The sequence below is a fragment of the Thermobia domestica genome, chromosome 10 (assembly GCF_964235325.1).
Source record: "Thermobia domestica chromosome 10, izTheDome1.hap1.1, whole genome shotgun sequence".
Taxonomy (NCBI): domain Eukaryota; kingdom Metazoa; phylum Arthropoda; class Insecta; order Zygentoma; family Lepismatidae; genus Thermobia; species Thermobia domestica.
The window spans coordinates 21,293,302-21,437,480 of record NC_137463.1 but is presented as its reverse complement, the minus strand read 5'-3'; the positions used below and the strand labels follow the sequence as shown (position 1 = coordinate 21,437,480).

The 144,179-nt window shown below is 37.2% G+C and overlaps 3 protein-coding genes across 3 annotated transcripts; all 3 read right to left on the bottom strand.

Annotated features, from left to right (window-relative positions):
- Nucleotides 1-26,901: 26,901 nt before the first annotated feature.
- Nucleotides 26,902-96,117, bottom strand: LOC145662356 (uncharacterized). The gene is made up of 12 exons (XM_081727866.1): nt 95,807-96,117; nt 79,185-79,352; nt 65,828-66,047; nt 61,012-61,111; nt 52,657-52,789; nt 48,818-49,056; nt 43,463-43,665; nt 41,317-41,521; nt 36,997-37,183; nt 35,542-35,665; nt 30,413-30,584; nt 26,902-27,303 (listed from the first exon to the last, which is right to left on the bottom strand). Exons 1-11 carry the CDS (start codon nt 95,937-95,939, stop codon nt 30,416-30,418), a joined length of 1,881 nt encoding a protein of 626 aa, XP_081583992.1. The 5' UTR covers nt 95,940-96,117; the 3' UTR covers nt 26,902-27,303; nt 30,413-30,415.
- On the bottom strand, nt 91,870-95,677 carry LOC145662357 (alpha-aspartyl dipeptidase). Its single transcript, XM_081727867.1, has one exon. The coding sequence runs from the start codon at nt 95,371-95,373 to the stop codon at nt 94,657-94,659; it is 717 nt and encodes a 238-aa protein (XP_081583993.1). The 5' UTR covers nt 95,374-95,677; the 3' UTR covers nt 91,870-94,656.
- A 24,018-nt stretch (nt 96,118-120,135) lies between the features above and the next one.
- Nucleotides 120,136-134,474, bottom strand: Hsp83 (Heat shock protein 83). Its single transcript, XM_081727865.1, has 4 exons — nt 134,316-134,474; nt 129,592-129,744; nt 127,946-128,064; nt 120,136-122,259 (listed from the first exon to the last, which is right to left on the bottom strand). Exons 2-4 carry the CDS (start codon nt 129,742-129,744, stop codon nt 120,375-120,377), a joined length of 2,157 nt encoding a protein of 718 aa, XP_081583991.1. The 5' UTR covers nt 134,316-134,474; the 3' UTR covers nt 120,136-120,374.
- Nucleotides 134,475-144,179: the final 9,705 nt, after the last annotated feature.

Here is a 144,179-nt window from a genome sequence, read left to right as displayed (position 1 = left end):
GAACTCCGCAGGGGGAATGTTCTTTAAGATAGTGGATGCAAAGCTATTCTTCAAGTGCTACTCAATGCTATAGTGAGTACATATTGTATCTGTATGTAGTCTATTTTTATTGCATTTAAAAATGTGTTTTCCTTTGCAAATCGCTACGGCGGAACATAGGCTTAGCACACGATATTTGTCCCTGCTTCACCGCGGTGACGTCACACTACAGCTGGAGAAAGTGGCTACGCAGAAACAGGGAGTTATGAAGGGACCTGTAAAAGCGCGGAACAGTAGGGTCGACGGACCTTGGGTACACGGTAGAAGTTACAAAGACTTTTTGCATTTTTACGTTCGTCCTGTAAGAATTTTGCAAAGGCTGGTATAAAATTATACAACAAAAAACGAATTATGATATTTGATTCTTTCTTCTTGATAATTTTCATAATTGAAATATATGATCTCCAAAGTAAATATTATAATAAAGTTTTATTAATTTAGATTGTATGAAGAAATTTGCATAGCAATAAATTATTATATTACAGTAATTTCTAATCAAAGGCGTGCAATATTCACTCGTATGACATCAGAAGTGATGATTTCAGATTTTTCCCCGGGAGAATTTTGAATAAACTAGAAGTAAAAGTAAAACTGTGAAAATACTCGTTTGTTTTCCATAAAACAGTGACCATGAAACATGTTGGCTGCATGCCTTGCTAATATCGAAAGTTCTCGTTTGCAATTTGTGGATACGTCAGAGGAAATGCAGTGAAACCTGTCTATATTGGGCACCATCAGTTCCATTGAAAAGTGGCCAACTTAGACAGGTGGCCAACTTACAGAAAATAAGTGTGATTGATGTATTTTTAGGACAGGATTTCTAGTATTACTTTATTGTAAAATTTTAATAAGCAATGGCACGACAGCTACTTTTAAATAATGTATATTGGGTAATCATAACAATATACAGCACTCCATGCTTCTTTATCTCCAGTCACAAAACAGAACATCTGCCTCTCATATGAGAATACGAAAGAGTTAAGAAAAATAACAAAACGGCCAAGATACGCAGGTAAATTTATCATTATCATTGTAAGGTAAACATTGCTTCAATGCAACCAAATTCCAAGATAGACAGGTGGTCAACTTATAGACTAACGCCTGTCTTATGGGAAAATGCAGGTTCAAGACGAATGAGGCAAGATGAGGAGGTGGCCAACTTAGAGAAGTAGCCAAGTTCACAAGTTTTACTGCATATCTACTTTTATGCCTGAGAAAATAGGAAGTTGAAACGATTGTCGAAGAATCTATAGATATTTGAGCGTATTTATCGGCAAATTCAGTTGCAGAGAAGCCCAAACAATTTGAATATTAATTAAACTGCTGTTTAAAATTTTACATTTAAGCGATTACACAATGAAAAGTTTATTTCGAAAGTTCTATCATGCTGACTTATGCTTTAAAAGATCACTAACATCTTTCGATATTTGGAGATTAGGAATTGAAGCTGATCCCCGAATCAGATCTGCGCAAAAGGACAACAGAGATTTCAGGATGTACGCATATATATAGTTCTTGTGTTGTAAATTGCAATGAACAAATTGACGTCACAACAGATTCTGCATCTAGTCACGACTACAGAAAAATCTTACTGTTGAATGCACATATATTCGACCCATGTTACCATTTCGAAATTTCAAGTTGGATCCAGGGGCACTTTGATGGTGCCCTCGCTATTCAAAGACTCTTATCGGCCTCTCTGCGCTCTTCAATTTTGTTCCTTATCACTTTGCTAAACGATACACACTTAACAGGAAATTGCACGTGACATTTGACTCACCCTGTACAATTATATATATAGTAGCAAATCCTGTATACAGTAGTAATAAATATTACAGATAAAATATTAAAATATAAGTTCCTCTAAATAACTTGATGACTTGACTTGCTGGTGAATCAGTAGGAGCCCGGAGACCATTCGACTTATGCAAAGTCGTTTTGATGTATGATTAGCGTAATACTAAAAACCTGACTTCTGCAGGAAACATATGTTAGTCGAACTCTTTAGTATGGCATTAATCACGTGTCAGAACGACTTTGCATAAGGCCGCATGTATCCTAGGGTGGTAGGAACCAAGGCACTTGCGACCAAGATATAAGTAGGTGCCTGCCTCTCAATGACCAGATAGATGTCTTAGATAGTACAGGGTAGGCTCCTCCTTTAAATTACTAGGCGTCTTAGAGTGTTAAGGAACCTCTTGATGACTTGCCTTATGCAGAGTGGTTCTGACGCGTGATTAGTGCCATAGTAAAGAGTTCGACTAACATATGTTTCCAACAGTAGTTAAGCCTTTAGTATGACGCTAATCATACGTCAAAACAACTCTGCATAAGGCGGTAATAGAGAGTACAGGATAAGGTACTCTCAATGACCACATGTCTTAAATAGTGGTGGATGATCAATCGGTGGAGGTAGATGTCTTCTGTGATGTGCGGACTTCTTTTATCCTCAAATGTCGGCTAACTCCGTTAATCTTCGTCACTTGCCGATCGTTGATGACGATTGACGAGATCTTCTTCATGGCTCTCGTCTGAAATCTGTTTACAGCCAGCACGTGGTGTTGGAAGCACGTGGAACCTTGCACGGCCGTGACGAGGTTTGCGTTCCATTTGGAGATGCTAAGTGAAATAAGTTCACCAGGATTAGTGTAGATCTCGATGGTATGCTTGTTTTACTGCTGGTGGATTCCTGAGGCATTCATATAAGATACACAGGAAGACAAAAAAATAGCATGACTATGGTGGCTGTTGTAGCGATTCGGAAGGAGAGGTTTATGCATACTGTAAGAGAATGTGGATTGGTGATATTAGTTACAATTTGTAACCACTAGTTTCTGTAGATAATAATAATAAAGAAAGAATCCAAGATCAAGTAACAATAATATAATTAGTGTCCAGGGGAAAGTCGGTGTCAAATGAAAATCCGAAAAATAATCAGAAAGTAAGTTCTCTTCATGTCGTAACAGGGACTACATAGAAGTTATAGTACGTTGAAGGTTTAGAAGATTGAGGGTTAAGTTGATATCGATGTTAGCGGGGAGGTGCCGAAATTCAACTGTAAAATTGGCCGTATGACTTGAATGTAAATTAAAATGTCGGTAATCACTCTTTCGAAATCTTCGTATTTGAAAAAAAAAAACATAATCATCATAATCATAATTTATTGCATCCGTTCATCGTCATACAACGAAATTGGACATGTCATTTATATATATATACCAGTATACATAAACATACATACTATTATTACATATAGATTCTTATGGTTTCACTAATTTACTTACTATACATTTAATTTTACGTATACGAATTATTATCTACATATTCTTCAACCGAGTAAAAGCAATGTTCTATCAAGTACCTTTTAAGTTTGGATCTAAAGTTATTGACAGAGACCTAATTTTTTATACATGATGGAAGTAGATTGTATAATAGAGTACCTTTGTGCGTAACTGATTTATTGTATATATTTGTCCTATGTGCATGCAAGTGAATGTCGTCTTTACTTCTTGTGTTATAACTGTGAATGTCTTTGTTAACAATAAATTCACTACTACGTTTCTTCAAATACATTAATATTTCGAACAAATACATTGAGGGAAGAGTCATTATTCCAAGTTCCTTAAAAATATTTCTGCAAGAAGAGTTCCATTTTACTCCTGCAAGTATTCTTACTACTTTCTTCTGTAGTCTAAAGGTAGCAATACTTTTAGGTGCATTTCCCCAGAACATCAAGCCATATTTTATTGTAGAATGAAAATTTGAGTAATATATACACTTAGCTGTTTTTACATTAATCTTATCTCTTACACATCTAATTGCATAGCATAGTTTGCTTAGCTTACTTCTTACATGTTCTATATGTGGTTCCCAGTTGAAATTATTAGATATTTTAACTCCGAGAAAGGTAGCAGTTTCTACATATTTAACTGTTTTATTATTTATTTTTATTATTGCATTGGCTTGATGTAGAGGAAGAATTAAAACCATATGAATCAATTTTGTGGTTTCGGTGCCTGGTAATTTAAATAGATTTTCTAATTGTCAGGTGAAGTCCCGTGGTCGGATATAAATAAAATTCTTCATTTTGAGGAAGAGTGAGCGTCAAGTGGCAATTTGTAGTTGAATTTCGAAATAATAAATCGTGTAGGCAATCAGTTTCTTGTGAACAAACTTGAGACTGATTCTTGCAAATAAAGTACATAGGATGAGGTTAACGCATGGAGAGGTCCCATTTGTATATTCCTTCGGTAGTCCAAATAGCATAATTTGGTATTTTAAGGCGGATGTAGATGTTATTGTGTAGCAAACATACAGCTGGAATTATACGTTTATGTAAAATAATTTTATTATTTAAAAACTGGGACTTCGTCAGAGAAAAAAAAAGAAAAACACGTGGGCAGTATTGTTATTTCAGAATAGACGAATTATTCGAGGAACACAAGTCTAAATTCAACAACAGATACGCAGATGTCCTACAAAATCATACTTTCTCTTGGCTATAATCGAACATTGAGCCTAGTAAACACGGAAACTACTCCGTATAAAAACCAGTGGTTAGAATGTTCAGTTGTCCATTCCTTGTCCATTCTTGTTGAATGTATGCCGCTCACTCTGTGCAGCGTAACTTCGATGGACCACGACGCCCAGCATCATTATGTTGAGTTCGGCGCCCAGAAGTACACGAAGCTAAGTTGGCCAGGGTCCCAGTCTCAGATGACACGTCCAGTTCAAGGCGACCTCCAGGGAAGACGTCGGATTCCGAGTCCAGATCCTAAGAGGAGAGACTCCAGAAACGACCACAGTGGGAACGAACTCAGGACTTCAGCGTCCAGAGCCGAGCGGCGACTGGAACGTCAAGTTTGCACACCAGTGCCCCGGGGAAGAAGAAGCGGTGGGTTCGATCCAAGGACTTCGGCAGTCGACACCAAGCTTCTTCAAGCGTAACAATGCGTCATTGAAATAGTAACTTACAAGTGACATGTTTCGGTTCGAACGCGAGGATCAACATAAAACTTGGTAGACATATACAGGACTAAGTACTGACCACTGTATGGTATGTCATTCCCGTGTAAAACTCGTTTTCCGCCGACAGCGCCACCTATTATTCGCAACACTAGCAGTTAAATTCCCCGTTATAGGTGCTGAGTGAAGATCAGTCAGGTGCGTCAGTGTGTGGTAATAAGCTCCAATTAGTGTTGGTAGTCAGTGTGGAGAAATGGGGCGGGCTGTTGGCATTAACCCCCTTCATGTAGTTGAACTACTAAAAGACAAACTAAGGTGCAGATTTAAGAATCAAACATCAGTTAGAGCAAAAGATGAGTCGTTTGGGACATGTTGGTGCAATTTAATTATCAATGAGTACGAAAATGAATTAGAAATGATACCACATCGACACTCGCCAGAGATGATAAAAAAAAAAAATGGCACGACACAGCAAGATATCTGTGATAGTAGTTCAGAGTGGGAAGAAGACAGCAGTCTAGAGCGGGAACCGGGAAATGAAACTCCAAACAGTGAAATGTGAAATCATCAGCAGTCCAGAGCGGGAACAAGGCATTAGTCAAAGCGAATACGACGTATCTTCATCATGAAAACCGAAAAGAACAGACATTTTGTCGCAGTTTACGGACGAGGAAGTCCGGAGTATATACAAAGATTATCATGAAGGAGAATACAACTCGTACCGTACAGAAAGCTTCTGGCACGACACAAGAAAATTATTACTTTAAGTAACTGGAAATCTATGTTGGATTATGGGCACGCGCTGTCTACGAACTCCGCTTCATTTAAAGGGAATGCGGAAATGAAACTCCAAACAATGAAGTGTGAAGTCATCAGATTATTTGACAAGGCGCGAGAGCATGGAACATTAGTGCATTACTGGTATTTACAGTGCTGGGTTTTCCAAGCTGCAAAATAAGTTGGCTTATCGGATTTCAAAACGTAGACGACTTTCATTGAAAATCTTTAGAAACAAGCAGCTATTATTTCACGAACGAGTACGACCTTCATCAAATAATCTGATAATTTCACATTTCACTGTTTGGAGTTTCATTTCCCGACTCCCGGTTCCCGCTCTAGACTGCTGTCTTCTTCCCGCTCTGAACTGTTATCATAGACATCTTGCTGTGTCGTGCCATTTTTTTTTTTTTTTTTTTATCATCTCTGGCGAGTGTCGATGTGGTATCATTTCTAATTCATTTTCGTACTCATTGATAATTAAATTGCACCAACATGTCCCAAACGACTCATCTTTTGCTCCAACTGATGTTTGATTCTTAAATCTGCACCTTAGTTTGTCTTTTAGTAGTTCAACTACCAGGGGCGGATCCAGGACGGACTTCTGGGGGGGGCGGTCGGCGGTAATACTGCTACTTTTAAGAGCTCCAAACTTGTTATGGATGGGTTTATTTATATATAAAATAAGAAAGTTTCCTCTTGTGGGGGGGGCGATCGCCCCGATCGCCCCCCTCTGGATCCGCCCCTGTCAACTACATGAAGGGGTTAATGCCAACAGCCCGCCCCATTTTTTCCACACTGACTACCATACCTAACACTAATTCGAGCTTACTACCACACACTGACGCACCTGACTGATCTTCACTCAGGACCTATAACGGGGAATTTACCTGCTAGTTTTTCGAATAATAGGTGGCGCTGTCGGCGGAAAACGAGTTTTACACGGGAATGACTTACCATACAGTGGTCAGTACTTAGTCCTGTATATATATCTATGAAGTTTTATGTTGATCCTCGCGTTCGAACTGAAACATGTCCCTTGTTAGTGAAAGTGCCTGACCAGTTTCTGTGCTTGTGGACATCATCAAGCTAAATACACGTGAGTAAGCAAAAACATATTTTAATGTTCTCCAAAAGGTTCTTTAGAGGTAAAAGGAAGCTAAATCTCTATTAACCACACATAGCATTGCATTGGCATGTTTCTCCGTTAAGTCTCAATTATTAGCCTTCAGCTAACGAGACTACCGATCTGTACCGAGACCTTTTAAGTCAAAGAGTTGATCGGCTATCAAATTTCAGTCAGATATTCTGACAATTAAATACCTCGGAGCTCCATAATATCATCATCCTTTTGTAATAAAATACAAAATCCAATGTTTCATCTTTTATTCAGAAAGTGAGTTGCTAATTTAAACAATTAAATTAATCTCCTGTGTGATAGAATACTCTACCGAGGTACTGTTATATAACTTCCCTATTTCACGGGTTCAATATAATTGGTTAAGAATCCATTGATGCAGATTTTATAGAATACATAATTGTCCTTGTTTATGTTAGGAATTTGAATAATGACATCTAAGTTTGCCAATGAGGTGTCAAATGGATAGAAGAGGAATACGTTGCGTTCCACTAGCAAACCACATAGATTTTGACTATTTGCTTTCATTTTCCGATCAAGTTCTGATTTGATTAAGGGTGTCATTGACGGTACTCTGCAGTAGGCCCTGTATGATCTGTCAGGAAAGTAAATGTACACCTACTTTTCGAGTCTGGCATTCCTGCGCTCCATCCGTGGAGAGTATGAGAATTAAATCAATCAAATGTTTACTGAGGGGCAAAAAGAAAAGCTTAATCTGAATAAGACATTGCAGAGGGGCACAAGCTATGAATACGAATAGTGCATTGTGTAAATAAAGGACGACACCGAAAGAGAAAGCCAGAAACAGCTGTTAAACTTACAAAAAAAGAGTAAAAATTGTCGAAGTGGGAACATAAAACACAAATACAACAAATAAGCCGACAACTAAACAGTCACCATGCCATGATCTTGGTGTAGTGGTTAAGGTGCTGGCTTACAAATGCAAAGGACGCAAGTTCGAATCCTCGGCAAGGACATTTTTAAAAATTTTTGTTAATAATACATACAACTCATGAGAGATGGTAAAAGAGGTCGTATTTAGTTTTTCGTAGCAATTATTATTGGTAATGTTTAGTACTGATAATACTTTTTGTCTTTGCGTATTGCTTTTGTTCTTGTCTTCATTTCGAAAGAGAAGAATATCCGAACAAATGCCACCAAAATTCCTCATATTTTGAATGTAAACGCCGTTTGCAATTAGTAAAGAATAAAAATTGAACGTTCCGAAGTAGCTGCAAAAAGTAAAAGGAAAAACATGGAAGTCGACCATACTCATGGTTATTAAAAATACAATTTCTACATGCCTTACACCTCCCGATCACGTTTCTACGTTAGCAAGTAAGAGGCTTGTGTTTAGGTTAGGCTCGTCAATACGTTTTGCAAAGGGGCCCGGTTTAGCTCTGACGCACCACAGGTGCGAGAAGGGAGAAAAACACTTTTTCTCTCTCCCTCTGTGTGTCTATTTATCTGTCTATTTGTATATATATATATAACGCTATTTGTGAATGCCATAACCACCCTAATTTTCAGCGGATTGAAACGAAACTTGGCCCAAACATTAATTGTTGAAATATCTTGATGAGTTCGTTAACCAGAATAATCAGATGAAAATGTTCAAAATGGGGCCCTTCAAACTCTTAAAAAGTTCCAAGGGAACCAAATTTCGCCCATAAATAGGTATTCAGAAAGTTTGAATAAATTTTCCTCTTTTACTGAAATATTTGTGTGCAGAAACTTATTGAAATATTGGACCTGATTAATCGCCTAAAGAAGGTTCACCCCTTTCGCTACGGTCAGTTTTTTTTTTGCAGGAGGGGGGTATTTTCCTATTGGAACAAGATGATTGTTAGTGATGATATGAAATTACACATTGAAAGTGAAGTAACTTGTGTAACGTGTTATTTGAAAGAATAATATAATAAATGTGCATTCCTCTAACACAGAGAACTGTAAATCATGTATTTCGAGTTCGGGAGCCTGAATGGCGAGGAGTGTTATTTGATTTGCTTTTTAGTAACACATTGCATTGCAAATAAAGGTAGGCAACATTAGTGGTAAGTAAAACAATAATAATAATAATAATAATAATAATAATAATAATAATAATAATAATAATAATAATAATAATAATAATAATAATAATAATAATAATAATAGGTGTTGTTTGTGGCAAGGCAATATCTTCCTCAGTTCTTCTTCAAACGTAATGATTGTAACGCCATATCTCCCTTACAAGCAAAATATTATTAGCAATTTATATCGAGAGAACGGGAAACTGTAGAGCGATGGGACCAACGTTGGACAGTATGCACTCATAGTACTTAGAAAAGTAAGCGATTTCAATGCAAAATGAACGAAGAGTCAATTTCATGGGTACTCATGGGGCCACGGCAGAGCCCTCTTTAGGCAAAATGTCGATAGCTTATATCGAGAAAACAGGAGGTGATACTATGATGGGACCAACGTTGGACACCGTGGACCCATAAGACGTATCGAAAAAATTAGGGAGGCGGGCGCCAGCCAGCCTTACTTATTTCCACATAATAATATAAAATTATATTGTCGAAATACACACACGAGTTAGCTACTAATATTTCATATTATTATTATTATTATTATTATTATTATTATTATTATTATTATTATTATTATTATTATTATTATTATTATCTACAGCGTCTTTTCATTACGTGAGCATGTTTGGCATGAAACCAAAGAGAAAATCCATCCTGTAGCGAAAAGAAACAATACTTTCTCTCAAATGGATAAAATATCAAGCCGAGATTGATTCGAACTCACATGGACGGCGCGAAAAGCCAGTGCTTTGTCCACTATTTTTTTAACTGACTCACCGAACGCGTTTCAGTAACTTACTTATTGCTAATTTTACTTGCTTCGCTCGTTTAACTTGCTTTTTCTAATAACTTATAACGACAGGGACACGAACACAGAAACATCGAGAACAGTTAGAAATGATAGATGCTCTCCCGCCGAGAATCGAACCCGAGACTCCATACACCCAAGGCTCACGTGCTAGCCTCTAGACCAGCGGCGATGGCAACGCTGACCTCCTGTGTCGTTAGGTATTACGACCACTGTATTGCCAGCTATCACTTCTGTGGGTTGTATACTATGATCACATGTTTCTTCTTTGCTGGAAGAGTAAAACCTACATTATACGTAATACATGAGGTATTTAGACCTACATGCTCTTCATATAATGTAATAAAAGGGTCATGGTGTCGGATTTTAATACATGACGTATTGCAGTATACAACATGCTTTGCACTACTTGTTTGTTTGTAGACAGCTACTAGCTTAGTGTTCTGAAAGGTTGTGTATAAACTAGGGATATCCCGTTCCGGAATTATTAGTTTTCGGACTCCCGAAAGTAAAGCCGGACAAATTCCGGAATTCGGAAAATTCCAATTTTGTAATAATTTCGGAATTCGGAAAAATCCGGAATTTAGAAATTTCTGATTTCGTTAACATTCCGGAATTCGGAAAATCCGGATTTTTTCGAAAGTCGGAGTTTTTCTCAATTCCGGAATTTTCTAAATTCCGGATTCTTTCCGAGTTCCGAAATTCTTCTGAATTCCGGAGTATAACTGAATTCCATAATTTTGCGAAATCCGGAAAGTGAAAGTTCCGCTTCCGAAAAATGAATTTATTTTGGTTAATATGAATCGTGGCGGATATAAGTCTTTGACCAGGTAATGGCGACTGCTTTGAAAGAAATGCGGAGTATGAGAATTCAATCTGTCATATTTGTAGTTTCGTGTGGAGAAAGAACGAACTTGTGAACCAGTGGTTTAAGAAAAACTCAAGTTATTAATATAAACTTTGCCGACTTCATAAAAGAAATACGAAAGACATTTTGAATCGAAAAATATAACATTCAAGTCGTCTTTCTACGGTGCAAGTCAAATAGTTAGTTCACTTCTTCAATGGGATAACGACGAAATCACCAATCCAGATGTGATGGACTGCATAGCTAAATGGACAAATTTAGTTGGGTTAGACCCTCCGGCTCTCGAAAAACGTAACAATCAGTCGGCTTGGGACGAGCCCATCGTTAATTGCCATGCAGCTTCTTTATTGCAGACTACAAATAACATCGAAGATAAAGTCAGACTTTTAGCGGTCATGTCCCCAGAAAACGGAGCATGGCTTCAAGCTCTACCATCACCATCTCTGGGCCTACACCTATCCAATGAGAGCTTCCGAGTATCAGTTGCACTACGGTTGGGAGCAGATATATGTGAACCACACCACTGCCCCATTTGTAACACCTTTGTAGATAAAAAAGGATTACACGGTTTGTCGTGCAAAAGCAGCGCAGGCAGACACCCATGTCATTCAAGTGTAAATGATATAATATTAAGAGCATTAATATCAGCAGGGATCCCAGCAGTGAGGGAACCGATTGGATGCAGCCGATCTGACGGAAAAAGACCCGATGGTATGACATTAGTACCTTGGAAGAAAGGAAAGGCATTGATTTGGGACTTCACATGTTCAGACACCTATGCCCCCTCCAACCTACAATTTACCTCAGTACAAGCTGGACTCGTAGCTGCTCGAAGAGCGAAAGAAAAAAGGAATAAATATAGCAATCTACTCGATAACTATTGCTTTGTCGCAATAGCAATTGAGTCTAGCGGTTCTTGGGAAGAAGGAGGCCTCAAATTTATAAAAGAAATCGGCCACCGCCTATCAATTAAATCAGGAGATAATCGAGCAAAAAGTTTCCTGATTCAACGCATAAGCATAGCCATTCAACGTGGGAACGTGTCGGCTATAATGGGAACGTTACCCACTAGTAAAGAGCTAGAAGAAGTCTTTCGTCTGTAATTGCGGAGAAGGGAGGTTAAGAGAAAAAACAAACATCATTGGTGCATCAATTTATGTAGCAACCGAGCAAGGAGTATGAAGAGACAGCTCACAGTCCATAAGTTTATATATATATATATATATATATATAAAAACAGCATGAATGCTGTACCATACGTCAAGACAGTGACATAACATGACAGGTTGGAGCCTTTGAAAGCAGAAGATTTAGTAGTACCTGCCGAACATCATGGGAACAAAGTACCGAAGAATAGATATTTACTGTTTCATTTGAAATTTTCATTATAACAGTTTTTTTAATAATCATTGTTATTTTACAATTCTTATGTAATTACTTATGGTTGTATCTAATTGCTTTCAAATCTCGATTATTGGATTAACTTATTTACATGAATGTAAACAGATGCTTTCAAATGCCGATATTGTAAAATTTGTACACTATAAAAAAATAACATACAAGTTTGCAAGCGGAGACAAAGAAACCTACCGTAACCAGACTAAAGACGGATCGTTTACCGCGTAGCGATCGCGGTTCAGTGGTCAAGGTGCTTCTGCGAATGCACGTTGCAATTTTTTTTCTTACTTTAGAATTTTTGATGGCGATTGATCAGCGATAACACACGTTTTATTATATTCAGATATTTGAATACTCGGATGTTTCAATACTTGAACTATCAAATCTTCAGGAATAATAATAATTATTATTATCTCGTAGAAGATTAAAAGCTAGAAGCTAAATTATCGCTCAGGTGATACAAGGAGAAACGTGACATTTGGAAAGAATATTTCGGTTTGGTTTAATGTTGCTCACGAGAAGAGGAGTTTCTCATCTCGTTTCTAAAACAAATAAAATAACATGAGAATTAACATTTTACATTCGAGACGGGTCAGGGCTAAATCAAAATTTTCGTCTCTCTTTGGAGATGAGAATCGAGACGAGACGAAAAGTATCGTAAACATTTCCCGTCTTGTCTCGATTCTCGAAATAGTGTATGCCCATTCTTTAAGTAACAATTGCTCTATAGACTGAATCTCATAGGCTATTTCGTTACATTGTATTTCAGAGCTCATTGAATTATGCTCTGTGTAGGTATTTTTGTAGCAAAGCTTTTATATTTACCTCTGCATATTCTAAAAATTAGTTTATTATATGCCTTACTGTCGCGTGATATTCAGTTATATTTATTACAGTTATTTTCCTCAAAACATACTTTCTACATGAAACTTCAATAAAAGGTTCTAGTTTAAAATGTTGGTAGTTGCAGAGGTGTGTCTTGAAGGTACGGAACCCTTTCCCCGAAATCTCTACTTTTAAGTAAATTTTGCCAAATTTCAGGGCAAGTTTAAAACTATTATTATTATTATTATTATTATATCAACTCCATGTATAATCTTTAAAAGATATACGGTTTGTATCTGAATAGTAAAAGCTAATTGACTGTCGATCTCGGTCGTCTGGAAGTCTTCAGGAGGCAAGGACATCGGTCACGTTCTGGGTTTGAGTTCCGAAGGGGCAAGTATTCGTGCTCGAGCAAAAAATTGTTAAAAGTTATAGGCTTCATCCAAACATATTCAAAACAGCTGGGACCGGGTTTGGGCTTCTCAACGGCTCGAGCGGCTCGGCTTACAGCTCATTCAATATCGAACCGAATCGAGAAATGAGCCGAGCCAACAGCTCACCACACCGAGCCGATTTGAGCCATCGGCTTAGTTGAGCTGAGTCGAAACGTGCTGATGAACTAGTTTAACTTTGCTGGCTCGAACCGGTTCACATGAGCCGAGTAGGTGACCCATCCCAACCGAGAAAGCTCGAGCCATCGGCTCAATTGAGCTGAGTCGATGGCTTGTTCCAACTAAGCCGGCTCGGGTCATCGGCTCATCCCAACCGAGCCGACTCGAGCTGTTCGCTCAGTTGATACGAGCCGAGCCGGTTGATATCACTACCCGAGTTGGTCTTCTGCTTGGGCTCAAGAATTCGGCCGTGCAGATCTCAGCCTTGATTTTAAGAACTACAGTATATACTTATATTGGTGATTACGACATTTAAGGCTGTCTCTTAATAATAATAATAATTATAAACTCTTGTCTTCTCGTTATCTAGACGAGACGAGATACACTAAAATTGCCCCACGAGATGCACTAAAATTACGAGATGAGACGCACCTCTGTCGTGAGCAACACTAAAAGTATTCCACATTACTGCTTACATTTCTCATGGCTTTTGCTTTCCAGTCTGATCAGGCCAATATTTCAAAACGAGTTAAAACGAGCTGAACGAGCGAGAGAGCCATTATCAAACTCAACTCAACTCGAAACTCGACCTCGAAAACAGCGACTTGGCTCGGAACTCAATTCAAGAAAATTACCTTTGACTCGACTCAAATTGTACTCGAGTCGAATTGAATTTTGGCTCGACTCCTGCTCATCCCTATTCGTGTTTGTATTTTATGTTTCCACTTCAACAATGTCTACCCTTTTTTCTCCTTTTACCTGCTGTTTCTGGATTTCTCTTTCGGTGTCGTCCTTTATTTACACCGTGCACTATTCTTATTCCCAGCTTGTGACCCGCTTCAATGTCTTATTCAGTTTAGGCTTTTCTTCTTACATTGACTTCACATGTGATTGATTTAATTCTCACTTTCCGCGCACGACCGATGAAAATGTTTTATTATTATTATTATTATTATTATTATTATTATTATTATTATTATTATTATTATTATTATTATTATTATTATTATTATTATTATTATTATTATACTATTGAACTTGCACGGCGAAATTACTGTATAATACGATACCATTTCTGTAATTTTACTCCATTGTATGTTATTTAGTTCATTAATGGGTACTAAATTGTCTCCAGATCAACGAATAAATTAACTACGGCATGCACTTTGGTGGAAATATCATTGCAATAAGATTATTGGTTCGTTCCAAACATGTTCATGTAATGATATTTCCACCAAAGTGCATGCCGTAGTTAATTTATTCGTTGATCTGGAGACAATTTAGTGCCCATTAATAAATTGAATAACATACAATGGAATAAAATTACTGAAATGATATCGTATTATACAGTAATTTCGCCGTGCAAGTTCAATAGTATAATAATAATAATAATAATAATAATAATAATAATAATAATAATAATAATAATAATAATAATAATAATAATAATAATAATAAAACATTTTCATCGGTCGTGCGCGGAAAGTGAGAATTAAATCAATCACATGTCAAGTCAATGTAAGGAGAAAAGTCTAAACTGAATAAGACATTGAAGCGGGTCACAAGCTGGGAATAAGAATAGTGCATGGTGTTAATAAAGGACGACACCGACAGAGAAATCCAGAAACAGCAGGTAAACGAAGAAAAAAACTAGTAGAAATTGTTGAAGTGGAAACTAAATACAAATACGAATAGGGATGAGCAGGAGTCGAGCCAAAATTCAACTCGACTCGAGTTCAATCCGAGTCGAGTCAAAGATATTTTTCTTGAGTTGAGTTCCAAGCCAAGGCGCTGTTTTCGAGGTCGAGTTTCGAGTTGAGTCGAGTTTTATAATGGCTCTCTCGCTCGTTCAGCTCGTTTTATCTCGTTTTGAAATAATGGCCTGATTAGACTGGAAACCGAAAGCCATGAGAAATGTAGGCAGTAATGTGGGATACTTTTAGTGTTGCTCACGGCAAGGGTGCGTCTCCTCTCGTAATTTTGGTGCATCTCGTGGGGCAATTTTAGTGTATCTCGTCTCGTCTAGATAACGAGAAGACAAGAGTTTTTTTATTATTATTACGAGACAGCCTCAAATGTCGTAATCACCAATATAAGTATATACTGTAGTTCTTAAAATCAAGGCTGAGACCTGCACGGTCGAATTCTTGAGCCCAAGCAGAAGACCAACTCGGGTAGTGATATCAACCGGCTCGGCTCGTATCAACTGAGCGAAGTTGTTGTATTACTATACATCTGCTTTCGCCCCTGTCAAATCTGGTCGATCTCGTTGACGCAACATATTTGCTTTTTTATACCCCTTTCTTCGTTTACTGAACAAAACAGTAACTATTCTGAAATATACTACTGCGCATGCCTCGTAGATAAATATTTCTGATGCCAATAGTTTCCGTTTTGTCCAAGGAATGTTCTTTTTCTTATTCCCAGCATGACCCTTTTATTACATTATATGAAGAGCATGTAGGTCTAAATACCTCATGTATTACATATAATGTAGGTTTTACTCTTCCAGCAGAGAAGAAACATGTGATCATAGTATACAACCCACAGAAGTGATAGCTGGCAAGACAGTGGTCGTAATCCCTAACGACACAGGGAGAGAGTGGTGCCCTTCCTGCTGGTCTAGTCGCTAGCACGTCCGCCTTTGGTGTATGGAGTTCCGGGTTCGATTCCCGGCGGGAGAGCATCTATCATTTTTAACTGTTCTCGATGTTTCTGTGTTCGTGACCCTGTCGTTATAAGTTATTAGAAAAAGCAAGTTAAACGAGTAAAGCAAGTAAAATTAGCAATAAGTAAGTTACTGAAACGCGTTCAGTGAGTCAGTTAAAAAAAAAGTGGACAAAGCACTGGCTTTTCGCGCCGTCCATGCGAGTTCGAATCAATCTCGGCTTGATTTTTTATCCATTTGAGAGAAAATATTGCTTCTTTACGCTACAGGTAGTCCACTCTTTTCGTATTTTTCGCTGTCGTTCACAGTTAAAGTAACTGACTATTATTCTTTCTACGAATGATGGATCTTCTCTTTGGCTTCATGTCAAACACGCACACGTAATGAAAAGACGCTGTCGATAATAATAATAATAATAATATGAAATATTAGTAGCTAACTCGTGTGTGTATTTCGACAACATAATTTTATATTATTATGTGGAAATAAGTAAGGCTGGCTGGCGCCCCCCCCCTATTTTTTTCGATGCGCTTTATGGGTCCACGGTGTCCAAAGTTGGTCCCATCCCAGTATCACCTCTCGATATAAGTTATTGTAATTTTGCCTAAAGAGGGCTCTGCCGTGGCCCCATGAGTACCCATGAAATTGACTCTTCGTTCATTTTGCATTGAAATCGCTTACTTTTCTAAGTACTATGAGTGCATACTGTCCAACGTTGGTCCCATCGCTCTACAGTTTCCCGTTCTCTCGATATAAATTGCTAATAATATTTTGCTTGTAAGGGAGATATGGCGTTACAATCATTACGTTTGAAGAAGAACTGAGGAAGATATTGCCTTGCCACAAACAACACCTATTATTATTATTATTATTATTATTATTATTATTATTATTATTATTATTATTATTATTATTATTATTTTACTTACCACTAATGTTGCCTACCTTTATTTGCAATGCAATGTGTTACTAAAAAGCAAATCAAATAACACTCCTCGCCATTCAGGCTCCCGAACTCGAAATACATGATTTACAGTTCTCTGTGTTAGAGGAATGCACATTTATTATATTATTCTTTCAAATAACACGTTACACAAGTTACTTCACTTTCAATGTGTAATTTCATATCATCACTAACAATCATCTTGTTCCAATAGGAAAATACCCCCCTCCTGCAAAAAAAAAACTGACCGTAGCGAAAGGGGTGAACCTTCTTTAGGCGATTAATCAGGTCCAATATTTCAATAAGTTTCTGCACACAAATATTTCAGTAAAAGAGGAAAATTTATTCAAACTTTCTGAATACCTATTTATGGGCGAAATTTGGTTCCCTTGGAACTTTTTAAGAGTTTGAAGGGCCCCATTTTGAACATTTTCATCTGATTATTCTGGTTAACGAACTCATCAAGATATTTCAACAATTAATGTTTGGGCCAAGTTTCGTTTCAATCCGCTGAAAATTAGGGTGGTTATGGCATTCACAAATAGCGTTATATATATACAAATAGACAGATAAATAGACACACAGAGGGAGAGAGAAAAAGTGTTTTTCTCCCTTCTCGCACCTGTGGTGCGTCAGAGCTAAACCGGGCCCCTTTGCAAAACGTATTGACGAGCCTAACCTAAACACAAGCCTCTTACTTGCTAACGTAGAAACGTGGTCGGGAGGTGTAAGGCATGTAGAAATTGTATTTTTAATAACCATGAGTATGGTCGACTTCCATGTTTTTCTTTTTACTTTTTGCAGCTACTTCGGAACGTTCAATTTTTATTCTTCACTAATTGCAAACGGCGTTTACATTCAAAATATGAGGAATTTTGGTGGCATTTGTTCGGATATTCTTCTCTTTGGAAATGAAGAAAAGAATAAAAGCAATACGCAAAGACAAAGTATTATCAGTACTAAACATTACCAATAATAATTGCTACGAAAAACTAAATACGACCTCTTTTACCATCTCTCATGAGTTGTATGTATTATTAACAAAATTTTTTAAAATGTCCTCGCTTAAGATTCGAACTGGCGACCTTTGCATTTGTAAGCCAGCACCTTAACCACTACACCAAGATCATGGCATGGTGATCATTTAGTAGTCGGCGTATTTGTTGTATTTGTGTTTTATGTTCCCACTTCGACAATTTTTACTCTTTTTTTGTAAGTTTAACAGCTGTTTCTGGCTTTCTCTTTCGGTGTCGTCCTTTATTTACACAATGCACTATTCGTATTCATAGCTTGTGCCCCTCTGCAATGTCTTATTCAGATTAAGCTTTTCTTTTTGCCCCTCAGTAAACATTTGATTGATTTAATTCTCATACTCTCCACGGATGGAGCGCAGGAATGCCAGACTCGAAAAATAGGTGTACATTTACTTTCCTGACAGATCATACATGGGAATCGAAATGCTGCTCTAAAATTTGAAAACGTAATAATAGAGTAATTAGAAATCCATCATTTGTGGTTATTGTGCAGACAAGTTGGAGAAGTTCGTGATGAACTTGATATATCATTTTCTTAACAGCTACTGATAAGTAAGTAACGAAGTATGTGAGTTCATACAGTAATTACTTCTTTTTATTTCGTGGCTTTAAGTATTCATAATGTATTTGCATTTAGTTAATTGCCAATTTCAATTTATTAACGCTGTACGGGCCAAAACCGTTGAGGCCACAATTTAATAGTCCGAGCAGTAAATTGAAAATAAACGTTTAGATTATTTAGGACATCCTACCTGAAAATCACAAGGTATAATATCCTTAATTTTGTTAATAAATTATGTCTCTTTTTCGTGTAGTATTTTAGAGAGGTTTTCACAACCAATGCAAGATTTGTTTTTTAAGTTGTACCGCTGACAAGTCAAGGTGTAGACGGTACCGCAAGAATTCTTTAGTTTCATAATTAATCATAGGCTTGAATTTTGCTATAGACAGTTAATACTATTTAAGGATGAGTTCATTAGCTTGTCCAGTTGAAAACACTGTGAATGTCAACAAGAAAATAAATGCTGAATTTGATCCGAGACATGAATTTAACAGTTAATGGTTTTGGAGAAGAACTTCTTCCTCTCAGAGTAGGCGAGAATCAAATTGTACGCCAGCATGTAACTGGAAATAACAACTAGTGAATCCACTTATCACCCTGATGCACCACTTCCTATATAACTAATGGGCATTTTCCCAGAGTTGTAACTAAATGCATCGTAATTGTATCATTGGCAGTAGCTAATTGTATCATTGGCTACAGTGTTCGAAGTGGAAAAAAAATCAGAGACGGTATGTTTTATTACGATTTTGACTCGACATACCGCCTATATAAATGTTGAAATGCAGTGAAGTGTATGTTGCTCAAAAGACTGCATTTCTATTTACATAATGACTGAAAACTACTAGAGAGCTTCTCTGTAGTAACGGAGGGGGGGGGGGTATGGGACACTGATCCCCGCCAACAACTTTCTGAAAAAAATTAAAAATCTCCTTATGTTGTATTATAGAGAACGTAAACACTCAAAAACCGAATGACGATATTAACAATTTCCTGTGGGAAAACTCCCGGTCCCCCACTCGTCTGTGGGTTATTCCAAACCCCCGGTAGGTCCGCCCTCCACAGCAGACGACCCCTAAATCCGCCTATGCTCAAAACACAGCATTTATATGCATTAAAGCAAGAAGACACACATATATACATAACAAAGAAACAATACAATATGGCACATCAAAATATAAATTAGCTGAACTTCTTTGAAGACAATTTTTTTAAAACAAAAGGTAGGGAAAAATAACAAAATTGTCAACTTAGAAATTATTTCTACATAAGAAATAAAATATTTCTACGTGCAAAGCTATTCGTTAATTACTATGTATAAAAATATATTTATTAAAGGTATTCCAGTGACGGTGTGTTAATCATTGAAAAACCAGAGACGGTACCGTTTTCCGTCATCACTGAATAAACAGAGGCGGTATGGCATACCACCGCATACCGTCTCACTTAGACCATTGGCATAATTTGAGTGCAATTAGTCTTAAAATCTTCATATATATACCTTCTGCATCTGAATGCCCCCCCCCCCCCAAATTTACAAAGAAATCGGCGCCCTTGCTCAACGTTAGTACACACACTCAAGCTGATGAAATGTTTTTTTAACACATTCTTTAGAAAGTTTAAAGTAATATTTGGGAGCCTTTGACTTTCCCATAAAATCATAAAGAAAGCGTAAAATACGTGGGATAACTACATCTTGTAAAAAGATGAAATTATTAAATACAAAGGTATTTAATGTTATACGTTTAGTAAGAACTCTTAATTATATTTGTATTAATTACTGCACAAATTATTTTTTAATTATAAATGAATTATCAAAGAGGTTTCATGAGGATACTTTAGAATAGAATAAATAAAGCAAAAATAGAAGTCAAAACAAAGTAATTTAAAATTTTACTTTGGGGGGAGCAGTTCTCCATCAACATAAAAGTTGCACGTTTTATATGCGTGTACAATTGATTAAAACAAACTTTTCTGCTGGTCTAGTGACTATCATGTGTGCCTTTGATGCACGTGGTGCCGGCTTCGAATCCCAGTGGGAGGATCGAAAAACTTAATTTCACAATACTTCACTCCCATTAATCATGCATCTCCTTTAACCTAAAGGACATAACTGTTTGACGTTCAATAATACAAAAAAGACGGACATATAGGGTATATGTATTCCTTAAACTCAGAACAGTAGGTCTAGTAATTGCCACCTTCGTTCAAAACGAAGCTTGTTATAAAGCTGGGAAAAGAACAAGTACAAACAAATCAGTAACAAAAATATAATCAATAAAAAAAATTCTAAAATAATTAGAAATCCTTATGATATAGCTGAAATTTTCAATAGCCACCACATATATAAAATAAATCGTTGTGCTAAAACAACTGCCTGAGTTTACCACTATCCTGTTTTGTAACTGTTTTTCATTCCAGTCAGAAGACTGGCAGGCCGTATAAGGTGACACCTTCTCTTTAGGCAGAGTAAAATTTGAAAGAATGACGTTATCTGTATGTGGATAATAAACAGGCTTCAGTATGTACAGAGAGAGAGCAGGTGATGAAGGTTTCTACTAAGCATCATGGTGATACATTAGGATTGACGATCACAATAATACAGTGTCAAAAGTTTGTGCCCTTCTGTCGCTTAGGGCGAGTTCAGATAAAACCCTGATAGGGTAGGCAAACGAATGCTGTGATGAAGACAAGCTATATGTAATATATGTACGGATGGCTATGATAAATTCGACGTTCGGGGTTGTAGCCATCTGAATTGTTTTCGGTTCCATAACAGGGTTAGGGGGAGGCTGATCTAAGAGTTCGGGATGATAGGATAAGATGCAACTATGTGACGCGTAATGTAACGGCTTCGTAGACAATACAAGTTATCCAATAAAAGAGGCATTGATGTATGATGATATACTTCCACTTACGGAGTTCGTTGTTGTAGTGAATAGGCAATACGTAACGCATGGCGCTCTAGGATTTGGAGACGATCATTAAAAATCCGTTGATTTGCTGACAGCCAAGTTAGATGGGCGCATGTCACAGCTGGACGGATAAAAACTGTGTGTACAGTACCAACTGGGAATTTAACTCCACGATATTCATTTCAAGTTACACAACAGATTAAGACAACAGCGTATGTTTCGTCTCTAGAACGGTCAAATGAGTTAGCCATGAAAGGTGTTTGTCAAAATAGACCCCAAGATATTTGACACTATTTTGTAGTGAATTTTGGATCCAAGGACCATAATTTGAAGACGTTCAGGATTTCGTGAGGGACATTACTTACGATTTGGTGCAGTAGCGTAGCCAGGATGTGTGTTGGGGGGGGGGGCAAGTGCTGTTATAAGTATATATAGAAAAATTACAAACAAAAAATATATAAACATATTTTAAAAATTACAAACATTAAAGCACCAAAGTATATTGTCGGACCTCTTTGGGGGGCGGCCCCTCTTCCCTATGCCACTGATTTGGGGGGAACAAAAACTGTCATTTGTGTTTTCATTGGGTTGAGTTTGAGTTTTCACCGCAAACATCAGTTGATTAGTTTATTTACTGCGGGTTGTAATTGAATAGTAATGAGGTCAAGATGAGCGTACAACGAGATATACTGTATCGTCAGCGAATTGTAAAGAATGAATTAGCAATGATGGAGAAGACATATAGACGATGTATAAGATATAGAGAGAACTGATCCTTGAGGTATTCTGGCTCGTAATAGAAATTTGTGTGATTGTCCACGATTGGTTTGCATAAATGCATAGCACCGATAAAGAAAATTCGCTATCAGTCGGACGTAATAAATTGGTAGAAGACATTTCAGTTTATATATTAGCTCTTCATGCCCAACGGTATCAAAGGCACGTTCTATGTCAAAGGAATAAGCACAGATGGAAGACGCCTTTTACAATGATTCACTATGAGGAAAAATACTTTAAATAGCTGACCATTAGTAGCAAAGAATCCTCGAAATCTTGCTCGAGTAAGAGGAAGTATATTACGTTGTGTGAAAAAAAGATGGGACCTTTTAACCAAAATTCTTTTCACTGTTTTACTGAAGACGTAAATACGCTGATGAGTCTGTTGGAAGTAATTAAAAATAGGATCTTTCTGTGGTTTTAAGATGACCATGAGTTTAGCAAGTTTCTAGGGGCTAGGAAAGCATCCTGCTTAAAGGATTGTGGTATAGAGAAGGGCAAGTGGTATATGGAATATAGATGGCGTTTGTGATAGCTGACAGTAGCTGATGGAATCTGCTCCAGGTGAGGTATTGCGTCTATTACGTAGAGCGTTGTGTATATATCCTCAGGTGTAATTGGTACTAGTAGTTAACTAGCCTGTGTTGTTTTAATACTCTTGTAACCATATCAGAAATATCTACTAACTGACAAGTAATAATTTATATTAGCTTTTACTTTTTGCTAAGAGCAAAACTTTACGCTGTATATTTGATACTTATACCACAAAGTATAACAATCACCACGTACCATGTTATTCTACACGAAATTAGTGTTTGAGGGGTATGAATTATCTAACATTATTTACATGAGTATTAGTGATAGCATCTCTTGTTTTTCTTTATATTATGACTATATTGCATATAAGATAGTAGCACTGCTATTCATTTAAATGTTCGTGGCAAAGCCCGCAATAACGCCCACGAAGGTTATGCTGTGCGTTTGGTGGAAGTGCATCATGCATCACAAGCTGCTGCCACTGGGTAACTGATAGAGTCAGACATATACTGTTAACAACAACTAGTGCACCTAGTAATTCAAAAGAAATGGAAGGAAATCAACAAAAAGGAGAGTGATGTACCATGCTAACAACAGGTCACATACATCTTGAACGACCCGTCAGAAATTGAGATAACTTGGCTGGGAGGTTTTAATGCATTCACCGCGTAGCTTAAAACCGTACGGATCTACAGCTTAAAGTGGGGCTGGGAATCGATGCCGGATCTCTCGCGCCGAAGATGCGTATGCTATCCATCGCATAGCCACGAGGGAAATCGATTGCGTATTGCCGACTACCTTAATGCCCTAAGCTAAGCACCCGTGACATTTTCGTACGTCTTTCAATGGTAGACTTCTGCCATATCCCCAATTTTTTAGCGTCAATCAATAGTTACTCCTAAAATTCCAAATTTCAGCTTTCACAGAGTATGTGGTGATTAATCGAATCACACAATTCCATTGGCTTATGTAACACGTTCTCCGAGCCCGAAACACAAGGCTTTGAAAGCTAAGCTCATCAACATGATTACAAGCTTAAATTACGGAAGGCCTGATATTCTAGCGTTTTCGGGGAAAATCTTTCTTCCTCTCTATGTCCTAAAGACAAATCGTTCACAACACGTTGATTTATTTATTAATGTTTTGAGTGTGAATAATTTACCGACTGAATACAATAAATATATCAGTAACATTCGTAATGGTAGTTATAGGACACATGTTTAAGACTAGGAGAAAAATATACTTTACCTTGTATCAAAAAATAAAAAAGAACCATCCTTGCTACGTGTAAATACTACCCACCCTTCCAAAAAAGGTTAACAGTTCTGTTACTTATGATGTATTGTTTTCCAAAAGATTACTTTTAAGACAGACTCACGGATAGGAAGGAATTCGCATATTGTTAACAACTTAGGATGTAATTCATGACCCTGATGAAGTCCCCAGAGCAGTGGCGGCTAATGCTAGTGTTGCAGCGTTGCGCAACGACCAAAGTATTTCAAGAAAAAAATATTATTATCAATAGTAGTAAAAAACAGAAAAAATACTTTTTAATACTTGCATATATACACTTTAAATAACATATTTTTTACTTCTGTAACTGTCCGTTCCGTTAATCCGTTTTAAAAAGCGAAAAATAATCCGTCACAGAGTCTCTAATTTACATGATGTTGCAGCGAGCATGCAACGACCAGATTCCTTCAGCGCGGCAATTGGAGCAAATGTTAAGTCTCCTTTCCCCTATCTCAGAAGTTAAAGAGACTGGTCGTTGCAGTGCTTCTGCAACACAACACGGTTTCCAGTGAACGAGAAGGTTTTTCACGCTAAATAAGATTTCTGAATTTTCTTTCACTAGCAATTAACAAATGGAATTTGTTTTTATGCATTCATATTCTTAAATTACGGGACCATACTGAAGCAAATCAATATAATGACAATTAAAAAAAGTGATTGCAAAATTACAAAATAAGAAAGAAAATATCTAGTAGAGGAGAAAACAAATGAAAGTAGACCCGCATTTACAAGTTAATTCTTAGCTTATATTGATAATGAAGGCTTCTTCTACAGTAATTTGTGAATCAAATATTAATAAGTCTGTATGTAGAATCGCTTCCCTCCTCCCCCTCTGTGGATAGTATTTTAGTATATACATATTTCCTTTATAAAATAAGTATATTTTATACTCTTGATAATTTCCACATAAAACTGTATGATGGGGAACGCCACATGGAATTTGGGACTAGTTAGCAATGCTCAGGGGCGTAGCCACGAGGGGGTCTACCGGGATCGGACCTCCCAAAAATTTCGAAACTTGACTAACATTTGTAGACTTTTTTAATAAACTATACTTTTTAAACACAGAAACGATTGATGTAGGCTAAATATTTTATTTTACACCTCATTATGTACTCTTATTTTCTTATAAAAATAATCGTTCTATCATTTTTTCTAAAAATATAGGTGACAGTAAGTAAGAATTACTTGTCGTCTTTTCGGGTGCAGTATAAGACAGGTTCCATATTATGTAGACGTATTGGACCTCCTTCAAATACTTTGGACCCCTCCCAGTTAATATTTCTGGGTGTAGAACTGGCAGTGCTGTTTGTTTTGATGTTCTTTGATTTTTTTGGCTTCTGTTACATGATGATCCTTCATCTGGCGGGTTTCGAGGTTTCCTTTCCAGAACATATCACATTGGTAAGCATTGTTTCGCCTCATGTGGAAGTATATTGTGTTCATCGTGCATTGCGTAACAAGCAAGACGGATGATTTGGAATGTAGTTTTTTCTTTTACGCACATGTGTGTGTGTTGATGTATGAATATGTGACATTCGGAATTCATATACCAGTACCTATTTTGTATCAGCTGGTTTGGTTTTTAATTATTAGGTTTAATTTTATTGTGTGTGCTTTAATTCTGTAAATAACCTACAAATTCTGAATGTATTGTATACCATAACTTCTGTAAATAACTTACAAAAAACATTGACCAGCTTCCAACTGAGGAAAAATTTGCAATTAAAGCTTAGACAAAACAAGCAAAGTGCAATTCAGGAGAGTGTTCGAAAAAGAAAAAACAGTTTAAGTTTACAGGACACCTTATGGCAGTAATGTTGTATGCACTAGGTACATTTCCACAATTTATTTGAAATTTTCCTAGATAAATTGTGAATAAAGCGTGTTCAATGTACATTTTTTTAATAACACTAATCTCTGCTACGAACTCTCTTCAGTCAACGCTGAAGAGGAATTCGGATCACTGTCAAGGACTGAGTTTGCTAGAATGAATCGGTCGCAATAATCTAAAAAATAAATAAATAAATAAAAATTAGTAAATCTACAAAACTTTGAAATTAATATTAACAGTACCTATGGCGTCAGCCAAAGACGAAAAGTTTTTTTCCACATGAGAAAGAATTGTACTAGGAATTTCAAGGAATTGAATGTCCCAAGAAAGGTTATCACCATTGGTTATGCTTTCCATCGAAAAAGACCTGACACTAAGAATACCAGAGTTCAACCAGCATCTATTAGACAGATTTGCTCCAATCAAAGAGAGAAGAATGAACTTACTAATTAATTAAGGTGATTAATCGGATAAAATGTTCTGCATTTTTTATTTTTTAAAAATAGAATTTTATTTAACATGTCACATAGCATTTGCATCTAAAGTTATGCTGATTAGTCAATGAGTCAACTTTATATCTTCTGTTTCTTATCGTTCGTACTGCAACACCCGAAACCACAATCCGCCGGCCGCCACTGCCCCAGAGGGGGATGACAACTTAAGATGAATCTTTTTCTCTTCTGATACAAGGTATTTTTATTTCTAGTATTAATATTATGCGTCAGGACCGAATCTTTCTATTTCTTCGTATGGACATGTTAGGATTCTGTGATACTACGTAGTAAGGATAGTATGTAAGACAGAATATATTGAAGGAAAATAACAGAGATATACTAAACTATTCAATTTATATTTATTACCCCATTTTACAAAAATATATTTTTATGAAAATATCTTTACAAAAATATAAAGAATTTTAAAAAAATAAATGTACAGACAATAAAAGTACATAATAACAAATAGTTGATGTTATAAATTTTAAAATACATACAAATTTCATTTCTTCCCTCCGCATGAGTATAACGACACACGAAGTGAATAGTCATTCCAAATTTGCCAAAACAGAAACTAGTTCCATTTCTTTACTTCAATAAATTTAATTGAATTCTTTTCCTCACTATTCTTTCTAGTGCCTGTTTATTTTCTGTGTCAACTGTCGTTGAGATTCTTTGGCTAGCAGAAGGACTTGAATGCAAACGTAAGGGAGAAGGCAAGAAGAACTAGTTTCTCTCATTTCTGGAAAAGACGAAACTGATTTGAAACAAGTCTAGAAATGCAGTCTTGTTTCAACACACCGGGCCACACTCCTCTCTGTAAGGCCATTATATGTGTAGACTAGTTTTATTCGTTTGGTTTGAATGAAAGGTCTCAAATATCAAACAAGATTCATATTAGTTTCATTTAATTCCATCTAATTAGGGAAGGTAGAGTCCTTTTAACATATGAAACAATTAGGCAACCGGAGAAATCCTCGATTGCAAGAGCGTGTTCGAATTACGAGCGTCAAAAGTTCAAAATTGAACAGACTTTGCGAAAAGCTTGAAGTGACCAATTTTTTTAGATAGTCGGTTCATTTTTGGTATCAGGGGGTTCTCTGGGGTACCCAACACAGTGGTGAGGTCATAACGTACGCCTTTTGCAAGATAAGAGCACTTATTAGGGAGGAAGTGAAGGGGAATGGTGTCCTACAAATTAAAAACTGCCTCCCGTTTCGCACACGGGTCGTTAGGCTGGTAAAAATGTATTGGCCACCGTATTCGATATCATTCAAATATCACTTTCCTCTGTGGCCATCTTTAAAGTTGAAGAATGACATTTGTCTCTGAAACACTTTGCCAGGTATTCATAATTAATCTTGTCTTAATATATATTGTCGACCAAAAGTATAATAGCTAACAAACCTAGTAACATAAAAAGTAATTACAGAGAAACGTATTGAACAATCGACACATTGTACAGTCTTACTGTATAGAAATTGTATACTGTAAACAGCTGACTGTTATCACAAGCAATTTCATAACATATACAATATAAATAAGGAAAAACTGTATTGAAGAATTACTACTACATCAATTTTGATTAATGAAAATTGCATACTCTAAACAATTAATGTTCCGGTAAAAAACCTTTAAAATACGAAACAAAATGTCAGAAGTACTAAACAATTACTTCACCAGTCATAATTCCAAAGAAATGTTATATTTCAAACCGTTTGGTGGTTCTGAAAATCGCTGTATAAACATATAAAACAATAATAATAAAACACATTTATGTTAGAAGAACTAACATTATTGTAATTACAGTTACGTTGTCATGCTTAAGAAAAGAAAATTTCTGAAAAACATGATATTTGGGAGGTATTTGATAGACAATACAGTCGAATAGGGGTGACCAATACACTTTATCAGCCTAACGACCCAGTGTGCCAAACGGAAGGCAATTTGCAAATTGCAAGACGCCATCATCTTTTACCCCCTCCCCAAGAAGTGCTCTTATCTTGCAAAATGCCTACGTTTTGACCTCATCACTGTGTTGGGCGCCCAAGAAAGCCCCTTGATACAAAAAATGAAGCTCTAATCTTTAAAAAAAAAAAAAAAAAAAAAAAAAATCTGTAATTCAAACACGCTTGAGAATGAGAATTTCTCTGGTTGCCTAATTGTTTCATATGTAAAAAGGAGTCTAATGAGTATAGTATCGATATGAAGTCAGAATGACATCCCGCGACCTTCCCTAGTAAGATTGAAAATACAGAAGGGTGGCCAGTGTTTTTTTAAATACAAGACAACACATCTTTCCACTGAATCTCTAGTACCTGCTACATACCATAATTTTGTACGATACTTTATACTTGTAAAAGTTCCAACCCTACTTACATACCTCACCGTGAACGTTTCTGCAGAGTGTTATCTCCTAAGGTTTTAAGTATGTCGGTTTGAAGATACCAAAGTTTTCAACGAACAGTTTTAAAAATTGTCGATTTTCTTAACCGAAGTTCAATTAGCAGTGAAATGAATGTGAAATCAAAGGAAACAAATGAGACTTCAAATCAATGTTTCAGTAATTATTAATATCGTTAACTTTACAGAAAACAGGTTCGTTCACAGGATGTTGAAGGTCGACACATATGCACGAAGATTAAAAAAGAAAAGAAAAGACTTCTGAAAGTTATTTTTTCAGTAAAGGATACTAAACAGTGATATAATTAGTCTTAGCAAAATTTATTTTCTAAAAAGATCCGTGCTTAGGAAGACAACAACTCCTTGCTGAAGCGTTTAGGGTGAGATTTACCATCTGGGTGCTTTTCATAAGTAAAGCTTTATTTATTAAAGCAGTGACTCTCGAACAAATTAAAAACAAAGATTCTTAAGGCCTCACACTATAGTATACGCTTCGATGTTGGCCAATAATTGATCACTGAAAACAAAGCACCATACATCCTTATTGTCTTCATTAATTTATAAGGCCTATATGAGCATGTTTTACAAAGAAACTTTTCTGAATGTTTCATGCAATTTCATTGGCTTCGTCACGTGGTTAATGAAGATAAAAATCTCAGGGCTTGCGGAACTCATCCATTACTCAGAACATCGGCTCCCATTGCTATTAAAGCTAGCTTAGGAGTTAGCTTTTTTTTTTTTTTTTTTCTTTCTTTCTTTCTTTCTTTAAGTAGCTATCCAATTGTCCTCACGAAGCTAGGTGGACTCCATAATGGCAATACCATCTAGCGAGTAAGAACGGTTAGCCCATGCCCATCTTTCCTCTGACCATACCCAGCATGTTTCATTTCGCTGACCTCACGAGAAGAGACATAAGGCGTTCGCTACTTAAAAGAAGGTAGATTAAAATATGCTTACAGAGAAACCTCAATGGGAAATTCATAGCTAATAATTTAATTCTCGAGCAACACATGGTACTATTTTCCGAAGTAAATTTAATCTAGCAGTTTTTCTTTCTTTCTTTATAACCACCAGATGAAAGCCAATAAGATCGGACAAAATATTGAGGATGTTTTCTTTTCTGAAACTTGGAATACTACTACTATACCAATATAACTGAGGAGTTTGATGTAATAAGGGAGTAAGCGAGTTTACGCCCCTTTTGCATGAAACGCATTTGTGGCTTTTGCCATGCTTGTTTAGCCTCCTGGCAACATTTCAATTCAATATCGGAATAAAATGCTCCATATTACATTGTTTTATGTAAGAAAAAAAAAACTACTTAAATTTTTCAACATCGTTTTTCATCAACTGCATATTTCAGACATACGCCCTTATTACATCAAACTCCTCAATTTATAAATTCTGATATGCGCATGAAATGACTGACTCAGGGACATATTTATTACCGTTTAGCCTCGTTTAATTTCTTCTAGAGATGGAATGTTGTTTATGCAGAAGTCGAGTAGCATTTGCCCGTACGCTTTGCCCTGTGGATCAAACCTTAATGATGCAACACCTCCACCTCCTAAAGATGAGTCTAGAACAAAATTCATAGCATGGACGCCAGGAAGTTCGTACCTAGAAGAATAGAAACAAAAAAATATATGAATTACGACCAAATTCACTGGTCTTACTGTAATAATATATCAACTTTCTATTGATAAATCGTATAACTTAAAATAGAAATGAAAATTACAACTTTCAGTTTAACGTCCCACGCTTATGCCCTTTTAGGCTGAGAGAGACGAATGATTAAGGCAAGTGAATGATGAGTGAAGAATTGGTGGAATGAGAATGTGGAAGGAAACGTGAGTACCCTGAGAAAACCCACAGACACGATGTTGTCCAAACAAACTTACTTGGTCGGGAATCGAATCAGGGACCCCACACACCAGCGGTAATCCTTCTACCTCTGAACATTAACACCCACCGTGGCCAGGAATCGAATCAGGGACCCCACACACCAGCGGTAACCCTTCTACCTCTGAACATTAACACCCACCGTGGCTGGGAATCGAATCAAGGACCCCACACACCAGCGGTAACCCTTCTACCTCTGAACATTAACACCCACCGTGGCCGGGAATCGAATCAGGGACCCCACACACCAGCGGTAACCCTTCTACCTCTGAACATTAACACCCACCGTGGCCGGGAATCGAATCAGGGACCCCACACACCAGCGGTAACCCTTCTACCTCTGAACATTAACACCCACCGTGGCCGGAAATCGAATCAGGGACCCCACACACCAGCGGTAACCCTTCTACCTCTGAACATTAACACCCACCGTGGCCGGGAATCGAATCAGGGACCCCACACACCAGCGGTAACCCTTCTACCTCTGAACATTAACACCCACCGAACTTAATTTTCTTTTTCTTTTTCTTTTTGAAGAATCATAAGCGCTCTATTGATTTGTTCATTAGTTAACGATAATTGACTTTTATTTATTTATGCATAATCCTGGACATTAATGGCTTCTACGATCTTAAGGGATCATGTCGGCGAACACACTATCCGGGGAAGGAGGGAAGCAGTTTGGCCGTGTAAGTTAAGTACCATCCCAGCATTTGTCTCGTATGAATGAGGAAATCTTCACCCAGGATGGCTGGCCTGCAAATGCTGTTACGGGTACACCTTCTCAACTGAGTGTTCCGACCGGGAATAAACTTTTGATCTCTAGGTGTTTATACATTACATCAAATAGATAATTTATATTTTTTGTAGTAACTTTACACTGAAAAACTGTGTGAGATCTAAATTACCTAACTCTTTCTCACACCTAAGTGATCCTTTTGATTATTTCAGAAAGTTAAGCAGAAGTTAATTCTATATGAAGCGTACGTTTCATAAGATATATAAGATTAGATCTTGTCAAGTTTTTATTTTGTTCCAAGATTTTGACATCATTATTCCAATTCACCAGAAAGGCGACAAAACTGATTGTAATAATTATCGAGGCATTTCTCTTCTGCCAAAATCCTATAAAATCCTCTCAAACATTCTATTGGCAAGACTGACCCCATACACAGATGAAATTATTGGAGATTATCAGCACGGATTTACACGAAATCGATCAACTATCGACCAGATATTTACTATTCGAGAAATACTCGAAACGAAATGGGAATACAATACCCCGGTACGGTAAACTGGATATACTTTGGTCTTTTTTTTTTTTTTTTCTTTCTTTCTTTAAATTTCCATTCTAACATTTAAGATTAGGGAGGTACTTTAGTGACATTTCTCCTTGTTAAAATAAAATCTTTTGACTTTCTTTTGGAAGCAGTGAACACTCAGTGTGACCAAGAATGATAATTGCAATTCCAATTTTTTGATGCCATGCAAGATTTTTCATGATTTAGCCCATTTGTCAAAATGGCTAATTAATACACGAAAGTATTATTGTAGCACTGTATTTAAGAAACAAAAGAGAAGAACAGGGTATTATAAACACACTGGTAAAATTATCAATGTTTTTACCCAATTTCAATCGAACGAGAAATATCGTCTGATGAAAATATTTGTATTCTACTCGGGTGAATACGAAACATCTATAAAAGAACGGTATAAATTTCTGAATACTTAAAATACCGATATTACAAACATAGGGGTGAAATCACTTTGTTCAAATTTGAGGCAAACAAAAATATCGTTCAATGAAAATCTCTCCAAGTGGATGAATACTTAACATCCAAAAATAAGAGCACTATATTCTTCATTGCGGTAGAGTACTTTACCGGTACCACACTGGTCAGTTTTAGGAAGAAAATTCTTGCAATTCAGGCACTCTATAATATCCTCTTTTAGAAGCTAGTGGGGGGGGGGGGGGTAATCTTCCTTATTACATCGTACCATTTGTAACAATTTCTCATCTTTAATATTGGGCCATTACCAACACAAAACATATGGGCCAATGTTCAAGGGTGCCGATTTCTCTGTAAATTTGGGGGGCCCATTCAGATGCATAAGGTATATGTGAGGATTTTAAGACTAATTGCACTCAAATTATGCCAAATATTGTATATTCATAAATACAATAGGGGGCCCGCATTAGCTTTGGGGTGGTCCGGACCCCCCGGATCGGCGCCCTTGCCAATGTTACCCCACACAATTAAACGCTTAATAGTTTTTGTGTAATTAAACAAACATTTAAGGCGTTAACTTATTAATATTCGCTAATGAACATGTTTTTATATTCTACTTACTTGTGATTCAGGATATGTCACTTTAATGCAATAAACAAAAGTTGTGGAACTTGAAATATGACAAATGTTTACTTGCTAAGAATTGCTAGCATTTTGCTTCCCACGTTCTGAAAACAAATCACCAGCGCCAATATTCATGTGTTCTTAATGTTGTAATACTTCGATCTACAACTTTTCTTACTGATAGAAATCATAATAAGTGTCGAATTTCCTTCTCAAAGTTTTTTTAAAAAAAAAAGTGAATTTACGAATTTCGAATTTTCTTTTTTGGCTTCTTCCTTCGTTTTACCAAGACCTACTCAGGACTTGTCAGGTATATATCTCATATATCGATATGAGACCAATTTGAACAACACAATGAGTGCTGCCAAGCAAGGAAATTATGATTTTCCTATTATAAATCCGTACCTATAAGTACGAACGCAAGACAACTTGCGCCAATCGAACATCAGTCCTTACTGAACAAAAGCAAGTACAGATCGTTACAATCGAGCAATCAGGGGACCACGAAAATTCGAATTTAGGTTCTAAATACTTTTTTTTTCTTTTTTTCTGTTTACCATAATCAATTCTTTTTAATTACAAGTTTCGTTTCTTAGATATCGACATGATATTACTATAATATATTAGTGGTGTACCAAAGTTTATTTTGAGACAGGTTTCGTCTGTCTGATAGCAGTGGTTCTAGCCACTGTAAATTTTAGTTCCTTGTTTTAGAGGAAAATTCGGAAAATATTCCATTTTTCCATCTATAGTTTCCCTTTCCTGTTATTAGCTACATTGGAACAAATGTATCAGCGTCTGAAAGCCTTGTCATTGGCCTACACAATGCACCATTGGAAGTTTCACTTGGATAATCAGGGGAAGTACAGGTTTTTATATTATATATATATATATATATATATATATATATATATATATATGTAGAATGAGATATTTACTTCAAATAACATGTCTAGTTTATTAGATATCGTCATGATACTTCCAGGATATATTAGTGGTGTACCAAAATTTATTTTGAGTGGTGTACCAAAGTTTATTTTGAGATAGTTTGCGTCTGTCTGGCAGCAGTGTTTCCAGCCATATAAAATTTTAATTTCCGATTTTAGGGAAAAATTCGGAAAATATCCTACTTTTCCCTCTTGTTGGCTATATTGGAATAAACGTATCAGTATCTGCAAGTCTCGTCTTTGGCCAACACAATGCACTAAATAGGAGTTGAGGAAGAAAGTTTCAATAAGATTATTAGGGAAGCTGCAGCACCTGCATAATTGTTGATTTTTGTTTCTGAGCGGAAAAAGTGTCAAAATTTCGTGTGTAGATGAGATAATTTTTTTATTCTGTTTTTGTATGGCAGCTAGCGACTTCACATTTTCACTGTGTGTTGTCGACCACCAAATTTTTTGAGGTGACTTGGACCCATATGCCAATAGTGGTACCAGCTCCAGAAAATCTTAAAATTAGAGAATTATTTTGTAAATTTTCACCACTACATTTCCTTCCATAATTTCCCTCCTGTTGACAACACTGCAATCAAACTTACGCCATAAAATTGCAACATTCTTTTTCTAAAAAAAAAAAAAAATAAATAAAAATAAAAAAATAAAAAAAAAATAAAATAAAAAAAAAGGTCTTAATCCTATCAATCGGGTAAATAATCTCTGGGTTATAATTCATTAACTAAAAGTACGAAAACGCAAAAAAGTCCCGAAAGGGTTAAGTTTGGTATGTGCACAGCAGAAGATAGCGAAATATGCTATGAAGTTGGTGAATTCACTCCCTCATTCTTAACTGGTACCAACTCTAACCAACAACTAGTGATATAGAATGCCTAGTTAATAAACAGAATCTTATCTACCCATTTGTTTAAGGTGAGGCAGAAAGTTTTTGAAACAGTATACAAAAATATTACCTTAAACGGATCCGTAAGCAACTTTTCTTTCGTTATTAAATATGCAACGTATTGTTTCATTTACCTGTTGACTGGAGTTGGTATCCGTTGTTATCTAGCTAGTAGAGGTGATTGGCAAGCCTTAAAAGTATCTTTTTATCTTTCTTTCTTCGAAAATTATCAGGAAGAAACAAGTTCTTCATTTATATCTAAATTCAAGTAGCATGAATCAAAAAGCTTCCTTTCGCTCGCTTCAGTGATTTATGTAACATTTTAAATTCTTGCAATAATCTTTCAGAATATCTTAAAAGTAAGATATTTCATATGCAAATAAATTTACATATCACTAGAGAAAAAACAATTACTGTAATTTACATATTACTTACTGGATCTCGAGACATTTAATTCAAAACTACTGTATCATTAAAATTACCTCTTGACGCAATCCTTGGGTTTTAAGCCATCTTTAAATAGATGTGAAAAATAATTAGCGACAGCTTCTTCTGTTAGCGCCCTCTTCAAATATGGGTAATAATTGGGATGTCTAGCTATCACGCCTGTAAAATAAATAATACTCGGTATCACATCTATCCATGACATTTATCAAGTCTCACGTTGTTATTCATACTTGTAATTAATATAAATTTGTAATACATCTGTGGAAAAATAACTCTTTCCTATTTAAAACATCTCATCATGCAAGACTTGAATCTGGTGCATCTGGTGGCTCAGGGTGTCTACAAAAATTTCAAAATGAAATTTCCTGACTTTTTCGTGACCTTTTCTTTACTCAGTCATAAAATTTCCAAACATTTTCAAGAGCGAATTTGGATGCGAATTAGGCCTAATTTTCATTCATGAAATAGAAACGTACTTTGCTTGCGATTTGATAGCGTCTACAGTTGACCATAAAAATTTTGGTGGTGAAGTTTGACGTTTTACAGAACAAAATTTTCCGATCTGTACTTACATTTGCAGTTTAAAAGAAAATCGTGATGACTTTCTTTTTCGTGACTTTCATGACCGTTTTCTGATTTCGTGACTTTTTCGTGACATTCGTGATCGATAGACACCCTGTGGCTGCACAAACTATCATGCAAGACCACACTGCACAGAACAATCCTTTCCCCATCACACTAACTCATTCCCAAAAGAGCTGCATTTAGAAGCACACCAGAGGTATCGACTTCATTTAAAAAGAACTGTTGTGTATTTCAATAATTATTCTCGAATATTTTGAAAATCTTTAAGTTCTGTTATTACTAGTATCGTACCGCGAGCGGGGCGACGACCTGGGCGCCGAAGTAAGGAGGGTGCAAAATTCGGGAGGAAAAAGAAAAAAAAAGGAAAGAAAAAGAGAGGAAAAACTACTTGGAATATTACTAGTATGTACTTAAATCCTTTTCCTGCTTTAAGAAGTGGTCCTATAATGTTACTTATGTTAGGAAAATACATGTACACATATACCAAATGGAAGGAAAAAAGTAATAAAAAGTGTCAAAATCAAGGAAAACTAGAGTTTATTTTAGAATTTTTTTTTACGCTTCGCGCCAACCATGATGGTGCTTCGCGGCTGGTCTGTCGACTTCACTCATACGTACGGGAGTCGCCATCGTATACTCTAGCCCGTGGCGCTGATTTTCCACGGCACAGCATTGGTTATTACATTCAATGAACAAACTGCAATATTTTGAAAAATTGTTGAGTGTGATGTAAATATCAATAAATCAGCAATATCTATTTTGAAAACCTTTACGGAGTGCTGTAAACTTCAATGAACAGCGTGTAATAATCAACATCAATATACTACAATACGATGTTCTCGTTATCAGAGATTTTTTTTTTCGGTCCAAATATCTGGTCTTCCGCAACATATACTTATATTTACCTATGTTTCCAATATCTCCTTTGTCCCCACTCCGTGTATAAGCTAAGTCTTCCAATCTATAAGACATTCGACCTTCCTTCACAGTTTCTTGTTTTGTTGAACTTCTGTCTTCCGTCTTTGAGTCAACTTCTTGTTTGACTGCTTCGAATACGTATGATTCCCTTTGGTTGTCTAACGAAATGTTAGCCTATAAGGAGGGAAAAAAGGCTTAAAATATATGCAGTAAAAGTAAGTAAACAAGAGAAGAAAGAGCAAAATATTGTAGTTTCAGTAATGCTGATCATTATTTATAATATGGAATATACGTGGGTGATTCAGAAAATAATGGCTCCAAGCCCACTACTTGGCCAATAGTACTGCAAATATTCTGCACTGTTTATCATTAACGCACTGATGTTTAAGCTATAGAATGTTATTTGTTTCGCCTTCCTATCTCTTCTCGTTTCAGAATAATGAAGCAATCCATGGCATCCAATAATGACGTCCGGTTGGAACAGCGGGATGTCATTGAATTTCTGACTGCGGAAGGTTGTTGGCCCAGAAACATTTATCGCTGTAACTAGTCGTGGATACACCATTATAACCCGGAAACGAAGCGTCACTTGATGGGAGTACCGCCACACCTCCTCTCCTACGTTAAAAAAAAAAAAAAAAAAAATCAAAATTGTCCCATCTGCAGGCAAAGTGTTGATATTCTGCCTCATTCTGCTTAGTCTAGATCTTGCGCTCTGCGACTTTTGGCTCTTCCCCACCTTAAGGATCACCTTAAGAGCCAATAATACATTTGTGACGCGGAGTTGAAAGCAACGGTTTGGCAACGGTGAGGCCAGCAGCCACCACAATTCTTCACTGGTAGCATGAAAAATCTTTTTTTCACGTTGACGCAAGCGTGTTGCCCGTAATGGGGACTATGTTGAAAAATGATGTCAACATTTGTAGCTGACATTGAAAGCTTTCCACTGATACTTGTATCGGTGCTATCTGTCAAACACAAATAAAGATATCAGCTTGGAGGAATTACTTTCTGAATCATCCTCGTATATACAACAAACAAACAGAACTGTAATCTGAAGGAGTGGTTGCCAATTACTTCCGAGTTGCGGACCCTCTTTTTATGTTTAAGACAAGCTATGAACCTCACACCTTTAATTTTTTGGTATCTGCGCAGAAATAATATTTGTGAGAGAAATAATAATATTAGTAACAATTAAATCATAAACCTTTGCTTATGCTATAAGAATACAACATACAATAATACATACATAGAAGGGATTCGGAATTATTTATAACTTTTATAAATTATTGGAGTAAATAACGTCACGGACTCCCTAAATTTGTTCCACGGACCCCTAGCAGTCTGCGGACCATCCATTAGGAAAGATTGGTATACAACATAACACCACTAGGAATTATGACGTATAATTTCTGGTTAACTCTTCCACGTCCTTGATTGTTTAAAGGCTGATGAGTTTTAGGTAGGCTGATGAATTCTAACTGCCACTGTAATTAATGCAGGATAACGATTCATCCATTGCTCTACTTGTAATGAAACAGGCGTTCATATGCCCGTACTTACTTATCAGTATGACGTTCCTGTTAGGAATGATGAACAACTTTTTCACAAAATATTTGATGGAACTAAAGGAAGGTTTTACTGTCGATTTTACCTTTAAAAAAAAAAAAAAAAAAAAAAAAATGAAATGTACGCAACAACACCTGCAAGCGTTATGACAAAATATTTATTTTCCTTCTGAGATGTGATATATTATCTGCTCTGAAGGTAACTGTTTTTTCTTCCCTTTCTTTAGTATTTACTGTCAATGAGTGAATGTAAGTGGTTAGTTGAACATGTCTCGACTTATATTTAGAGGTACATATTTTATACTAAGTTTTATTTGTAACGGAACATAATTTTCGAATAATGTGAGACATGCCGGTGAATTTTCGTATAATGAGAAGCAGTGGCGTATTTACGATTTTGTTTCGGGGGGTGGTGATTTTGGTAACTTTATTCCTGGAAATGTGAAAATTCTGCAAGATATTTTATTTACTTTAATATAGTAAATACAATTTTTCTCGGGGGCGTTAAGCCCGAAAGCCTCCCCCCCCTAAATACGACACTGACGTGGAGCATGCTGGTGTTTGCAAGGGAAGTTACAATGTGGGGGGAAACTTAAGCAGGAATTCCGTTTAAAATATCCCTTTTTTCTCAACACAGCGCTAGTTACACTTATCCAATTCAATCCCATCAGAAAAAAAACTAAAAAAAATGCGGTATTTACAACGTATGTCAAGTGAACAGCACGCATTATGTGGACACAATTCCTTAAGACAGGATTTCCAAAATTTCTGTAAAGTTCCCCTGACATCCTGATTTGCCCTGACAAAGGTTTACTATTTCCTTAATAAAAGTTTAATATTTCCTCTTTTTCGTGTTCCCAGTAGTTTAGTTAGATAAATAAATTAAAGATATGATACTAAGTTCCTATAAAATGGGTCGCTATAGGAAAATTGCGTCACCAAAGGTGTATTTTTTAATTAGTGTATGCGCTACGGAATTATACGTGAACACGCGGTATTAAAGACTATCAGCTGTCGAGGAGTTATATGGCCTGACTACAAAGACTGTCATTAGATGCTGACAAAATTTAGATGGAACCTGCGAGAAAGTCAGATGGCTGTCAAATCTTAATAAAATTTATATGAAATCACCTCGAAAACGTATCTTTTCAAACAAAAAGTAATTCAACAAAATTGGTACACGAGTGTGAAAATTATCCATGATTATACATATTCAGCATGCTGTTGTTTCTAACTTGAATTGTTCTTACAATTCATCTTACATGAGTGTTACTATTGTGTCTCCCTTATACCCTTCAATTATGGTATAAACACTTTCAGCCGTTGAGGAGTTTCATAGTCTAGTTCTGAAGAGTATCATTAGATCCTAACAAAAGTTATATAGAATCACCAGGAAGGTATGCTCTTTCAAGCAAAAAAGCATCATTAAAATTGGTAAACCTATGTCGAAGATATGCGTGAATATACACAATATATTGATAAACCTGTCTAATTGAAAACCTTGTTCTTTTTCTGAAATCAGTTAAAAAGACACTTATCTCAGCTCAGAAGATGAGAGGCGCCACTCTGGCTACATTAAGGAATTCAAGATGCGTAGCTCAACTGATTTGAGAGTTAAGAACCTAACCACAAATCATGGCACAATACACCTTGATACATCTTAATACATCTAACCTATTACTCTGTATTGTTATGTTGCATGATCTCTAAATCCCAAATAATAACCTTATTACTTCAAAGATACTTTCATTATCGACAGCGACTACTTAGTTTCCCTAACATTAAAAAGCTTTTAAATAATTTCCCCGACTCTTCGCGGCAAAAATCAAATTCCCTGATTTTCCAGGTCTGTAAGCATTGTGTTTGCTCTCTTTCATACGAAGTCATTGAGTTGCGCAACTGTTTGCGAATTATTGATTTAAAGTAGAGCTTTATACTGAGCAACTGCAGTTGCTTGCACTAAAACAGTTGCTGCCACTGCACCGTCTGCTCTAGCGCAACCGTCTCGAGCAACATTCAGTATCCACCACTCTACATCTACGTTTATATTTATTCAACCACTAAGAAAAGAAGTAAAGGAAGGAAATATGTTGTTGACAATACCAAACATACATCGATGGGATTCTTCGTGCCTAAATAATTTCGCTGCCTATGCAGGAGGCCGGGTTTTATTCGTGGTGGTAGATACTGTGGTTAAAAGTAACAAATCTACGTTTAATGTAATCTAGTAGCCTAGGTACTATATATTTCTATATTTCTTGTGTCCTGACAACCCCGTCCCACTACAGAGAAAATACGTGAGTCTTGACAGATAGAAAATGGAAAAAACAAACAAGGTATCGGTGTCTGCTATCAGTTGCTTGGTCTATATTTCTGCTCGTACTAGTAGCATAACTCAGTTCCTGTGTATGAAAGGGCTATAAGATGCCAATGTCATTATTATCTGCCAACAATCCACACAAACGTATTACTTTTCCGCACCCAATAGTCGAAACGAAGTGCTGCTAAATGTCTTCCTTGGACAGGTGACCTTCAAATCATTATGTAAGCGACACATACAATGTTCCAAGTGCACTGAAATGCTTCCTTAATCATTACACAATATGGATTGGAAAAAAAGTAGTGACATTTAGAATATTTGTTTTCTCAATGGTTAGATGATTGATACAAGAAGATTAATATAACACCAAAATTGTTTTCAAATTTTATAACTATCGAATTATTTAAGTAATAACTTACCTGAAGTCTATTCTTCGGATAGAGGAATGAAAACAATCGAAGTAGTGGCACTGCTTTGGGTCGACCACCCAGTAAAGTAGTGAAGCCAGGTGCCATCCCTGTGGCAGCAGGAGCTATTTCACGACTGAATAACTCGATTGCCTTCTTGTCTTGATGATGAACTGCTAACCACACAACTGCTTCACGTACATCATGGCACATTGGACTTAAAAGAAAAAAAATCACATGAATGTTTATATGTTTGAAACCTCGTTAATCCTACTTATCAGCAGCAAGAATGGAGTTTTTATTTCCAATGTGATGTTGGAAATGTTAATATATCGTTCTTGTAGGAGAATTCCGATGTACAGAAAGTACATACAGGGTGGCCTGTAATCATGTTTCAAAAACTGCGGTAAAGAAACTAGCAAGATAAACACATTACTCTGATACCTTTCCGTACAAGAATTTTAATCTCTGTTCTCCACGGATCCATGCCTGGAGACAAAGAGTAACGTTGTCACAAGCCGCTTGTAAGAACCCGTACTGGTATTCTGTTGAACTCTTCTGTGATAACTTCCCGTAGTTTAGCCAAATTGTGTATGTGATGTTGATTTAAAACACCTCTTTGTCTTTTAAAACACCCCATAAAAAAAGTCAGGTGGTTTGAGATCGGGAGATCGAGCTGGTCACTCGACAGACCCACGTCAACCGATCTAGCACCCAACGCACACGCTATTCCAGAGACAACCGTTCTGCCATCCTGTCTGACATACACTAACGATTCTAAGTCCAGTAACCCTTATCCTCACTCTCAGGCTACACAGTGTTGCCATATTGAAACTTTTTATCTAGAATTACAAATACTACAGTCAGTTACATAATTATAGGCCACTCTGTACATTAGGATATTTAATTTGTACGTACAGATATGGTATCAATATTTTGTCTTCAAAATGCACATTATGTGAAAGGTAGAATTCTTATATTTGTTACCTAAAATACTTGTATTAAAATTCCAATAATAATAATAATAATGATAATAATAATAATAATAATAATAATAATAATAATAATAATAATAATAATAATAATAATAATTGTTATTATTATTATTATTATTATTATTATTATTATTATTATTATTATTATTATTATTATTATTATTATTGGAATTTTAATACAAGTATTTCAATGTTTCCAAAGTTGTAATCTTACTGAGTTTGTGTGTAAGGTAAACATCCCAGATTAGCATGCAATCATTCGTTCCTAATCCTGAAAGTTTTATAAGTATCAGACGCTTGTATGACTTTTACCCAACCAGATGCAAAGATCAGGAGTATTTGATTTTCCCCTCACTGAAATTTATTATTGTTGTTTTCACTGCATATATATGTCGAGTTGGTTTATTTCTACCCATTTTATGCGTTTAGCTGGTGTGTTATCAAACATTAATACATTTAAAACAAGGTAACTACGTACATAATTAGTTATTTGGCCGTCAAATTTGGCCACATAAGAGTAACTAAATTTAGTTACTTGGTCTACAAATGGTTAATCTACATATAATAATCGAAACCCCTTAAAGCCGAATTATTGGTGACGCCACTGTCGAAAAAGTGATCATTGGATGTGTAGTGGCCCCGCGTGGTGCAGTCGCTAATACTGTCGTCTTTGGTGCGAGCGATCCCGGGTTCGATTCCCGGTGGGGACACTCGGTCGAAAAAGTGTAACAGCTCTTTCAGGCCAGCCATGTTGAGTGAGGTTTTTCCTTTGTTTCCATCATTCACACCAGGCAAATGCTGGGATGGTACTTAACATAATGGTCCCAGGCCGTTTTCCTCCCTTTCATTGGATAGTGTGTTCGCCGAGAGACGTCATCCCTCATATACGGGCTAAATGGCCTTAGATGCCGACAGCCCAGAAATCTAATTCCTAATCCTGATCCTTAACTATGTAATTCTGAAGAGACATTTTTAAATCATTACTCAAACACTACTGTGTTCACTTAGCTTTGATTGTTGTCTATTCTCTCCCTAATATTTATTTTGATATACTTCAGCTTGTGAAGCATGGAAAAAATCTCAACCAAGAGAATAAGGCTTTACTAAAAGAACGCAGCGTTTTAACCTACAGTATTTTTTTACTATCAACAAATACTACATACTTTGCTTGAGATCCATACGAGTCTTCTGCTCCAATGATTTGGATATTCACTCGATGGAAATCTGGTAAGCATTTGCTCTTGAAAATGGATCTACATCGAGAAATAATGGCTTCAGCAGTTCGTCTTCCTTTCTTCGCAGCTTTCGGTCCACCAATGGGACACACTGCAGTTGCACGAAAACCATCTAAATATGTGGCACAAACCTGTAGATTTTTACAACAATTATTCTCTCTCCCAGATAATTCATATAATTTAAGTCTTATTATTGTAAGTTGAATAATAATAATAATAATAAAAAGTTTGATGAAAAAATATGTATCAGGATTAGTGTTGTAAGATTTTTTTTTTTTTTCTGTTTCAGATAAGCTTAGCCTAAACATTATTTGAAGGTTGTTTGGACGAGGAGAAAGTATTATGTCATATCATTCTATCATTCACAGTACAGTGAAGCCTGTCTATGTTGGTCACAATCAGTTCCACTGAAAAATGGCCAACGTACACAGATCGCCAACTTACGAAAAATAAATGTATTTTGAAGCAAAATCTATTATATACTGTAATGTAACAGCTTCTAGTGCAGTAACTAATTATCCAGTAATACTATTTTATATATATATATATATAAGTGAGGGGTGAATTTGAACAAAAATTGAAGAGATCGTAGGGTTCAATATTTGACAGATCAATTTCGTCAATTTTCAATAGGTATACAGGGTATTCCCTACAGGATGTAATTCTCAGATATGCTCTCAATAGTTTTCAGATATTCCGCGATTTCAAGGAGGGTCCAAAGTAGGCAGAAGGTAAGCCTTGACAACAATGGACATCCAATGTTTTGGAGGGAAGTTGGAAGTGTTAGGGACCGGCAGCTCCGTATATATATATATATATATATATATATATATATATATGTGTGTGTGTGTGTGTGTGTGTGTGTTTGTTTGTTTGTTTGTTTGTTCGTTTGTTTGTTTGTTTGTTTTTGTAAGTTTTTTTCGAAATAATGTGTAATGCGATGTATTCTCTTCACTTATAAGCGTGAAAGAAAACATTGCAGAATGCGTTGCTGCTGACGATCCTTAACACTTCCGACATCGCGCCAAAGGATGCTGTGTTCACTGTAATTAAGGCTTATGGTTTGGCTACTTTGGACCAATCATAAAGTCAAAGCATATCTCAAAATTCGGTTGATGGTATGTCTGGGAATTTCACCCTGTACACCCACTAAAAATTAATGATATATGCATTTTTGGATTGCGTATGCGTGACTTCCATTACGTGGGATAAGGAACACCATCCAAGGTTTCTGGTATTTGAAATAGGGCCTATTTAAATTTGGCTTTTTCACGATTTTGGACAACCCTAGCTCTGAAACTATGCACTTTTCCCCACAGTTCCATATGAACTTTTTCTCTTATTTTGATGTAAGGAATCACCTCTTACAGTTTGTCGGTACGGTATAGTTCATTAACACCCTGTATATATATTTAAGTACTAACTTTGTCGTTCTACCGATCGCCTACGATGTATCTGTGTCTGAATGTGTAAACATGGAACTTTTCAAGTGGTGAATCCGTAATGCCGTCAAGAAACCAGGAATTGCATTGCGCACTCCACGAATTAAACCTATATTTTTATAACAAAAAGGAAATAATTTCATCCAAGTGCTAATTTCCTAACTGATATTATAGCCACATGATGCCCGGAGGAAGTTTGTTTTTATAAAATTCTTCTGAAAATACCATTTTATATGAGGGTAAATTATTATTTATTCCCAACCTCCGTTAAAGCAACAGAGAAGAACCACGTGAGATGACGAAACGAGGATAAGACAAAGCTATCCATTGGACGTTGACACTCCCCTCCTCCCGCCCCGCCCACCGATAGACAGACTTTGTCGTTCAATCACTGTGGATGCGGAAACATATCAATTGAAATCGAAGCGCCTGCCGAGTGATTTTTTTTTTTCGGGCAAAAGATCATAATAAGACATTCCTCATTTTGAGATTTTTTAAGAAAATTAAAAGTATATAGTAAACAGATCACCTCCAAATATTAAAGACAATATAGGAGAGTGAAGCCATTTTAAAATAGAAGTGACAACATATAAACGCGGAAGGTTTTAGGAAAGTAAAATCGAAAATCATTTCATAAACAATCCTAGTTCCAACTTTCAGTTCCGCGAATAGTAGAAATGAAAGTGCAAGAAAACTACTATATAAACCTTAAACAATTTAGTTAAATCGTTCAAATATCTATCAACCATACGCCTCTTATGACTACTCGCGCTCACTCGAAAGGGAGATCAGTGATTTCGGAAAGTGCTGTGCAAATTCTGTTTGCAATGAACACCATAATATTGTAAGTACGCTCACAAGAACTTTGTTGGTAACCATAGTAAAATTTACACAAGAGAGTCTTAACATGAAAGCGAAAATGTGAACCTCATGAAAATCATGATACTATTATTCATTTTATAGGCACCTTGGTAATGGTTAAAATTTATATTCATTTTGTTATGCATAATTCCAATAAATTAATTTTCTTTATATCATGCCTTTAATGTCTAGTTATTAGCTCTATACTACCTGCCCTATGGCAATCTTATTTTTCTATAATTTCTTAATAATAATACAGCTGCAATTCATCATAGAATGAGTCATGATTACAGCGGGAGCTTCAAAAGTGCGTGTATGATCGCTGCAGAAAGTTTAAAGCAGGATTTACCGACGTACATGAGGAGATATCAAAAGGTTCGTGCAATCTCCTAGAAGGTGACGAACTACGAATCATCTCGGACATGCATTTTATAGTTAAGTCCCTGTATGATAACCATGCAAATTCTGGACTCGTTTCATTTTTTTTCTTTCTTTTACGTAAATCACTGACGATGCGATGATGAACAATCATGAAGCATGGAGTGTCATTAAGTTCCTAGATCTATTATTAGTGAAGAAAATTTTTAACTTTTTAAGTGAATCTCGTATAAAGGAAGCTCTGAGAAATTTCTCTTCGCAAACAGACCAAAGTGTATATGTATGTGTGCACCTTTGCGACGCAAAAAATCCTTTCACTTCTCCAAATATGGTTATGGAATGTAACTCAAAGAATAAATTTCCTCCCTATGCATTCTTAACCACAGTGCTTCATGGCTATTTGTAACTATTATGTTATCCATTACGTAGTGATGATAGCAGGGAGCACCCCGGTGGAAAGTAACTTGCAACAGTGAATTCATTCTGGCTGTAACATCGATCGGAGAAGGAAGGAAGTGTGACAATGTCTTGTAGCATTTATGTATTGAAATCCACAATAATTGGAATTACGAGTTATTTGCGCTTGGTAGCAGTGGAGAAGGAGCATGGATAATTGTAAAGTGCAGGGATGATGCCAAGGATATTTCTCTTCATGGACATGGACATCCGTAAATAGATAAGTGCTAACGAGTAAAGGGTTTTTCCCGGTACGCACAGTGCGCGACGCGTTCGAGTAAAGCATAAGGGCCTTGAATAAAATCGATTTCATACGATTAATAATAATAATAAACAATTGTGAAAAACGTGTAAAATGTTTTAATTGATAAAATTACCTAATAATGCATGATCTCTTTGTGTTTTTGTGAACTTCCACATGCATGAAAACATAATCTTAAAAACATGCATGTGATCAGAAAGTCAGTATAAACGTATAATTTAATGTTCAGTGTTAAAATTATAGATACAACTTAATATTGTGCCGTTACGCAGGGTTACACGATCACACTCTATTTCCCGAACTCTGGGTTTAGCAGGTCGGAAGTGATGGTTGTGACAGGTGAGCTTTGTGGGTGCCTCTAGGTGTATTTGTGCGCGGGTCCGGTATGCAATAAAAGACGGTACTATTGCATGGTGGACTCTGGCGGGGTGTAGCTGGAAGGTCCTGCAAAGCAAACGATAGTGCAAGGTGAATTAGTGGCCTTTTGTTGGCTAATGAAACGGTATTTTTCATAACCACTAAAGCCAAAATAAGAACCGGTACGGAAGCACTATACAATCACTCACCCACCAGCTTGAAGTTTAGTATTGAAAGTAGAGGAAATGAATCAAACGCGGAATAAACCACAGGCCGCTACAAGCAGATCTACGAAAAGAAGCAAGAAGTGTATGTGGATGAAACCCCATCCTATAAGATGGTATCAAAGTGGGAACGTCAATTCCGAACTGGACACATGACCACCGCAGACGCCTCTAGATCTGGAAGAACATCTTTTACTGATGATGCTGCGTTGAAAAAGAGAGTTGAGAAGATCATAATGGAAGACAGGATAACCATTGAAAGTGCTGTGTGTACAATAGGTATGAGTTATGATTCTGTCTGGAATATCATTCACAACTAGCTGCATCTTCAGAAAGTGTCAGCACAGTGAGTGCCACGACTGCTCACACCTTTCCAGAAGAGAAATCGCGAGGACGCTGCAAGAGAAATTTTGCATCGCTGTGAGGTATATGAAGAGGACTTTTTCGGCAGACTAGTGACAATGGATAAAAGTTGGGTTTACCTTTATGACGAAGAAACAAAGAAAATGAGCAAAGACACGAGTGCAGAAGTCTGCCGCCAAGGTGGTTTTTCGTTTCCTGGGACTGCGAAGGAGTCATCACGACAGATTACCTAACAAGGGAAAACTATTAAAAGTACCTATTATTCCCAAATTCTGACTAAGTTACGAAAGGAATTGAAGAAGAAACGTGTATTGTTCACAAAAGGGGTGCTATTGTTGGCAGACAATGCAAAGCTCATTCCGCCCATGAATCCATGAAGAAGGCCGTGGAATTAGGATTTGAAATATTACCCCAGCCCCCATACTCACCGGATCTAGCACCAAGTGATTTCTTTCTCTTCCCCGAAACAAAGCGCCCACTTAGAGGATGACATTTTGACAATAGGTATGACATCATTTCTGAGGTTAAACTGTAGTTTCAAAGCCAAACTGTTAACTTTACAAAACAGGCTTCGGGGAAGTGAAGGATTCTAGTAAAAATGTATCGCTAGGCACGCTGACTACGAAGTGAAATAATACCATCATTATGTCAGAGTTCTCCAGAGTGGATTTCTTCTAGGCGATTGCACGAACTTCTTGATATCTCCTCGTATATCGGCAGACGACCTTGCTGAACGCGAGGATCAAGGGCAAAGATTACCATTTCTGAACTGTCTAACGAGTTCCCTGAAATTTCAAGATCAGCACCTGGAGAATCGAATGGAGGGTGGGCGATGACCAACCAAAAGCTTTCTCTAATCCTCGTTTCATCTCATATGATAGCTTACCGGAGATTTAAATAAATATATAAACATCTTAAATGTTAATTAGAATTAATCTACCTTGTAGTAATCCGTTGGCGGTTTCCCTTTCGCTCCATAAACAAGAATCCCGTCTCTCATTTCTTCCATCTTGACGTCACCAAAATCGCAGACAACATCAGGAAGAATGTAATTCCGTGGATCTCCTATTTCATACGTTAGCTGTTCCGCAACAGTTCCCCGAGTAACTATTCCTCCGGTTCCTTCTGGTTTTGTCACAATGAACTTCCCATCCGGAAAACATTCTGCTATGGGAAACCCTATTAAGTAATGATGCAAAAGAAAATTTAGTAGTAGTACGGAAACACACAATATAGTTGTTATGGAAATCTTTATTTTCTTGTAATTATAAATAATGTCTTTCTTACACAAAGGAAAGATGGAATGCATATTAAATGATTACAAAGATCAGTCTTCTTACCTGAAGCATCCAGTAAAGTGTATTTTCGTACATAATTTCGGAGTGTTACTCACTTCTTCATCGGTGCAAATAGAGAAGTTTACGTACTAAATAAATTATGTTGAAGACATTTTTCATCTGACTAATCCTGAAAGCTATTAGTAAAAACCAGTCTTACAAGTTATTTTATGCGCTTCTCACTCTTCAAATTCTCTGATAAAAACAGAGACACACATACATATGTGCACTTGAACACAATAGACACTCAATAACGGTTCTATCTGAGTTATAACCACACTATTCTGATAACTAGAAAATTGTCATTATACAGTTTGCATGTTTTCGTTAAACTAACACTTTCAATTCCTGTTTGACAATTTTTCAAACGAAGTCCGAACCCGTTTGCAAGAACATTTTCACTGGATGCTTCAAAAATGAAATGAAATATTACATCCCACGGTTATGCCGGCTGGGATAAAGGAGACAGTGATGATGAGAAATGAATGAAATAGTGGAATAAAGAAAGTGGAAGGAAACGGGAGAACCCCGAGAAAACCCACGTACATGGTGTTTGTCCACCACAAAGCTCAATTGGCGCGAGCTGGGATCGAACCAAGTATCCCATGCACCAGAGGTAAACACTACCACTGAACCTCTGGATACCTCAAGTAAGAAGACTGATCTTAATCCCTGTTTCTTGCTTCAACAGTGTGTTTTTCCAGAAAGGTGGGTTCTACCCCATTTACCTCGGCGGAACCACTAAACCACTATAGCAGAGATAGAATAGCCAGTTTCTTTCCTTTGTAGTTCAAAAGAATACACGAAAAAAATCAGAAGTTTAAGGAATAATTTGAGAAACTGAATACCATGTATACAAACATTGTATAATTATTGCTTAACTATACAAATACTCACTTGCGTACGTCGGTTGGTATTCAACCAAAACAAGACTCTCGAGTGTCAAGAAGCCAGAGCATTCATATTTAATATATAAAAGAGAAAGTGACCTTGTATGTGATCGAATCACGGGAAAGCGGCTGGGTATTTGAAATAAGTTCTTGGATATAGTTATCAATTATCTCGAACTGCATATCGTAAAAGGAAGTGGGGTCATAATTTATGTGAACAAGAGAGAGTATCTCACAAACCCGTCACTTTACGAAGGTGAAACTCGGCACATAAATTCTTCTTTAAAAATAAACGGACCTGTATCCCAACGTTCTTCAAATTTTTCGTTTTAAGCGGATATTTTGTATAATTTCTTTCTTCACACTGAAAATGGTGTTGCTAGTTGTTTGTGATCGCATCTCGGGAAAACGGTTGAGGAGTTAGAAATTAATTTTGGTACATACCTAATACTTACCTCAACTTAAGTTTTTATGATGTTACTTTGATTAAAGGGAGTATCCTAAGAGGGGGAGGGAAAAGCGGCTTCAAAATTTATGCCGAAATACAGTACCAGGGTGTCTACTAAAATTCCAAAATGAAATTTCGTGACTTTTTCGTGACCTTCCCTTCACAAAACAATAACATTTCGTAACATTCGTAAGAAAGAATTTGGGTGCGAATTAGGCCGAATTTTCATGCATGCGATAGAAGTGTGCTTTGCTTGCGATTTGGTAGCATCTAAAGGCGACCATAGACTTTTTGGTGGTGAATTTTGATGTTTTATAGAATAAAATTCTCCAGTCTGTACTTATATTTGTACAATTTTAAAAAAATCGTGCCCCAAAAGCTAAATTTCGTGACTTTTTCTTGACTTTCATGACCGTTTTCTGATTTCGTGACTTTTTCGTGACCGATAGACACCCTGAGTACCTCACGAGCCCGTAAAGTAAGAAAAATGAAACTCGGTATATATGCTAAGCTTCTGATTATTATTTTTTTTTTTTTTTTTTAATCTCTGTCTGCGTATCTCAAATTTTCCGTTTTAAGGGGAGGGAGAAATAGTACCTATCTTTGAGTCTTACGTCCAACGGTTATGCCGGTTAGGCTAAAGGAGACGGTGATTATGAGAAATGAATGAAATGGTGGAATGTAGAAAGTGGGAGGAAACGGGAGAACCCCGAGAAAACCCACGCACACGGTGTTTGTCCACCACAAAGTTCACTTGGCGGGGGCTGGGATTGAACCCGGGACCCCAAGCACCAGAGGTGAGCGCTCTACCACTGAGCCACCGCGGCCCCTGAAATAGTACCTACTTCAAGCTGGGTTTTCCTAATTGTACTTTGATTGAACGGTAATATCTTAAGGGAATAGAGGGGTTCAAAATTTATCCCTAAAATAAAGAGTATTCTTTTTTTTCTTTTCTTTTCTTTTTTTTTTTTTTTTTTTTACTAAACTCTCAGTGAAATGAGTTCAAAGAGGGGAAAAGAATTAAAACATTCTCCATAAACCTATTTTCCCGTGCGAAGAACGAGCATTTCAGCTGGAAACATTTTTTTCTTTAACGCCTCACGAGTAGGCTAAAGGAGACGATAATTAAGGCAAGTGAATGATGATAGAAAAACTGGTGAAATGAGAATGGGAGGAAACGGAAGTACCCAGAAAAAACCTACGAACACGATGTTGTCCACCACAAACTTACCTGTCCGAAGATCAAACCATGGACCCCACAGTACAGAGACGAGAGTAGTTCAAAATAAAGTGAAGGTCGCTTCCCGCTTTCTGGAACAGGCCATGAAGGTCCGAAGGTTGGTATGGGGTTTAGACTCCACACTTTCTTAGTTTCGGCACACTCGTAGTCACCACGACGCTCTAGCCTCTTTACTTCCCCATGTTTATTCCAGGAACCCATTTTAAAGCGGCTGGGTAAACTTCAGTGCCGCATTAGAACGAGAAAGATTGAACTCAGACCGCCTAGTTCGCAGTTACACACCTTACAGACTACGCTACATTAGGCACTATCGGAAATAAAGTAGTAAGGGTGGGGGCGCGGTGGCTTAGTGGTAGAGCGTTCACCTCCGGTGCTTGGGGTCCCTGGTTCGATCCCAGCTCGCGCCGTGTGGACTTTGTGGTGGACAAACACTGTGCTCGTGGGTTTTCTCAAGGTTCTCCCGTTTCCTCCCACTTTCTTCATTCCACCACTTTATTCATTTCTCATCACCGTCTCCTCCTTTAGCCTAACCGGCATAAGCGTGCGACGTGAAACTTAAAGATTTCATTTTATTTTCAAAGTAATAAGGTTTAATTACTCCAAACTACATAGCTACCAGTGGCGGATCCAGGGCCCCCCAGAAGAGGAAACTTTCTTACTTTATATATAAATAAAACAGAGTTGAAGATCTTAGAAGTAGCTCTAAGTAGCGGTATTACAACCCCCCCCCCCCCCCAGAAGTCCGTCCTGGATCCACCCCTGATAGCTACTTGTCACTAATATATAGAGCGGATAATTATATGGAAACTGTTGGAGCAATATTGAACGGCAAATAAGTAATATTAATATTTATTTTATTATTACCTATTTCACTTAAGTTAGGTACATTTTCCCAATCCGTGTGTATTCCTCCTGTCGACTGGGCGCCACACTCGATCAAATGGCCAGCTAAGCTTCCTGCAGCCAATTTATCTAGATCTCCTGGCGACCACTGAAACTGTGGATTTTAACACTCGTTTTATTATAATGCACTAGAGAAATTTATCAAACAATAAGAACATTAATAAAACTTGTGTTAGTGTCATATCTTTTTTTAAAAAATAAATCAAGAATCAAGGTCGCTGTGGCAATTCGTCAGATTCTTTCCGATAAACGAAATTACAAACAACCAATGAAGTAGGCTCAGTGTTTCAAGTAAATCCACATTCTGTAAAATACAACAGTTAATAATGAATTGAAGATCTGGGAAAGTGGAAGATATCAACCAGTTTTCGTATTATATTCTCCATAGGTGAAAATTCAACAAAATTTAAAACTGAATAAGTGCGGGGCTGACACGGAAAGTAGGTGAGTTTGCCAGGAAGATGAGTCAAGCTAATTGAATTTATATTATAGAAGAGAAACAATCTCGATTGGGTTGAGGAAATCGCTCTCAAACATTTTCTGTAAATTTCATAAACTAGATTTTGGTAAGAAGTTTCCAGCTGCGTAATGAAGCACTTCTATCTGTTGCGAATCACAGCAAATCTCATTGTTATCCGTTTGACGATTAATTAAATAAATAAACTCAATATTTACGTAGACTAAGTTTTGAAACAAACAGTTGATTTACTACAGATTTTCAAATTACCTTATAAGGGCCGCGGTGGCTCGGTGGTAGAGCCTTCACCTCTGGTGCAATGGGTCCCTGGTTCGATAGCAGCTCTCGCTAAGTGGACTTCGTGGTGGACAAACACTTCGTGCATGGGTTTTCTCGGGGTTCTCCCGTTTTCTCCCACTTTCTTCATTTCACAATTTTCAATCATTTCCCATTATCACCATCTCCTTTGGCCTAGTCGGATAATCGTGACACGTAAAACTCAAAGATTTAATTTCACTTTTCAGATTACCTTATTTTCCGCAATAATGAAATCAATGTTCCAGTCCGGTTTAAAAAAATAAGAAAACTAAAATTTGCTTTTGCACCAAGAACATTCGACGAATGCAATGATGTTGCAGTTAATACAATTTTCATAATTACAATTAAATCCGAATTTAACAGATGATCCCTCTAACCAGCTTTAACGAATTCATAATTTCAGAGTCCTATGTATCATGGGGAGCAAAACTGGTTCAATAATATCGACATTAGCTGGAATCTGATTATGCAGCGCCATCTAGTAATCTTAGGCTCACACTACTCGAAATATGCGCTATTCTGAACATTTTCTCCGAATTACCAGATTCTCTTACGTCGTATGCACATTTTAACCCCTTATATGAGCATTTGTTAATAATAAATCAATAGTTCAACTTACGTTTAACACCTCCATTCGTTTAACACAGTTTTTCGAAATTTGTCGGACTATGGCAAAGCTGTTGTTTGTCGTATGCAAGAAAAAAATGCTCACATTTACGCCAGACATTGGGAACAATGATATAAAAAAATTAAGGGTGTAGGTGCAATAGGAATGGAGGAAAAAATTCGGAGCACCGATTTTACGTGGATCATCCTGTATTTTTTTCGAGAGATTGTGGTACACGCTAACATTGGCAGGCCTGGCCACGCTCCTAATTGTCACAAACATATCAGCTATACCTCGTTGGAATCCGTATAACACACACATTCCAACAAGGCAACTTTAGTGTCTCTCGGGCTAAATTAGTAAAAGACGACGACGAAAATCAAAATTTTGGTTGGAAAATCCATTTTAAAAAAAATTGTCGGACTATGGCAACGCTGTTATTTCTCGTACGCAAGAAAAAAAATTCTCACATTTACGCCAGACATTGGGAACAATGATATAAAAAAAATGAATGGTGTAGGTGCAATAGGAATGGAGGAAAAATATCGGAACACCGAACTTACGTGAATCATCCTGTACTTTTTCGACAGATTGTACGTTGGGAGGCCTGGTGACGCCCCTGTCACAGACATGCAAACCATACTTTACTGAAAATCGTCTGGGACAGATATTGGAAAATTTTAACTCTCTAGGAAAATACGGGCCAAACTAGGAAAAGGCGACCAAATTCAAAACTTTTGAAAAAAATCCGTTTTTTCGAACTTTGTCGGACTATGGCAACATTGTTATTTGTTGAATGTTAAAAAAAAATCTCACATTTACCCCCGTTATTGTGAACAATTGTGGAAAAAATAAACCGTGTAAGTCCAGTAGGAATGCAGAAAAATTCTGCCTCGGACTGGCGGAAGGCAGTGGGAAATCTGTCGGGAAGAGCGCCAACTAGTGCACCTTTCGTTGGCGCCGTTGGCTTGTCTGCCCGGCGTATGACAGATAATTATAGTCCTCTTGGGTTTTTCCTATTGTTTCTTACGAACCAGGTCGTAGAACTTGTGGTGTAGGAGACAAACCGATATTATATAGCCTTCTGCGACCGGTCTAATATCGGTAACAATGCACGTCAAAATCCCGTTACCGTTTCGGAGATTTACCTCTTTATAGATGTTATACTTCACATGGGACACAGAGTGAAACCTTCTTTCAAACATTACTGGTCAACTAACAAGCTATATCACATGCCATGGTTTGGGCAAATCATGACGCGTGATAGATTTCTACACATTCTCCGTTTCCTTCATTTCGAAGACAATCAGAATGCTCCAGATCCCAACACCCCACACGTAGACAAGCTATGGAAATTCCGGAAGATCTTTGAATTGTTCAATACTTCGTTCAAAAAGGTGTTCCATCCAACTGAACACCTTTCACTCGATGAAGCTATTGTGCCATTCAAAGGTCGTGTTGGCTTCAAACAGTATATTCCGAAAAAAAACACAAAAGATTTGGAATATAAGTATTCGAAATCTGTTGTGACAACGGATATACGCTTCTTTATTTAGGGAAGATGCATGACTTGGATACTTCTAATAGGACAGTGACTGAAGCCATAGTACACAAACTAGAGGAGGAATTGACGGGAGCGGGTCATAAGCTCTACATGGACAGCTTCTTCTGTTCTCCCAGACTGTTTTGTGAACTCAAGGCTTCCAGAAACATTTTATGCTGCGGTACTGTTAGACCTAAACGTAAAAACATGCCACGTGACCTTTGTTCTAAGAAAATGAAGAAAGGTGAACAGGATGTGTATGTCAAGGACGACTTGACTGCAATCCGCTGGAAGGACAAACGAGATGTTTACGTGCTTTCCAATATACATCCTGCACCACCAGTAGGCACTTTCCTAACGCAAGATGGAGATGCTCGTAAGCCTGATATAGTGGAGGACTATAACAGGCATATGGGATATGTTGATCTGGCAGATAGGATGGTCAATTCGTACTCAACAGCACGAAAAACCCAGAAGTGGACGACGAAGTTGTTTTTCCACCTTCTCAATGTGGCAATGGTCAACACTTTTACGATATTTCCGAACGGTCCATCTTCAAGTTTGGAATTTCGGGAGCATGTTATAAACGGTTTGATAGGGATGGCCAGGGACGCGATACCTACTCGCGCATTTGTGCCTGGGCGTGGTGCATTACCCACTTACAACCCATCGAGAGATATCTTACAGCATATTCCGGATACGATATCGAGTAGGAAGAGGTGCAGGGAGTGTTCGTCTCGCGGAATTCGCAAACAGGTCTTGATAGTTTGTAGTGGCTGCGGCGTCGCACTCTGCATCACCGGCTGTTACCGCAGTTACCATGAGAAATTATAGTGGTGAGTACACTGCATGTTTCTTCCATGTAGCTTCATTTTTAATATTATTGTTTACAATGTCTGGCGTAAATGTGGGATTTTTTTGTGTGTGTTTGTGTGTGTGCGCGATAAATAACAGCGTTGCCATAGACCGATAAAGTTCGAAAAAACTTATTAAAAAAAAAAAAGCTTTCGTCTTCTTTTATTAGTTTGGCCCGAGGGACACGAAAGTTACCTTGTTGAAATGTCTGTTGTATAAGCTTTCCAACGAGGTATAGCTGATATGTTTTTGACAATTAGGAGCGTGGCCAAGTCTGCCAATGTTAGCTTATACCACAATCTCTCGAAAACATACAGGATGATTCACGTAGGGTCGGCGTTCCGAATTTTTTCTTCACTCCTATTCCACCTAAACCCTTCATTTTTCTATATCGTTGTTTCCGATGTCTGGTGCAAATGTGAGAATTATTTTCCTTGCGTACGACAAATAACAGCGATGCCATAGTCCGACAAATTTCCCCCCAAAATTTTCATTTTCGTCTTCTTTTTCTTTTACTAGTTTGGCCCGACAGACACGAAAGTTACCTTGTTGGAATGTTTGTTCTATAAGCCTTCCAACGAAGTATAGCTGATATGCTTGTGACAATTAGGAGCGTGGCCAACCCTGCCGATATTAGCGTATACCACAATCTATCGAAAAAATACAGGATGATTTACGTAGGTTCGAGGTTCCGAATTTTTTTCTTCCCTTCTATTGCACTATTTCTTTTACTAGTTTGGCCCAAGAGACGCGAAAGTTACCTTGTTGGAATGTGTGTGTTATAAGGTTTCAAACTAGGTATTACTTGTATGTCTGTAGCAATTAGGGGCGTCGCCAGTTTTGCCAATGTTAGCGTATACCATAATCTATCGAAAAAAATACAGGATGATTGACGTAAGTTCGGTGTTCAGAATTTTTTCCTCCATTCCTATTGAACCTACACCTTTTTTTTTTTTTTCTTTGTATCATTGTCTCCAGTGTCTGGCGTAAATGTGAGAATTTTTTTCCTTGCGTACGATAAATAACAGCGTTGCCACAGTCTGACAAAATCTGAAGAAGTTTTTTTTTTTTTTTTTTTAATGACTTTCGTCGTCTTCTTTTACTGGTTTGGCCCGAGACACACAAAAGTTACATTGTTGGAATGGCTGGTCTATAAGGTTTTCAACGAGGTATGGTTTGTGTGTCTGTGATAATTAGGAATGTCGCTAGGGCTGCCAACGTTAGAGTACATTGCAGTGGATATTGAATAATATATAGGATGTGTCACGTAGGTTCGGGGTTCCGAATTTCTTTTTCCATTTGTATTGAACCGACGGGTTTGATTTTTGTGTATCATTGTCCCAAATATCTGTCGTAAATGTGAGATTTTTTTTCTTGAGTACGATGAATAACAATGTTGCCAGAGTTCCTCAAATTTGATTTTTTTTTTTTTGTCTTTATAAGAAAATATACAATAAGAAAAAGGGTAAATTCAATACCCCTCCTATTCACCCCTCTCAAGCCCAAAAGTCATGGACTGGGTATGGCTAGTAAGTATGTTCATTTGTCTCTATGGATGCCATTTTTTATCCTTGTAGCTCCATCAGGGTGGGTACCTCCCCCCAAATTCTGAAGGGAGAGAGGGAACGCTATAAACACCCAACTTTTTCCCCTTCCCCCTTCACGGCGGGACCCACTACATGAATGATATACACAGGATTAGAAAGTTCCATCCTTTCTGAAGAGATACATACCAAAATCATATCTCTAGGTTAATTAGGAGCTGAGCTAGAGAGGTTTGAATTGCTGGCTCGAGGGTTGAGCCGTTCGTCCTGAAAAGGTTATAAAAAAATAATACTGAATTTGTTATCAACAAAGACATTCACAGATACAACACAAGAAATAAATAAGACATTCACTTGCATACACACACACACACAATAAATCAGCGACTCACAAAATACTCTATTAATACTACTTCCACCATGTATAAAAAATCACCTTTCTATAAACAGTTTTAGAATCAAAATTAAAAGATACTTTTGAAAAAAGAATTCTTTTTACTCTGTTGAAGAATATGTTCAAAATAATTCGTGTGAGTAAAATTAATATAAATTGATAAGTCCAATTTTATTGTATGACGATGAACGGATAAAATAAATTTTGCTTATGATTATTTATGAATTTCTATTCACAAATTAATGTTTTTTGAACCACACAGACGTTCTGGTTTATAATAACTGTGTTGTAATACCTTAATTTTCATATTTGGAGGTGCATTTGTTATTTTAGATATTTTGACTGAATCGATATTCAGTTTTTATTTTTTAATATCTGATATCATTGGCTTATGTTTCGATTCCGTTTTCATTATTATTATTATTATTATTATTATTATTATTATTATTATTATTAGTGTTATCATTTTCATGACAACAAAGTTCCTGTCAGAAGTGATTAGATTTCGTGAATCGATACAAAGAATAGTGAGAGATGCGGTAGAAATACTTTATAACAGAAATTCCGTGGCAATACACTTCACGTAGGACTACTGCAGAATTAATATTTTTAATTAAATATTAATAAAATGTATATTTTATTTAATTTTTTTAAAATTTAAAATTAGTAAAAAAAAAAACATTCTGAAAATTGAGTATCCCACGAAATTGACACAAATTAGAGATTCACCATTACTAGCATTACTAAATACTGTCAGCACTAGTATTTAAAATTTAGGTTTACCATTATTCTAGTATTTTTTCCGTCATAACATGTTACAACACTTGTAGAACTTGTACGTTTACGGAAAAGGGCTCCTGATAATGTTCGTGATGCATCAACAGTGCATCAGCTCCCATAGCCCATATTCCTGGCATTATATAGACCTCTAAAAGTCAACTCACTCTCAACTACCCACAAATCCCATTTAAAACCAGACGTTATCTGTCCCTATTATTAATCGAGCTGAGTTGAATTTGAGTTTAACGTCCCTTTCAGCAGTGAAGCTATATGAGACGAGACCTACTGATTAACGTGGAATCTGAACCACATGAGCTCCCGCAGAGAATCGAATCCGGATCTCCCACGCCAAAGGCGCGTACGCTAACTGCTTAACCAAAAAGGAGCTCCTATTATTAATCGAAGCCGTAGGTACTAATCTATCGGCCACCTTTTAACATTTAGCTATACTAATTAACCATCAAAACGTAGAGAAATTGAATAGGCTTACCAGATAACTACCCTCACATTCTATCACTGCCTTGCCTGTATATCCTATGACTAGCTACATTCTTGAGAAACTACCTTCAACCAATCCTGGAATTAATGGATATATCTACACATAAACAAGATTGTTTGTTGATTTGAATTTAGCGTCCCTCTCAACACTGAAGTTATATAAAACAGTAAGATTCGGACTCTCCCCCTCCCCAATACACACACGCACACACACAAACAAACAAACAAAAAACGCAAGAAAAAATGAAATCTTTTAGTTTAACGTCTCATTAATATACTTGTTAGGCTAAGGGAGACGGATGATTTAGACAAGTGAATGATGATCGAAGAATTGGTGGAATGAGAAAATAGGAGGAAAAGGAAGTTTCCCAAGAAAAACCACGGGCACTATGTTATAAACAAACAACAAAGCCATTCCGAAATATACCAAATTCTGAAAAAGCATAAAGGACAAAAATATTCACGAATAACAATCTATAACAAATTCCCCGCAAACACAGAAAACAAAATTTGACAGTAAATCAAATAAATAATTAAATAAAAATAAAATAAAATGTACTTGCTGGAGGACTTCTTCTATTCCATACAGCACTATTAAGGATCACTCTTTACAGAGTACGTTTGTTTTATCTTGGCACGCTTCCCGCCTAAAGGATTAATCTATCTACAACGCATTGTTGCCACGCCACAGTTAAATTGAGAGTTACAATACACTAGAAAACACACCAAAGCGTCATACCACTCACAAATCATTGTAACACACTTGTTCGCATATGACAACTAAGCATTTCAAATACCCGCCAAATAGCAATGATCTCATTTGATGGGTTGGCTGACAACTGACGTCACCTATAAGACAAAACCAATAAGAGTCCAGAGTCCACTGGATTAAACGTTCACGTAAGTGCTAGCAGAGTGCACTGGCGGGAAGTGTGCCAAGGTACAACAAACGTACTCTAGCATTGTTCTACACATAGATGCAAACAGGATAATTTCATCTGAAAAATAATACGTGAATAGATGAACAAATTTAAGATTAGGGCCGAAATTAATCGATACCGATTATTTTAATTAATTATTCGATCTAGAGAAAAGCGAATGTCCCAACAAATACAACCAATAAAAGACAGAAGCCCCAAACAAAGGATAAAATGAATACTTCACGTAAAAAAAACACGAACATTCTACTCCCTTGATGGCGAACACTTTTGACAAACACAATACTTATACAGTAGGAGACTTTTGCTTTGAATTAAAAGTACAGCTGTGGTGAGTTTTAAACACAATTCTCCCGAAATTTTAAAAGAACATGCAACTTACATGATTCATGAGGGGTCCAAGAACGAGAGCGCTATCTGTGCATCTGCCTGTGACCACTATATCAGCTCCCATTGCTAACGCTTTTGCTATTGGCCCAGCTCTGAAAGCGTAATTATGTACATCATAATATCAGTTAGACTTAGTTATTTTTCTCATCATAATTTTACCTCATCAAACTATTTATCCATTACGTATGAAACGTTACCTTTTGATTTTATGTGTATAAACATGAAACTGGCAACAAAGTAAAAAAAAAAAATACCAGTAGGCCTGGATGCCACAGTTATCGTAGTCATCATTTGCTAAAAGTTAGTAAGGTACTATACCTTGTAGCAGCCGAACACTTTCCACAGCTTTGTCTCTTAGTTATAAATGCAATTTTCTTCATACTACAGTAAAACAATAAAACAAATATTCATTTAAAATCACGGGTTCGATTCCCGGTGGGAGTTCATGTGGTTCGGATTCCACGTTAATCAGTAGGTCCACGTCTCATATAGCCTTGCTGCTGAAAGGGACGCTAAACTAAAATCAACTCAACTCAACTCATTTAAAATCACAACGCAAAAGAAACTTTATACCGCCAATTTTTCTTGATCACCAACGATCAATGATGCTAATCAAAAGCATAAATCTAGTACAGAACGCAAGGGCATAGTCAGGGAGAGGTGAGCCAATAATTTATCACAAGAAGGGATTGTAAAGCCATGTTCATTAAACAACTTGCAGAAGATTTATATTTAACACGGCATAATTTGCAACCATTCATACGATTACACAACACAAATAGAAAATCGAACTGTTTCAATTTCCTCACTGACAAACACTTTACCATTTTATATCGTAAAGGTCAGATCCACCGTTATTGTAACAGAGTGGTGCTTGAGCGATTGACTAGAAATTCAAACTCCAATTAGTGACAATTTCAGTCTTGTTTTATTACAAGTGTAAACTCTTCAGTGAATTCAGAAGAGGCCGTGGATCGTGTTCCGAGTTGATGACGATGGATTGGTGAGTCTGAGTAGGTCAAAGTGGATGAGAGTGGTTCATGGTGGGTGATGGGTCAGAGTGGGTCACAGTGGGTGGTGGGTCACTGGGTCGTGGGTCACGGTGTGTGGTGGGTCGTGGGTCAAGTTTTCATTGACCCACGCCAACTGGTTCGGATTCCACGTTAATCAGCAGGTCCACGTCTCATATAGCCTTGCTGCTGAACGGGACGTTAAACTCAAAATCAACTCAACCAAATCAGGAATACCGTTTGAACACTACTCCGACTCCTTTGCCCCAAACATAATGCAGACGAAACATAACATTTTATTCTCTACAGAACACCCAGAAAGCCAAGAAAACCTATCATCATACCACGAAGACTGAAATATTCGCAACTGATTGCTAGTTGTCGTTTTAATGAAAAGCTTTGGGATAGGTCGTCTCCCTATCAGAGAGCAACGCTGCTCGTAAGTCAACCGAGATATGGTAGTTAACAAAAAATCAATTAAATTTGTGTCTGGTACTGTTGTCGTAGTCATCATTTGCTAAAAGTTAATAAGGTACTATACCTTGTAGCAGCCGAACACTTTCCACAGCTTTGTGTCTTAGTTATAAATGCATTTTTCTTCACACTACGGTAAAACAATAAAATAAATATTCATTTCAAATCACAACGCAAAAGAAACTCTATACCGCCAATTTTTCTTGACCACCAACGATCAATGATGCTAATCAAAAGCATAAATCCAATACAGAACGCAAGGGCATAACCAGGGAGAGGTGAGCCAATAATTTATCACAAAAAAATGGATTGTAAAGCCATGTTCATGAAACTTACAGAAGCTTTATATTTAGCACGGGATAATGTGCAACCATCCCATACGATTACACAACACAAATAGAAAATTAACAGGCTGAGTCTGCTCATTAAGGCCCGCAACCAGCCATTAAAGTTTAGGAGAGAGGCACAAATATGCTAGGGGGTCCAATCGTCACAATTCTGGATCTCCTTTATCAATAACTACTCTTAATAATTAGGAGGCCAAAACATTTAGGGGGCCAGGCTCCCCTAATTGCACACCTGGTGAGGCATACAGAAGCAAATGCGTAGATTACGTTAGACGCCAATAAGCAATTGTCTCAGCTCCTTTTCTGCCACTAGCATTGTGACGAGAAAAACCGGCTCCACTTTTGTATGAATATGGTTTTCAGTATAATTCCCTTTATTTTTCTCTCGTGGGCAGCTTCTTTCTCCGCATACCATACTTCAACTTTTTATATATATATATATATATATATATATATATATATATATATATATATATATATATATATATATGTAACCCCTAGAAATTTGTCATCTTGGGTCCGGACCTCAGGTGCCCGTTCATGAATATAGGCCTGAGTGTGTATATCATTTGAATATACAAATAGAAAGCACTTAAAGCAACTCTGGAGGCCTATTTCTGTGTATCTACTTCATTGTGAGATATCCAGATACAGAAGAGCCCAAGTAAACTTTGCGAAGGGCGGAGGGTGGCCTACCAGATCGGTGACCGTGATTCTACAGAATGCATTATAGTTATGCTTGTGTATGTGAGTCCTCTCAAAGAGTATCTGGCTAAACCCTGGGACATAATATGTATTTATGATGTAGATTATTAGTTTGCCTTTAATTACGATTAAAGCATAACCATTTTTATACTATCACTTACATAAGCGACATGCTTCATAATGGCGTTGAACTAACTATTTATGTTTTGTTCTATTTCCTTGACAGCGCTCGTACGTTCTATACATAAACCATAGCTTAGTTCAAAATATATAGAGTTGGCAGTACTTGATCATACGCCAGCTTATATCTAAACAAATGTTCGGTTGCAAGGGATGACGGGGAGTAGGAAAAGAAGTAGTGGGCATGCGCATTCGACAGAAAGCAGACGAAAACTCCGATGCTTGCAGTAGGCCTGGATGCCCAAGGAACATAGCATACAACAAGAGGAAAGACAGAAAATGTGCATCTGAGTGATGCGCATGCGTAGGTTCCGCTTGCCAAAGTAAAGCGAGAGAGCGCATCCAGAAGATTGCAGTAGAAATAATTGTGGTAATTATAAGCAAGCAATTTATAAATATAATGAAATACGTACTTTTTCTTATTAACAGGGGATGCCGGGCATACAGGCGTTCCCTTACGCTACGCCGCTGGTCAGTATCTGACAATACTTCTGAGTATTGATTGTTCAAACCTCCATACTAGGGATGTCCACAGGAACCGGTTTTCGGCTCTGAATGGATCCGGTTCCGGAACCGTTTTTTCTGGATCTAGGTCTGGAACCGGTTCTTCGGATCCAGGCCTTGAACCGGTTCCCAAGATCCGGTTCTGGAACCGGGTTTTCGGATCCAGGTCTGGAACCGGTTCCAGAACTTTGTGGCCATCAAACAAACTGTGTAACTGGCGAACTCATTGACAAAACAGGCAAACTGGCAAACTCATTTGGCTAAATACCCACTGGTGAACCAATTTTTTTCTTCTGGGGGGCACAATCAGGTCTGGGTGGGGAGGGCACAAGCACGCGGGTCCCTTTGCAGTGTTTTGAAGGTGAACTTTGTGCCTCCTTTACGGGTCTTTGGGGCTTTAGGATCCAGGTATGGAACCGGTTCCTAAGGTCCGGTTCTGGAACTGGGTTTTCGGATCCAGATCTGGAACCGGTTCCTAAGATCCGGTTCTGGAACCGGGTTTTCGGGTCCAGGTCTGGAACCGGTTCTGAAAATTGGATCTCCAAGAACCAGTTCCTCGCGGAACCGAAACTTTGTGGTCATCCATACTCGATACTTGCCGGACATAGAATGGGTCGCTCATTAGAAATTTCTGCTAGCATTGTGATAGTGCCATCTGCCGGATCACGGTCATACTAGGGATGGCCAGAACCGGTTCCTGGTGAAATCGGTTTTCAGCTCTGAACGGATCCGGTTCTAGAGGGTCCAGTTCCGTAACCGGTTTTCGAATATAGATCTGAAATCGATTTTTCGGATCCTCTGGAACCAGTTCCCAAGATCCGGTTCTGGAACCGGGTTTTCAGATCCAGGACTGGAACCGGAATTCTGTGGCCATCCCTACGCTAAACCCGAGCTGCTGGCAGGCTGTGAACAGTGTGCTAGATGAAATGGTGGAAGCGACAGGCAGGCGCCCAGGCAGCAGCCGCTTGTCTCATTTGGCTAAACAAACTGGGTAACTGGCAAACTCATTGTTTAAACAGACAAACTGGCAAATTCATTTGGCTAAACACCCACTGGTAGACCACAATTTGTTTTCTGGGGAGCACAAGCGGGTCTGGGCGGGGAGGGCACAAGCACGTGGTCCTCTTTGCAGTGTTTTGAAGGTGAACATTCTGCCTCCTTTACTGATCTTTGGGGTTTTCGGATTCAGTTGTTAAACCGGTTCCTAAGACCCGGTTCTGGAACCGGGTTTACGGATCCAGGTCTGGAACCGGCTCCTAAGATCTGGTTCTGGAACAGGGTTTTCGGATCCAGATGTGGAACCGGTTCCGCCGGAAGCGGAACTTTGTGGCCATCCCTAGGTCATACGTGACCAAATGACGTATGGATGATTCTCGCAATCTGTCTGCCAACCAAATCGCTGTCTTGCCTGACCCATTGCTTTACAATTTCTCGGGGGAAAAACTAGGAGAAACTTAATTTCTAACTGCCTTCGTATATTTCAGATAATTCACAATAAGCGTGTCAAGAGGGGAAACATATGGATAAGTATTCAGAATATAAACATATATTTTACACAAACTTTAACTAACTATAGCAACCTACTCACCCAAAATAAGCATTCATACTATTAATCGATGAAGGCAAAGGTAAACCCGTTGACATCTCTTTCACGTTTGCCTGGAAAAGATTCTCTTTCATTGGCATTAGGTCATCGCCCGTCACTGCAGCTATACGAAGCTCCACGCCTGCTTTTTCAGCAGCTTTGTACATGGCCTGAACACATGATTCTACATTTATACCACCAGCATTGGTAATCACTCTTGTCCCTGGTTAAAAATAAACATTATTTACCTAATTTAACAAATAAAATTATTTTAGGATAGAAAAGAAGAAGAAGCACTCAAAAACATTACAGTTATAGATGACACTAGGTAATAGGTTGCTAAAGATCTTTATATAATTAAACATTTCCGTGTGAATGTGAAATAAAGCAAGGATAGGAATAGCGAAAGAAGCCTTTAGGAGAAAGAAAAAGACTTTGAATAAAGACTTGAGAAAAACAGTTATAAAATGCTTCGTGTGGAGTATTGTGCTGCACGGGTCAGAAACATGGACACTACGCAAAAAAGACGAAAAACGACTGGGAGCTTTCGAAATGTGGGTGTGAAGAAGAATGGAAAGGATTAGCTGGGTCGACCGGAAAATAAATGAGAGGGTGTTAAAAATGGTAGGAGGGAAAGAGAACAATTTTAGATATTATTAAGAAGAGGAAGATAAACTAGTTGGGACATTAGCTAAGAAAGAACTGTATCATGAGGGACGTGCTTCAGGGTATGGTGGCAGGAAAGAGAGGAAGAGGGCGAAGATGATTACAATTAAGGAATGATATCAAAACAGAGAAATCGTACGTAAAGACGAAGAGGTTAGCGGAAGACCGTGGAGCATAAAAGCTTATCGGTTGCAGCAAGTAACCTGTCAATAATGGCTGAATACCTATGATGATGATGATGTTTTAAAAAATCCACGGCTAGTTACAGAAGAGTGTATCCATCGAAGAACGATTAATGTTTAATCGTAAATCTAAGATTATACAGCAGCATCATTATAAAGTATCTGTCGACAGTAAATAAGATTTTTAAAAACTAGCATAAAATTATAACCCTTCAAAGAAAATCCTCTGCATTAAGTTTTTTCACAGAAATAAGACTTTCAAAATAAGAGAATCCTAGCATTAGAAAGGTATATCATCATATTAACTAGTTTTTTGATTTCATTGTTGTTCACCGTACACATGAAATAGTATAATATGAAGTTCTAAGTGAGATCAGTTGAAGGCAATCAGTTGCCTTCGAATGGCCAGTTCAAGTAAAATAAATCGTGGACAGATTATCAAAAGATTTCTTCATTTAAATATAAACATCAACATGAAAATAACGTAAAATAGATAATTATTTACTATATTTAACTATACAAAGGCGTGCTTACCTCTACTTTATCTCGTATTGTTTTCAACATCAATTTTCCGCAACATTAATTGTCATTTTAAGATCTTTCTTGAAAACTTACACCAGACATTTAAGCAGCTTTTAACGAGAAAAAAAAAAAAAAAAGTTGTTCAATGCTAAGTTTTGAAAAAGCATGTTCCTTCTGCTAAGTATTAATTTTCGGTCAGAGAGTAGGATCACTAGCATATATCTTTTCTACACATGCTTACATATCTCGATTTCTTTTTTAATAAATGTGAGTTAGATCTGTAATCAGTCTGGACATTTTTCTATCTGAAGGCACACACGTAACGTCATATAATGCCTCATTTGAGCATGCACCATCATTCTTTGGCCCTTCTGCGAGGAGAAAAAAAATCTGGGATTTGCTCACTTAGTAGTATCTCCCATATCAGTGAAGACACACATAAGGACAGTAGAGCACAGTTTCACGCAAATTACGATGATAAGATTAAAAAAAAAAAAAAATGCTCAATGCTAAGTTTTGAAAAAGCATGTTCCTTCTGCTAAAAACCTCTTCATTCCATACAAGGAAACAGACTGTTCTAGTTTTCTCTTTTACTAACAATTTTCTTATACTACTTCCAGTTTAGTATTATTTAACTCTTGATATGAACTGGAAGTTTTGTCTGAATAAGTGTGTGTTTTGTGTTGTCTGAATAAGTTCAACAGAATTTGAAGTAAACTCATTGACACATAATAAGCGACGTAACAAACCACTGAACAAGGGTAAAGTACATAAATTGACTCATCTTTCTGAAACAGCTTTGAAGAACTTCTCAAATAGTAATGACATGTACTAGAAAATGCAATTGGCAAAGAGTTTTCAGGAGAACGTGCTACACACTGCACTATACATCTACATAGACCATTTTGTCCTAACTTCTGATCTCACTTGGGAATCTCTGATTTATATTTATTTTTTGTACTAGCTACTGAGTTGTAACCTTTTCAGCAACTAGGATGAAGGTCAACCACTATATTTTAACAAAAAATGCTCCGTAAACACTACGAAAATATTGTAAACATATATTTATTTCTGATTTGAGAAGTAGAATTTAGGTATAGTTGACCTACCTTTGTGCCTCGGAAATATCCTATTCTTAATGGATAGTTTTTTTACACAAAAATAAAAATAATAATAATAAAATGATGTTGTTGTGTTTTCTTGTATGATGTTCCCTTTCCTTGAGATTACATGCTATGTTGAATGTATCACTGACTAGTGACACCGAACCTACTGGGCCCGTATGGGCTCGTCATCAACAGTCACTGATACAATCACCAAGCCAATCATCTACGGAAAGTAGAACTCAAATTTGGCCCGAAATATAAAGCTTCCAAACTTTCTTCCATCTCAACTCACAGCCCGACATCCAGGCCTGCAGTTCATCATTCACATCCCATCCGGAAATAGGCTGTGAACCACGACTACAGACACAGGACACCGACCTCCGAGTGGAGCTGGCACTGAGCACAAAGAAGATCTTGATGTTGTCTGTGAAAGTCCTATCTGAATTAAAAAAAAAATCTTTTGAAACAGAATTTTGTAATAAAAAAAAAAAATCCAAACTGAGATTTTGATAGAAATTGATAACCTGAGAAATTTCTACAGATTCGGTTGTTTTCAACTCGGTCACACTAAGGAAAGTCTCTTCCCTGAATTTCACAGCTATTTCATTTCCCCAGTAAACTTATTCTGCACACTGCTCTTGTTTGTATCATGCTTCGCATGCATACCAAAAACATCGATTACGTATTTCTACTATTTCTCAAAATTACAAGCTAATTAGATTTCGTATTCGAAAGGAAAGATGCATTCACGGCTAGTAAGTTTTATTTTCTTTCAAAATATTCATGAATGTAGCACAAAATATTCGTTAACAGGAAAATATTTACATTGAACTGACATACCCATCTGAATAAAATTTAATAAAATCGATTTCTATACTTTCAAAGCCAAAAACATTATTTACTTTTGTTTATATTCTTGAAATATTCATATTCTTTGATATTCATTGAATATTCTTGCCTTCTAGAGCATTTCATGGTATCGACACGCAAAACAAACAAAAGAATACAATAGAAAATACAAAATACTACTGAAAATAATAAATTCACTGCCTACAGATTGTGGTTAGCTTCATTTGCCTTCGTTTACATATATTCCTTGGTGCTTACACTCTTCCGTGCATCGATTTCGTGGCCGGCGTAGAGGATTTACGCTCTTCGCGACCTCTTGTCAGCTCGGACCCACATGACAATCTAGCACAGGCAAGACATGCATATAATATATTCACACAACTTAAACCTAAAGCCCTAATCTAACTAAACTAACTTAACCTAAACAAGTATATATATTAAAAAAAAAAATCACACATACATTTCCTAAAGCACCATACTTAACTTGCATTTATATTTTATTTTAGCTACCACATTTCTACCGAAGACGCAGTGGTTAGTTTTGCATTAGTGTCGTTCAGAATATATTCAATTTCTTAAAAGAAGGAAAAATATTTACTAGTAATTATCAACATTGCATTTTATAACTTGATGGGTATCAGTTTCTAAAATAGTACGTAGGTTTAACCTATTGATGAACGTTTTCGATTATCGGTACGCAAGATGCATGTACCCTTGCACTAGACAAATAGCCGTGATACTGACACTTGTTTACATATTCAACATTCATAATCATTCTACGTCAAACCAAAGAAAACATGCCAAAATGAATAAAGGTTGAATTTTGAGCAGAATTACCGAAACTGAATAATTTCTAGATTTTGGGGAATCTAAAACATCTTTCATCACTGGGGAAAATGTGTGTGTGGTACACACATTTTCTTGAGATTACGACAATCGCTCTGCGCTGAGATTCTAGCTTTCTTTTCCCCCCATCGAATGAAAACACGATGTCACATTGCCTAAATCTACATGCGTGCGGCGTTGAGGGAAACTTTACGAATTTAGTGCTTCATATTACAAGTATTACACAAACACCAGAAAATATATTCACTCATGATAGTTTGCCAGAACAAGGAAAATTTTGAAGCCAAATACCTGAGTTTCACTTTCACTGTTCCTTACTTACTTGACATCCTCTTCTTACACCGAGATTAAACGGATATGTTAAACAACAAAAGAAAATTCCTGATAAATTCCACCCGAGGTTCCTGGGAAACTCGTGATACGTGGTCTAAAAAAATTTTTGGAAACTCCTTCAGCACCTTTCCAGAAAAGCCATCGAGCGTGGCTTGACTTCTTCTTCCTCGGGTCTGCACCACTACTCAATATTCTTTCTCTCTCTTCCACCGTCTCCTCTTTCTTCTCTTAGGTTCTCTGGTGGACCGAGAACGCAAAATTTGCTAAGGAGCTCATTCCATACCACTGGATAGCTACAGGCTAGTATCCGTTATGATATGCGAAATTACTTCACAATTGTCTTATTTCCGGATTAACAATTTGTTGAAACACCAAACGTCGTACAGTTATCTCTTCCAATATTCGCCACAACGAAGAATTTGACACAATTTTCACGTGATTACAAATTATTCCACTTTTTCGCAGACGCTAAACACTGCACGTCTGACTCTTGAAATGGCTGACGCCGTAAGACAAAGAGTTACGAGAAGATGATCCCCAATTGGAAGATAATGATGACGTAATCATAGGATGATAGGCTTCTGAGTGAAGATCAAAGAGAACCGAAATCTCAGCCGCAGCTGTGATTGTGGATTAGCCAATCAGATAATTTTACTTCGAAACAAAGAGATGCACCAAGAAGAAATTATGGCTGACTTTATTAATTTGGAATTTTGAAGAAGATTTTTCAAAATAAAATTTTTAGCTTTCTTGTGAAGATTCCCTATGCCGAAATATGAATAGAAATGAACTGGAAACCATTGAAAAAGCCGAAATATACACTTATTTGTCTAAAATAATAATATATTCATGGATAAATGCGTAAAATATATAAAATATAATTAATAATCATGTAATCTTCATCTAACCTCTATTGAAATGATCTGTTTTACTTAAGTTGCGCAAAATTCTCAACCTACGGTTTGCTCTACTATAAAATAAAAGTTTCTATTAACATTCTAAATAAATTTTAAAATTTTCCTACCAACATACAAGGTGTTCAAAAGCATCGGGCCATGTTACATTATGCTGAGCATAAGGTAACATCCTCCGGGAGCTTCGGAGAAAAAAAAAAAAAAAATCTGAACTTATGAGTTCTTCTTAAGTTGTGTTTTTTTTTTTTTTTTTTCGTTACTACTAAATTACTAGAGACTATACAAGATAAAACATCTTTTTTTTTTTCTTTTTTTTTTTTTTTTTTTTTTCAATTCTAATTACAACTATACATTCTAATCAAGCTTAACCTAATCTTAACCTATAACTGGTTTTTTTCTTTTTTTTTTTTTTTTTTTTTCATCCTTCTAATAATTCCTTTCTTTTCTCTTCTGAACAGCGAAACAGTTTCAGATTGTCAAAACTCTGAACTCCTATATTTTCTCCCTTCAGAGTCTGCAATCTCGCTGAATTTCGAGACAGAGATACCACTTGGTAAGGTCCGACGTATGTGTGCATAAATTTTGCAAATACCTTTTTGGGTATTGATGATATATGGTGAGTTTTCACCATCACCAAAGAACCTTCTGTTACGACGTCTTGCTGTTTCCGCAGCTTTCTTTCCTTCTTCGGTTCTGCTGCCGGAACAGAAACTACAAATTTCTTGTCTTCATTTACTTGCACCGTCTCTTTTGGCCAAACGAAGTTTTCTTTGAAGCTCTTGGATGCTGAATACGTTAAGAAACGCTCCGCTGGAGTACATCCGAGAGCATCACACCAAGAATGATTACACAAATCTTGGGCTGCTTTTAGAAAATTACTCCATTTGGACTGATTCTCGCTACAATTGAGAATCCTTCCAGATGGCATGTAATTTTCTAAAATCCCCGAATTTCGGAATCTGCCAAAACATTGAATTTCGAATTTAGAAGGTTAGTATCAAAATCGAACGAGGTTGGTTCCAAATTGGAATTTTGACTACTCGCTAACCGATCTTGTTCTTTCTGGGGAGTTGAGGAATCCACATCGCAGTCCACACTCTCCCCTAATGAGGGCTGCGATATGCATTTCCCAAACTATTCCCGTTCGTTTCCGGTGGCTGAGCCATCGTCGGTACGAATGTCGTGTATTGCGGAGGCCATCCAGTGGACATCGCCATGTTCACTCCTGGGGAAGAAGTGGACGCGGGAGCCGCCACTCCCCCTCCAGGAAGTAAATTCGGCGCGTATCCCGGATAGGCTTGCGCTCCTGCTGAGGTCATCGCGTTTGGCGCGCATGTCTGAGATGTACCCCGAGGATACCCATAACTCATCGCTGCTGGATAGTAGCGTTGGTTGTACCCATATGGAGCATTCCGATTTCCATTACTCTCTCTTACCCAATTCGGTCTTCCTTGATTGGGCCATGGTCTTCGAGACTGGAAGTTCCTTCTTCGACCCCGGTTTCCGGAAAATCGGTCATCTCCTCTGCCATTGGAATTTCCTTCCTTTCTCTTGCTTTCGTCTTCCTCCGTCTGAGACGAAGTATCTTTGGTGGTTTGTTTCCCTGGCTTTTCTGTCTTTTTGACGACTTTCGCCTGACGTACCTGAAAGCGTCTAAACTTCTTGTCCGTGACCGGTTCACTAGGCTCTGGATGTCCCTCTATTTCAGCTATTTTCACCATAAGGTGTTGAATGTTCTTTGGCTCAACAGCTCTCAACAACTTGGCGTCACCAGCTGGTAAGCAATCCAAGACTATCTCTATCAGTTCACTTTCATCCGGGTGTTGTGCCACCGCATAATATTCTGCCACTATTTTCCACGCAAAGTCCGTTAATCGGCTGTACTTTGCTCGATCGTATTTCATTCCCTGAATGAACTTCTTTTGCAACCTTTCCATTCTCGCCGAAAAATAGTGTTCTCGGAACAGACGCACAAAATCCGCGTAACTATTTATGTCTTGACATACAGTCTGGAACCATGTTTTGGCCCCAGCTGTTAAGCAACAAGGTACCAAGGTTAGACGTTCGTGTTCTGATGCCGAAATTACCTTAAAAGTTTGTTCCAAATTTTCTAGAAATGTTCTCGCCAAACCGTATTCACCAGAAAATGTAGGTAAGTGATTTAATTCAGAAAGTCTTAAATTTAGAGTTCGCTTACCAATGCCTTCCTCGCTTCTACTGGGGTTCACGGGAGAATTGTGGCCAACCACGGGGCTCTTTGCACCCAATTGATTTTGACCGAAAATGGAATAGTGTTGGTAATTTTGTCCAGAAATTAAGTTGTCTGGCATTGATACCACCGCGTGACCACATATTCCCTCCTGAACTCCAGCACACGAAGGAGTCATGTCTGCTACACCACCAGAGGACACCACATGGTTCAACCGACAACTAGGATTGGAAAATCCTGACACCTGAGGCGAAACTAACAATGGATTCGACCTCCTGGACAACGCCTGACTACCTATTGTCTCAACACCGGACATATGTGACTTGTTTAAATTCAACGTACGTGAAGATAATTCAAAGGGAAGGACATTTGTGCCGTGAATGTTGGTCGGCTGACAGACAGAGACAGTCACCGTGGGAATAGTACGAGTCTCCCCAACTGAAGAGACCGGTACATCCACTTGGATGTCTGAATCGGTCCCGTCAGACTCGATTCCATCACCGGCAACAAAGTCTCGCGCTCGCTTACGACCACACCGTTTATCTTTTCTTTGGTTTGTTTTTCCTTCTAACGTCTGAATCCTGGCTTCAAGTGCCTGACACGACCTTTGGGTACTGAGTTCGAGATGTGAGAACTCCTTTGTCAAGTCGTCACATCGTCGATTCTGCGCTTCAACCGATAACCGGAGACCCTCCTCAACGGCATCTACCCGCGCGTCTATTTTATTCTGATAATTCCCAACAGAGGTATATAAGTCGCGAACTTCCGACCTAACCGCCTCTACGTCTTCGTTCACATGGGCTACTTTTTCATTTATCGTTTGTAACAATTCAAATTTTACATTATCGAATTTCTCATTCATATCCTGGAATTTACTATCAACCTGATTGCTCATCGCCTGGAATCTTTCGTTTAGGGTTACAGTTAAAGTTTGACTGAAGCGTTCCATCATGGCCGCGAAGTCCGTTAGTTGCACATTCGAACCGGAAGCTACGTTTCCTCGACTTCCTTCCTCTTTATCAGAATTATTCGGACTACCACGCGTTCCACGTTCGCCTTCATCACTTTCAGTTTCCGAAGATTTCGGCAGTGGCAACACTGTCGCCTGTTTCGCCAGGCAGGGCTTACATAGCCACGGCTCACTACTTTTGTCTAACTCCTGTACTTGTTCCTCGGACAAGCCATAACATTGGGCATGTACCCATCTAAAACAGCTGTCACAATAAACACTAAACCCAGCAATTTCGTCTGAACAGCATATATATTCACTCGGATGCCGAGATTCGTTACTTGATCTGCTACCCACAGACATTTCCACTTTCATTGAAGATTGTTTCCCACAACGTCACGCACATATAGATTCAGAAGTGACCATGTTTCATTCAATGTAGCGATTGTCGTAATTATCCCCATTACAAATACTCTGCTGTGATTATTTGCTTTCCTTAGCGCTCGCGTAGGATTGAAACAACAGAAATCCTGGATAGGGGTCGCCATTTTTACAAAAAAATAAAAATAATAATAATAATAATAATAATAATAATGTATGGTTTTCTTGTATGATGTTCCCTTTCCTTGAGATTACATGCTATGTTGAATGTATCACTGACTAGTGACACCGAACCTACTGGGCCCGTATGGGCTCGTCATCAACAGTCACTGATACAATCACCAAGCCAATCATCTACGGAAAGTAGAACTCAAATTTGGCCCGAAATATAAAGCTTCCAAACTTTCTTCCATCTCAACTCACAGCCCGACATCCAGGCCTGCAGTTCATCATTCACATCCCATCCGGAAATAGGCTGTGAACCACGACTACAGACACAGGACACCGACCTCCGAGTGGAGCTGGCACTGAGCACAAAGAAGATCTTGATGTTGTCTGTGAAAGTCCTATCTGAATTTAAAAAAAAATCTTTTGAAACAGAATTTTGTAATAAAAAAAAAAAATCCAAACTGAGATTTTGATAGAAATTGATAACCTGAGAAATTTCTACAGATTCGGTTGTTTTCAACTCGGTCACACTAAGGAAAGTCTCTTCCCTGAATTTCACAGCTATTTCATTTCCCCAGTAAACTTATTCTGCACACTGCTCTTGTTTGTATCATGCTTCGCATGCATACCAAAAACATCGATTACGTATTTCTACTATTTCTCAAAATTACAAGCTAATTAGATTTCGTATTCGAAAGGAAAGATGCATTCACGGCTAGTAAGTTTTATTTTCTTTCAAAATATTCATGAATGTAGCACAAAATATTCGTTAACAGGAAAATATTTACATTGAACTGACATACCCATCTGAATAAAATTTAATAAAATCGATTTCTATACTTTCAAAGCCAAAAACATTATTTACTTTTGTTTATATTCTTGAAATATTCATATTCTTTGATATTCATTGAATATTCTTGCCTTCTAGAGCATTTCATGGTATCGACACGCAAAACAAACAAAAGAATACAATAGAAAATACAAAATACTACTGAAAATAATAAATTCACTGCCTACAGATTGTGGTTAGCTTCATTTGCCTTCGTTTACATATATTCCTTGGTGCTTACACTCTTCCGTGCATCGATTTCGTGGCCGGCGTAGAGGATTTACGCTCTTCGCGACCTCTTGTCAGCTCGGACCCACATGACAATCTAGCACAGGCAAGACATGCATATAATATATTCACACAACTTAAACCTAAAGCCCTAATCTAACTAAACTAACTTAACCTAAACAAGTATATATATTAAAAAAAAAAATCACACATACATTTCCTAAAGCACCATACTTAACTTGCATTTATATTTTATTTTAGCTACCACATTTCTACCGAAGACGCAGTGGTTAGTTTTGCATTAGTGTCGTTCAGAATATATTCAATTTCTTAAAAGAAGGAAAAATATTTACTAGTAATTATCAACATTGCATTTTATAACCTGATGGGTATCAGTTTCTAAAATAGTACGTAGGTTTAACCTATTGATGAACGTTTTCGATTATCGGTACGCAAGATGCATGTACCCTTGCACTAGACAAATAGCCGTGATACTGACACTTGTTTACATATTCAACATTCATAATCATTCTACGTCAAACCAAAGAAAACATGCCAAAATGAATAAAGGTTGAATTTTGAGCAGAATTACCGAAACTGAATAATTTCTAGATTTTGGGGAATCTAAAACATCTTTCATCACTGGGGAAAATGTGTGTGTGGTACACACATTTTCTTGAGATTACGACAATCGCTCTGCGCTGAGATTCTAGCTTTCTTTTCCCCCCATCGAATGAAAACACGATGTCACATTGCCTAAATCTACATGCGTGCGGCGTTGAGGGAAACTTTACGAATTTAGTGCTTCATATTACAAGTATTACACAAACACCAGAAAATATATTCACTCATGATAGTTTGCCAGAACAAGGAAAATTTTGAAGCCAAATACCTGAGTTTCACTTTCACTGTTCCTTACTTACTTGACATCCTCTTCTTACACCGAGATTAAACGGATATGTTAAACAACAAAAGAAAATTCCTGATAAATTCCACCCGAGGTTCCTGGGAAACTCGTGATACGTGGTCTAAAAAAATTTTTGGAAACTCCTTCAGCACCTTTCCAGAAAAGCCATCGAGCGTGGCTTGACTTCTTCTTCCTCGGGTCTGCACCACTACTCAATATTCTTTCTCTCTCTTCCACCGTCTCCTCTTTCTTCTCTTAGGTTCTCTGGTGGACCGAGAACGCAAAATTTGCTAAGGAGCTCATTCCATACCACTGGATAGCTACAGGCTAGTATCCGTTATGATATGCGAAATTACTTCACAATTGTCTTATTTCCGGATTAACAATTTGTTGAAACACCAAACGTCGTACAGTTATCTCTTCCAATATTCGCCACAACGAAGAATTTGACACAATTTTCACGTGATTACAAATTATTCCACTTTTTCGCAGACGCTAAACACTGCACGTCTGACTCTTGAAATGGCTGACGCCGTAAGACAAAGAGTTACGAGAAGATGATCCCCAATTGGAAGATAATGATGACGTAATCATAGGATGATAGGCTTCTGAGTGAAGATCAAAGAGAACCGAAATCTCAGCCGCAGCTGTGATTGTGGATTAGCCAATCAGATAATTTTACTTCGAAACAAAGAGATGCACCAAGAAGAAATTATGGCTGACTTTATTAATTTGGAATTTTGAAGAAGATTTTTCAAAATAAAATTTTTAGCTTTCTTGTGAAGATTCCCTATGCCGAAATATGAATAGAAATGAACTGGAAACCATTGAAAAAGCCGAAATATACACTTATTTGTCTAAAATAATAATATATTCATGGATAAATGCGTAAAATATATAAAATATAATTAATAATCATGTAATCTTCATCTAACCTCTATTGAAATGATCTGTTTTACTTAAGTTGCGCAAAATTCTCAACCTACGGTTTGCTCTACTATAAAATAAAAGTTTCTATTAACATTCTAAATAAATTTTAAAATTTTCCTACCAACATACAAGGTGTTCAAAAGCATCGGGCCATGTTACATTATGCTGAGCATAAGGTAACAGTTTCGGTCAGTGCTATGATCTTGTAACCATTCCGTTTCCCTGTGTCACTGGATAACTGGTCACTATATTTAATATCCTCTTTATGAATTGGAAAGAATATGGTAGTAATTTTGGAACGCCCACATATTAGATCTTGAGTGAACGTAAATTTGGATTTGAACTAATTAAGAACTTTTCGCTACAAATATTTCTTTATAACGAATGAAAAATCCTTATGCTTACGCAATGAATAAAATCAATATTAAATATGTGAATATTATGCACGATGCATGTTTGTTTACAAACTGTCACACAAAAGTCATATAACCTGATGTAGAGATGGCCAGTTATCTAGTGACACAGGCAGACATGATGGTGATCAAAATTCCAGTGCTGGTCAAAATTATCCCCTAAGAATAGGATATCTCCGAGATATAAAGGTAGCTCTGCTGTACTTATGTGATATTCGTATGTACCCTATGTCTTCTATAAGTAAAAAAGTATGACCTACTTTTAAAAGAAGAATTTTAGGAATGATCAAAAAAAAATCATCAAAAGATTGCGATCATGGCCAATAATTAGCTATTGGGTCAGAGGCCACTTTTTAATAATAATAATAATAATAATAATAATAATAATAATAATAATAATAATAATAATAATAATAATAAGCACATCATACTGAGCTAAGTGATGGTTTGGATTTGGCTACACTATATGTAGTTTTCGAGATATAAGGCATACAAGAAATACAAGAATTTTTAATTGAAAGAAATACATTGGATCTCTTGATCCAAATATAACATTTCTTACTTAAAAAAAAAAAGTACGATAACTAATTTTTGCGACATATTACACCATTCTACTTATAAATAAACGTACTTAATTCTGTGTAGACTGCATATGACTTCTTTTTTCTTTTAACGATATTACGAAAACAGTGCAATGAGTTAGAGTTGCTACTTCCCAAGAGGAAAATAAATACCACTTTTTATGTTGACAAATTTAACAATTTATACACAAAACGCTTACACGATAAAATGTTAGCTTCCTCAGTAGAAATCTAACATTTAGTAATGATACATTTATATATAAATCCAATCTGTTCTTAAATATATCTGTTGAAGTTAACTATTTGTCTACTGTATAACGTCATTAATACATACATATCTCACCTACCTTGTCTTTTTATGTCTGCTAGATACGGTCCTACAAAATCTACGAAGTCAGGAACGTAACCCAAAGTTGGAACTCTATTCTTGTATGCAGTTAAAATGGACATAGTGATCTCTGACAGGAAATCCAGCACCAGGAACTGCAGTTTGCCATTATGTACCAATTGAGGGACTGAAAAAAAAAAAACCAATGTATAGTATACTTTAAACTCTCTGTACAATGAATAGAACGTAGCACCAACTAAAAGATCCAGCAAGTGATCCGAGTGAGGTAGTATGCAACGTGGCATACCAGTTTTGTTTTTATAGAGCTCAAAGCAAACCGTCACTGAAAGTTGTAATATAAGCGTCTAAGAGTTGAGGTTGATGGAACGATACCACTTCAGTTTTTTATATGGTCATAGGTATATCTAGGACAGTGCTATTCAACCTTTTTTTCACTGATGACTCACTGTACTGTACGCCTATGATATCACGACACATTTGTTGGGTATTTTAATTAGAATAATATAAATTATAATAGTCAGTGGCGCACGCAGTTTTGTCAAGGGAGGTTCACGTACAACGATATTGTCTATCTTTGCAAATACTTTCTAAGTATTGTTTATAGTTACGGGCAAAAGTGTTATTTTGAAGGCACAAGCACTTAAGAAGAAGAAGAAGAAAGATATAAAGAAATAATTTAAATGGTAGTATCTTATTAAAAAATATTTTGTTAATTTGGTTATGACGACTTGTTTATGTTTTTGATGTCTTTGGTATGGCAATATAAATAAATAAATATATATATATATATATATATATATATATATATATATATATATATATATATATATATATATATATATATAAAAGAACGAAGTGCCATATTGTGTAGATTGATTGTATGATATTGTAACAATATGATGTATTTTGAAAGTTAATATATATATATTCTAAAGTGAATAACTGTGTCGTGCAATCCAGAATAATTTCGTAATCCGTATAAATGTACATTAGAATCAGGGAAAGTAACGTAAACAAAAATTAACGTTACACAAGAACTCAATCTCATAAAATTTCAAGGCACGGGTGATTTTTTATGTATATTTTAAATAGTAAAGGCTTTTTTTTTTTGTGCATATCTTGCTCTAGGGGAGTTAAAACTCCGAAACCCTCCTTGCGTACAAGCCAATACGTTTCTATAAAATAGTGAGTTTATGTAGTGCTGTCATAAGAGTCGTTGACTGGCATAGGCTGTATCAAAATTGATTCTAACTAATTGGTTCATTAAGTTCTCAAATTTCGCGACATACCCTATGGCACTGCACACATATTAATTGTGTCGCGACACACCGATTAAGAACCACTGATCCAAGAAATACCTTAGTAAATTATACTACCTCTGCTCTGCTACTTTTCGATTCAAGCACGGATCAGTAATAGCGTCGATCACATTGCAAATGAATGTAACTCCATATTTGGAACTTCTCAGAAAACGAAAACTCAAAACTTGACCATCAAAGCAAGAATTTCTTGTCAACCCCCATCAAGAAAAAAATATGGTATTCTGATTATGTGGAATGCATTATTTGGCATCAGAAGTTGAGCTTCACTCGAAATTTGGAATAATGTTTATTACAAGTAAAACTGAAGTTTATTATAAGTATAAACTGAATTTGAAACGGTGAAAAATTTGCGCCTGCGCCCAAGGTAAAACAATTTTCCAGTTAGCGCGCCGGCATGTTAACCACTATGGGATTCAGTCCTTCGCAGATCAGTCATATTTTCACTGTCTACGCTTTAGATTATGTACTTAAACACACCGGTACCTTAAATAAGTAAAAAATCCAGATTTGATCACCGGCCTCGGTCGAAGTAAAAAAAATTTGTCCTTTCTGAAATTCAATTATTCAAATTTTCTTTTTATTATTATTATTATTATTATTACTCTCTTATTTTGATTACCATGATACGGATTTAACTTGATGCAACCACCGCGATCAAATGCAGAAAAAATTGCCCACAAATTTTACCAGACGGAAAGAACTTTTGTCGCTGACTGTACGAGGATTGAGATATTTCAACTTCTTATGAGGTAGGATATCAATGAATGGTAAGCAAACAGCAGTGTCGCGTGTACACTATGTGATGGTCTTTGGTTTGTATGGCGTAATATTTTCTTTGTATTGAAACAGGAAGTAGTAGAAGATCTCTATCATTTCTGCCTTTAGTAGAGAGAGAGATTAGAATGGAGATGAAATATATTCTAGAGATGCTTAATTGATTGCAGAAAACCACTTCTCACTGTCTACTACCGATAAACACTTTATAACGGTCGTTAAAATTGGACGTGGTGGATCTCTATTACTTCCTCTTTGAAATGAAATCTTTCAGTTTTACGTCCCATAGTTATGCGCAGCCTAGGCTAAAGGGGACGGTGATAATGAGAAATGAATGCAATGGTAGAATAAAAAAAGTGGGAGGACACGGGAGAATCCAGAGAAAACTCACGAACACGGTGTTTGTCCACCACAAAGTTCAGTTGGCGCAACCTGGGATCGAACCCACGCGCTACGCTACTGAGCCACCGCAGTCCCCACACTTCTGGTTTGAATATAGGGTAAACAGATAAAAAAAAATTATCTATTATTAGAGCTCTAATCGATTGCGAGGAAACAGCCTCTCGTTTTCTTATTATTTTTGTTGTAGATGAATATTGAAACCGGAAGTTGTAGTGAATTTCCATCAATTACTTCCGGTTTTAGTGGAGAGGTAAGCAGAGATGAAGTGTATTCTTGGGCGCTTAATCGTTTACAGAAAAACGATTCTGACTATCAATTACAGTTTTTTTCCTCTATTCTACAGTAATCAACGTTAAAACCGGGAATGAATAATTTCTAGCAGTTCCGGTTTGAATATTACGTCCACCAGCAAACTTGATTCGAAACTTTTGAACCTGTACATCCTGACTCAAACTGAAGGGGTAATTTGGATAAGGGCGTATCAACCTATTTCCGGTAATATATATATATTTTCTGCAAGTTTGAGCATGTCCGTATGTGTCTAGGTGGTGTTAAAGTAATATCTCTGCTCCGTAGCGAACGCCTGTCTCCAAAAATAGTGCGCGAATACGTTGGTTAATTGGATAAAGGCTTGTTTTTCTGCTCTCCTGAAAAACTGAAGAATTGCTAGTTACGCCCTTATCCAAATTTACCCCTCAATTGATGGTAGTCCATTAAGTAGTTCTTCAGATCTTTGTCTGACTGATGCACATGGTAAACGTATAAAGAAGTTTGGGTAAAACAAACTCCTTATTTACTTCCATGCACTTTAGGTGAAAAGCGCTACTGATGAAAATACGCCAAATGAAACTGCTGAGCAAGTACAAGTGAGAATCAAACGAAAATATCACCTTGGATCAACAAAAGATTTCATTAATTTGACGCAGCTTTCCAGTCTTTCCCTATCCTGAGCCAGGCTTTTTATATCCATGACGTTATTCTTACCTACATCTTTTATTACCTATATTTCAGATATCCTTCTGGTATTTTTTTCTTTCGCTACTCTCTCATGTCTCACACTGTGTTCAATCATTCTATCTCTTCTTTTCGAAATGTTCATGATACCGCTTTCTTCTCTACCATTCCATTACTCTTTCATTTGACACCTTATCCCTCTCATTTAATTTTTAATAACATTTCGTTACGATGTTATTAATAAAACTCCAACTGACTGTATATATATTTTAAGATTATATACTGCTTTGGTCAGTTGGAGTTTTATTAGTAATCTTGAATTTTCCAAAGCTACAATGAATTCGTTTCGATGGTTTTCATTTTCGTTTCGATGGAGTCCATGCCTCACACCCATACAATGACACTCAGTAAATACGAGGAGTGATCCAAAATTAGTGAATAATTTTATTAGAAACAAAATAATAAGCTTACATTGAATTTGATTTAATCTCCTTCAAATTACTGTCCTTGGCTAGCAATACACTTATCCCAACGTTGAATCCATGACTGGAAGCATTTCTGGAAGGCTTCTTTTGGAAGGATGTTCAGCTGCTCTGTCGTGGCCCAATGTCAGGAATTGTGTCAAAAGGTTTTACTTTTTAAACACAGTTTTAATTGTTGGGAAGAGCCAAAAGTCGCATGATGCTAAATCTGGTGAGTAAGGCGGATGTGAACAGGGACACTTTTTCCCGGCCAAAAACTCGTGAATCAAAAGTGAGGTGTGGGAACAAATTTTGCACTCACTCATCTCATTTGCAAAGCATCGGTTAAAATGCTTTGCACGTACCCGTAAGAGATGATGTTCTTCAGTAAGCTCTCGAATAGTTATTCGTCTATTTGAACCATGTTTTCTTCTGTTATTTGAGGTTAACCCCTTAACGTCCAAGGGACATATTTGCCCCATTTCTTTGAAACTTCATAAAATTGCAACCGATCATTGAAAATATTTTATTTTTTGTATCGTGGCACTTAAAAAGTACAGTAAATAGTAAAATGAGCTTGATCTTCGCATTTATCCTTTTGCAACGTTGCAGATTTACTAGAAAAATCGGTTTCCTGTGAAACATCAATATGAAACTTTAAAATTTTCCATAAAATTCAATTTTTTTTTCTGAACTACATTTATTAGTTGTGGCAGTTTTATATGTGTCTAGTGTAACCTGTGCATAAACTGAAAATCCTTAAATCCTTAAGTTTTACGTCCCACGGTTATGCCGATTAGGCTAAAGGAGACGGTGATGATGAGAGATGAGTGAAATGGTGGAATGAAGAAAGTGGGAGGAAACGGGAGAACCCCGAGAAAACCCACGAGCACGGTGTTTGTCCACCACAAAGTTTACTTGGCGGAGGCTGGGATCGAACCCGGGACCCCAAGCACCAGAGGTGAACGCTGTGCATAAACTGAATACTTTATATGTTTGTTAGTTTTCAATATATAGCCGTTTTTCTTCTATGGGACACACATGTCCCTATGGTCGGTAAGAGAATGAGATTTTACACAAGTGTATTGTTTGAGATTTTTCGAGTACATATTTTCGATATTATTCGTACGATAGTGGTGATGAAGACAACCTACGACTCGATGATGAGGATTTGGGCTTTCTTGAGGATAATGTCGACCATATAGGCGAAGAAGTTGTAATTGAAAAACCCATTTCACAAGCCCCCACGTGCGATAGTTCTGTTCCATCAACGTCATCAGCTACAGAGAACTCGGCCTTGTCACCAGTTTCTTTCTCATCAACATCGCCAGAAATCAAGAATTTGTCAGGAAATTCTAAAACAAAATGTACCAGTGCGAGAACCCAGAAGGAACAAATCGTGTTGAACTGGAAACCTGGCGGAGTAGTGGATCAGGAGGATTCTATTGATTATGATTATGGAAAAGTAAATAGGTATACCATAAATGATAATTGTAAAGTGAACCCGGATCCTGTAGATGTGTTCGAAACAGAGTGAGTTATATATGAAGCAAAAGGGCATTCCTTTTCAAACTAATCTGGAAGAAATGAGTGCGTTCCTGGGAATGAATTTGGTAATGAGCTACCATGTTGTTCCGTAGTTAAGAGATTATCGTGACCTGACTACTGATCCTGACCTTCAAGTGTCATACATAGCAAATGTGATACCTCGAAGACGTTTCGAATTAATCAGAAGTGCGTTGCATTTTGCAAATAATGAGGAGATGCTTTCTAGAACTGACTCAGATTATGACAGAGCATTTAAGCTACGATCTGTGATCAATCATTTCAAAAAAAAATGAAATAAAATCTTGAAGTTTAACGTCCCACGATTATGCCGGTTAGGCTAAAGGAGACGGTGATAACGAGAAATGAATGAAATGGTGGAATGAAGAGAGCGGGAGGAAACGGCAGAACCCCGAGAAAACCCACGAGCACGGTGTTTGTTCACCACAAAGTCCACACGGCGCAAGCTGGGATCTAACCAGGGACCCCAAGCACCGGAGGTGAACGCTCTACCACTGAATCGCTGCTTTCAGAATGCAGGAAACCCAAGCAAACAACAATCCATAGATGAACACATAATCAAGTTCAAAGGGCACAATATTCTGAAGCAGTACATAAAGAGCAAACCCATAAAATAGAGTATCAAGATGTGGTGTAGATGTGACTCAAAGACAAGTTACTTATACCAATGTGATTTGTACACGGGGAAGAAAACTGGCTCTGACTGTGGACTAGGAGAGAATGTAGCCATGATGCTATCGAAACCTATTGAGAACTTATGCTCTGAGATTTACATAGACATTTTTTTTTTAATTCTCCTTTGCTTCAAGTGAATGCACAAAAGAAACAGCTATATTTGTGCGGAACAGTGCAGACTGACAGAAAGAATACGCCAAAACCTCTAAAGAAAGACAAACACATGGAACAAGGGGAAAGTCAAATGTCATCAAATGGAATAACATGTGGTAAATGAATGGATAACAAATCTGTGGTTTTGCTTTTAATCTTTTTGCATTCCAATGAATTAACAACAGCAACCAGAAAACAAAGAACAACTGCAGAAAAGATACAAGTATCTTGCCCTGAAATAGTCGCTGAGCATAACAACGATATGGGCGGTGTTGATCTGATGGATCAGAAAAAGGTTATCTACAAAGTCGACAGAAAATCCAAGGTGAAGTTTTACTTGAGAATCTTTTTTGATTTGCTTGATATATCAGCGAACAACACTTACTGTATTTACACTCTACTAAAACTTAACATGGATAATGCGTACAAGGAAATTTCCCCGCTAAAATACTCATAGCAAAATTTATCATTGGGAATTACACAGACAGTAACCGAAGTCTTCCAACAGATCATGTACGAAGCAGTAGGAATATGTTACCAGCTTCAAGTCCAGATGATAAAGGCGCCAAAAAGGAAAAGATGTGCCCAAAGTGCAACAAGATTGAAAATAGGACTGACAATATGTGTGACATGTGTGCTTCTGCAAGAGTTGATATTCATCAGTCTACTCAATCCCACAGTTTTAATTTTTAAATAATTCAGGCTAACCAGCAATTTCCTTACACGCTTTCACCAAGAACCAGTAAGAATTTAATACACAAGCAGCTTGAATTTTCTAAGAAAATACGTCCCATGATGAAGTACCCAGAATAGAGTACGAAGCATGGGAAGAAAGGATCAACAAGAATTTTAGGAATCATCACACACACAAATAAAAAACGATCTTGGCCAAAAATAAGTTTTAGAATCAGGAGCCCCAAGATTTTTGTATGGCCCTTAAATCGAGTTTTCGAATTTTTACAGAATAAGCACATCATACTGAGTTAATTGATAGTTTGGGTTTGGCTACACTACATGTAGTTTTTCAGATATAAGGCGAACAAAAATATTTTCGATTGAAATATATTAGATCTTTCGAAACAAAAATACTATGCTATTAGTACCAGTTTTCCTACACGAAATTGTAAACTGGCAAAGAAAGAGAGATAGAGGAAAAAAAAAAAAGACTTGAAAAATAAAAAATTTTCACCATAATTCCAACTGTAAAGTATGAACTACTTAAAAAAAAAAAAAAAAGTCACCACTTTTTGGAAACCTCCAAATTTATGTAAGTACCTACCTTAAGTAATATGAAGATTTAATTTATCTGCTTTCTTTCAGTCGTTTCTGAAGTTCTACATGTCGGATATCATCATCTATAAACGTTTACAAGAAAAAGATAGGAAAATAGTCTATATGTGAAAAATTATTTTATACTTCAATCGTACTTCAAGTATTAAAGTGATTTAAAAAAAAAAAAGAAAAAGAAAGAAATTTATACAACAAACAAAATTTTACACAATTATTTATTAGTACGTATATGTATACTATTACAATGGCTCATTATATACTGCACGTATGAAAATAAGAACAGTAACTACTGAAGCAATCAAATTGCACTCAGAAACGCGTCTAAATATTTATTAATACCGAAATTTTCAATTGGACCTCTACCTTCGTGAGTGCCTTATTCATTTACACACACACACACACACACACACACTTCTGTTTCAATTACATTTCATGGTTTCTATCATGTAATAAAAAATCAATTCAGGTACGTTAATCTGTAACATCATGAAAATACATATGGTGGGTATAATAGCTTCGAATACCGGTACACTAATGTTCCTGTTGTAATCAATTATTTGAGTTTCAATCAATATTTAGAAACATTCCCGAGTAATTTAATAGTAAAAAGAACGATAATTACTATCTTCTGTTTCATACTGTAAGGACCATAAACATCATATGAAACAAAATCGAATAAATTTTACATATATTATTATCTTTACCAAAAGGCAACCATTTCTTCATGTATGCTATAAAAATTTGTACAGAACATCCCAATAAAATTCATCTTCACAATCACATATAATACAAGGGAGAACCAAATGAAAACCGCGAGTATTTTTTTCTATTACTTTATTGCAGAGAGAATGTTTGCTTCTACATTCTTCTTCTACATAGTCCCCTCCCAGTTCAATGCACTTACGCCATCGGATAAGAAGTGCTTCGATACCACGTAAGAAAAATTATTTTGGTTGACGCTGTAGCCACGTGCACCATCGATGGACGTGTCAACCAGACTTGAACTCTGTCCTCTAAGGTGCATCTGTAATGGACTAAAGATTTGGAAATTTGATGGTGCCAAATCTGGCGAATACAGCGGATGTTGGAGGCAGCTGAAGCGCAGGTCATTGGTAGCATGGTTGCACAAGCAGAATAAGGACGGGCGTTATCATGTTGAAGCAAAACACCTGCACTCAGCCATCCCCATTCGCTTTGTGCGTATTGCTGACTTCAAATGGTTCTCGAGAAGGTCGGTGTAGGTAGCCTTGGGACTGTGGTACGTTGGGGACATATAGTGTTGCAGAACAGGATAATTCTTATCTCATAATAAGGGCAATATGACTTTCCCTGCAGGAGACTGGCCCCGAAACTTCTTTGGTTTGGTCGAAGCATGTCGCCATTCTTTGCTTCCAAGTTTCATCCCCGGCTGAAAATGGTGCACCCCACTTCCATCCTCGGTAACAATGTGAGCTAGAAAATCCTTACCCTCTTCTTTATAACGCATCAGCAGCTCTTGACATGTGGCAACCCGACGAACTTTCAGTTCCTGCGTCAGGTGTCAAAGAACCCACCTGACAGTCACTTTTCTGTAGCGGAGTCGGTCATCCACTGCGTATTGTACTGAACTAAAGCTCATACTCAGCAAGGAAGCCATTTCAGCCAGGGTGATATGACGGTTTTTCTGAATATGCTGATCTGCTGCGGCCATGGACTCCTGTCAAAACTTGATAAGACTGACCCGGACGGGAAGCATCAGTCAATGAAATCGAACCTTTTGTGAATTTCTTGCCGCTACGACAGACAGGCGTCTTCATTTTCCGATGAAACGAACCTACTTCACATTTTCACTCCATAAAAATCGAATAACTCCACGCTGTTCCTCCTTGGTGCGAGGAACAAGAAATTCTAGAAATTTCCAAATGTCTAGAAAAACAATAATAGTAATAATGGCACTTTTGCGACTTTTATTTGATTCTCCCTCGTAATATATTATTTTTTTTTTTTAATAATTTTATTATGGAAAAAGAAAAATATTAGTGAGTTAAACAAAATTATTTGAGACAGAAATGTTTGTCATTTTTACGACAGGGCCTGGAAGAGAAAATATGACAATTACCAAAGGGCAATTACGGTTTCCACGACAATGAGTACTTTATCTATCTCCAACTATTTAAGAACTGGTACACCTTCATGATTGATCATAAATTATCGAAACAAAAAGAACTCAATATTTACGAATTATTCGTAGAAGTTATGTACTGATCAAGAAATCAGTTGATTTTTTTCCTCTTGATTATCCAATCATTGATAAAAATCTACAGAAATAAATCATCAGATGCTGACAGCTACAAAAAGTACAAACAGTGTCTGTGAATACATTAATCGTATAAGTATTAATTTGCATCAATTCCTGATTCCCACAATTAAAGTTACAAATTTATGAGCCAACAAAGCTCAAATTATAGATGATTATGTAAATAGTAGCATTACTTGGCTATTTCTTATACTTTGAAAAATAATCAATAATAACACACACTGGTTCTACAATAATTTATGGCAAACATGGTTTCAACCATTTATTTACTAATTATTATTTTCGGATATAGACAGTTCCTGTTCGAGTTTCCTTAATTAGCTCTTTTGCTTCCGCACAGATGCTGCAAGATCTTGAATCCCTGTTGTTTCTATGTTATTGATTCATTTAATCAGTTTCTGTTTTCTGATGACGAAATAGAGGCGTCTAATGAGATCGGTAAAATTTTCGGACAGTGACTTCAATCGGTTCCTATAGGTGCAGTCACTTGTTGGAACTGTTTGTGCCTTTGGTGCTGTCACGTGGTATATAGTCCACTTTTCACACAACTTTATTGACGAAGAAAGGTTATTTAATTACGTTAAGCGAACGAAGGGGCTTAGTAGCCCCGCAGGGCTCGTTTTATTCCACCTTTAACCCCCTGATAATACTACGTCATAATCTGGTGGAGCAACTTCAACGTGATTTGTAAATTGCTCCAAGAACCGGGGCAGATGAATCAGTTCCAGTCAAAGTAAAAATTTGCCCTGAGTTCTTAAAGTGCTTTTATGTCAATGAAACAAATTAATTATTAGCTCATTTTGATGTATCCCAGTTCTAGTATCGCTGTTCACGTGTGAAAAGGAGATAATTCTCAAAGGAATTACCTTACCCTAATTCGATTACATGTCAAATGAATAATGCAGTGAAAATACTTAAAATAAGAAGTTAGTGGTGGTAACTGGTTATCAAATTAAGATATTGTGTTATGCTCACAACTGTATTCTTTTTATTTTGATGATGCTCTCATTATTACAAAGGAAAAAAAAAATAAGTAATGAAATGTCGTCATAAGAGTGTACTACTGAGGATTAAGAATCTGCGTGACAACATTTGGTAAATTTCTACGAATTTACCAAGAAAGAGTAATACTTACAGAAATTGTAAACAAAACGAAATTTTTAGTTTAACGTTCTACGATTATGCCCTTTGGGCTAAAGAAGACGATTGATGGAAGTGAATGATTGTAAATCTACAGGACTTAGCATAATAACTAACATGTGATATTTAACAAGGTGAGATGACTTCGAGAGCTGCTTCTACCCAGCTTGCGAATTTATGAAGGTCTTAATATTGGAATATTCAAATATAAAAGGAATTTCTTAATTACTCTTCTAGTATTAATGTGAAGCCATGGTGCACCTCTGGTGCATAGGATTCCCTCGTTCGATACCAGTCACCCAAGTGAACTTCGTGGTAGACAAACATCGTGTGCGTGAATTTTCTCGTGGTTCTCCCGTTCCCCCACTTTCTTCATTACACCATTTCATTCATTTCTCATCATCTTCTTCTTTCGCCTAGCCGGCATAATCGCGGGACGTAAAACTTAAAAGATTTCATTTTTCATTTCATACTAGTATTAATGTTCTACATGCTTTTGATATGATGAAAAATGTTGAATAGTGAATTATGATTATGTTCGTTCCATGCACATTACTTTCTTCTTATTGGTTTAATTCCATACGTAGTATTCACAAGTTTACAAAGACCTGAATGGAAAATGAAATATAAATTTAGTTTTCTAGCTTTTGGCACGATCTGCAAGATTTTAGCCTTTTAGGAGGAGTCAACTTATGAATTTGGTGAAGAAATCAGAAGATTAAATATGTAAAAATTAAGCAATTCTCTTAGAAACTTCAAAGCACTGTGTCCCGAGTGAATATACAGAACATAAGACACTGAATTGATCGGAATATAAAGAATACGTTAAGGTATACTATTGATATTTTTTACTATCTAGTATTACGATCTATAATTATCCTCGTATACTAACGAAGATGGGTTATTATGGATATCCCACATTGACTTCACACCTAATCTTCCGTTCCAAGCGCTGCCATCGGCTGTAGGAATTCCACTCCCTTTCGCTAAGGCCCTCTAGCTTCACAATAGCTGAACCCTTATTGGCTCAACGCATGGATGTGTCGAGGGTGAGCTTCAGTTCGCATTTTTGCCACGGCTCAAGACATTTTTGCAGAATTATAGTAAAGGTGAAATATTAAATATATCAGGGTTGGCAAAAACCATGGTTTTTATTGAAAAAAAAAAGTTTTTTTTTTGTTTAAACCACTTTTTTTTGTTTAAACCCGTTGTTTTTTTTAAACCAGGATTTTTTGGTTTAAATAATTTGCTCTATGTATTTATATCACATATGGACAGAAATAAGCTTGTTTCGCCTTGGTGTTAGTATGCAACAACCAGGTTATGCTCGAAGGGGTCACAAGCTTAAAGGGGAATCCAAACCGCTCTCGGCTTACACCCAAGAGAAATTGTCCTCCATTTGAACTCGAAACCGGGACTAATTGGCCACAAATGCGATACGTCTGCCGACTCACTCACGAAGGATTCCTAATAAAAATACGTTGTACTGATCTTTACATGCTTCTCAATAGAACTGTCAAGAGTCATTTCAGAAGGACAAAAAGATAAACAGTTGCACAAGTGAAGCCATTATACAGAAGTACGTGTGGACAATTTGAAAGTACTACGAAGAACAGAAGAACTAACTTAGTTCAAGTTAGTTAACAACGACTTTTATTGGTCCAAATTAAAGAAATACAACGACTTAATCTGCATATCAGTAAGAAAAGTGAATAAAGATACGAATTATTTGAGTCCACTTTGGCTCAGACTCATTTATACATAGATAGATACCAAAGATATTTCTCATTTCACTAAATGCCTCTCGTGGGGTCTGCATGACCCCCCATCCACAAAGTACGGCATTTCGATGTATTTTATCAATAGTAAAGATTGAAACGAAACAATATTTAGAATTTTTCTCTGACTGCAATTACATACCAATAACAACTACTACAAATAAATCACAAAACAAACATTTATAAACTTTTTTTTTTTTAAAAAAAATGTTGCTTTTGTAGTATAATCTTTTTGAGTAATGAATGGGGAATTTAGGTCTGAATATAACAGGAATAATATACGGGAGTGAAATGTGGTAACCCACAAATGTGCGTTCATTAAGATTTTACAAATACTTACACTTAAACCAGCCAACCCTGAAATATATATGTGTATGTATGATGAAATGCGAATGTGAAAAGAAACGGGAGTACCACGAGAATTCAAAGACACAATGTTGTCCACACCACGAACTCACATGGTAAGGGATTTCTATCACTGGAGATGAAAGCTCCACCATTAAGTCACAGTGCTCTCATAAGAATTTAATGGAACGAAGCTATAGTAAAACAGAACAGACCAATAGTAGATTAATCTTCTAGTTACAAAAATCACATACGAAAGGAAATTCTTTTATTGGTTCAAGTGATTCTGACTACTATGATTCGTTTACATAATCACAACAGTTGTATTCCAATTTGTAATATGAGCAGTTAAATCGGTGCTGGTTAGTTTTGGTGCACCACATGTTTGGAAGGTTTACAGGTAAAATTCAATACTCTGCATGAAAAGACATGTTTATAAGGAAGATATTTCTGCAGGCGACAGAATTACAGTAGAGCGTCGATTATCCGAACGACCGCTTAACCGAACTGTGTACTCGCTCGCATCTGTTACTCTCCCACCCTAATGTCCATCATCCCCCTCACCCCTAAATCAAGTTTCCCACAGTAGTCGCCGCACTGAGCCACCGCTGGCGGAACATTGCTTCTAATGGGGTCTTCATAAGGCGCTGCTGACCAGCCAAGCCGCCAGTCGCTGTGTTTCACTTCTGTCGGTTTGGCACTGGCTGTAGAAGTACAGTCCAGTACAGTGCAGTGCAGTACAGTACAGTTCGATTATCCGAACAAACCAGTTTTCCGAACACCCATGTCCCCCAATTACTTCGGATAATCGACGCTCTACTGTACATACAAAAAGAATACAGCTATACTTTAGGTTTACAAGTGTAGGGTTTCAACTCTAAAATCACTACAAGTGTTTTACAGCGGATGAAATAAATGAGTGCATATGAAAGTGAAAGATAACTCTATTAGATACTATTTTCCACCGGTGGTATATTTCTGATCAGTGCACAGAAACTGTATTTTATATTTACAACTGGAGCTTTACTAGTATGAAACCATTACAAGTGCTATTGAAACTTGTATCATTGCCAAAATCCACTATTCTCTCTTACGTGCAAACCCATTATCGCTGACGCGCCCTCTCAATTCAGACACACTCCCGAGTTACGTCCTGTTCTGACTCGGTTAGATAGCATTCATGGTTTTTTAGTGCCCACCTAGCACAGAGTGATTTGTTTTTGCCTGTAGTTTTTATACCATACATCAGGACGCCGTATTTATACGCAAATCCTAAAAGAAATTGTAATTTCTCAACAATTACTTCTGGTGGCTCTCTCTAATTTTGTCTATATCGAGTTAGATATTTTTCATGTCGCCCAGCGGAAAACTCTTAGGGTACAATAAGAAGGAAATTACTAAATTAGTGAAAGAATAATTTTCCAACACTTCTTCCAAGTGGTGCACCAAAAGTAAACCAGTACGGTTAAATCAGAACCGTGCTATCCAACTTTACGAACTTAAAAATGAATTCACATCATATCTACAACTTTCAACAGGAAATGCACTAATAGTACCCTATGGATTATTTCTTGCTGAAGGAGTTCCATTTCTGGTTACAGATTCACTTCAGAAGGGTTCGACTCTTATGTGCAGCAATACAGTGTCGGGACAAAGAAAAATTAGCCCAAATAACACAAACTATCTTGTGCTACGTGACCACTAAAAAGCACGACTACTATCTGAGTTAGAGCAGAGCGACGCTAGTTGATTCGCGCGGTGATCCGAAGGGAGTAGGCGTGTCAGCGACGGTGCGTAAGCGAAGATAGTGGATACACAGTGTTTGTTACTAGATGGAGTGAGGTTTTACATGTCAGACAGCTTTATCGTTACGAATCCTGATTTAACACGCTGTATTCGAGCACAAATTCACCCCATCAAAGCTTTCCTGTGGACTATTACATGTTTAGAAGTGTATACATTAGATTACGTGTTTTAACATTATTGGGGACATCACAACTGTGACAGTAACACACGGTAATCGAACCTCAATATCGTAATAAGTTCCTATATATTCTGATTCTTTATATATATATATATTCGTCTTATGAAATAACATTATATGTTTCTGTAATATCTTTATGAATCCATAAATTGGGATAATACCATCGAGTTATTGAAACTTGTTTGTCATAAAACTAGTACTGTTCTAATTCTCATATTTTCATTCAATCCTCATTAGTTCAGAACAGAAATTGAAAAACCAATAGTCCCAATCATTTCCCTTTTACCGCTGTCCCACTGGTTATTACCGACAGCTTCTATTCCGTACGTATTATTTTAACAAAAAACTAACATCCGCACCAACATCCAACTCTTCAGGTTCCGAGTCAGGTCTAAACAAACGTGCACCACGAACACCTTTCAACATAGCTTTGTTGCCTTCAACATGTAAAATGCACCCTTCACGTAGTCCTAACACTGGAGGCATGCCTGGAATTTCGTGATACTGTCGAATCCTTTCCTCCCGTGTCTCACCCATGTGTGTTGACGACGGATCTGGATCTATATAGTGTGGGTTAATATTAAATGGTATTAACTCCAGAGCGGTAAAAGATGGAGGATACACAATAGGCATATCGTTGGTAGTGCAGATACTTTTAGTTGCAACGTTGGTACCGGCACTGCTGCCGATGTAAGGTATACCGTCTTTTAATACTTTCCTCTGAATGGTGCTTATCAGATTATGATCATACAAGTTCTTTAATAACTGAAATGTATTCCCTCCTCCTACAAAAATCGCTTGAGCACTGGAAACTGCATCGACTGGATTCGAAGATTCATGGACGCTTTCGACTTCAATATCCCATAACTTTAAAGCTTCTCTCACTTTCTGGGTATAACCATCTGTGTCCCGCAAGGCGTAAGGCACAAACAAAATCCTCGTAATATCCCCAAGGAAAGTCTTAATATCATCTGCAGCAAATTCCAAATAACCTTTTCCATGAATACGAGAACTCGAAAGCAGCAATAGTCTCCTACTAGACATCATGTACGTGACCAAACACAATTGCAATTACACCAAAAATCAACACTTATGGATTCTGACTAAAAGACTACTACCCGTCACGGAATAAAGTTCATTTCTTCTTCTTCTTCATACAGATTTCATGGATATGCTACAGCCAACATTAGTGAACTTCCTTTCTATCTCTGTAAACCGAACACTTTGTTTGGGAATAATCGATAAAATGTTAACTTTTAGAAAGAAGCTAGAAACAGGTCTAAGCAAACAATTCATATTCAACGATAGGAAGAATCGATATACGCAGGAATAGTAAAAATCAAATTGAACAAAATGTAACATACCGATTTTGTAAGAAGTATGATACAATAGTTCCAATATTCTTCATTTGCATGCTTAGTTTTCCTTGTATCACATGAAACAATAAAAATACTAAACAAACAAAAAAAAAAATTCATACCAGCAGTTGGAGTATCACCCCAAAATCCACTTGCGCAACCTATCCGCACGGTATTATTTGTTGCATAACACCGAATTCCCTTTGCTCCTGTCCAGTTTAAGAGAACACTCTTATTTACACATCTGACAATCATTTTAATGATAAATACTGTTTTGCAGTTTGGTTTATGTACAAAAGTTTACCACAACCTCATGCACGCTCACAATAGCCGCAGCTAGCACATGCACTCCTTATCAGCTGATCGAACACATTCGCTTTCTGCTATTCAGATTTCTTGTTTTCTTCTTCTAGTCAATGTTAGCTTATTTTACAGCATTTATAGAAATTAAAATTATCAGCCCTGTTTATCTTGAACATGACCTAATGACGTGTAAATAGTTCAACAATATCTCAATGTTAAATTACATCATAAATTTGTTGGTATCAACAGTATAACATTAGTAAATTCACGTGAACTGGCGGGAGTGTGAATATGAAATTCGAACGTACCGTACGTAGGCACAGAAATCAAATTAAAAAGTGGGACTCATTTCGTATGTCTTCGCAAAATACTGAGTACAGTTGCGCAACTTAAAAAAACGCAAAAAAAAAAATATTACAGCTGCTATTATCGCAAACTAAATTGCGAATTTTGCATTGTGTTCGTGTTGACGAAAACCGTTACGGAAGGTGCCCAGCTGCATATTGATATAATTCGAATGTAAAGTGCAGCTCGTCGCATATCTTGTGATTCAAGTGTACAGTACATGTGTGTTGTAATGCATTCTCACTCATAATATTATTCGATGCCATATTCTATAAAATATATTCTCAACATAGCAGAGTTAGCCATTATTATATTATTGTTATTCGATTATGCCTGTAATAATAACAATGCGTAACAGCCCTTCGCGTGCTCAGTTTGGTTTAGCGCTACCTGTTAGCGATCGGCGGAACTACGTCCAACCTAGCGGCGAGCACGTGATCACTGCGTCGCATCGCTCTAGCTTTAACTGGCATATTAGGAATTTTCTGGAGCTAGTAGCCTTCATGTCTTTATTTACGTGATCCCCTTTTGCCTCATCAAGCTGTTGGACGACGAAAATTGGAGTACATCGACTGGAAATCGAACCATAAACCACGAAGACGTGAGTCCAACGCTTAAAACATTAGACTAGGAACCCCCTTATTATGCCTGAAAACAGGAAGCTATGAAGGAACTTCAAATTTACTCCAGGCACCTTCTTTCTAAATTTCTGGCAACTTTAACATCCAAGTAGTTTGAAAGTTAATGTGAGCTAGGCAGATGCGTTTAAGATGTCAGTTGCACAAAGTTACATTTCATTAATTCACATTTTAAAACTGCTATATTTGATAACTGTAGTAAAACTAAAATCTTAATACCCGTTAGAGCTCAGATTCTATGTCGAAATCGAGGAGTCTGGATAAACCACTGCTTTCTTTCCATTTTTCTTCCCTTCTAGGATGAAGAACAAAGATCTTAACACATACATTTATTACTTTAAATAAGAAGTTCAAGTGTCAAACTTGTGTGTCGAAACCAAGGAAGTTGTAAAAATAGAGGATCTGCCCATACAACAAAATCGTGAAGCCATACGTCACAGTTTCGCCACACCTACTCTGCCCACCTTGCGCCACTAAGATCGCAATCTTTCGAGCCAACAATCATGGCGGAAACAAGAGTAGCCAATGAGGCGTGCCGGCTCAGACAATGCTCGGTTGTTTTTTGGCTCAATTGAGTTCATACGATGAAGATACTTAGGCTAGTTTTAGACGGAAGCATTTATCGTAGCATTTCTCGTAGCAGGCGTGCTGCCCAAAAAAAAAAAAAAAAAAAAAAATCATATAATATTCTATGGCATCAAAAGTATATGGTGCTTTTAAACGGTAGCATTTTGATAAGCATCTGTCGTGACGTAGCAGACAAATCACTGGAGAAGAGCGCAATTATGGCTCCGAAATTAAGCGTGAGGTAGCTAAAGCTATAGTAATTGTAACAACAGTTCTCGCTGGTCATATTAAAAAACGAAAATCACAAAAAAGTGTGTGGGCAAAGAGCATCCCTTCTCCAACTCATTTTTCTTTACTACAATTCATTTCCCCACACATAACAAAGAGCATGGATATTTGACACAAAATCTTTCGCTTCTTTTTAACACACCACGGCGCTGCAATCGGATCAGAAATGCTGGGCAAAATGCTAGGAAATAGAGCAGGTTCTATCGACAAGAAATGCCATAGGATATGCCATGGCATGGGAAATGCTATAGCATTTGCTACTTTACACGGTAGGATATCGATGATACGATTTTTGCTACGAGAAATGCTACGATAAATGCTTCCGTCTAAAACTAGCCTTAGGGGCAGATCCTCTATTTTATAACATCGTTGGTCGAAACCGAGTTATGGACGCTTGTAAAATTGTAGGGGAAAAGGGGGTAATGACACGCGTTTTTTTTTTTAATTGCTTAGAACAGCAATGAGAGAGCACCATGGAATCTAATGAATAGTGCTGTACATAGACCCTACCTACGTATGTTTACTATGAAATAACTCGGAACTATTGCGTAGTTACTCTCCGTTATAAGATAGCAGACGGAAATTTGAAACCTTACACTGCGTGCAGTTACCCTTCAGTTGAAGGTAATAGCATGCAACAGTTGAGTTCTTAGTTTTATTATTATTATTATTATTATTATTATTATTATTATTATTATTATTATTATTATTATTATTATTATTATTATTATTATTATTATTTAATTTCCATATGATGATATTCCGTAAGCATATTTGCTTTCTTCGCTCATTTTATTGCAGAAAAGCCTTACGACGCATTGCTGTTAGAATTTCTTAGCTTTGGTGCTTTCCCTTCTGCTTCACTGACGATGGTTTTTGCCTAAGAATAGGATAAATTGCTGTTTATGGGACTATTGCGGAGAATTTTCCGGAATTGATGACTTCTCTTGATGGTCCAGCGACTTACAGTTCAGAAACGTTACTAAAGTTTTGTTTCGTCGTGTCTATTGCATCATCAGAAAGGTCTGCTTCCATATTCTCCTCAGTCTGACTACAGCACTGATCACTTGCAGCAAAATCAGCATCTGTAAAAACTTCTGGATTCATGGTGGACGTACCACACTTTTCAAAGCCTAATGAGGCATTTTTAATCACAAGCACTCTTGTGTTCATGCGTTATATTACCCCAAATCAGGCCATCTTGATTTCTTTGGTCTTGACTGGCATGCGAAAATATTATAACAAAATACTAACCCTATATTTATTCTAAATTAACTATTCATACATATTGACTATTAAAAAAAAAACGCACCCCAGAAGTAAGTTTGCACTTAACCACTAAAGAAAACTGGTGAAATTTTTGAAGAAAAACAAAGATTTTCAATATATGGTCATACTCCGCAGTACGTTCTCTGCAGCGCTCTCCCACTCAAGTGAGGTTGTTGGTAGGGTTGGTGAGGTTGGGCACGTTGTTGGTAGGGTTTAGCTTCGTGCAGCACTTTTCCTTCTTCTGCTTCTTTGTAAACAGGGATGCGTGCAATTATATTATAACCGCCGCCAGGTTATAGAAGTATTTTTTGTTGACGCTCTGTATATTTCGTAAAGACAGTGATTATTTTATCAATTCTTGCAAATAAGTTCTTTCTTCGGTGGAATTGCTCCTTTCCCATGCAATTGTACAAAGAAGTCTTTCATTGTTTTTCATATATATATATATATATATATATATATATATATATATATATATATATATATATATATATATATATATAAAACATTGCTTTGTGGTGAGAACGTTTCAGTAAGCGACGAACCTTCTCAGTGTTTCTCCCTGACTTATTAATATGCACAGTATATATTCTACAGTTATTTGGAACTGAATTAAGTGCTTTCTTTAATCGTTTATGGAAATATTACAGTAGATTAGAGCAGACCAGAGTAGACCAGGTGGAGGAACGCCAGATCGTCGCCAGCCACATCGTTTTCTCAGCTCGTTATCTAAATGTTCTCAGTCAAGTTATCGCAATGTCGTGCATCGTGGCCAGTGGACTACAATTATCGTCAACTCTTTTTTATGTTCTATTTGCATGTACATACAGGTGATTTAACATGAGTGCTTTTAAGAATGAACTGTCAACATTGATTAATGGACCAATGCAGCTCGTATCTCGAACCTCTTGGTTCGGGGAGTGTTACTCCACGTTTCGAGGCAGCAACCACGCACGTCGCGTCGAGCTTCAATTATAATATTGTGCTAAGGGGCATAAGCTATTAGCCGGTGAAGGACGTTTTCTTACGGCGAGCCCCAATCAATAAGTCCCAGGTTCATATACCTAGTGCGTTAAAGTTATAAACGCGCCCTCCAACATTAGCATTCCAATGGAGACTAATTTCGCTGAAGACTCGTGTCGACTCTTCAGGACTGTTTGGAGCAGCAACTAGATTACTACCTGGGATTATCACGGCGACACTTCATCCAGTGCTAATCCCCCAAGTGCGTCAATGGTGAGAGAAAAGCATTTATAGTGAAATCTCAATTATAAACTTATCAGTTGATATATATATATATATATATATATATATATATATATATATATATATATATATATATATATATATAAGGGCTACAGTATAGTGAAAAGTAAAGTGTGATTTTTAGTGACGAGTGCAAGAGTCTTGGTCTTGCAAGACCAAGACCAAGGGATGCAAGACCTAAACCATACCTGCAAGACCAAGACCAAGACTCTTGCGCAAGAGTCTTACACAAGTACCGGCACTACTTGATTTTTTTAAAATAATGTAAAAAAGAAGGAGATGGATTTCTTGGCTTCAGTAAAAATGCTGCTGGAGTGAATGTGTTCCCAGTACTTTATGCAATCCGTGAGAGTCGATCCGCCAAAGTAGCAACAGTGTGTCGTTTTCTGAATTGGTTGTTCGCGTTTTCTGTAGATATTACTCGTTTTCAAGCCACATAGGTGTCATCTCGCATCATGTGAACTTTTCTGGTGGATAAACACCGTGTGCGTGGGCTTTCTCGGTATTTTTTCGTTTTCCCCTATTTTCTTCATTCCGCATTTCAGTCATTTCTCATCATCACTGTCTCCCTTAGCCTTGGTGCACATTCGTGGGACGTTAAGCATATTAGTGGTGTTCTTCTTCCAAAACTAAAGAGAAATGTAGTATTGAACATCGGTAATACTGTACACCATAGGTGTCGACTACATGAGTATGGCCTTGGCTCCGAGACTCAAGCATTCGTTGGAAATTTTCAATGTGTGCTCTTAAAACTAATATCGAAACAACATTTTCATGACATTGACAAAAACTTAGTGCATGTGATAGCAAGTTTGATTTCATGAGCGGATGCTTATACATTGAATAATTGTTTATTAATACAACTTTTAGCCACCTTAGGTATGAGGCACATCAAGGATTGAACGATATAACATTATGCTACAAGAATAAATTTATATTATAAAATTGAAAGTGACAATTTTTGTGACTTCTAATCTCTTGAACCAGCCGACCGATCTCGATCAAATTTATAACATAGATGAGGTTTGGGCGTGGGAGTGTTTTCATCATTTCTCTTTGACGGTAAAACTTAGGGGAGGAGAAAGGGGGAGTTATAATATTATACATAAAACTTAATAACTCTTGCATCAAATGACCAATCTCGATCAAATTTTTAACATAGATGAGGTTCAAGCCTAGAATATTATATACTTTGATGGTAGAACCTTGGGGAGAAGGAAGGGAGGGGATATATATATATTAGGAATGGCCAATTCCGGAATTTTTACTTTCCGGAATCCGGAAAGTAAAATCGGAAAATTCCGGAATTTGGAAAAATTCCGGAATTCGGAAAAAATCCGGAATTCGGAAAATTTATTTTTTCTTTTTGTAATCCTAAGAATTTTGTTCAAATGCAAACGAACAAATTTCCTTTTTGTAATCCTAAGAATGTATGATGCAAGTTAAGCTGAAACTTACATCCTAAAGTATACACTACTCAATCTTCCCATGGTTAATGAGATGTAGTCCAAAAGTACGATGTACTCCTAATATTTAATTTTTGATTTACTGTGATATTGTCCAGAGGTAAGACATATATCACACTGACATAAACAACTTGACATAATGAAGATGTTATCATACGTAGTTTTCCAGAAAATCGTGAGAAACGAATTTTTATGAAGTTAAAATATGCGTCGCTTGTTGCCAGTGTGATGCAATTGATAACTTTTATGCTGGAATAGTATTATTATTATTATTATTATTATTATTATTATTATTATTATTAATATTATTATTATTATTATTATTATTCGTTTATGTACTGTAAAAGAAAAATATGAACCGTTAAGTAGTAGATTTTATCTGTTGTTTTTTGATATCTTCTAACAGTAATAACAAACTGCTTGTAAATACGCAATGATTATCAAGGACAATGGCATATTAATGTAAGGACTACTCTGCAGACTAGCAATAAACAATAAACAATAACAGATAAACAATAGTTGCAAAAAAAAGTAACTAACTTGGGCATGTCAGAATGTTCGCGAGAATATAGGGACGCATTGAGACTCTAGCAAAGAGCGTTGTGTTATTATTACTCAAAGGGCCGTACGATGGAGGCATTAACGCTAATGTTAATGGTACTAATGAGCACTTACTTGCTCTAACGGTTAACCTCATTTTTGAGATGATTCTTAGAAGTGGGCGTGTTGGCATGCAGTTAGAAGACTTATATCCATTATTCCATTATTTAAAAAGCACACGTTATCTGTGGAGTACTAACGATTTACGTCACTATCGAACACTAACATAGCACTAGCGACGTTTAAAGTCGAAATTGGAAATTGGCATAAGTGGCTTGTCAACTTCACGGACATTATATTTTCCTTGAATGCGAGAATTTTGCGCCCTACCACAAAAGTAGGAAAAAATGCGCTCGCAATATATTTGCACTGGGATGTTTGCACCCTACCGCAAAAAGATGGGAAAATGCGCCGGCTATATATTTGCACTAGGATGTTAGTGCCCTACAATTCAACTTATTTTTGTATTGTGTAAAGTAACTTCCACTCACATTTGAACTAGGGTTGCCTCTCATCGTTTCAGTGAGTTACTCCATCCGTTATAATATTCCGAACAAATGAAAAAAATACAATTTTAGTTCAGTAAAGGGCAATCCATACAAATACAATTTTTCATTATACTACAAAATTTACAATAAAAGTATAAATGACTGATATATAATTATTTATTAATATAATCAAAGAGTATAATTTAATCTACAAAAGGCTGTTTGGCTCTACCCAGATATCTCTGTTCACAATCCTTGCGAGTTGTTTGGCTTTTCAGGACACAAAATATAGAAAAGAAAATGTAAAGTGAATGTAAAATCAGTTCAGTAATATTATCCAGAAAACTATGTACAGTGTGTTTACTTGCTGGAATTACACTTCAAACACACAATTGCGTTCAGTCGTTCTTTCAGAAAAAATGTTCCGGGAGGCACACTTAGTATTCCGCAGGGGGGGTCACTGCTGGTACTATTCTATTTATTATTATATTATAGACGTATTATTTTGGTCTCCTCCGAGGGGGCACTCTGAGAGCTCTGGGGAGGTCAGTGTTCCCCCAAAATCATCTCTGGAAGACTCAGTGATTGCGTTGATCCGTTGTGTTCTTTTGGCTTATATTGAAGTTTATTCTCCCCTTATATAGCCACAATGAAAATAAATCACAAATGGCATGGTTGTGGGGGGAGGATTGTTTATGCTGTAATGTCAGCCCCTCCGAGCAAATGCCTAAGCTCCAATAGGTTCTTTTATTTCGCATGGCTCAAACTTCTCGGTGGAGGTACATCGCAGGCGCAATTTTCCCTGTTCTTGAGGTAGGGCGCAAATTTCCCAGACGCAAAATTCTCGACACCGTTCGAATGACCTCGGAAGACTATATCTTTTTCAATACTTTTTTATATTTTTTACTCGAGATTTCTTCATAGCTTCTTATTAAAATACTTACTAATATATCCTCATTTTATTGTCCTAACCAATCAATATGGGTATGTTGTCAGTAAAATATTTAGATTGATCGAGCCTCTGGTGTGTAACCACAGTATTTCATATCATCCCTCCATTAGAAATCTTGGCTAAACGAACCAATATATGTAGCCAATAAAATAGTTTAGAATGATTGAGCCCCTGGAAATAACCACAGTATTTCGTGACAGACCCCCCCTTCCTATTACCACATTCTAGCTACGTGCCTGACTCAGCTAATTCTCTACATTCTTTACCAAGCACACATTTTCTAAAGCGGAAAATGCTCTCTAAATACCTAAGCTCATTATTTTCAGCAGATGCACAAATTGGGTAACATTCTATCTACATGAATGTTATATATGTCTATTACTGGAAACCGCTTCTCGCTATCTATTACCATATTTACTATATAATGATTAACGTTAAAACCGGAAATGGTTGATTTGTACCGCTTCCGGTTTGAATATTACATTCATCAGGGAACTCGATTCTTAACTATTGACTCTGTACATCGTGGCCAAAATTGATGGTAATCCATCAGATAGTTCTTGAGACTGTTTGTTTCACTGACGGACAGAATGAATATATGGCTACAGAGTTTTGATAAACTAAATTCGTTAATGAGTGATGATGGAACAAATATAAGAAAGGGAACGAAGAGAGGCCTACCACCGGAAAAAAATTCGAACACAAAATTAGCCATCGAAAACCCACATGTCCTGGGTTAGAATACCATAGATGAAAACTCTACCACTGAGTCATCAATCACCCGCTTATTAGTTTTATTAATTATTATATTAATATAAATTAATGAATGCCTGCTTATGTTAATTATTGAACAATTACATTGTATACTTCGTAAAGTCAAAAATTGTAAATTTGTATTTACTGTACATACAGTGAGCGCAGAAAGTGTTCGTACACCTATGCTATTGAAACGAGAATGCCTGCGAAAAAAAAAACAGAAAATTTAAGAAGTGTAATAACACACACAATATGAATAATGAAAACTAAGCTTTATGAATATATCAATAAAGAACCACAAAAACAAGTTTAATGGTCAGAAAGTAAATAAATTCCGTAGGAAGTGTATAGAGTAGACGCAAAAAGAGATCGTACACCTGACGTACGAATACGAAACAAAGATACCACAACTGGGGTTCACTAGTATTCACCTGAGTATACACCTCTGTATAGCTTGACGAATAACAGAATGAGTTTAGTTGTGAATAGGAGTGAAAAAACTGCACGGTGGGCTGTCAAAATGGGAAGCAACCGAACAGAAACAAATGAGGAGACAAGAAAAGTAATTATTAAATTCCATAAGAAAGGTACGTATTTGAGAAAGATAGCAAACCTTGCAGACAGGCCTCGTTCAACAGTACAAACAATAATTGCGATGTATAATGTTTCTATCACTGTGCGAAAAAAAAAAAAAAAAAAACTGGAAGACCAAGAGTGTTGAGTGAACAAGATAAACGTTACATTATTAGGGAAAGAAAAAAGGTTCCGAAAAGTAGTGCTGTGCAATTGGCAACGGATCTGGAAACACGCGGTGTTAAAGTATCAGCCAGTACAGTGCGGAATATTTGCAGGGTATCATAGTCGGATAGCCAGGAAAATGTTATGGGTGAACAAGACAAATCGTATAAAGAGACTAAAGTTTGAAAAAGAGTATAAAGATAAGGGATCAGGCTTCTTTCTGGAATAGGGTCATATTTTCGGACGAAAGTAAATTTAATCTTATCGAATCCAATGGGAGGCGTATGGTATGGCGCAAGGTGAATACAGAGATGAATCCTCAAAATCTCGTCCCTAAAGTAAGACACGGAGGAGGGTCCGTGCTCGTCTGGGGTTGTATGAGTGCCTCAGGAGTGGGTCGTCTCCACTTTATCGATGGAGTGATGATCCACAAAGTGTATATTAACATATTAAAGGAAAATCTCCATAATAGTGCGCAGAAAACAATTTATTGTTCAGCAAGCCAACAACTCCAAACATACAGCGGAAAATACTCGATTGTGGCTACTCTATAATACCTTGAAACAGCTTCGCACACCTCCCCAATCCCCAGACATGAACAGACCATAGACATCTATGGTCTGTTCTGGAGACAAGAATCAGAAGGCACAGCTTCTCTACTAAAGAAGGCCTGAGAAAAGCTATTCAAGAAGAATGGAACATAATCAGTCCCGAAGCTACAGAACTACGAACTACTACAGGTGAAATCAATGCCACGAAGACTACAGACAATCATTAACGCACAGGGTAATCCCACAAAATATTAAATAACGTAATATACTTTATAAGCATTAATTCAAGCATAAGTGTACGGTGACTTTTTGCGTTTACAAAAAAGGAATTCTCTCTTTCTTCTGAACAAAACAGTGATTGTCTTTGTTTGGCCTTTCTCTTGAATATAGAAATAAAATGTATGAATGTGTAGTCTTAATTCTGGTTATATATATATTTTCCACCTCCCGTTCTCATGCTAGCTGTTTCCAATATAAAGTATGCACGGTGTACGAACACTTTCTGCGCTCACTGTAGGTATGTTGACAATAAGCGAATGTTATTAGAATATTTGTTGAGATTTCTTTTCCTTCACTGCCTTTCGCCTGGTTAAAAAGTAGTTTGCAGTGCTTTGGAGCAGCTGCAAGTGGGAACGCGATAATGTTTGAGACATACCGGCGACTTTTTTGTGTGTGAAAATAAGACCTTCCTCATAAAGCAGTAAATAACTGCAGTAGCAATTGTCTACGTAAGTGATAAAGACATATCCAACTACAAGAAACTAATACAGTATATATATTCATTATTGTGTTTCTCTTTTAACAGCTACTAGCTAGGGATGGCCAATTCCAGAATTTTTACTTTCCGGAATCCGAAAAGTAAAATCGGAAAAATTCCGATTTTTTTCTAAATTCCGGATTTTTTCCCGAATGTCGGAATTTATCTGAATTCCGGAATTTTTCCGAATTCCGGATTTTTTCTGAATTCCGGAATTTTCCCGAAATCCGGAATTTTTGCGAATTCCGGAATTTTTCCGAATTCCGGGAAGTAAATTTTCCGATTCCGGAAAACAAAATTTCCGGAATTCGGATTCCGGAAAATTTTGGCCATCCCTAATATATATATATATATATATTTGGTCTAGGAATTAATTCGTGCGGGTGGACAAGAGATGGCGCAACGAACGGAGCGTCCCACAGTTCCGTGTATCCACACATGTGTTGCAAACCCCTGTCATCGCGTATCGTTCGTAGTATAGGGCAGTGGATTAAAGCGTCAACAACACCAGTTTGTAGTTAAGTGAACATGGCGCAATTTGTGCCTGATAAAGTGTTTTTGCGGTCTAGCTGAGCGAACGTGTCAGAAGTGGTTTGCACGGTTTAGAAGTGGTGATTTCGGCTTGGCAGACCAAGAGCGAGCTGGACAGCCAAAAAAATTTCAAGACGAAGAATTGACAGCATTGCTCGAGCAGGATTCGTGTCAAACGCAGGAACAACTTGCAGCAGCATTAGGCGTTGATCAAACAACAGTCTCCAAACGCTTGAAAGCCATGGGAATGATTCAAAAGATGTCACATTGGGTTCCACATGAATTGAAAGACAGAGACGTTGAAAGACGAAAAACCATTTGCGAATTGCTGCTTCAACGACAGAGCAGAAAGGGGTTTCTGCATCGAATTATTACGGGTGATGAGAAGTGGATCCATTACGAGAACCCTAAACGAAAAAAGGCCTGGGTGAAACCAGGTGAACCAGGTCCATCACAACCAAAACGAGATATTCACTGTGCAAAGGTTATGCTGTGCATATGGTGGGATATGAAAGGTGTGGTGTACTATGAGCTGCTGCAACCGGGTGAAACTATGAATGGAGAACGTTATCGACGACAATTAATGCGTTTGAAGCAAGCTCTGGCCAGAACACGACCAGAATGGGAGAACAGACATGATAAACTTATTGTTCAACATGATAACGCTCGCCCACATGTTGCAAAACCGGTCAAAACCTATTTAGAAAATGTCGGATGGGAAGTTTTACCCCACCCGCCGTATTCACCAGACGTTGCTCTTTCGGACTACTACTTGTTCGACTGCATGAACAACGATTTGATTGGACAGCGGTTTACTTCTTCAGAAGATATCGAAACATGGACTGACTGGATCGCTTCCAAGGATGAGGACTTCTTTCACCACGGAATCCTTACATTGCCTGACAGATGGGCGAAAGTGGTGGCTAGCGATGGACAATATTTTTCTTAAGGTATTTATGTATTTTGTGTTTGTACTACAGCTTCAATGTGTGCGTACCAACCGCACGAATTATTTCCTAGACCAAATATATATATATATATATATATATATATATATATATATATATATATATATATATATATATATATATATATATATATATATATATATAATAAAAACTTAACTTTTGAAACATGCGACCGATCTTGATCAAATTTTCAACATAGATGAAGTTCAGGAATGTAGCGATTTTTATCATTTTACTTTGACGGAGCAACGTAGGGGAGGGGAGCAGGGGTAAAAAATTAAAAATGTATGTGCTGTCTTTGTGACTTCACCACTCTTGAACCAGCCAGTCGATCTCAATAAAATTTTCAACATAGATAAGGTTCTAACTTGCTCTGTTTTTTTTTTTTTTTTTTTTCTTTTTCAAATCACTTTGACGGTAGAACTTAGGGTAGGAAGTGGGGACGGAAAATGTACAAAAATAAATAAAATTTAATAACTCTTGAACCACCCGACCGAACTCGATCTTATTTTCAACATAGATGAGGATCGGATCTGAGGTGGTTTCTGTCATATCAGTTAGATGGTGCAGTTTAGGGGAGGGGGAATGAAAGATATTTAAAAATGATCGAAAATGACCGATATTAAAATTGAGTCTATAGTTTTAGGGGTCGCTGAGATAAACAGTGACACTTCCGATGCTATTTAAATCCAAGTTCAGCCCCGTGGCTTGGAGGAGGGAAGACACGATACATAAAAGCGACCGAAAATGACAAATATTATTGTCGAATCCATACATAGTTTTATAGTTCGCTGAGTTGAATACTGACACTTCCGATACCGTTTACGAGCAAATTCAGCCTCGTAACTTGGGGAGACCAAATATTAGTGTCGAATCCATAGTTTTCGGCGTCGCTAAGGTGAACAGTGATACTTCCGATCCCGTTTAAATGCAAATTCAGCACCACAATTTGGGGGAGGAACAAGACACATAAAATTATCAAAAATTACCATTATCAATGTCGAAATCGTGGTTTTCGAGGTCATTGAGATGAACAATGACATTTTCGATGCCGTACCTCGCAACATGGGGGTGAAGGAGGTATATACGTTTATTGAAAATAACCGATATTAGTGCCGAATCCTTAGTTTTTGGGGTCTCTGAGACGAACAGTAACACTTCTGATACCGTTTAAATTCAAATTCAGCCCCGCAACTTGGGGTGAAGGGGAGAGAAATATAAAAATAATCGAAAATGACGGATATCAGAGAGCGCTTTACTAATAGTAAAAAGTGACTAACTAACGAAATATATATACATAAGTTTAACCCAACGAAGTGGGTAATTGATGCTCCACAATGATAATCCATATTCACAAGTGAGACTTCAAATAACTTAGAGTTTGATGACGTTATTTTGTATTTCCAATACAGGTCAAAAGTATTTATATAGATTGAGTTTACACAAAAGACATAGACAGTTGAATCGTTTTCAGTTTTCACTCAAATTATTCTAAAATATTAAGAGGTTTGATTATAATAATTATTATTTTAATTTTCTCTCTTTTTTCTTTCTTTTTTTTAGTCAATATTGCTAAATATATCATCATCTTCATAATAACTATTCTGCTATTATTGGTAGGTTACTTGCTGCAACTGAGAAGGTTCGACGTTCGGGGTCCTCAGCTAGTCTCTTCGTCTTGACGTAGCAATTTTGTTTTAATACCTTCCTTCAACTAGTCTCCTTCGCTCCCACCCTCTTTTTCCTTCCACAATACCGTCCAGTAAGTCCCTCAGAATACAGTTCCTCCTCAGCCAATATCTTAACCAGTTCCTCTTCCTCCTCTTAATATCTAAAATTCCTTTTTTTTTCCTACTGCTATTTTTTAAAAGACCTCATTCGTTGTCCGATCAACACAGCTAATTCTCTCCCTTTTTCTCCATGCCCATGTATCGAAAGCCTGCAATTTTTTCATCACTTTTGCGTATTGTGAATGTTTCTGCCCCATAGAGTACATACTGGAATCAGTAAAACAAAGTTTCAATATTTAATTGGAAGTTTGTTTAATACAAGATTAGCTAATCGTGGTTGAAAAGAAAAATCTGACGCCTTTAGAGTGTAAAAATAGTTTTGCAATTCATGGTATTTCAATAATCTGTGCAGTCTTGATTTTCTTTCATGCGTCTCAGGGGTAACCTCCCCAGTTTGGGAACCAATGGAGTGTTGGATCTGTTAAAAAAAATATAAACAGATTACGAAATGTTGTGATTTAAGCATATCTTACAAGTAGTGAAGCGTGGGCACCCATTAAAAAAAGGAAAGGTCATCGCCTATGTTGTACACTATCATGATACTTACACAAAGTTAAACTATATTACATTTAGAAACATGCATTGTATTGTAGAGTTTAGTATCCCTTATATCCATAGTAAAATTTACCTATGAAAAGATTGAGATTTCTTAAATGCAAGACTTGCAAGACCAAGACCAAGACTAGGTGTGCAAGACCAAGACCACGAAGACGTCAGTCTTGGTCTTGCATTTCCTCATCACTAACTAACTAACTAACTAACTCTATGGCCTATGGAACCCGGAGGTTCAGTGCCGCGCTCACAAAAGCTCTCCACTGACTTCTATCCTTAGCTAACTGTATCCAGTTTCTACTTTGTATTCCTATCTCTGCGAGATCCATCTTAATATTGTCCTCCCATCTGCGCCTAGGTCTTCCTAATGGTCGTTTTCCTATGGGTCTACCAGTCAAGACTTTGAAAGCGTTTCTACTTTCTTCCATTCTAGCTACATGACCTGCCCACCTAAGCCTCCTACACTTGACGACCCTAACGATGTTGGGTAAACCGTATAAACTATGTAGTTCCTCGTTATGAAGCTTCCGCCATTCCCCATTCTCGTTCCTCTTGGGTCCGAATATTCTTCTCAGGATCCTGTTCTCAAATACTTTCAGTCTATGTTCTTCCCTCAGAGTAAGCGACCATGTTTCACAACCATACAGAACAACAGGCATGATTATCGTTTTATATATTTTAAGCTTCAAATTCCTCGACAGAATTCGCGACGATAAGAGATTTTGAACCGAATAGTAACACGAATTCCCTGCTTTTAGTCGACATTTAATTTCTTCGTGAATATGATTTTCGTCTGTTAATATTGATCCTAAATATTTGAAAGTATCCACTTTATCAAAAGCATTATTTAATATTTTAACGCCTCCACAATTTGCCGTATTACGGTCCCGACGCACTTCCATGTATTTAGTTTTCTCTGCGTTTACCTCTAAACCCATGTCCCTGCAAGCATTTAATATCTCTGCATTTATTTCTACTGTTCTCCTATCATCCCCTATTAAATTTACATCATCAGCATATGCCATAACCTGGTGAATGCCGTTCAACTCTAGGCCCTGGTTGCTATCTTTGATTTTCCTTGTGGCGTATTCCAGCACAAAGTTAAATAATAATGGCGACAACGCATCTCCTTGTTTCAGGCCATTTTCGACGTGGAAGCTCGTGGACAAAAATTTTCCTACCCAGACTTTCCTCATCACTAGTGATTTTAATAAAGCAAATAATTATACATAATCAGTGCTAGGTGTTGTGATCGTTTCTCTTCGTTTTTTTTTTTATTTTTAATAGTATTCTAATAAATAAGTATAGTGTCACTTAACCCAGTTTGTTTTCGTTGTGAGTGTTTGTGTGCGTTATGGTCTGGATGACTGTCTGATCGTCCGTGAGGTTTTCGAGACGAGACATCCGAACCTGTCGGCGCCTAATGCTCATCTCATCATTGAGACCGACGAGCAATTTGGGAACAATTTTGTAATCCCTTCTTGGAGAGATCCTTCAACGTCCTACCCAGGTAAGTCCAGGACCCAGGAGAATACTCATTGGCAGGACCACGGAGGACAGACCACGACCAGGCGCTTTTTCCTTCTTATCCACTTTTGGAGGAGTGAGAGTCGTCGCTTCAGCTCACTGCTCTCCTGCAGTTTTCAGTCGTGATGGTTTCGTCAGGAACCAATCGCGTATATGCAACCAAAATGTTTCTCAAAAGCCATGATTACAGTGCAAAGAGCTTCTCGCTTAAAGTTTGCTGTTCCACGTAATAAAAATTCTGATCGGAAGACTATCTTGCAGGGGGTCATAAATTTCCAAATGGTTTCAGCATTTAAACTATACAATTGAAAAATTAAAGAGAATTAAAAGTGATCGTACGCTTAAGAATATTGAGGCTGTTTTGCAATCCTTAAAAAGTTTTTTCTGAAATTATTGGGCTACCTAAGGAGAGTAATAATTTTAGAAGACGATCTGCACTTTTAACCCAACTGCTTTCAATACCACTTTATATTTTGTAAATAAACAAAAGTGTATCTGCAATACTTTCTTTTCAACCTTCAGAACATGACATTTTTATTGGATCACCCTGTACATAGATACTGTCCCTCTGCAAGATACATTGGAAAGATATTTCCTCCTGCCCTATGTATTCCATACTTTACATATCCAGCAATCTTAAACCCATAATCAGCTTTCTCAAACGTTTTTCAAGAGGAGACGCAATTCCTTGAATACTTTTATTTTAATGAACAAACTCCATGGCTCTGGATAAGTAGAGTAACAAATAAAACACAGTTCTGACCAGAGCAGAATGAAATATATTAAAAACTATACTTACAATGTGTTACAGTTTCATTATGTTTGTGTCTGATGAAGAGAACGTTAGGTCCTTGAAACTGTAACACATTGTAAGTATAGTTTTTAATATATTTCATTCTGCTCTGGTCAGAACTGTGTTTTATTTGTTACTTTTATTTTACTTTTTGACAATTCAATCTAAAAGGACCACAGTTTGAGAAATACTGATGTAGCCTAAGTTTGTACAGAAAGTCTTATATAAACTTTTTTTTTTTAAATAAACTTCTCTCCCTCCTCTCCTTCGAAATACCTCTCGAACCCTGACGACATTCCATTTAAATATCTACACTTCCTGAAACTGCAAGTTTCAATAAATTTCCACGCATCCTAATGTGTACTATATTTTGTTATACACTGGGTAGACCTTCCTTAGAAACCATTTGATATAATTCAAGGCTAAAATTTACGTAATTTTCATCCTACCATTCAAGGGTTATCTGGTGTGTTAATTACAACACTGACTGCTATCAAATTGCAATAGTTAAAGTTAGTCAACCAATAGATTAAATTGTATTGCATTCTACATATAAGCTAACAGGCTTCGGGTGGGGGGGAAAATAAAATTATGAACGACGCCGATTTCTGTGGAACTTTTGGCGAAGGGATATTAATTTATTTTTTTAATTGTTATATCCAGATTCAAACTCCCTCCCCCGGATCGGAGCCGTTTATTATTACTACTTTCTTGTTAATGCAAATGTGATCCTGGCGAGTCAAGGATCACATATACTGACTGAGCATTAAAAGGCAACTTTGACGATATACGAATTAAGAAACAGTGAACTGAAGTCTACATGGACAGGAAGACTAACTACAACAGGGTAAGGATTTAGATTTCTGGGCTTTCGGCACCTAAGGCCATTTAGCCCGTCACGTATGAGGAATGGCGTCCTTCGACTAGCACACTATCCGGGGAAAGCTGCCTGAGACTTTTTTAAGTTCGGTACCACCCCGGCATTTGTCTGCTGTGAATGAGGAAAACCTCATTCAGAATGGCTAACCTGAAAAGGTTTACACTTTTTCGACTGAGTGCCCCCACCAGGAATTGAACCCGGGATCGCTCGCACCGAAGGCGAGAGCGTTAGCGACTACACTACGCAGGGCCACTAACTGCAACGGGAGTCAAAGTTAACTATACACAGCAATTTTAAAAAAATAACTGGCCTTCTTGGTCTGCGAACGCAAGAATAATATTGTTGTGCCAATATCGAACATATTTTATCTTCCTACCACTGGATGACAAGTCTTTTTAAAAATTTTTGCTCGATATCTGTGTTCTAATATCAATCGACATCTATTTAGCTGATTTCGCAATCCATTACAGCACTATCAGTGTTCGATATAGTTTACCCACGTTCAGTGACATCAAATGAGTTTACGTTATTTCAAAACTCCTTATTCCATGAATCAGCACTGTGTTAGCATGTCATGAAAACATGTCCGCATACACTTTCCGAAACACTACTTTGTCTGCATTTTCAAAGCTCAAGTGTAAATGCTTTACTTTTTAAAAATGGTCGAGTGTATATCTACTTAAAAAAAAAAAAAAAAATACAATTACATCGGTGATTATAAGCTAAGGCATTACCCACTTGTGTTCCTATGTCAGTTGCTATACCCAATATTTCGAGTATTTCACTCCGGTATCCTTCAGGAACAAACTCGTTACATTGTCATTTATGGCAGTAATTCAGCTAGTCCTCCCCGCTGATTTAGTGGCTAGCGATCGAGTATCATTGGTTCACGTGGTCCCGGGTGGCAGGGAGCACAAAAACTCCATTTACTTTCATTAACCCTAGTTCTCTTTAGCATGAAGGGTATAACCGTGCGAAAAACATTTTATTTCAACAAATCAACTTTGCGTAAACTTCAAAATATTAAAAATTACGATTGAAATAGCTGATATTCTATAATTCCCACTGTGTTGATAGAACTGAAGATGTGAAGAGATTATTGTAATGACAAACCTGCGTTTGCTTCTGAAAAAAGTGTGCCCGAGTAGCTTTCGAAATACTGAACAACTGTGTAACAATTGACACAGAACACAAATTAGATGAAGATTATCCTCTTGTTCATAAATATTTATTTCATACATTTGCAATACATTCAAGAGCGCACTTTCAAGTAAAATTTCGCAATCTCGTGTTGAATGTTTGTATACCTAATTGGCAAAGGGTCCCCCCATTTCAGCACTGTACTTACCATATTATATTTTCAAAGTAGGACAGATTCCTATGACCTAATAGCTTTGAAAAATATATACCCTGAAATTATTAAAATATAGTTCCATAACCTACAACTACTTAGGAAAAAAAAAACCAGTTATGTATAAACTTTTTTTTTCCCTTAAGATGTCTGTACGGTACGGTTAACTTATACTTTCGAGATCTGTGTGTGTGCTAGTTGAACAGGGGGTGGGCCACTCACAGGGCTTACTGGCGTTGCGGGCCGTGAGAGATACGGTATAACATTTTCGTAACAATCGAATGGCCATATTCAATGGACACAAACGGTATAAATGTAACCAAAATATTTACTAAAAAAAAGGCAGAAAAAATATTTTAGTGAGAAATTTGACATGTTCCGAATCAATATCTCAGCGTTCCGTGGTACACTAGATATTCTAACGCTGGTATTTTCGAAGATTGATATGTTACCCAGGGAATATTTTCAATTAGAAGCCAGGCGGACCGGATAAAAATGTTCAGTGGGCCGAGACTGGCCCGCGGGCGAGTTGTTAGACATTGCTGCTCTGAACTGATTGCAGTGCGTCCAAATCCATGGCTCGTAACCAGTGTATCGCATAGTCTTTTAAGTCTTGCCATTTTTATCACCGTAAGTATTAAAAAATCAGGAAGCATTTAATAACAAAAATTTTGTGAGACAAGTCAACGTCTCCACTGGCGATGTTTAGTAGATCTTACACAATTTTTATTTTTAAAAAATCGCCACGCCATAGGAATTTAGTAAGGTTTACTGTGTATATATAAAAAAAAAAAAAAATCAGAATTTGTCAGTTATTTTGACATTGATACACTTGAACCTTGATTGCTACTTTTCTGCATATTAATTACATTCACTCTCTCGAGTCGGCACAACGAATAGAAACATGAAAGCTGGACAGGTAGAAAAGACTAACAATGAAATAGAGAATATTATGATCCTAAAATACTAGAACTGTCATAACTCAAATATAATATTTGCAAGCGCAAATGCAAGGGGCACTGTAGCTTATATAGCTATAATCCACGCTTTATAGGTTTGCAGTGCATATAAAGTGAATAAAAATAAATTTTTTGAAACATTTTAAAAATTAATGCCGTGTAGAATTGGATCCATTAACCAATGTATGTCTCATGTGGTACCATAAGACAGCGCCAAAGGTAAGTACACTTTATCACGTAGTGTAAGTCGTTCTGTGGTATCAGGGGTGACCAACCTTCTACCAATGTATCTGTCGTAGTTACTTCGTAACCTCTAGTAAGTGAACAGGTTAAGTAAACTGACAGCGATTTCTGAAAAGTAGTCCTTACAACTATATCTGCCATCGCTAGTGTAAAAAGTTGTATATATAAATTGCACGCAATTTAATTTGATTTTCAGTTTAGCGTGCTTTTTTTTCTTCTTTCTGCGAGGCTAAGACATCTGATGCAAACAGCTTCCAGTACGAATTGAACCCAGATCTCCCAAGCGCGTACGCTAACCTCTTAGCCGCCGCGACGGAGCTCTACCCACTTGATGTGTAGCTTCTTTGGAAGTTTGCGTTGAATGTTACCAAGAAAGAAAAAAAAAAAAATAAATATTCTTCTGAAGTTAACTTGCAGCAACAAACGCAAGATCGTTTGTAGAACTGTTGAATGTAAAGGTATTTGCTTGTCATACATGACAAGAATATCCATATGGTCCCCTGTTCTCATCTAAGCAGGACTTAAATTTACGAATCAAATGTAACAATCGTTGAGTTCTCGTAAGGCCGACCGTATATTAACCATGATAGGACTGCCGTGTCGAGGTTCAGTATTACCAATGCAACGAAGCCTCATATTGCATTTTCACCCAAAGACATGCCACACAAGTCTCTCCTACATTGACAACACACAGAAAGCATTAAGGCTTGTTTGTCTTCATCCCCTCACTCGTCTTAGCTTGCCGACCTCTGGTAAATATGCGCCCGTCTAATAGTAACGTGTTACAGCTACGTAAAAAAAAAAAAAAAAAAAAAAAAAAAAAAACTTTCTGGAAATACAACTTTTATCTCTAAATAATGAAAATAGGTGTCGAAGTTACAAGTAGTTCCCAGCCACAATCATGCAGACTAAAGTAATCAGATGAAGAACAGGACAGGAATTACGAAAAGAATAGTAAATTTAAGAATTCCGGTAACTCGTACACTATGCTTGTCCATAAGCTCTGAAAGCTGGGACAAAACTAAAATCCCAGCACCAGTGGCGAGCGCTTTAATACTGGGCACTCCGCTGTCCCATATTAGTTGACAGGAATTTAACACCAAGGAACAGCTATAGATATTCCGAATACTGCAAATTTGGATTCTCCGACTCTCATGTTTCTCCTAGACTTCAAATTCATATTACAGACTTTAGAAAATAGAACTTTATTGTGCCTTGGTAATTTACATATACCCTATGCCATACCGATATTTCGTCTAAATAATCAGGTCTGGTGATGTTTATTGAAAGATTGTGGGCGATTAAATATCTTCACATCAGTCAGCCACAACACTTTATATGTAACATTTATTCAAGAGTAGTTTCCTTTTGCTTTACAACCGGGGAGTCCAAGCCCCGCTACCCTTTTTAAAGAATTTTAACCCTTTGCACTGAAATTACGAGTCTAGCTCGTCATGGCCTCCCGGTGCCAAATCGCACAATGACGAGCTACACTAGTCATAAAATTTAAACTATTGTCGCACCGCGTAGGGTTACTATATTGATGTTTCGAGTTATATGATAAACCATCTGTAATACACTTTTATAGCATATACTACAATTATCAGAATTCAGAAAATAAATCGTAGTGGAAGGAGTTAAATACTATGATACACCTGGTGGTTGTTATGTGAATTTTTTCCAAGCTAAAGCCCAGTATACATTTTCAGGCTTACGGAGATTTGTTGGAAGTGAATGACTGAAAAGAATGGGTAAAACAATATTCGAACAACTAAGAACATTCAAGAAAAAACTAAGTTCTCCGTAAGGATTAGACGTACGAACTCCACATAGGTTCAAAGCAGCCTTATTACAAGAAATTCTACACAAAAATGTTCACATTAGCGTACAGCTATTCAAGATGTACCAAGTGTATTATATGAACGTGGCCACATGAGCAAAGCTAGAATTATTACAAATTCATCTGTACATGGCAGTCGAAATGCCAATAACTAGCTTAATTCTACCGTCATCGACGAAATGAAGGGTTTCAACCAGCAAGAGGAACTCAAGGCTGAAAAACTACCGACTGGTCCTATCTTGCTTTAAAACAACTTTCTGTAAGAGAGAAAGAATAACAGTGCAGTTTGGTATTAAGGTGGACCACCACCGGAAGTCAGTGCATATTTTAGCTCATTCCCTTAACTACTGCGCAATGAAACGTTACACATTATAAATATTATACTATAAGATAAAGTTGTTTGAGCTACAACACAAGACACGAATTCATTTGGTTGTCTTCTGATATCGAAAAAGGTAACAAAAAGTATTTGATTCGTTTTACAATGAGCACACAAGACGGCACTTGCTGTTAGATCTTACTAGAAGTGTTTAATTTTATGAAAAGTTTATTTGAATCTGTAAAGTACTGTAAAGTAACTATCTTATTACGAAATATATTGTTTGACAGTTTTTCGTGTTGTTTCACATTTTATCTAATTTAAATTTAAGAAAATAGAATGAGAAGCGAACGCCATGCGTTGTTGCTAAATTTGTACGTTTAATTCCTGGATTCTAGAGTTGCACCGTAATACTCTCAACACCTAAACAGGAATTTCAAATGTACGTTAACTGGTTGAAATTCGCCCTTACTACCCGAAACTCACGCAAAACTTACCAACTACAAAGTTTCTGGTCAAAGAACTTCAGTAAACTTGAGTTGAAAACGTGAAGCCAAATCATGCATCTGATAAGCATTAAGACTGGGAATTGAACCTGACCTCCAGCTAACAGTGGTGGTGTGGCAACCACTCCTCCACCTGGCTAATTACACACTTGTACTGGAAGTTATGTCCTAGCATATTTACTTCCAACCTTCCAGCCATCTATTATTAAAGTATCCAAGTCGTGCAAATTTTGCTCAGTCAAACCAATGTCACCTTGCAATCACTTTCGTACCTTGTAAACCAACTTCCAGAACTAACATCTGATTTCGTACAGTGAGCACTAGGATTAGCAATTACGATATCCGGTATCGATCCGATTACGATATCCGAGTTTCCGGTATCGATGACCATGTTAGCCCGTCACCTGAGGTCCCTCGGCGATCACACTTCCCAAATATCTAGAAGGAAGCGGTCCGGGACCATTCTATGAGGTACCATCCTAACATTTATCTAGTGTAAGGGAACTGCAGAACTTCACTCGATGACCGGCTTGAAAAAAGCTTTTACACTGTTTTGACCAAGTGTCTCGCCTGGAATCGAAACTGGGACTGCACCCAGATTTTCTTTTTTTATTTTTTTTAGTATACTGTCCTCATGAGAGGTTAACAACCCGTTCAGCAGTTAGGCTATGAGACTTGGACCTACTGATTAACGTGGAACCCGAACCCACAGGGAATCGAACCCGGGTCTTCAACGTCAAAGACTTACAAAAACAGTGACTAAGACTCAACTTTTAGCGCTACTGTACAACCTAAGATCAAATCTTAACATCCTAAATTCTGACACCTGAGAGCAGCAAGTGCTTCAGTCAAACCCTTGTTTTCCAAAGAAAAAAAAAAAAAACGCTAAATACATATTGGACATAACATTATATACTTCGTTGATTACGTCATCAACCCGTACAGAATAAAATACAACCAACCATTCGTTGCAGATCTCCGAAAGACATACAAAACTGGTTTCAACTCATTTTCGCCAAAAAAAAAAATTGGACTTACGCACTTCATGCCCTCAGGTATAGAATTATACTTGCACATTAAATCAACAATTACAGTAAACTACACACTGAAAAAACTTCCAATATCATAATGTGCAAGCAACAGAAACACTAATACAAGATTATTCTCAGTTAACAGGTATTTCAATGTTCAGATATAAAGTCCTTGAATTTCACTCGAATAATTTATTTAAACGAAAAACGAACAAACACATTCAACGCATTCAGCCATCAAAAACACAAGAATACTGCCAAATATTCTCACTTGTACGCTCATCGAATTTCACTCAATAAAAAAAGTATTCAAGTATTTTTAAACTATTAACAGTCTTTTTAGTCCTTTAACGAAAAAAAAATCACAGGATAAATGCAATAATTTACAGAAAAAGGCGTGGAAAAGAGAACAGTCTTTAATCTACTTCTTCCATCCTTGATGCATCCTCTGTATCTCCTTCCAATGGTGGCATTTCTTCAGTTTTGTCTTCAACGGGAACGTCATCTTCATCAATGCCTAAACCAAGCTTGATCATTCGGTAGATTCGAGCAGCGTGAACTTGAGGGTCTTCCAAAGTGAAGCCCGAGGACAACAGGGAGGTCTCGAAGAGAAGCATCACCAGATCTTTCACAGATTTGTCGTTCTTGTCCGCTTCAGCCTTCTGTCGTAAAGTTTCGACGATGGGGTGATCAGGGTTGATTTCCAGGTGCTTCTTCGCAGCCATGTAGCCCATAGTGGAGGTGTCACGGAGGGCCTGTGCTTTCATGATCCTTTCCATATTGGCCGTCCAGCCGTACTGAGATGTTACGATACAGCAAGGACTCTCCACAAGCCTGTTGCTGACAACTACCTTTTCTACTTTCTTGTCCAAAATATCCTTCATCACTTTGCACAAGTTCTCAAATTTGGCCTTATCTTCTTCGCGCTTTTTCTTTTCTTCCTCATCCTCTGGCAATTCCAATCCCTCTTTGGTAACAGAAACCAGCTGCTTACCGTCGTATTCCTTCATCTGCTGCACAACGTATTCATCGATGGGTTCCACCATGTAAACAACTTCAAAGCCACGTTTCTTCACTCGCTCAACGAATGATGAATTAGCGACTTGTTCTTTGCTTTCGCCAGTGATAAAGTAGATGTGTTTCTGGCTTTCTTTCATGCGAGCAACGTAGTCCTTTAGCGAGCACATTTCGTCACCAGAAGCTGATGTGTAGTAGCGTAAGAGATCAGACAGTTTCTTCCTATTCTGGCTATCTTCATGAATTCCTAATTTCAAATTCTTGCTGAATTGCTCGTAGAATTTCTTGTAATTGTCCTTATCTTCTGAAATTTCTTCGAACAGTTCTAAACATTTTTTCACCAAGTTCTTGCGGATCACTTTCAAGATTTTGTTCTGCTGCAGCATTTCTCGGGAAATGTTCAGTGGCAAATCTTCACTATCAACAACACCCTTGATGAAGTTTAAGTATTCTGGAATGAGATCTTCGCAATTGTCCATAATAAACACACGGCGCACATACAGCTTGATATTATTCTTTCGTTTCTTATTCTCGAAGAGGTCGAACGGTGCCCTTCTTGGTACAAAGAGTAGAGCTCTGAATTCAAGCTGGCCTTCCACAGAGAAGTGCTTGACTGCCAAATGATCTTCCCAGTCGTTTGTAAGAGATTTGTAGAATTCTCCATACTCTTCCTGGCTAATATCGTCCGGATTGCGCGTCCAGATTGGTTTAGTCTTGTTCAACTCTTCATCCTCTGTGTACTTCTCTTTGACCGTCTTCTTTTTCTTCTTATCACCCTCCTTTTTATCTTCTTCCTCATCCTCACCTACGTCCTCAATCTTTGGTTTCTTATCCTCCTCAGCGGCCTCTTTCTTCTCTTCTTCCTCGTCATCGCTGACTTCCTTGTCGCGTTCCTTCTCTACGACCAGCTTGATGGGATAGCCAATGAACTGAGAGTGCTTCTTCACAACATCCTTAATCTTCCGCTCCTCCAAGTATTCAGTCTGATCCTCTTTGATGAACAGAGTTATCTTGGTTCCACGGCCCAGGGGTTCTCCGTGATCTGGTCGCACTGTGAAAGAACCTCCAGCAGAGGATTCCCATGTATACTGCTCATCATCGTTGTGCTTGGATGTTACGGTGACCTTGTCCGCTACCAGGTAGGCAGAGTAGAAACCCACACCGAACTGACCAATCATGGAAATGTCGGCTCCAGCCTGAAGAGCTTCCATAAAGGCCTTGGTTCCGGATTTGGCAATGGTACCCAAGTTGTTCACCAAATCTGCCTTGGTCATACCGATACCACTGAAAGGAAAGGAAAAAAAGTTATTAGCACCGACAAAATATTAACACACATTTTAAATAATTTAATACCGAAATCATTTAATACCATTACTCCATCTAACCTGATATACAACGTTAAATCTCATAAAGCGGAAAAAAAAATTACGAACAGCATCAGCACCTACATGTGGACTGTCTACTTAAATATGAAACGATTAAAAGTAATTAACTGCTCCCCATTGTCGGCAGCGGGCACGAAAGGTAAGAAGCCTTTTCAATGAACATTTCCTCAGATTATCTGAAAGTGTAAAGTGTTTCGAATGTGTACATCCGCCTTTTATCACTGCCACCCTAAATCCAAAGAACAATCAAGTTTGGTTTACTAAAATTGTTAACTTTCGCCGTAATGACTGGTATAAAATTTACTTATTTCCCACCTCAGCTATGACTCGTTAGTACACAGAACATTTCATTTTCCCCTGCTCGAAGAAAACCTTTCAATCGCTACTATATCAAGAGAACATAGGGAATCATAAGCTTCATCATTAATAATATACTCCAAACCAACTGAGTACACAATAGGAATATTTGTCCTTTTGGATTCTATGTATTGCAGTTATTACTGTCAATCCCAAACTCATCAGTTGAAACCAGTAACATCTCTGCCTCTACCCCTTTAAGATTAGCGCCCTGTGCACATGCTCCGAAGATAAGGGGCTTGATGACTAAGGAATGAAACTATAATGAAATGAGAATCTCCGAAAACTATGCCCAATATTTATCCAGTCCAACTTGCGAGGGACATAGAAATAGGATTCCCACGCACTAGAGGTTAGAGCTCTGCCGTTCTAATCCGGTGTATTACCCCTTCCCCTTTGCATATGTAAAAACTAATACGTGAAAAAGTACAAATACCTTTCCAGGTTTGTGTACAAACAGTGGTTACAACAAATACTGACGTGATCGATCTATTCTTTTTATATATATACATCAGGTTAGATCCAAATGTAAGAGTAAGGGGCATAATACTATCACTCAAAAAAAAAAAAAAAATACGTGCACAATATGTATTTTACTTGTGTAGGTCCTACTGAGTAAAGGTTTACAAGCATATACCACATGCTAACTTTTAGGAAAGTATACGTTTGGCAACAGGAGATTACCCAGAAAATTCCTATCTTCCTTTTTATACTACTTCAAGGTGTCCACTAAAATTCCAATTGAAATTTCGTGACTTTTTAGTTACCAAACCATGAAATTTCGAAACCTTTAGAAACAACATACCTATATTCTTTAGCATTTATCGCCACTATCAAAGGCTGTTTCCTCGAGCAATTAAAAACTTGCCCTTTTCTCAAACTGGTTGGAAATTTAGCATTCTATTTGCATCGCCACTGCCCAATGATGCCAGGGATGATGGACAATCTCAAGGGCGAATTTGGGTGCGAATTAGGCCGAATTTCCATGCATGCGATAGAAGCCTGTTTTGCTTGCAATTTGCTAACGTCTGAAGCAGACTAAACATTTCTGGCTGTGAATTTTTACTTTTATAGAACTAAATTTTTCAGTCTAAGTAGATAAAAACCGCGACTCATGACAGGTTTCTGATGACTCGTGACAGACACCCTGTACTCGGAATTGTGAAAATTTAGTTTTTTCCGTAAACCTTCCTCAATTGAACCTACACAGCAGGATTGAACTAAGATTTCGAACTTCTTGGAACATATCCCGAATTTATCACATTACCTAAATTACATGAAATTTCTAGTTTTTACGCATTATGTTTATACCCTTTGATGTGTAAAAATTAATGAAATAACTGGTGGAATAAAGTATGGGAGGAAACTCCAAAGATGCTACACTAGTAAACGTTCAAATTTTTATGGCCTCTTGCAGAAACAACCCAAGTTGGACGGATGAGGGAAAATCTCAAAAGTACTTTATATGATCTCATACAAAAGACTTATTTCGATTGCATAGGAACAATGATACCAATGTGGAAATCTGCCTCGTTCAAAAGTCTTATTTCGAAGAAAGTGCGTAGATAAAATACCTCATCCAATTGTGTATGTTGCTCTTAATAGGTGTGAAGATCTTAATGCAGTTTACAGTGATATTACAAACCATTTTGAGAATACGGTAAACACTAGTAAAATTTGTAACACTGCTTAAAATTATGGATTTCGACAACTTGTAATTATACGTATCAAAAATATTATGTCTGAAGTAAATTCCCACAAGTGACATTTTAACCAATATCAAAATAAATTGCTTCCCTCGTATCTGCAACGGCTTTAGATATCAAATTGCTGGAAATTTAATATACCTATGTATACTGAAAACTATTTGCAGTTAAGTGTATCCATATACGTCATATGGTGACCGTAATATTTCAGACTTAAGATACTTTTGAAATGTGCATAATCCCGCCCGCATGATCTGTAACCCCTGTTAAAACTCCAGAGTTGTGCTATGTTTGATACTGTAGTGACCTTAGTTTGCAACACTCCACAAGTGTGAAATTGGTTAAGTTTATTATACTACACATGTAAATTTGAAATATGTAAAAACTTAACGTGGTGCCTTTTCAAAACGACAATGTTGAATTGGCAACACAATGTGGTATTAAGTAGTATGGCAACAATTTCCCTCTATCGACGTTTGCACGGCACGAAATTTCAGTTTTGCATATTAGTTTAAAAAGGCATTATCATAAATGAGCCACCCTGTACATACACAGCTTCCATTAAGTTCCCAGTTTAGCTTACACCGAACCTTTACGATAGAAACTACGGTATGAATTAATACATTCTAATGCCAAGATTTCTAGTACCGCACTCGACCTCAACATCCGCGTGTAAAAATTTGCACGGTCAAGACAAATACAAAACTGATTATTAACTTATTCGAATGGAACCAGTACATTTTCCGTCACTATATCTTGAAATGAAATGAAATCTGAGTTTTACGTCCCACGGTTATGCCGGTTAGGCTAAAGGAGACGGTGATGAGTAATGGATGAAATGGTGGAATGAATAAAGTGGGAGGAAACGGGAGAACCCCGAGAAAACCCACGCACACGGTGTTTGTCCACCACAAAGTTCACTTGGCGGGGACTGGGATCGAACCCGGGACCCCAAGCACCAGAGGTGAACGCTCTACCACTGAGCCACCGCGGCCCCCTCACTATATCTTGAGTTAGCACACATCCTGTAATGCTAACTTGGAAGTTCGATAAAGTTTCCTATTCACACATCCGGCAGAATCTGCACCAAAAACAATGTGAGCCCTGCATAGCTTTCAAAGAACATTAGGTTACTCAAAAATGAGAACGCAGCTATACTAAACTTAAAAAGTTATGTCGCTCCTGTTGAAATGTACGGGACATTAGATTTGTTTCTCGTACGAAAATTTTCCACGAGAAAAACAAGTGAGCATTTATAACTAACGATGCATACTTCTGAGATCTGAACAGTAAAATCTGAAAAATCTGGCAGAACAATTCAATTTGATCTCCGAATTACCACGCAGGTGCATAAAGGAAGTTACCCATTTCACACACTAATCAATTTCTCCGATTAGGCTTCTCTACCTCCATTTCTGAGGCCAGTTCAGGCGTTCAGACCACATGAGTCAAAATCAGCTGTTCAATGCGGACGAGTAAAGCAGTGGTTACTACTCTGGCACGGTTATGCACAAGATGCGAATCTCAATAGTTTCACATAAAATCTCATTCCTTTCTTTTCATCTAATCACGAATATCTCGCATACCAAATCTACCAGAATACTACCGGAGCTCACGTTTACTTTATTCCACCAATACTCAATATCCAGATTACACCACTTACTGCTTTCTAAATTTCCTATTTTAAAATACTAGTACACAGCACTGAAAACAATACATGAACTAAGAATTTGATTACACAAGTTTCAAATAGAATAAATAGGTAGTCCTAATGACTTAACATCTCACTTCTATAGTAGTAAAACAGAAGAGGATCGAAATGTTTTCAGTGGAGTATATTTATATTGAACGAACCAAAAGAGCGGTGACAATGTGAATGTTCCGATATACTTAAAAAGGATGAGTAACAAATCGGAAACATTTCACAGTACGGTTAATGTTGCCCAGTCATTAAGAAAATGTAACTGAGCCCGCTCAGTTGAAATGCCCGTGGCTTAAATTAACACTTTTACTACGTCGGCGGCTAGAACCAAATCATTGTATAATAGATATTTCGAGAGTTTCAAGCTGATTTCGAGACTGCAAATGTAACGCAACTGTTGATCCCACTCCTAAATTCACTCTCCCCACAGTCGCAGTTTCATATAGGGCAAGTCACCATTTCTCAAATTCCCTTTACTGTTTCCTCTTCCAAAAAAAAGAAAAAGAAAAAACTAATACCAACTACCGGGCGCGTCAAAATGATTGATTAGATTTCAGAAATTTATTCTGTAAAATCCAGTAGCATACATGTGTCAGTTTTCTTCAAACATACAAGTGATTTAGGTGAGCACCTCGTAACAGCACGTATCAAGCCGACCTCTCGTCGAAGCTTTTGTAGTATGAGGTCAATATCAAGCCACTCTATTGTAGTTCACAGATACAATACGAACCTCTGAAATGTTCATACCACTTACGAGTGGATCTCTCCAATAGTTGGTACGGAAATGCAGCTGCACACTAATCAAGACTTTTTACTTGACAATCAAGCACACAAAAATCTGTTCTCCAGTCAACATTCTCAACTACTCGCAATTGACTTGGCGGTAGAAAGTGGAAAGTTATCTTTCGAAATTATTTTCCAGAACTTCCGAAACTAGTTCATTGAATTGTCATGTATATCTATTTCTCACTCGAAATACTTTGTTTACGCAATATCAAACAAATTATTGTCAATGACTAAACCAGATTTACGTATGAGGAACTAAGTTACTTATCAAAACCGCCCTCCTATATTGGACTACATATTATACACGTTGAAATTCTTTCCTGGTTAACTAAGACTTCTGTAGTTAGTCTTTCGCAGGTCCCGAGAACGGAGTCAACAGTCACATTAAGAAATTATGGAATTAGCTCATCTGACAAAAGCGTATTTGCTACTGAGCACACTGCTGTGACGTATTCCACTTCCGTTTTAGCATATTCTAGAAGTGAGAAGTTTCTTTACAATATACAAAATTAGAAGTGTCCATCTTCGTGTGATCTGTGATGCATTACGGAAGTTATGTTCTCGATTGTCACAAGGGCAACGTAATTTACTTTGTATATTAAGATGTAAACCCCATCTTACGTAATACATAAAACTTACAACCAGTTCTCAGGTTGCTTCCCCCCTTTCCTAGTTGACAAAGGAGACTACATAATTAATGAAAGTGAATTAAAACAGCTTTCTACCACTGGCAATCGTACTCCGGAACCACGCACACTAACCACTAGACCAGCGGGAAGGGCATGAAATTTATTCGAAGTAGTACGTTTATTAAGTATCTTAGTATTAGCATTTGTGATTTTAAATTCTGGAATCTTTAAATTCTTAACTATTTATTCGTGTAAAAACACGGTTTCGACAATTACTTCCATCGTAATTATATTCGCGATATGGCATTTTGAAACTACTTAGTTAAAACAACAACTAAGTTAAAGAGAACGCAGCAAAGATCACAACGAAAATGGAAAAATATGCATAAATAAATGTATACTTACGTATCAATGATCGTAAGCGTCCTGTCATTCTTGTTGGGAATGATCTTAATGTAAAGCTCCTTTCCACTTTCAATTTTGGAGGGATCTGTGAGAGATTCGTATCTGATCTTGTCAAGAGCCTGGAAAGAAAGAATAATCACATTTAGATCGCAACAAGTCAGACATAACTGGCTTCAATGATGCAAATAACTTTCCTAATATTAGCCTATCCTAAATGAATATTCACTGTTGAAAGAAAATTTGGATGTGTGAATGAATTTACAAATAAAACACGACAACCGATATGTCTTATGATATACACAAATAGGTTAAAACTACTGAAAAGTTAACCTGAAACCATCCACGGCACGGTAGGTAGGCTTGAAGACAAGTACGAACAGGCACTTATTTGTTAAGGTGCCAGTGCTTCCCTCATACAAGATTGTTATTACACTACAATCATGAGATTGTAACAATACTGGAATGAGAGTGTAGACAATTACTGTTGAGTATACATACATAAAGCTGTCGCGAGTGGAAGTTTCAGATTAAACCATTACAACACCTACATCAAATATTGCAATTTATTCAGTTATCAATCTTGACCTAGAAGCACTCACATAAAAGACCAGTTTCATTCTATAGACTTGTGCAAATTCAGCTTTTTTAGGAATTCAAGACTTACGCTGAATCATGGAAACTTGAATAACAGTGTATTTGCAGATATACGTCTTCTTGATCTGCATTTCTTTCATTGGTAAATTTCAGATTTGAAGTTTACATTAGCTTTTATGAAAAGTATTATTTGTAAATAAATACTAAATATATAAAAACCAAGCAACTTGCTTACAAGGTACTGTCACCCGAAAGACAATGTAAAGATATCGAAATCTGATTACAATAAACTACAGCAATGACCAATAACTTATTTTCTCATTCATTTATTTTTGTTATTTCCACAACACTGAAACATGCAAACTTTCAACACTAGTATTACATTATAAAATATTTATTGGGCGTATGCAACATTTGCAATAATGTATCTTACTAAAAAAAAGTTCAGTACATTCATATATTAATAGGTCAAGAGCTCTTAACTAGAAGAAATGAAATGCTCGAAATATCTCAAAAGGATAAATTTTTCTTATCACTGCTACTTGCAAATATATTAAGATCTGATTAAGAAAATAATTTAAGCCTTCTGCACAATTAACGATTAACCTCTAAAGCAAATTAGAATAGTTAAAACATTCTGTGAAGCGAATAAAACAAGCTCACAATAGTTTGATCAAGAATTACTTTCGTTAGTACTTCCAGCATAAATTACTGGTGGATTACAAGAAAATATACTACTAAAACATACAATCATTGTTCTGCACTGACTGGCCTATTGGTATGAGAAGAGTGGTGAAGAATCTTTTGAATTTGACGAAAAAAACACTAGCCCATATAAAAAGGGAAACTAATTTATCCTTCCGCCATCAGCAATATCTGCTAGTAAACATCAATATTTGGAAACTATTTCGTTAATAGCTACACCTATCCACAAATTTCAGTGTATAATCTAGTCAGCAAATTTGAACCCTCCTAGCGTTGTATTGCACTAAAAATTAACCATATCCATTTTGGGAATACAAGTTATTGAAAATAGAATAATTGATACTTACATCTGATGAATTGGAGATCAATTCTCGAAGGAAGATTTCCTTGTTGGAGTAGAAAGTGTTGATGATCAAGGACATCAACTGAGCAATCTCTGCCTGGAAGGCAAAGGTCTCAACCTCGCCCTCTCCTTCCTGCATCTGCACGTCTTCTGGCATCTGTAACAAATTTAACAGTATTAACTTTAGGTTCATTAACATTTCAGTAGTAAAACATTAACCCATATCTATACTTTCATATTAAACTTCTTTGAGAAATAGTATGATCCACAATTATGCCATGTAGGGCTAAAGCGAATAGGTAATTAACAAACATTATGGAATTGGTGGGTTAATAATATGGGAGAAATAAACTTTAACAAAACATGCGGACAAGATTGTCCACCATAAACTCTCTTGGCCTGGGATAGAATCAGGGAGCACCTTTACCAGGTTGTCAAACTTTTGATAAAATACAAAGGGGCTCTTAAAAATAAATGAATAAACTGCCATTATAAGGACGTGTTACCCTGTTGCGAAATCGTGCGTATTTTGACGTGTCCGCTGTGCTCTTTCCACCTTAGTCGACCAACACTTCTGTATGTTACCAAGTGGAAACATTGTAATGTCATTGTCCATTCTACAGAAACCCTCAACACGTATGTACAGCCACAGTTAATAATACCTATGACAATTCCCTTAATCCTCGTGTGACTGAACTGTCAAGTTTAAAAATCTGTTAACGTGCCACGATTATGGTCTTTAGGGTAAAGCAAATGAACTTGTGGAATGGGAAAATGGGAGAACGAAAGTATCGAGAAAACACGGACAGTATGTCCACCAAACTGTTGGCCGACGATCGCACCAGATATTCCACACAGTAAGCGCCCTCACACCCACCGGACCCCTGTCAATTTAATTTTGCTTCACGTATAACAACTTTTCTGTAAATCCTTTTATTTAGTTGGTTCTGCTGCTTAAGCTTAAAAAAAATCTATCCCCTACTTACAAAAGGATTCCGGTAATTGCAAATCGAAGTGTAGATTCAGTTTAAACCCCATTCTCCGGACATTACAAGTCCCAACGACGTTTTCACCCTCTCACCTCACCACTCTACAAATTACCATTTACCAATAACTTGTATTATCTTTTAGTCACCAGAATCACTTTGTTCTCCTCGATCTGCCCCTAGACCTAAATAGTCTCATAGAACGTTACGTTACAGTGGTCGACTCCAACTTTATGTTTACCTCGAGTAAGTAGGGGCTGTTCGTGGCTCGATTTCCGGTGGGGAAACTTTTCAGGCCAGTCATGAATTTCTTTCACACTAGGCAAATGTGGGGTTCCGCCGAAGGACGTCATCCCTTATACACGACAGGCTAATATGGCCTAAACCTCTGAAAGCCCAGTAACCTAATCCTGATCAAAGGAATCTTGTACTGATGCCCAGTTAGTTCAGTTTTTTCAGTTACGAACAAGAGTACTATATTTTAAAAAAATAAATAAAACTGAATTTAAAAATGCAGTAAAATTATTTTTTCACGATAGACTAAAATTCCCAAAACGGAACTAGTCCAGGGAAATCAATCTTCACCCTTGCTTAACCTATGTTAGTGTGTAAAGGCCTTTTTAATGCCAACCGGAACTGCAATTAACCCAGTACTAAAATGATTCAAAACTGTGGTCTAATATTTTGTATAAAGCCACATAATCTGAGGTATTTAATCCAAAAGATGGTGCAGGCTACCACGTTCTGGACTGTTACTACTCGGGCGCATCTTCCCAATTGCATCGTGATTATATGCGTGAAAACTGATGCCTCAAAAATTATCCGTGCCATTATATACACCTATTTCACCACAAAACTTACTAGTAGTACCTTTGAAATAGTTTTTTAAAGTAGTAGTATTCACAGGTAGACATTTACAGTACGAGGACTTTCTTACAGGGATAAAAGTGCGCCCGAACGTTAAAAAAAAAAAGGCAGTTGCCCCACTAACAGCGAGAATGCCACCACTAAAAGTGAGAATGCCACCGAACAGCAGAGTAGGAGCTCAACAGGTGGACGAGGCAGAACGATAGCTTTGGAATGCTTAAGGAGCAAGCGCATCAGCGACGCACGGTATATGCATCAACGAGTACAGTACAAGCAACACTTCAGGCTTAAATTTAGAGTTACCCCTCCAGTTTCAAACCTACAAAATAAATGATTAAAACTATTCAAACATTGTTATGTGAGGTTAGTTTAGGTTAGGTTATGTTACCCGTAAGACTTTAGTTTGACTAGGATAGTGACTGGAACCGGTTCTCAAAAACGCTTCAATTATCACTTAAAATTCAGTAATTCGTGTTTCTCATAAAAATGTAACAGATTTATCTTCATTATTCTCATATAATCCAGTAAAACTCAATGCAGAAATATCACATTCAACGCACCGATTCGCTATCCTATACAACTACCATGCTACTTAGTCATTGAAACCTTCCGCGTGTTGCAAATGGTACCCATTTCTACATATCTTTTCCTGAATATTAAAACTATGGGACATAGTGTAGGAACGCTCCAACAGTGGAAAATAATGTCTTAGCCAATCAACTTTTAAACACTCAAATCATTTTCTTTCGTAAGATCACCGTGGTTATGGCAGACTATACTTAGTACCAACATATTAAATTCCCATTCATTATTTGCAACTGATGTGGTCATGATTGGATTGGATTTTGAGTTTAACGTCCCGTTGAGCAGCGAGGCTATATGAGACGTGGACCTACTGATTAACGTGGAATCCGAGCCTTGAGTTTAACGTCCCGTTGAGCAGCGAGGCTATATGAGACGTGGACCTACTGATTAACGTGGAATCCGAGCCACATGAGCTCCCGACGGGACTCGAACCCGGGTCTCCCACGCCAAAAGCGCGTACGCTAACCGCTTAGCCACAAAGGAACCCTGATGTGGTCACGAATACAATACAATGTGAACGTATGTCATAACTAGTGCATAAAGACGAAATTGTGCTGCGGCCACTAAAAAGAACAAATCTCATGTCCCCCATATAGGTTAGTACCTAAGATGGTTCCTTTTTGTATCAAAGTTTAATTCAAACAGTATTGCCGAGCGAGCGTCAGCGAATGAAGGCGGGTTAGAGCCCCGCAGGGCACGTTCTTTTTGGTCCTTATTACAGCTAAATGGTAAGGGGGGACCTTTTGTTCCAGAACCTTGCCGGGCAGGAGCATAGCAACGAACCTGGACGTGTCCGTAGGGAGTAGGCGCGTCAGCGACAGTGAGTATACACATAAACTAGATCTTTTAGTACGGCTCAGTCACAGTTAAGGCTCCGGAGCAGTCAATGGATTTGGAAGACACTAAATTCTATCCCTAAAAACTAGTAGAATGATAATGTGCAACAGAAATTAAATGAAAAGTCTTACGTCCCACGATTATGCAGGCTAGGCTAAAGGAGACTGATGAGAAATGAAGTGGGAGGAAACGGGAGAACCCCGAGAAAACCCGCGCACACTGTCTGCCACGAAGTACACTTGGCATGGGCTGGGATCGAACTCGGGACCCCAGAAAACCCGCGAACATGATCACATTCGCCCAAGTATCAGAGGACCGCAACATCATAGTATATTATTTATAGATGATGGGCAGGAACTACTGACGATAGCTCTAAACCCGGAGCTTGGACTCAATGCAATTAGCACGTACACAATAATGCAAGGTCAATACTCTTATACAACACGCCGTTCCCCACCACATATTAGACTCCATCACGCAACAGGTACTGGCAAATGAAAAAAAAAAAAAAAAAAAGCACAATTTAATACCATCTGGGGAAGGTTCTAGAACACATACCCCCCATATACATTAGCGACTAGATTGGTTCCTTTCTGTACTGTTTTGCCTTAATTCGCATAGCATTTCTGAGCGAGCGTGAGCGAGTGAGGGGGTCACATCCCCGCACGGCACGTTGTTTTGTCTTGATCACAGCTATATGGGAAGGAAACCTGTGTTCTAGAACCCTGCCCATGAGCTGCTCATTTTTGAATATAACAGTTAAAAGTTCACAAAACTTCACTTTAGACTAAACAAAGTCTATAAAAAAAAAAAAAAAAAAAAAAAAACTCGAAAAAATTGACCCAACGTACAATTACGAGAAAATGAAATGGGATCTCTGTTTTACGTCGCAAGTTTATACCGCCTAGGCTACAGAAGACGAGAAACTCAAAGTGGAAGGAAACTGGAGGAAAAACTGCTGCGAGCTGGGATCGAACCAGGGACCCCATCTACCAAAGGTGAATGCTCTACCATTGCCCTACCGCACCCTGGCAATACTAAGAATCAAACCAAGAAATAAATATATTACAAGAACCAACTTCAAATCTGATTTAAGTTCCGCCAAGCCAAACTTATGTACAGTAATAACTCAACAAAATCTACCCCAATCTAAAATAGTCTAGCTTATTACCTAATTCTAACCCATTCATAAATTGTCATGTTGAAAAACTGATGGAACATAGTAAATGCTTAAGAACTTTTCATAATAACAGCTATTAAAAGAAAATCTTGAAATGGTAAGTTTAATCATTCATTAAAAACTAGCAACCAAAACTAGATGAGGAAGCCGGCACGTGCATCAAAGATTTTGCAGCATCAGAAAATACTCAAAACCAACCACTTATTTCTCGACAAAACAAAATCCACTCGTATTTCACTTCAATATCAAAACAAAAAATCATTAGATACTTACCTTTTAATGAGTAATCAGCTACACAAATGAAATAATTTAGAATACACTTCTCGCACGCTACTTCTTCGCTCGCCTCGCCTTTGAAGTATATTACCGAGTCACACACGCCACACGTAATATAAACCCACCTTAGATAATTCTGGAACACAAATCAGTGAACTGCGCATGAATCTCACGCACAACGGAACTTCCGACACCCGCGATAGAAGTTTCTAGAAACTTCTCGATCTTTCTATAGTACATTTAACTTTTATTTAGAATTTATTTTGCATTAAAACAAGAAATTTTGGAGTATTCACATAATACATTAAAATTTTTCTATTTAATTTAAATTTTAATAATATGATTAACACTCTTTTGTTTCAAAATAAAAGTGAGTAGGCAAATATGTGACAGCAGTAGTTTCCGGTTCTCTATTGATTCGCATGCTGTGCAGAAATATCCAGAATCAGAAATTTCACGAAGAACGGTCAACTTCTCGTATGAGTGTTGCCAACCACATGCTTGAAGCACTAAATCTCGACTTCCACCACGTGTTCTGCTCAATTACGAATATGCATGAATTACTTCCGGAGTAGATAGATAAAATTCTATATCAAATAATTATAATTATAAATTGTATAATGAGAGTCCTACGAAGAGGACACCAAATAGTATTCCAAAGGGGAAGCTTTATTTTTTTAAAATTAAAATCTTGCATTAATTTCAATCTCTAATGATCACTTTTTGATACTTTTAAAGAAAATACTGTATATAATTGATGGCTTATTCTCTTTATAGTCAAACTACAGTAGGCCTAATCTATTGTTCTGAAGAGTAACTGGGCGATTTTGCTGCAACGTTTGCTCTTATCGAGACTCGAACCTGAACATTGCTAATGAGATTATTCTTTCATGGCATCTGACAAATGGCAAGAGGTTTAAAGCTGTAATTAACTTATTCTAGATGCTCTTCTGTTGTCTACAGTCCATGTTAATATCAAAATCTAATCATGTTGCCTATTTTAGGTATAAAAATATTGTTCTTCATAACAGTTGGGGGAGGGGGAAATCAGTGGTGTAAAGTCTGGTTAAACAAAAGTGTTAGAACGCTCAGTTCTAGTGCACGGGTCCCTGGTTCAATTCCGGTCCTATGAGTTTGTGGTAGACAACGTGTTCGTGGGTGTATCTCGAATTACACCACCCCCTCCCCACACATTCTCATTCCACCAATTCTTTCAATGAAATAAGTCTCATTACAATTAAATTTAATTATGGTGTTTTGTACTGATAAAAAAATCTGTGCCAAAACATTCTCCTAAAAAATCGATATGTTTTATGTTCACAAAACGGGACAATCCCGATTAATTGGAACGCATGCAGTGAGTCTACTCAAGGTGATAGGGACACAATCGACTATCCGTAGCTTTTTACCTAGTATTTATTAGTCTCTGGATTATCTTAATATTATTACTTTCTCATTGAGATTTTCCCATTAATTTGGGAAGATGGGATCCTTGTTTATTGAACTTTTATAGAGGTAGAGCCTCAATTTCAAAAGCGAGGCTATATAAAACGTGGATCTACGTTTTAAAAGTGGAATCATAATGTGTGTCTGTTGCGTCTAACATGTTGAATTACGTTATACCTACTAGTCGACAAATATTTTTTTGTCATCAAACATTTAAAAATGTTTTTAATGCCACCCCAAAGAGGATAACCCACAAAGCGCCTATCTTCTAATTGAGCAATAGAAATATTCGTGGGATGTTAAATAATAATAATAATAATAATAATAATAATAATAATAATAATAATAATAATAATAATAATAATAATAATAATAATAATAATAATAATAATAAATCATTGATCATCTGTCACCTTTAGTCTAAAATGCATAAACTTGGGACATATAAAGGTGAAGTTCATTTTTAATTTTTAATCTTTTTATGTAAGGAAATTTTTACTCAGAAAACAAGACGCTCAATTCAGTGGCGGATTTGTCCTAGGGCCTAACCCCATTTTTTTTTATTTGGCTGACATATAATTGAAGCTATTATTTATAAATTTTTGAAAATTTATAGTAAACTCATGATATACCAGTACCTATCATAGTCTGAATTTTAACCGCCCCCCAATTTTTACCTTCTAGACCCGCCACTGATCCAATTACCGCTTTTTCGTTATTTGGGGTCCTGAAACGTATGCGTATTCGTTGAAATCTTTATTTTGATTTTTTTTTTTTCAATCTTACAATATTTTCTTCGCTCTTATCGTCACTGGAAAGTAAAAAGTGTGTCTGTGTTTTCATTCAAAAACTATTATGCAACAAAGAGTCCTTGGCCAGGTGAAGGCTGTTTGCACCACAGGAATATCCGTAGACAAGAGAATGAGGTTAGGATTAGGGAGGTATTCGCGGTGTTCCAAGCTGAAGAACACAAGCATCAAAGACAGTCTGAATGTATTTTTAGACGTTATGCATGTTACCATGCACAGAAACAGGAGCTGGATCAACTAGAAAAGTGTACCTTTATTTTTTTTTCTGAAATGAAGACTTTTTTTATTAGAATCACACCCTACCTGTGTCCCTTTAGAAACTAAATTTATCATTTTTATGGAGCTTGGTTTTCCAAAACTTTTATATATACAGGGTGTTTCCAAACAACACCGACAACCTATGGGAGGTGATTCCTGACACCAAAATAAGGCGAAACGTATAGAGCAACCTGGGTGCACAAATGCTTCCTTTCGGAGTTGTAGGCTGTTGAAAACATACAATACTATGGGACCTACCGTAGTCGGATAAAGACTTCACTTAGGAACTAGTAAATGCCTTATCCAAATATCCATGTTTCAGAATCCTGTGGTACTTCCACAACAATTTTTGTAGAGGCTGTTTGGCTACGCGCATATAATTTGAAGTACTCACCAACTACCTTTATAAAAATTGTTGCAGAAGCATCGCAGAATTCTGAAACATGGATATTTGGATAGGACACACACTAGTTCCTATGGGAAGTCTTGAACCGACTACTGTAGGTCCCGTAGTTTTGGAACTATGGACCTTTAAATTTGATTATGTCATGTTTTCGGCAGCCTATAACTCCGAAAGGAAGCATTTGCGCACTCAGGTTGGTCTATACTTTTCGTCTTATCTTGTTGTCAGGAATCACCTCCCAAACGTTGTCGGTGTTGTTTTGAAACACCCTGTATATTTACCCTGTTTAACCGTGTGTCCGTTAGTCCGGGAGACAAAACATCTCAAGAACTACTTGACAGATCACCTCCAATTTTGACCAAGACACACAGAGTGAAAAATTAGGAAGCAGGTTCTTTGCTGGAGTCAAACCTGATGTGGTGGAAATGAACCATTTCCGGTTTTAACGTTGGTCAATATAGAGCAAAAACGTTACTAGATGGTCGATTACAGGAAACCGCTTCTCGCTAATTGTCTCTAGAACACATTTCATCTCTACTAAAACCGGAAGTGGTAGAAATCTACTATGACTTACAGCTTTTAAAACTGAGAAAATATCACACTATACAAACCAAACTCTAGCGCCGTAACAATTTTTTCTGCGGTGGTAAGCATTAATATGCGTATTTGGGCCCCCTAGAAAAGTTGTTTTCTAATGCTTGGGGCTCCTCTTTCCATTTTTTTATTGGTCCCCGGAACCTGTGGGCCCTCCCGCACGGCAAGATCTACGGTGCCGTTAGTTACGCCCCTCAGCCCCTTCCATACATGATAAAATAATTAAGGGGAAAATATTGACAAACCTCAAAGCCATACGAATGAATATAATATTTCTAGGGCCCCTAATACTAGACATTTTTTACTGACATGGGTCTACGACTCATTTTTGTTTTATTGACCTTTTGTGTTCTGTTTTGTTTATGCAATGTAGTGAACCTGTTTGAAGCTTCATTTATAATTTCATGTCCATATCGTATATGGAGTAAGAATTTTTTTCTTAAAATGGGCCCCTTCGAACGGCGGGAAGCTTCCCGGGGGGGTCAGTCGCCCCCTCCCTCCACAAGTTACGGTTCTGCTAAACTCCGTGTGGTGGACACGTGAGGTGACACTGCTACTTAGTTATTTAAAATGTTATTAATTAAAATGTTATTAATTAAAATGTTATTAATTAAAATGTTATTAATGATTTTATAATAGAAGAATAATAGTTGAAGGCTATCAATATAACGCACACCCGATGGAAGAGTGTTACAACTCAAACAATGGAAATTTTGAGTTATCATCGCTCAAAAGAGAATACTATCTCTACCTGGTGGTATTGTTGCAAAAACGTAATTAAACAAATTAACCCCTAGATGCCAGAAATACCAGTATCCCAGGGAGCGATTATGGTACAATAGCAAACTTTGAAAGTCATGTTCCCACAAATGTGTAATGTTAACTTGTAAGTTTCCCACCGGGTGTGCGATAAGTTATTGGAATTCGTATAATCTTTTCGATAGTATATTGTAGAACTGCTTGTTGGCTCATTGTGGTAAATCATTCACCTCTGGTCAGCGGTGCAAATCTGTCTTCAACATTGCAAGGGGGGGGGGGGGCAAACTAAGACAGTTTTCTTTTTCTTTTTTTAAACGACGCTCAAAATATTTGTGAAGTTGAAAAATAATCCTGTGGAGAATCAGGGTGCAGAGTTGTCTTCAACATTGGGAGGCGGGCAGATTTGAATCTTATTCTGGGAAGGGGGCATCAATTTCATCTCACTTTCCTTTGTGGCAATCGGACACAAATCATCACATTTGTTCCCAAAAAACCACATTTCAAATTGGATTATTAGGGGGACTGTCCCTCAGTTCCAAGATTGGAGGGGACATGACCCCCTCATCCCCCCGGGATTTGCGCCAATGCCTGTGTTCTATCCTAAAACGCGGCTAGTAGGCTTTGTAGTGGACAAACAACGTGTGTAAGGGTATTATCTGTGATTTCCCGTTTCCTCCTTCTTTCTTCATTCCACAATTTCAATTCATTATCATCACTACTGACTCCTTTAACATAACCGGCATAACTGGAGACGTAAATCTGGAAGATTTCATTTCAGTTTCTACATCTGTTTGACATTCTCAATCTTAACATGTGATATGCTATTTACTTGAATTCTTTTTTGTCCTTTTTGAACTATGTTCAATCTAAAATGACCACAAGGCAGACATCTAGGACCATTGTGATCCGCGGACTATAGTTTGAGAAACATTATTATGCTCTTAAGAGATACTCAAAAGAGAAGAAAACTCACTTTTATACTGACATGTTCGCCGTTTAAGAGCCTCGGAGATATTTTTAATAATAATAATAATAATAATCAGGGGTGCCCACAAGGGGGGGGGCTATGACGCAAACTGCGTCATTGAAATATTGTGGGGGGGTTAAAAATCCATATAAATATGTTTGATGGGGGGGGTAAAATTAATCGAAAAGAAGATTTTTTTCATGGAAGAACACCTACGGATAGACAATTGGGGGGGTGCGTCATGGACATAAGGGGGGTGGGCACCACTGTAATAATAATAATAATAATAATAATAATAATAATAATAATAATAATAATAATAATAATAATAATAATAATAATAATAATAATAATAATAATAAAGTAGCTCAAGATTATGCCGGTTGTGTGACACGTTATTTATTGTTTAAAAAATCTGATATAGACCACTATATTCGGGTTTTTAGCTAAAGGAAATTTCCCCACCAGGAAACGAACCAGTTTGCCTTTTCGCTGTTTAGTTTGTGTACCTGTTGTCTCGGGTTACTTGTGTTGGATACAAACCCTAATAATGGTTTAAATCCCATTTTTAAACTACTTTTTGTACCCTTCACCGAGAACTGAACCCGTTTACTGAACTGGAAGTTCTCCCTTACATATCATACAGTATAGCCTCGATCGTTAAATGGAAAGTTTAACTATAATAAACCATTCGCCCATCGGAATAATTATTCATTTTTCGCAACGCGATTAAGTTGTATTATAACTTTTTTCGTCAGTAGTGAAGGTAAATACTACGAGATGGAATCAATTGGATCGGATAGACTTGAGTTGAGCGTCCCTTTCAGCAGCGAGGCTATATGAGACATGAACCTACACCTTAATGTGGGATCCAAATCACATGAGCTTCCTCCGGGAATCGAACTCGGGTTTCATGCATCAAAAACACGCTCTCTAATCATTAGACTCGAATAATTAAAATTTTCGTTGAAATTTCAAGAAAAGTTTTAACACTATTCAGATATAAGATTAATCGTATTTGTAACACATTAGTTTGCTTCATTTTCTTAAGGTTTAAAAAAAAAAAAAAAAAAAAAAAGAGAGAGAGAAAGGTTGTACGAAGTCGCAGTCTCGGAAATAATCTGCCATATTGAATGCATAGGATTACTTAGATTACAATTTGTAACATATTTGTATCATAAAATTAAAAGTTTATTTATTTATTTATTTTTATTCATTGAACATGCACGGAAAGTTTCACTTGGCCCATGTTCCAAACTCGGCTTCTCTAGATTTCTCTACCGATCCTCTTCGTTCAAGGTCATTCACATGCTGTAGTGATGTCAGTGGGAAAGAATAAAGGAAGCATGCTGCAAAACGATGAGTCGTGAGAATCCGAGAATGTTCGCGCAGGATTGCCAGAGTTTACCGTTTAAATACTTGTACTACAACTTGATAAACATTATAGGTTTATCCAATGTTTTTTTTTTTTTTTTTTTAAGTAGTTTAGAGGTACGACAGTTTAACTTTACAAAATTTTAGAGATATAATTTATCCTCATATTGAATTTAAACCCCTCTCGAAATAAAATTTGTGCCTACGTGTGCCTGATCCGAATTATATGGAAAGGATCTGATCCAAAGTACGGGGACCCAGTGCCTACCCCCCCCCCAAAAAAAAAAACACTGGGTTTATATCTGCCTCCATACTCCGTAAAATCGAAATATTGTGTACAAGACACATTAAACTCATTAAAACCTGATTTTCTTTTAATCGATCGTCTTTGTTTTCTTTTAATCGTTATAAGAAATATTTCTGTATTTCAGAAAATCAAAAAGAGAGATCAGTAGATGTCAAGTTGTTCTTTTGAGCTCCTTCGTGGCTAAGTGGTTAGCGTACTCGCCTTTGGCCTGGGAGAACCGTCTTCAACTCCAGCCGGGAGCTCATGTGGTAGAGATTCCACAGTAATAAGTAGGTCGACGCCTGATATAGCCCAGCTGCTGAACGGGACGTTAAACTCTAAATCAACTCAAGTTGTCCTGGTAACCATTGAAGATGCCAAATGCTCTTAAATAAAGCATTCCATTGTAAGAATAAGAAATAAAACGATAAACTATATCTCCATAGAAACAGATTTAAATAAGATTTTTGAGTTGTACGTCTCACGGTAATGCCGACTATGCTAAAGGAGATGGTGATGATGAGAAATGTATGAAATGGTGGAATGAAGAAAATGAGAGGAAACGGGAATACCCCGAGGAAACCCACGCACACGGTGTTTGTCCACCACAAAGTTCACTTGGCGCGAGCTGGGATCGAACCAGGGACACATGCACCAGAAGTGAACGCTCTACCACTGAGCCACCAAGGCCTCCAGATTTAAAGATAAGGCGGCTATACTTTTTTTGCGTGCCAAAGCAGGACATAATCACCAGTTTTTTCGAACATGTAAATTTGTCTCGCCGATTTTGCTCAATCATAGCAAGAACAAGGAAGGGCAAAGAGGTGTGAAAAGTCTATACTTTAAATTTTAAGATTTTGTTCCACCAACACTTCCATAATCATTCAGACCGATCCCGGGTTCGATTCCCGGTGGGGGCACTCGGTCGGCAAAGTGTAAAAAGCCTTTTCAGGCCAGTCATCTTGAGTGAGGATTTCCTAAGTTTTCCTCCTTCATACCAGGCAAATGCCGGGATGGTACCCAACACATAGGTCCCAGGCCACTTCCTACCTTCCCTTTCCTTAGATAGTGTAATCGCCGAGGGACATCAACCCTCACACGTGACGGGCTAAATGGCCACAGATGCCGAAAGCCCAGAAATCTAATTCCTTGTCCTAATCCTAATCAATAATCATTCACTTCCATTAAGCATTTGTCTCCTTTAGCCCGCAGGGCATAAAATATAACGTAACATGAAAGACTCCATTTTCTTACAATGAGCGTTGTAGCTGACATTTGAAGTAAATCTCAAGCTCTCTTCCAAAGAAAAGCATCCAAGAAGTGGGAGATATACACAATCAAAATGTGAGCTGGCTACACTTCAACGTTATTTGTTAAATAACGTATATTGCACAAGTGATACATAATCACAATTTAATTCTTCTTAGTTTCAGGAGGGGAGGAGGCAAAACATCTCAGAAATATACCTGGAAGTAAAATTGGTTAAGCTGAAGTGAAAGTTTTTTTTGTTTTTTGTTTTTTAATACATTTCACTTATTTTGAAAATTCTCCTCTGCCAAATGAAAAAGAGGGACAGAAAGATTACGACATCCAACAACAAAGTAAATACTTCGGTCAATCATACTTTAAATAATAATAATAATAATAATAATAATAATAATAATAATAATAATAATAATAATAATAATAATAATAATAATAATAATAATAATAATAATAATAATAATAATAATAATAATAATAATAAAAGTTTGAATAGTTAATTAGTCCTCATCGATGCGATTTCTGGCTTCTTAGGCCAGACAATTTCACAATGCTGTAGCAACACGAAGATTTTTGGTCTTGCAAGTCGAGAACTGAAATCCAGAACTAATTCACCAATTCCACATAATCTGATTCGCATTATTTTCGGATCCTATCATATATCCATCTACGAGTGCTTCGATGTAGGTGATAAATTAAGATACAGTAAGTAATCTGTATGGGTCACGGAAGCTTCGGTGTTGTTCTTGACTTAGCATAATCGCGAGACAATTGGAGACTGGGCGCCCGAAGGGGAGGGCGTATACGTACGAACATGTATACGTAATATAGCAAACCACGTATATTAAATACCAGAAATACCATATGTAATATAGCAACCATGGCGATGGACTCCCTCTAGAAAATTTTCTTCGGGCGCAACAGATTGGAGATTACCTGTTGTTGTTCGTATAGTAGGGCCTATGTGGTGTGTATATTTTGTGAGTCCTCTCCACAATCCTCACTGTTTCAGGTTGTAATCAGTCAAAACTGAAGGTGGATTTATCTTGTTCCTCGATTTAAAAAAAAAAAAAAAAAACATATAGGCTATGTTCCCTGAAAATTTCGTAAAAATGTCCATTTTTTAAAAATTAAAAACTCAGTCTCATTAGTAAAGCGTAAGTCAATTAAAATCTAAATTAAAAAAAAAAACCTTTGCTTCTACAGTGCTCAATATTACTACTATAAAACAAAACCTTTCCAAGATAGGGCGTGGACTTAAATGATAAAATTGGTTTGGCTCAGTGTCGTACCCAAGGGAGCTTTGCGGATTATATTATACGATAATGATAAAACTTCCTTAATTAATGGTACTAGTTTAGGGTTGCCATATTACCCGATTTTAGCGGGTACCACCCGATTTTCAGGTCCTATATTCGTCCCCCGCTTAATCATTTCTTACAGTTAGTCACGAAAAACCACCGGCTTTTTTGAATTTTGGAGAAAAATCTAAGAAGACTTTGTTGATAAAGTGTTGTTATATTGTTAGTGCTACATCTCCATGTCAATCTCAATCGCGATTGAGTTAAATTTAGGTCGCGATTGAGAATTACGATGTCTTTAGCATTTTGTTTAGATCAGAGTCATTATTAATAATTTTTTTCTTTTAAAATGTATTTCATGTATTGTGAAACCGTGGTAATGTTGTATGTTAGTACGATTT

Excerpts from the sequence above, each read along its gene's own strand:
- LOC145662357 (XM_081727867.1), bottom strand. The coding sequence starts at position 95,373 with ATGATGTCTAGTAGGAGACTATTGCTGCTTTCGAGTTCTCGTATTCAT.
- LOC145662356 (XM_081727866.1), bottom strand. The coding sequence starts at position 95,939 with ATGATTGTCAGATGTGTAAATAAGAGTGTTCTCTTAAACTGGACAGGA. Across the intron at positions 79,353-95,806 it reads GGGTGATACTCCAACTGCTG|TCCCTCAATTGGTACATAAT; the intron begins GTATGAATTTTT and ends TTTTTTTTTCAG. Across the intron at positions 35,666-36,996 it reads AGGAGATATTGGAAACATAG|GCGTGATAGCTAGACATCCC; the intron begins GTAAATATAAGT and ends TTTATTTTACAG.
- Hsp83 (XM_081727865.1), bottom strand. The coding sequence starts at position 129,744 with ATGCCAGAAGACGTGCAGATGCAGGAAGGAGAGGGCGAGGTTGAGACC. Across the intron at positions 128,065-129,591 it reads TGATCTCCAATTCATCAGAT|GCTCTTGACAAGATCAGATA; the intron begins GTAAGTATCAAT and ends CTTTCTTTCCAG. Across the intron at positions 122,260-127,945 it reads ACGCTTACGATCATTGATAC|TGGTATCGGTATGACCAAGG; the intron begins GTAAGTATACAT and ends CTTTCCTTTCAG.